This window comes from Clytia hemisphaerica, unplaced genomic scaffold, assembly GCF_902728285.1.
Source record: "Clytia hemisphaerica strain Z4C2 unplaced genomic scaffold, Clytia hemisphaerica genome assembly, whole genome shotgun sequence".
In the NCBI taxonomy this organism is placed as follows: Eukaryota; Metazoa; Cnidaria; class Hydrozoa; order Leptothecata; family Clytiidae; genus Clytia; species Clytia hemisphaerica.
The window spans coordinates 70750-214928 of record NW_027104532.1 but is presented as its reverse complement, the minus strand read 5'-3'; the positions used below and the strand labels follow the sequence as shown (position 1 = coordinate 214928).

Here is a 144179-nt window from a genome sequence, read left to right as displayed (position 1 = left end):
TGACACACAGTTCTGACATACAAAGTTACAATGTATTCTTCGGTCGTCGTTAAAAGCAGTTATCATATACGCTGGTAGCCTCGAACATAGATAGTGAACTAGTCTGTTACATTTTGAACATGCCAGGGTGTCCTCATTCTTGTCATCTGCACATGCGTTGCCGGTACAAAGCAGGTTAGGTGTGTTTCTTTGTCGGTTGGACGTCATTTGTGATGAATCAGGATGCTGGTAGAGTGTTTGATGGTGGAATAGAGTGTATTTTTGAGCGATTTTTATAGATTTTCAGAAAAATTCAGATTTTGTTGAATTTGACTGTCGCTGCAAAAAGACCTCTCCACTCAACTTTAATTGACGTCAAATTTTCTAAATGGCTGGTGTCAACCGAGAAAACTTTGTTTCACTGGACAAGGTACCAGATTTGAATAGACCTTTTTTCAAAGAGGCCTGAATAATTATGTATTCCATCAGAAAAACAATAATAAAACCATGCATAATTATTACAATATGCATGATACAGTAATTATGCATGGCTCTATCATTGTTTTTATGGCTGGACTACATAATTATTCAACAGGACGTCCTCTTTGAAAAAAGGTCTCTGTTGCTGGGAAAAAGGAAAAAGTCTGGTGCTTGTCCAGCTTCAAGAATTTGTGCAACTTAACACTAGACAAACAGCAGACAGTTTTGAGCGGTGTAATCTAATAATACTTTTCAGCATCCAACAGAAGATGAGCAACAGTCTGGTGCATCGGCAGGGTAGATGAAGCTCCAACATCACAACAACAAAACACAAAAGAATAATTTATAAATGAGTTTATTCATTCTTATTGTTGTTTTGATGCTGGAGTCTGGAGTTTTTAATCATATTCAACTTGACATTGCACTCCTGAAGGGGCCATCAACAAATCATTTTCAATTTTTAATGGCATTCGGCTGTTAACGGATAGAGGAAGGTTGACCCCATGCTGCTAAGAAGATTTGTAAAGGTCAATAATGTTTTTTTTCCATAAGCATAACATTGCCTTTCTATAAGCATGCATTTTGATATCCAGGATTTGTAGCCAACAAATCCCACCAAACTTGCGCGGCCTTGAGCGGCTCGCCTGGTTTTTACACAAATGACAGATTGAAACTAAAATTTACCGCTAAATTTCGAAAAAATATCAATCGTAAACAAAGGAATTGCTACATTCAATATGTCGTCAAAAATGCACTTTTTCTTGCCTGATAAAGGCAAAAACCTGAAGGTTTCGGGCTTTAAACTCAATGCTACAACCTCGTGTACAATATTCTTCAAGCATCACGTTTAACACGTCGTTGTACAGCAGATACCCCCCCCCTGCTTGACCTCGTTATTTTATGGTCAATTTTTCTCATTTCGAATATTATGCGAAATTTTCGACTTCCGAGTCGACTTGTACTTATCTTTTTTGGGTGGATGAAAGCGGTATTGACTTATCGATTGTTGATTTGGTTTCTATTCATGCACCACTCCTCTTTATTATAAAAATCAACATCTGAAAGAAACCTTGAAACTGTCAATGGCTGAATTGGTAGGTAGACTGGTTTGTTAAATCCTGGTATTTAAGCTACCTGGGAGCATGCGGAAATAATTTGTCAACATATATCCCTTCGTCATATTGGGAAAAGGAATAGATCCAGGGTTTGGTTTAGGTGATAAATTTTAATAAAGACTTTTTTAAATTACGTTAGCTCTGACTCAAAAAAAGTTCTTATCAAAAAAAGTGCTGATTATTGGTGAATTGTCTTTTCCATTGTTGATTTGTATTTCTTTCTATATTATACAGAGAGAGAATTAGAAAACAAACAGTAGATGATTGTTGAGATTGGACACTGTTTCAAAAGGACATCCGAAAGCGTTATGTGGTTTCCGGCCAACGTCAACTGCAAGCCTCAATGTGCAGAGAGGAGATCTCAAGAGATTGCAGCCAAAGCTCTCTTGTTGTGGGTTTTACTTCATTTCGTTGATTTTACTTTATCTAAACACACGCCCTTAAAATAGACTTAATAAGCTCCCCTTTTCCGTTTCACATATATTCAGGCCCTTACGCTGTGACGCCTCTGGAAAAGGCACAAATGAAGTAAGAATGTCCTCTTCAATCTTATACATACCCACAGCCACTTGAACCACTTTTTTATTTTGCTTATAGGCTTGATCCAATCCTTACGTGAGTGCTATCAGAATCGAATGAACAAAAGGACTGGGTTCGAGTTTGGTTTATTCTTTCGTTTTTATTATCAAATTTGACGCATGTAAAATTTTGTCCATTTTTCGACGTTTTTGCCACACTATTTCCCTAGAATTTCAGCCAAAATTTTCAAATTTTAGTCCAAATTTCAAGAATTTATGACCTTTTTAGAGAGACGGTTTTTGATTTTCGTAATTTTGGAACCCTTACAGAGACTCGAATACTTTTTAAATGGTTTTTGTACCCCTTTGATGTAGTCTAATTGCTATTGGTACCTATGCCAGTATCAATTATGTATAGTTATAGAGGGATTTAAATTTGTTTCAATATTCTCATATCCAGTTAAACTAAAACTGAGAATGTTTTTTTGTCTTTGTATCATTGTATTTCATTGTCTCGTCAAAAACGTTAGGTTGGAAACTGGTAAACTGTCCGGTTCCTCCTCACGAAGAAGTGTGGAATTTCTTTCTTTCTTTTTATTCTTAGAGATGAATTCTACTGAAACGACTACAATTTAGGATTTTTTTTTCAATTTCACAATTGTAAGTAGCTTTTAAATTGTAAGTAACTTGTAAATTGTAACTAACGAGTAACTTAGATTGTAGCGGTTAACGGTTAAAATGAAGATATTTTGAATTTAGTTTTTTCAACCAAGGAATGACAGGATTACACGGACCAGTTAATTTGTTTTTGAAAATTGAATTTCGAGTTTGTTTATATTGTGAGAAGAAATTGAATTGCATTTTTCTTTCATTACTCAATTAATCAATTGTTGATTACACAATCAAGAATGTTGTTGATGAAAAAAATGGATAAGAGGCATCCAAAAACAAAAACAAAACATCCAAAGTCAAGTAGCAATAGACCACTCTGTGGTAACCATTTTGTGGAACATTTTCTTCCATCCACTTAAACGTGAAACAGGTATGATACATGCTTTCAAGAATGAATGATTAGGTGCTTAGCACTTCAAAAGCGGTAGAATGGCAGTCTCTTCAAAATTTGGTTGTTCCACAATTTGACAGCCATCTTAATAAACTGTGTTCGCCATTCATTTAACGCAGTACCACTTTGCATTTAAATGGGGCCGCTTTTTATTATACGCTTTTGGGTGGACAAAATATTTTTCTCCACCCAGTTAATTATGAGGACATACATCAAAATGGTTGGATTATAAGCTAAAAATACTATTTTTCCTTTGCGAGTACCACTGAATATTTTCCATTCATTTTCTTCAGCGCTGGGAAATTGTTAGGGAACTCACCATCTAACAGTTCATCAGAGTTTCCTTAGCTTCAAATTGAATAGAATGTTGAGAGAGAAATCGCATAGTCTTGTTTCAATTCCGCCATCTTATTTGTACTCGGGAGTTATCCGAATTCCGTTAATTTTTTTAATAACTTTCGGGAAAAGCTCTTTTGAAGTGTGACAAATACTGTTTTAGATTCTTTTGACGACATTTTTGTGTGAGATTTTCCCATAGGAATAATCTTCGGGACTTGCTTATTTTGTCAGGGTAGTTTAAGAGTGCTGGAAAAGGCAATTTGGCGCCTTAAATGTTCTTAATGGTGTTCTTGAAATTATTTCAATTAGAATACAAATTAGCCCTCAAGTAGAACAAACCTGCTCTAATTTTAAATTTATTGTGAATTCAGATGTCTTTGGTTAATCCGTTCGAATTTCAGACTGTCCAGTTCTTATGATGTTCTTAACTTTTTCATTGCAGTCTTACTCTGTAAAACTTTCTATTAGATCTTACTTCAGCCCGGGGGGGGGGGGGTTACGGCTTGAGGCTTAGAAACTGTAATTTCGCCATTTCAGCACATCAAACTTTTTTCTGAAATGACCTCTTTTACTCTGGTTTTGTCAATTTTTTTTTGACACAGGGGGTAAAAATGATACTTGATTACCCACACCCCTTCAAATTATTTTTTCATTGGTTTCCAATACATTCTTCTTTGTATTGTATATCATTAGGCAAAAAAAAAAAGTAGTTTTGTTTCCGGAAATGCGGGTGACGAAAAAAAATCTCACCCGGGCGGCCGGAAAATATTTTTTTTTTTCAATTTTCCTAGAAAAACTCTAATTGACGTGTACGAAAAAATAATCCAAGTTCGATGTCTCTTTACTTGAAAAAACGAAATTTTAAGAAGAAGCTGTACTCTAAGGTAATTATATTCACATTCGAATCAATGAAAACATTTGAATGTCACACACACAAAAACAAAAACAAAAGTCAAACCCGAAGTAAACACGTCGCGTACAATTTTTTGCACACATAATGCCTCGTGCACAACTAATACATATTGTTACTACGAAGAACTAAATAATGTTGAGAAAACGTTTTGCGTTCTTTAGCTTACTTGTCTGAAATATTCAGTTTGAAAAAAAGTTTTTTTTCTTCGATTGCACAAAAAAAAAAGTTTTTTTCTATTTGCGGCCGGGTGAGATATATTTTTTTCCAAAAAAAAGTTCAAGAAACAAGACTACTTTTTTTTTTGGCCTTAACAAATTAGTAGAAGGGAATTAGGTTATGACCGGAAAAAAATACATATAAAGCTGAAATTTTGCACAGAGTTAGGGGAAGGTCATAGGAACATCCCATTAAAACCCCCCACCTTCAGCATCTTGGCGTCAGGAGCTATGACGTCATAATCCATAATGGCTGCGATAAAATTTGTCCAAATTTTAAGTTGTTCAAACATAGGCATATTATATACTGTTGGAAAGCTTATCGAATTCTGAACAACTTTTTTGCTTACGAAATTTTCTAAAAATGTACTGAATGTGAGTAAATTGGGCTTAAAGGTCTATGACGTCATCACGTCAAAAACTTCCGAAATCAAACTTTTTCAAACATAGGCAAATTATATACCGTTGGAAAGCTTGCAGAAAACTGAACAACATTTTTGCTTACAAAAAACCCTGTAAATGCACCGAATAGCAGTAAATTGAGCCTAAAGCTATGACCTAATTTTAAGAGAAATTTTGGTTGGTCGTTTATTTTGGTTATTTTCAATATTAGATTATCGAAGGGTATTGTCCAATAAATTCAGACAACGTTTTAGAATTTAAAAACTTCTTTCACTCAAAAATATCTTTGAAGACGTTTCCATGTTCATCATCATATGTTGGGGATTGGTTTCCTCTGTTTCACCTTCATCATATTGATCCACCAGCTGAAGAAGTTAACGAATGGAAAGAATAATATATATCTTCACTATTTATTTGTCTCGTGTAGATTGTCTAGTCTGAGATTTTAGTCGTAAATTTCTGCAACATATATTACTTTGTCTTCTCTTTGATGGGTATAGTTAATACTTACTCTTTTGTTAGTGCAATTCTCTCCATGACAATCACCACACGAAGACATGCACTTCAAACCGTTTTTCCTGCACGAACAAAGATTCGTTCCACATTGATTCTCTGAGGTTGACTTGCATTTACAGCGGATGACTTTAGGAATTTCAGGAGGGGCTATAACCTTGTCAGTCGGGATCGGGCGAAGGTGATCATCTGTTCGGACCCATCCCCACTCTGTCAGAATAAATGTCTCGTCGTCCTCGTCAAGCAACAGCCATTGCATTATTTGAATATGCACTCTCAACCCATAATGGTATGCACTCCTTTCAGATGGTGGAACTTTCTCAGGCTCAATCAATCCATTCGCCAACATCTCCTGATATTTGTTGTAGCTGAAAAAAAAAATTTCTGTTTTAAGTAAAATTGCTATAGGTTCGTCTTTGAAATCAGTTGGCAATCAATTAAACAGACGGGCCTTTGGTATAGTGTTATTAGTGAAAAGGTTTCGAATTATTAATTTACAGTAGAGCTTACCGCAGTTGTCTTAACAAAGAATCTATCTTTCCACCATACAACTCGACAAAGACATCAACAACAATGTTTCCAATGGTTGCTTGATCTGCCCAAACATCTGTCATATTTCTGGAAGCAGCTTGTATTTTCTTCGACTTGCGGACGAGATTAAGGAAGCATGGTTTCCCCTTCCCAAATATCATTGATGTTGAGTCGCATCCAGACCATGCATGAATGAACAGTAAGTGCTCTTTGACATCTTCGATTTTCGATTTTTCTTTGACATCTTCGATGCAAGTTTGATACTCCAGTATCTTGAAAAACTTTCTTGCAAAAGATAAATGTCGAACTTGTCATATCTGTGTCTTTCCAATGATAGAGAACCATGATTGCGACGTCAGTATCCGCAGCTACCACAACTGTGTTTGTTTCAAGAACGGTATCTAATGCTTCTCTTACAATTGTTGCATCAGCATCACCTTTGCAAACTTTGACGATGTGGCCATTCGCTTGAAGTACATCTTGTAATAAATTGATCAATTGGCCTTTATTGTTACCGTGAAAAGCACAGCTCAAAATCATATATTTACGCTGTGCCGACGAATCGAGATTCTATTCATCGCGCAATCAGCGAAGACAAAAGTAACCATGACGACCATCCAAGATCTTGGATGAGCGTCATAGTCGATATTTTTATTCCCGTCGTTGAAAACACAACTTACAAAAAGTCATCAATGCTTTGTAAAAAGAGTCAGTGGCTGCCTGGCATTAGTAATTGCTTGCAGTATTCTTTTGAATTATATTGTTCCGCGCAATTGTTCGGTTTGTCAAATGCCTAATGATGCCAGCGTGTTGGCATTTCGTTGGCATTTGAAATGCCATTTTGAGCAAAGGAATCCCCTTTTCTGGCATTTCAAATAAAACAAAGGAACCAAAACAAAGAGAAAAAATGACATTTTTGATTTTTTAAAGTATTTGCACGTTTTTTATTCAGTTCTTTCTATAAATTGTAAAATTTGCAAGATTTGCCATAGCCTAGCCCTACGGCAAAAAGTTTCAGTCTTAATGACTGCAGTTTTTGAGAAATTCCATGCTTTTCATTGTATCTATCAAAGTTGAACTTGAGGGAATCACCTTTTCAGTAATGACTCTAAAAAGACGATTCCTTAAATGCAATGACAGAAAATACAATGGAAAAGCTATTAAAATCGAATCCCTCATGAGCAAATGCCAAATTACAAATGCCAGTTGGTCTAAACGCAGCCAGTGATAGAGAATCATAACATAAAGTCCGTCTATTATTTCGATTCAATTAAAAGTGACATTTCCATAATTAAAAGTTTAGTAATTACTGTTATACATTTGGGGATCATGTAAAAGATTTCTTTCGAAATAAACTCATTTCAACTACACTTGGAGGTTTCTGGGGAATTCGTAAATAGTAAACTGCATACTGATACAGTCTGCTAGACATTAATATGGTAATATTTGCTCTTCATCTTTGATTTTTCTACAGTGATTAGATTGACACATGCGCGATAAAATTTCTATTATTTGTCTTCAGAGGTTACTATTTTCTTTGAAAACTTAACCTCTGATACTCAGGGTACTTTATTGTGGTTGTTCGAGAGAAACTGCTCCTTCGAGTAAAGCACTTTATTTTTGCTATCACCTGAATGTCACGAGATGAGCCTTTCGACGATCTTCTTATGTGCTCGTTTCCTTCAATTGAATTTGGATCATTGGCACCCATCGAATTAGACTATGTTATAGTCTAAGACGAATCACTATCTAAGAAAAAAGCCCAAAGCCGAAGAAAATTCGCAAACGGGTTTTTTTGCCGAAAAGAGTTAACAGTCGGTAGAGTTGCCAGTCCGTTTCTTCGAAACTCTCCCGCCGATTTTTTTCCGTATACCGCCATAACGCCATACCGCCATTTTTTCCCGCCTTTACTATCACTGTAACGGACGATAACATCGTCTACCATCGAATACGATCTTTGCACACCCGTAATGTCTCTTCACGTAAGACAAGAACGCATCAGCAATGCTCTTGAACTTCATTCCTTTACTCCACGGGACTCCACCATCCAACACATATTTCACATTCGACGGTTTCATAGTGACGGCGTCTTTATCTGCTAGTACATGTTTTTTTGAGCGCAGATTTTTCGGGCTTCCGCATTAAACCATTCTTGAACAACGAAAGTGGTTGGTGATTTAATTCGTAGTCGAAGTACTGCTCCACATTTTCCTCTCGTTCTGCAATCGCAGCAAGTCTTGTGAAGAACACATCCCTCATCTGCTGTGCTATTTGTCAAGGCATCTAGGTTGACGATAAGATCTTTTTTCAGAATCTTTCCTTCAATAAAAATCGTACGCCATCCAGTTTCTTTTGAATGCTCTCTCCTATAGTCTCGGCTTCCTCGCAATTCACCCTGTCCTTGCCTTTGACTGAAATGCACCCGGTTGAAAACGAGTAGAGGTTGCTGTCGACCATGTTGAACGGATTCCTGACCTCGATCCATTCGTAAAACTTCTGGCAATAATCTTGGTCTTTGTTTCGGCGATTTATTCCCATGTCAATGTTTTGATCAGCTGAGCCAACTTTGACGCTTGATAGTTGGACCATTGATTCGTGGACTGTGGCGCTGAAACCAGCGCTCATTGTCCATAGATTGCGGACATTTTCTCCAAAACCGCGTCCCCTAGTCAAACCACCTGAACACTTGATTGACCTCATAAACGTTTGTTCGATGACTAAATCAGACCAAAACCTGTTCGATCGTCTAACGGCGTAGCATCCTTCTTCGAATTGTTTCCTCAGCCAATCACTTGAGGCTAGCACTTCGTTCATTTCTTGGACGTATATTCTCGAGCATTTGGCATAGTTGCGGTGACCTGTCGCAGCAAAAAGGTTCTGCATCTTCTTGATTGCTTTGACGTGTAGGTACCAATTGCAGCTCCTTTCAGCAACTATGAATTCCTTGACAACCTTAACGTAGTCAATATATGACCGCCAAAGCTTTGCAGTACGCGATTTTTCGGAGAGACTGGTTGAAAAAGTAGCAATTGTTTTCTCCATATTTTTAATGGCTTCCTTTCCACCAACAGCGTACATGTAATGCGGTTAAGTAGAGCTTGGGTAATACATTGTCCTATGCTGATTTGTTTTAGCTTTGAAGGAAAAGGTTGGTCCACGAATACATATATCTCCAAACTTTCAGGAACCCAATCGCTTTGGTACTCTAAATTCCTCATTTCGAATAGCGATGAATAAAGTGTCTTATCAAGTGACAATTCTCTGATATCACTTTTGACAAAGCTCTAGCTTAATTTAATATGGAATTTTCTCATTATGACGCCGTAGGTTTAGGCTCAATTTACTGTTATTCAGTGCATTTATAGGGTATTTTGTAAGCAAAAATGTTGTTCAGCTTTCTGCAAGCTTTCCAACGGTATATAACATGCCCATGTTTGAAGAAGTTTGATTTCGGAAGTTTTTGACCTGATGACGTCATAGACCTTTAAGTCCAATTTACTCACATTCAGTACATTTTTAGAAAATTTCGTAGACAAAAAAGTTGTTCAGAATTCAATAAGCTTCCCAACGGTATATAATATGCCTATGTTTGAACAATTTGAAATTTGGACAAATTTTATCGCAGCCATTATGAATTATGACGTCATAGCTCGTGACGCCAAGGTGCTGAAGGTGGGGGGTTTTAATGGGAGGTTCCCAAGACCTTCCCCTAACTCTGTGCAAAATTTCAGCTTTATATGTATTTTTTTCCGGTTAGGGCGTTTATTCACCTAATTCCCTTCTACTAAATATTGAAACCATTTTCATAGATTATGTATTGATTCTTATTTCGAACAATTTTGATACAATCTTTAATTCTCACATTATTTGTTGTTATAGGCTCACATCGCTCAACAACTAAACAAAAGGATTGTATTGTCCCAACATCCAATCAAAATGAGAGGAAAAAGACAATAGACATTGTTATTGTTTTAATAAACAAACATACACAAGAAAAGTTCTTTTTGAATGACAAAATGACGAAATAACTCAATCAAAATGTACTTGAGCGCCGCTACACAAACACGCTACCATCAATAACTGCGACAAATTCATCAAAAGACATTTTTTTGTTGTATTTATTTGGTCTCGCTCAACACACGCAAACCAAACAATCAAAAAGGTTATATATTAGAGAAGCACTTCAATTTGAATCATCAGTCTTCATCGCGCCTTAGTACGGTCAAGTTCTCAAGACATGACAACGCTTACTGACAGGATGCCATCAACATCGCATTTTAGTATAGAAAATATTTTACGTAAAGAATCGAAACCATCGATCGAAGACTTACGAGCTCTCAACAACGAAAAGAAAGATTCTTCGTTCGAATCTTGGAAGAGTGATTATTTTACAGAACAAAAAATAAGAGGAACAGAGTGTTGCGGTGGCAAAATCAATCGTCCTGATGATGATTTACCGTTATTAGAAAGTCGACATCGATTAACGGAACATTGGGTGTACGAAAATCACTTTCAACAACGATCACGACATGAAATTCCGCCCCAACCCTCTCTTTCCGCCAACATTACCAACCAAAAGACCAACATTTTCTTCGTCAAGCGAACTTGATATGATTCCTTCACCATCAGCTCTGCCCTCGTCATGGTCACCTCCCCCGTCCTCGAAACCATCTCTCGAAAACTGGTTCCTTGATCGAATGATGCGTGAAGGCGCCGAACGAAGAAACGCGGTCGCACGGAGAATGTATTCGGAAAATCCTAATCATGCTTTTCGATATTATTGGAATTCACTTCACGAGGAACGAGGAGGTATGTAAAGTAAACATTACGTCATAACTTTCCAATGAAGTGTCGAATGCCTACATAATCCCTGTCTATAACTTTGTATTTGATATTAAATGACCTTTCATATTGGCATATCACGAACAATTTACGTTTATGGTCTAATATGATAAAAAAGTGTCAAGTGTTGTGATGTAGGTGTAAATTTCTCTGGTGCCATTAAACCTAATGTCAATTTTCTTCTTACTTTATAGCATATCCGTCGCTCCTTAGTGGTCACAGCAGGCGTTTCAAATCACATATTCGAGATGATGAGAGTGATGAAGGAAATCGCAAAGGAGGGCAAGTTCGATTTACACATACACAATCAACGGAACTGGAACGTGTTTTTAGCGTTCAAAAATATGTTTCACCTCAAGAACGAAAACAACTTGCACGCTCGCTGCGCTCGATTGATTTATCTGAACGGCAAGTGAAAACGTGGTTCCAAAACCGTCGCGCGAAATGGAGACGTATTAAACTTGAAGACGAAATGAGGAATCGGATGGCGGACAAAGGAATCGAGAAACGGTCAGATGAAGAGGTAACCAAAGATGAACTTAATCAACAAACGAACGATTTTAGACATCTCTATCATCGTGTAAAAAATCACGAATCATAGACGTTTTAGGTATTTGATATCTATTATTTATCTATCTATTTTTTATCCTTGTAAATTTTTAACGGGTTGCCTTTTTTGCCTTCATCTGACTTCTTTTTTTATTAAAAGAATTCTAATTTGAAACTTCTTCTCTCCGAAAGTGGAGAAGGTATCAAAACAATCAAAGACCTTGATAAGAATTTGAGGATCAGGTCGGGTTAGCGTGGTACATGGGTATAACCGGGACAGTGAAAGCGACTGTCCCACTTCGCGCCCAACAACAATTTTACAGACCAAAAAATTTTCCGTCACTTTCGACTGTCCCGCGTCGCACCCAAAACGACGACTTTCGACTGTCCCGCTCACAGATATCTAAGCCCGAAGGGCTAGATTTGCAGCTTTAAGCTTTCTCCAGCAAAAAAAAGTGAAGCTAAAATTTGACTTTTTAAATTTCGTGCCGATGGATAGGATCTAGCATTTTGATTGTTTTCGGAGCGCGATATCAAAAAAATTAGGCGGCAAACGCTATTTCACATCTCTCAAACCGGTGAAATTGCATATTTTAGTCACGTGACTCTGGTAGGAAATCCTTCCAAAGATGAGCTTCACTTTTTGAACAAAGCTGCAAATCTAGCCCTTCGGGCTTTACAGATATCTGTGGTCCCGCTTCATACCCAAGACGGCGATTGTCGACTGTCCCGCTTCGTACCCAAATTGGAATTACGCCACACACTTCCACTGTCCTGCTTCGTACCCAAAATGGAATTATGCCACACCCTTCCACTGTCCTGCTTCGTACCCAAAGTGGAATTATGCCACACCCTTCCACTGTCAAGCGGTTCAGGCGTATAGAAAGGGAAATAAGTGGCTTCATTTCCCATCCAGGAGTCTCGTGTCTAGCTTTTTGAGCTTGTAATTTAATGGGTTTCGTAGCAACCTCGTACCCAGGGCGATAAGCTTTTTGACGTTATAGATGGGCGCTTAGTCTTCAAATACAAAGTACATAGGTGAAAAGTAATCTTATAGCAAGAATTCATCTTTTACTGAAATTTATTTTTGAATTCCTCCTCATACAGTGAGAGCTCTAGAAATATTAGTTGGAAATCTTTTTTAAATTTCTTTGGAATTTTTTAACTTGATGTCAATTTGATATCTAAAATGCAAAAATTTAGTTCAGCACAAAATTACTTCCCATGGATAAAAAACTTACTTTTTTACTACATCCTCCTTCAATCAACAAGACAGTGGTGATACGCTTAAAATAGCTAAGTTCATGCCATCTTGAACTTAAAAGAATGCTGTATATAAGTGCAAATTTTGGCTTCAAATCCTCTGTAATCTCATACTTTCTAGATGACATTGCTGTTAAAACTTTCACAAGGAATGGAAAGTTATTCAAAAATTCTTCAAAAATAACATTCATTTGTGTTGTAGCTATAGAATCAAAATCCTTGTTGTAGAGATAAGATCCATTTCCTGAACGCTTACATAAATGATTGAGCTTAGTTTGAATAGATTGCACAATCAGTCTTTGAATTTGCAAAAACGTGTTTTTACATGAACCAACAATTAACGATGCAATACGACATGGATCAATGGAATCTAGCTCTATTAATTTTGTTGAGATAGCATTTTCAATGCTTACAAAATTATCATCAGTATCAGAACTTTTTTCATCAAACTTTAGCTTTTTATTAGGTGCTGGTCTCCTAGACGGCGATGACACAATATCTGTTGGTTTGAGACACCTCTTAGTTGAAGTGAGATTTTGATCGTTAACTTTTTGGCATTTTGTTCTGAAAATAAAAAGGCTCTTTCAAGAGAGGTTTCACAGACAGTACAAATTTTGTCAGGTAATTCATCATCACTTTTTACAACAACACCACAACATTGCTCAATTTTGAATTCTAGATTCTTTTCGTGCTGTCCTATTTTGGAAAAAATCTTTTGATACCGTGACTTTGTCTCTCCACATAATCTACAACCATCTTTGCTTTTTGGATCTGCACTTCTTGCATATGTCTTGGTTGGCGTATCTTTTTTCACAGCCACAGTAGATGCCATCCAAAAAACATAAATTCAAAACTACATGTTTATATTCAATTATTTGATCTGTACTTATTCAAATTTTTTAAGGTGGCCATCCACTGAGTTTGAAAATAGTGATACTTTTTTGGTGGTTTTTTATTTTTTTGGCTTAAAGTCAAGTATAACTTCTCTGGAACAACCTCTGAAAATTTCAATTCATAAAAGTAAAGAATAAGCAGAAAATTTTAGGTTTTAAAATACCTACCTTTAAGCTTTTAATGCTTCGCCCATGGACGCCCTGTTTCCCGCCCGTTAGTAAAACAGCAATTCTACCTTCTCTAGCTGCTCAAACGGCTTGAAAATCTTTACGGGTCGTCTTCAAGTCGCTAGAAACATTTCTAGAAGGTTTGAAGTCGCTTGGTGTACCCATATTCAGTTTTCAAACTTTGTAAACAATGACCGCCCTCGAATTTTAAAGATGGTTTTTGGACAATTTTGGAGGATGAAGCTCACTGACTTTTGCTGAGTGTTTCATCCACATTTGTTGCTGTAAATGATGTTTTATGGTTCTCTTATTATACAAGGAGGTTTGTAAAACTCTAAGGAATATTTAATCATGATGTAACTTGTGATTTCTTTTGATTAAGACTGATTAAGAGCACGGTCGGTTGTTGTGTAGTGCGCCAAAGGTATGTAGAACTTTAGTTTGCTTGTTTATTCTTTTTTGGGTGCTATTTTAATGTTTTTTTGCCAGGAATCTCTTAGAAAACAACACAATCATCTTCAAATTACTTTTTCAACTGTGTGGGATTAGATTTTGGCGGTTTCATTATGCTTTCAGCGATGGCATGAAAGTGAAAGTGAAAGTGCCCTGTAAACACGAAAATGAGTCTTCAGTTCCAGAGCTTTTTGAATGAATATTTTAACTTAATTGATTTAGTTTTTAATCCCTGCTGATAGGAATAGTCCAAAATAGTCTTACAATGAATGTGGGCATTGTTATTTACATTTCGGGGTGGTTTTCATGGTGAAAATGAGTTTTACGGTCTTTTTTCAAAGTTTTGCGGTTTTCTCGAAATGATCAAAATGTCACTCAAATTGGCCAAAATTTTCACTGTAAATAGTTTTAAATCCTTATTTCCTTTGAAATAATGTAGAAAACTCCCTTATAAGGCTCAAATCATAAAAAATCCCTATTGAAAACTATAATCTTTTCATTTAACCGCAATTTATGTTTTAAAAGCACGATTTCTCAAAACGCAAATGCGGTGGTTCCCAATCACTGTGGCGGAAAAATCTCAGGATCTAGTTGTCCGATTGGTCTGATTTTTTCAGGGTATTTGCACATCTATGAGGGCTGTGGAATGAGCGAAGGATTTTTCAGATTTTACTAACTCCAGATCTCATATTTTGAAAAAACTGTTTTTTTGGCTTTTACCCCCGGATTTTGGATTTTTCAAAAAAATTTTTCGCTCATTCCATTCTTTGTCCTAAAGTGCCTCTACATACCAAAAATCATTTACCAAGTATTTGTAGTTTTCTCTAAAACGTTGACACAAGATTATTTTGATTTTTCTGAAAAGTCGTACCAAACCCCCGTCTTCCAATTTTTTTTTTTAATTTTTTTTTTAATATTAACTTTAGGTCATAAATAACAATACCTGGAAGTTTCAAGCCCATATCATTTTTAGTTATTGAGTAATCAACATTTAAAGTCAAAGGGTCGATTTTTCAATTTCCAGTGGATGGCCACCTTAAACAATGAATTAACTTCTTTCTTTTCTTGCTTGTCTTGACACACAGAGAGTTGAATTTTAAACTGAGCTGGCAACTGATGTGTTCCTTCATTTTGTATAACTTACTGGACAATAGATGTGTAAATGGATATTTGCAAAATAAGAACTATTTCTGGCTCAAATCTAAAAAAAGGACAGGGGGTTGGGACTCTACAGTTGAAGTTTTGAGAACTGAATGCAAACATTTGTGGCTAAAAAAATCTTGAAAAAAATGATTTGTAGTAGAAAATAATAGATTATACCTGTAACTTACTTCCTACTTGCATCATTTCCATTTAAATTTTGACCTTTCAAATGCTATTTTTGCACTCAAAAGCCAGGATCTGCATAAAAACTTGATTGAGTATTGAATAACATGAACGTCATGAAAGTCAAACCCTATCCCAAACAACCAACTGCTGAGCACCGCTGTACGTTCCAGCTTCGTTGTTTCTCCAATCACGAATCAACTTCAACTCATCCAAATTTCGCCCATCAGAAAATTCACGAATTCAGAACATTTTTTCTGGCCTGTACCAGGGCCTAATCGTCTGGCCATCCCCCGCCCTCACTTTTGCCGCCTGACCGCCAACGATTCGCCCTGGCTCGCGAGGTTGGTTTCGTAGCCGAAGAATCCTGCTTCGATAGAGTAAGTTATTTTCAAATCACAAGACCTTTCTCTGATAGTCGAAACACATCCTGTCAACTATTTGGCCTTTTCTCAATGCCAAGAAAAGTCAATGTGCAAATAGGTTACACGCTTTTTTTTATAAGAATGGTGTAAATCCATTTCGTCATGGATATTTTTAGTTTTTTTGGGAAAATCATCCTAAAATATTCTTACAGCATTCTTAGGTTGGGATCCTACTTCAGACTAGATTTAACATTTAGTACAAACGTCTAAAGAATAAAATGGCATTTTTGTGAAAGGAGTGAGCCTTACTTGAGGGTAATTGACAATTTTTAATTGAAAATGCTCTAAAAATGGCATTCTTAGCTTGAATAGCAAAATTCCATGATGGTGATATTCTTAGCATTATTCTTAATTTTTTGGCCATTTTTATCATGGACATTCTTATAAAGTGTATTCTTATAAAAAAGCCTTTTTATTGACAGAAATCAAAGTTGAAACCTTCAACTAAATGAAGTAAAATCCCGAAGGGCTAAAAGCGAATTTCCTACGTAGGATTTGAAGCTGCTAAATCCTACCTAAATTGTGCGGGCCTTAGTTGGCTCGTCTTGTTTTTATACAAATTCCAGGATGAAAGTGAAATTTTTTTGCTATATTAAAAAAAATATACCACTCGAAAACAAAGAAAACGCTAAATTCAATCCGTCGTCAAAAACACATTGCTTTCATTGTTTTAACCTTTCGAGCATCTATGGATTTTTTGATAACTTTTGAAATATTTATCCAACAGATCTTTTCATAAATTACGTCACAAACATCTCTTGCCTCGTTTTGAATTTATTGCCCAGCGGATTTTATTACAACTACTTTCTATTCATAAAAAAATCATTTAATGTCTCAAGGAATATGATCATCATGGAAATACGAGGAATACGAGGCAAGTGATGTTCGTGACGTAATTTATGAAAAGGTCTATTGACTTTAAATCTTGTAAGTGTGCACGAAATATGAATTGGCATCTCAACCTCGTCCCGGTGTATTCCATCCTTTACTTACGTTACTGATTTACGTTGCTGATTGATTATTATCTAGCGCCGCGCCATCAGTAAGCATCAAAAAGCCGATAATACGCAGGGAATGAGGTTTTTGGCATCTTTGGTAAAAATTCTACCATCATTGATTGCCATTGTCACCTGATGACGTCATCATTCTTGAAAATACCGAAAATATTCTCTAACTTGTTTCATTTAATTTTTTTGCTCGAATTTTGTAAGGTAGTTCCAAATAAGCCCTTAAATCAGCCCTAGGATACTGCAATGACTGATTAGTAAATGTTATTGACTTATTATTTGCGGTCAAATTTCAGCAAAATCAGACGAGTGGTGTTGGTGCTGAGAGTGAGTATTTCAGGTAGGATACGGACCGATCTGTAAAATTTTGCACACTGTCTTAGATGGTCAATATTTATGACTAGGAAGAATTTCAAAAGCTCCAGTATTTCCTGAGTTCCAGCAGGTGATGAACGTGTATTTTACAGATCGTTCTGCAAAGTGCCAAATACTACTCACGGGAACGAATATATTCTGTTACTGATCTCTTTTCTTCGACAAATCACTCTTCAGCGGAAAAAAGTCAACCAGTCGAAACATGATTTCAGTCAAGTTTACATTCTGGTCTGTAAAATACCAACCAGACAGCCCCTCCAGAGAAAAATAAATGCTTACCCTAGTATAAAAGTGAGAAGATGCTCGAACTTTAAGTCGAAGGGCTACGCAAACAGTTAATAATTACTTATCAAATTTCAGCCCTAATTTTAGTGTTGGAGATAGCAGAACCATTTTAGAAATCTAAACTAGAATTTCCACTTTTTATTATAATAGCACTAATACTTTTGACGATTGATCTAATCAGGCAGAATTATGAATTCAGTTTTTTTTACAGTAATGTACATTAATTTAGCTGGGTAACGTTACATTGCCCTTCCAAATGAGTGCGCATTGAGTTCCCCGATTTTATTGACCATTCTCTGACGTGGATTTTGATCACGTGATCAAAGATGATGGGGAAAAAATATCAATCTCAAAATTCAAAACAAGCCAGCTTACACACCAGGGTGATAATCTACGGTGGCTCCTTAGTGCCATATAAATGTGCGCGTTTTTTTTTTTTACTTTTGCACAATTTTTTTTATGTTGAAAAGTGAATCGCCTTTTTAAATTTTAATCCAATTTCATTATTAATGTTTTGTGAAAATACTTTTGTAAAAAATTAGGTTGCATTTGCATGCATTTTTGATTGCATTTAAAGAACTAACAACAGCACTGCCAGATAACACTCCCATATCTAACAGTGCTGTCAGATAACACTCCCATATCTAACAGCACTGTTAGATAACACTCCCATATCTAACAGCACTGTCAGATAACACTCCGATATCTAACAGCACTGTTAGATAACACCCCAATATCTAACAGCACTGTCAGATAACACTCCCATATCTAGCAGCACTGTTAGATAGCACTCCGATATCTAACAGCACTGTTAGATAACACCCCAATATCTAACAGCACTGTCAGATAACACTCTGATATCTAACAGCACTGTTAGATAACACTCCCATATCTAACAGCACTGTTAGATAACACTCCCATATCTAACAGCACTGTCAGATAACACTCCAATATCTAACAGCACTGTTAGATACCACTCTGATATCTAACAGCACTGTCAGATAACACTCCCATATCTAGCAGCACTGTTAGATAGCACTCCGATATCTAACAGCACTGTTAGATAACACCCCAATATCTAACAGCACTGTCAGATAACACTCTGATATCTAACAGCACTGTTAGATAACACTCCCATATCTAGCAGCACTGTCAGATAGCACTCCGATATCTAACAGCACTGTTAGATAACACTGCGATATCTAACAGCACTGTTAGATAACACTGCAATATCTAACAGCACTGTCAGATAACACCCCAATATCTAACAGCACTGTCAGATAACACCCCAATATCTAACAGCACTGTCAGATAACACTCCGATATCTAACAGCACTGTTAGATAACACTCTGATATCTAGCAGCACTGTCAGATAACACTCTGATATCTAACAGCACTGTCAGATAACACCCCGATATCTAACAGCACTGTCAGATAACACCCCAATATCTAACAGCACTGTCAGATAACACTCCGATATCTAACAGCACTGTTAGATAACACTGCGATATCTAACAGCACTGTTAGATAACACTCTGATATCTAACAGCACTGTCAGATAACACCCCGATATCTAACAGCACTGTCAGATAACACCCCAATATCTAACAGCACTGTCAGATAACACTCCGATATCTAACAGCACTGTTAGATAACACTGCGATATCTAACAGCACTGTTAGATAACACTGCGATATCTAACAGCACTGTCAGATAACACTCCCATATCTAACAGCACTGTTAGATAACACTCCCATATCTAACAGCACTGTCAGATAACACTCCGATATCTAACAGCACTGTTAGATAACACTGCGATATCTAACAGCACTGTTAGATAACACTGCAATATCTAACAGCACTGTTAGATAACACTCCCATATCTAACAGCACTGTCAGATAACACCCCAATATCTAACAGCACTGTCAGATAACACCCCGATATCTAACAGCACTGTCAGATAACACCCCAATATCTAACAGCACTGTCAGATAACACTCCGATATCTAACAGCACTGTTAGATAACACTGCGATATCTAACAGCACTGTTAGATAACACTCAACAGCACTGTTAGATAACACTGCGATATCTAACAGCACTGTTAGATAACACTCTGATATCTAACAGCACTGTCAGATAACACTCCCATATCTAACAGCACTGTTAGATAACACTCTGATATCTAACAGCACTGTCAGATAACACTCCGATATCTAGCAGCACTGTCAGATAGCACTCCGATATCTAACAGCACTGTCAGATAACACTCCCATATCTAACAGCACTGTCAGATAACACTCCCATATCTAACAGTGCTGTCAGATAACACCCCAATATCTAACATCACTGTCAGATAACACTCCGATATCTAACAGCACTGTTAGATATCGGAGTGCTATCTAACAGTGCTGTTAGATATTGGGGTGTTATCTGACAGTGCTCTTAGATATTGGGGTGTTATCTGACAGTGCTGTTAGATGTCGGAGTGTTATCTGGCAGTGCTGTTAGATATTGGGGTGTTATCTGACAGTACTGTCAGATATCAGGGTGTTATCTGACAGTGCTGTTAGATATCAGAGTGTTATCTGACAGTGCTGTTAGATATCGGAGTGTTATCTGACAGTGCTCTTAGATATTGGGGTGTTATCTGACAGTGCTGTTAGATGTCGGAGTGTTATCTGACAGTGCTGCTAGATATGGGAGTGTTATCTGACAGTGCTGTTAGATATGGGAGTGTTATCTGACAGTGCTCTTAGATATGGGTGTGTTATCTGACAGCACTGTTAGATATAGGTGTGTTATCTGACAGTGCTGTTAGTTCTTTAAATGCAATCAAAAATGCATGCAAATGCAACCTAATTTTTTACAAAAGTATTTTCACAAAACATTAATAATGAAATTGGATTAAAATTGTAAAAAAGCGATTCATTTTTTAATATAAAAAAAAATTGCGCAAAAGTAAAAAATAAACGCGCACATTTTTATGGCACTAAGAAGCCACCGTATTCTTATGCTTGATATCGTCCTTTGAATGCTGTGTTGTCCACAAACTTTTTGATTTTTATGTTTGATTTACTTTTGAAATATTCTTTTCTATGAAATGAAATTGTTTTGTTTTGAAAAGAATTCGAATGTCATTTATAAATAATCGTTAAATACATTCGAAAACATTTAAAACAAAAGAAGAGAGAAAAAGACAACTCTGGGCAGAAGTTCTGGAAGTTAAAATTACTAAAATATAGATGGGCCTTAAATTTCAAAACAAAGGCTGAATAAAGTCTAAACCAAGCTCTATCCGATCTTTTGCCAATGGCGCGAATCCAATGGAACAAATTTGTGGAGCAAGAGACTAAAAGTCATAATTCTAAAACACAAACAAAGCGAAAACGAAAGTGGTGACACACAGACACACAAAGCACCGCTATTAATATATAGATAATAATAATACATCAAAAGACCACATATATCGTTTTGTTTTAGAGGCTGGAGAAAGTAATAAGAAACCCCGCGAAACTGGCTGGTTTAGGTTACTACCTACAGACGTACTACTGCTGCTACTACTACTGTGATTGCGTCACCTTTCATAAACATCACACATCTAAAGAGGTATAGGTAAAATCTTTATGTTCTATTATTCTATGTCTTACAATCCTTCACTTCAATTTCAGCTCATTACACATTAGGTTATGGCTCCCATCCACCTGTTCCTGCTGAGCAGGCTACTAAAGGACCCTGCCGACGCACCGGACTTAACGAACACCGGACACGCGAAAGTCCGGTGTAAAATGAGAATTTTTTTACCACCGGACCGTCTCTACACCGGACTAAAGGAAGTCGGTTGTCCGGTGTCGAAGAAGGATACTTTTTTCCACCGGACAATCAAAACATAAATGTCCGGCGGCCAGAATTCCCCGTATGCAACACCGGACTGACGCCGGACTTATTGCGTCCGGTGTAGCGAAAGGATACTTTCTGCCACCGGACAAATACACCGGACAGTCCGGTGCGTCGGCAGGGTCCTGCTACTAAAGGAAAAGGGTCCAGGGTTGGGTCAACCCCACAGGCAGCTGCTACCTTGAGTGGTCCTAAATCAGATGGGGTCTTTCAAAGATACAAACTAAAATAAAAACAAATCCCGTAATTCAAATTTCTCAGAAATGGACCGGGAAAATGTGCACTCCACCGTTGTGTATAAAATTGTTTGGGAGGTAAAAAACGGCAGTTAGGGAAACCATCCAGGATCCTGCCATTCTATCAGCCAGCAAAAACTGAATGGCACTTGTAAACTTAAGTTTCTTACTATTTTCCATCGAAAACAATCGAAAACCTTACTGCTTCCCAAAGCCGGAGACCAAAGCAAATGATCTTTCTTGATGAGGGCGCCCTTTTGGATCCATTGTTAACTCATTTAAAATGGTGGACAGAGTTGCGGAATGACGAAGGCGCCCACTGCTTCGAGGGTGGTAACGCCAGGACCCTGCCGACGCACCAGACTTAACGAACACCGGACACGCGAAAGTCCGGTGTAAAATGAGAATTTTTTTTACCACCGGACAATCTCTACACCGGACTTAAGGAAGTCGGATGTCCGGTGTTGAAGAAGGATATTTTTTTCCACCGGACAATCAAAACACCGGAAATGACCAGTCCGATGCGTCCGGTGTTTCTTAATTTTTTGTTTCGTAAATGTCCGGCGTCCAAAATTCCCTGTATGCAACACCGGACTGGCACCGGACTTATTGCGTCCGGTGTAGCGAAAGGATACTTTTTGCCACCGGACAAATACACCGGACAGTCCGGTGCGTCGGCAGGGTCCTGTAACGCCAAAACGGCCAATATGACCAGCCAACAGAAGGCGAGTTTGTTGCCGCGCGAGTTACGTCATGCACTCCACCGTAGCGAAAGCGCGAACAACATTTCACAATTATAAGAATATCTTATGTGCTTAATTCTATTTAACTTTGAGAGCTTCATGGAAGATGAAGAAGTAGAAAGATGAAAAATGCGCTGGTTAATTTTTTTTAAATAGGTGTGTTTTATCATTGTTGAAAGTTGAGGAAATTTTTGCCGACGCATAATTTTTTTACAGCCAATTAAAGGCACAGTCTGCTTATACTTACTATGTTTGCTATATCATCTAGGCAAAAAACGGTAAAAAAAGACACAAACACAATTTTTTTATGAGTGTGGTTATGATTTTTTTGATTGCGGCCGCGTACAGGAACTCGCCAAATGTTCCGAACGGGTTTTTGCCTGCGTAGGGAAAGTGGGATTTGACAGCGACGTGTCTTCTTTTGGCAAAATATTTTCAGGGTGGTATTAATATCGTGAATAGATTGAACATACTAAAATTTGAGGGGATTTTGTTCGACAGAACTTAAGAAAAGCTTAAAAAAAACAACTTTCCCTATAAAGGGAACACAGGCAAAAACAGGTTTGTTTACCTCCAGAGACCAAACCAAACGGTGGAGAGCATCAAAATAATGCGCGCACATTAGTTTTACGAATTACGGGAAAGGTGTACAGTATTGCTTCTTCTTATACAAAACATAATTTTTTATTACAAAATTGTTACACGTTTCAAACACGAACAACAGATTAAGAATAATAGTAATTATTTTTACAACTCGCACTTTTTCGATCACATTATAATTGACATCTTGACATTAAAGTTATCTTGTTAGATGTTTTGTTTCGAAAGTTCTTGCAATAGTTTATTGTCGAACTTGGAAAGGGAATGTTTGTAAACATAGAAATTTTTTTCATAGAAGTTATTTGGGGGGTCGGATTTAGGCAGGGCTGTCGGATTTAGGACCACTCACGGTACCTACTAGCCACTAGCTACCTCTATGACACTATGACATATATACACGCCTCCTGCTACCTCTGTACTCGCTCTGACCTCTACGACATGCTGCTTTACCTTTCACACGCTGTCTGACTGGATAATATGGAGTTACTAGACTAGTATCAAGAGTGTGGTTGTGCTTCTTCTGTCTCCAGAGCTGGCAGGATTTTTCAAACAGATCCCCAATTTCCAGGGCACTAATTTTACACTCAGTTCAGAACAAATTAGCTCCAATTAAGAAATTAACACAGCTAAAAGTTAATCATATTAGGGGGTACTAGGTTTGTAAGGTGACATGTACAGTTATGTCTAAGCCAAATTTCAAAAATCAAGCATGTTCGAGAGACAGAATTTTGAAAAATATTTCCACTTTTTGACTTTTACGACCGCATGAGAAAATATGAGGCAAAAGATTGCATTGTAAATATTGAGTAAGATTTTTAGTGGGGTGTAATGTCAATTTTTAGACATAGCTCTATTTTCCCTTCAAAGTTTTAGTAGTAACAGTTGAAACATGGTGTTTCCAGTTTCGTCTAGCCTGGGAATCCATGCTATTTATCTTCTTTGATAATACTGATGGCGAAATGGTTTGAGCTGCCAATTTTAATTTTGTTCCTCAAAATGACAGTTAGTGAATTAGTTTGTTTTAGTTTCTCTGTTCAAATTGCCTCAGAAAAAACACAATTTTTATATTGTTTACTCATTTTTATCTAGTGAGTGACTCCTGCGCTTTTTCAACTGTAAAAAATTGGACTCACAGCTCGAACCTGTCTATTGTAACATCAGATTATAAACAGCACTTGACAGGGTCTCACCAAAGACTATCTTGCTTGGAGTTAGTATAGCAATGCTGGTGAAGAAATTGTTAAAAGAATTATACTTCTGCTGGTCTAGAGATTACTGTGTCTTCGACTGAGATCAATATTGGAGATATAGATCAGAAGCAGCAGCCGGCGGATTTTTTTCGAAATGTCTTCTTTTTTTTCCAGGAGAGAAAATTTAACAAATAAATCTTGGAAACGTCTCCTTTCAGAACACCTGCTTAGAATCCAGGCGACAAAAAAATTATTCCAGAAAAACCACCTCAAATTTTCCAGCACCCACTCGGTCAAAAATCCAGGAACAAGTAATCAAATGACACATCAAATTTTTCAGGAGACCTAATAATTTTTTTCCAGGTGACTCAATTTTTTTTTCCAGGAGACCTAATTTTTTTTTCCAGGAGAGTATCTAGAGTAGAGAACAGCTATTTTTTCCCATCAAATTTTTATCAGAACAGATATATATTTTCCAGGAATCCAATTTTTTTTCGAAACAGCTGCTTTAATCCAGGAGTACCCTTGGCATAGAACAGATGGGTTTTTCCAGGAGAAAACAGCCTCTACTGGAACAGATATTTTGTATTTCCTAGCCGGTGGCTGCTCTTGATAGAACTACCTGATTCTCAGCTGGAAACATCTAAAGTCATGATCTCAAAGAGTCTTTATAGAACAGCTGACAAATTTCCAAATTTTCTTAAAACATATCACACAACGCCAGAAATGAAAATGTTGGTTTTGAGGTACCTGTGGGTTACTGTAGACAGGAACTAGTGTATACATGTGTATCATGAGATCTGTATGAGACTGAATGATGGACTAAAAAATTGAAGACGGGGTGGGGGGATTATAAATTTTTATGAAAAAGGGGTGATAGCATCAAGGAGGGGGGAACGTTTAAGAAGGGGGGCTTACTGTAGATTATTTTCCAGCAATGTTAGTTATGAAATTTGAGTCTTGAGTCATCAACAAGAAGCAAGAAAGAAGTTCATTATTTTTTCTCCTTCTCTCTTTTAGAAGGGGCTTATCAGATCCCACTATACACTATATATATATTCTCGAAATTTGGAAAACTAATATAAATTCGGCAAGACTAATTTAAGTGAAAAATTTTGCCTATAGTGTGAAAAATCAGTTGAAATTATATAGGTGGCCCCTAAAATGTAGATTCTGGCCTGTAGAGCCATGTAGAGCCTGGCACTTTGCACTATCAAAGATCCTGAAATAATTTATATTTAAAGTTTTACAAATTTTACATCAGTCAAGTAAAAAATATATTTAAGAACAAGCACGTGTCAATGGTTTTTCACTCTAACATCTTTGGACTATACAGTTTGATTTTAGGAAGACATACATTGGGACCACTAACCTACACTCTGACAGACAAGGGTAACTGTGAGCAAGTTTATGCTCACAACCTTTCAAATTACAAAGATTGCTGAACTACATTTTGGTGGCCATGAAAAAAATTGATTGCTGTCTTCAAGTGACTGAAAAATGTTGTTGAAGTTGAAACTTTTGAAAAATAACTTTTGACTTTCATGTAGGATTGAGTAGATCCAGTTTCCTAGTCTACTGTGTAGAGTACACTCTAATTCCCTATAGGTTTTTTATGTGTTAAAAACTACAGGTTGGTGTTTTCTGTTTGTATTAAGGTTGTGTGGTCCATTGTTGAGTTTTCATGGACTTTTTTCGTAGGTAGTGTTTTCAAGGAAAAGATTTCGAGGGCTTCTGTCAAAAGTCTATCACTCAAACAAAGTTTTCGACCCTTATTTCGATAACTTCTTGTGGTGGGCTAAACTATTTGGTCTAGTAGAGTCCTCTCTTTCCCTTTAGGTTGTCAGAACCTTAGCACCTGCTCAATGTCCAGATGGAAAATTTAGCCCTGGAATTTGCTCAGATTGCATTGATTGCGCTGCTGGGTTTAGGTATACATTATTCAATGTCAATATTTTTGTTGAGCAATCATTTAGAAAACTTATTGTTTCATGCAATCAGATGCAATGCATATCATCATCATCATCATTAGATCAAAGTTAAGTTGATTGATCATATCAATGGTACTTTTATTATCTATTTGGACTCAAGTTACCTTCTTTTCTTTTAAGCTGTAAATCTGGAATTGTTTATTGTCCAAATGAAAATACAACAGCTCCAGTGCCATGTCCTCTAGGAACGTTTGCTAATGAATCTAATGCAATCCAATGTAATGATTGCCCTATCGGTCACGCTTGTAGTAACACATCCATAACACCAGTGCTTTGTACCGATGGAAGTTATAGTTTAGGAAAAGCAAGTGAATGCACACAATGCCCAGCTGGAAGAAGGTAATAAATTTTCTTCAAACAAGCCCATTAAACTCTCCTTTGAAATCTTTCTGTTTTATGAATTTATACTGTCATTTCATCATCAATGCTGTTTGAATGTAAAAACTCTTATTATTTTCCTTCTAGCTGTGTATCTGGTAAGATTTCAAGCTGCCCTAAAGGAACTCACTCAAATGTTGGTCAATCCTCTTGTGCACCATGCACAATAGGAAATTATTGTCCAAATGAAAATACAACAGCTCCAGTGCCATGTCCTCTATGGACATTTGCTAACGAATCTAATGCAATCCAATGCACTGATTGTCCAGCAGGGTTCCAGTGTAGCGACACTTCTCTAACTCCAGTGGAATGTGCTGATGGAACTTACAGTCTAAGTAAAAGGAGTGAATGTGTGCAGTGTCCAGCTGGGAAAAGGTATGACTTTTTGTTTGTTTTTTGAAAAAGAAGTTTGAAGTTTTAAATTTCATTTAAATAACTTGTTTAGTCGTTTTTTCAAAAACTTCTAAACTTTAAGTCGCTTTTGAAGGTAGCTTTTTTTTGATTTTTTTTCTAATAACTTTGTGATATGTTTCTTTTCAGGTAACTTTTGTTAGCCAGTCAGTTTTAGACAGAAAATGCACCCAATGATTTGCTAACAAAACTAATTTAACATTTCACCTTTCGTTTATTTTTTCTTGTTTCATTTACTTTAATTCTGTTCCATTTGTTTTGGATTCTAGAGTCATTACTTAGCAATTTATAACTTTGTGTTCATTTAATGATAGTATAATTCATATTTTTATTTCAGCTGCACTGATAAATCAGTGGAACCAGTGATATGTTTGAAAGGTTCATACTCACCTGCTGGTGTAAAAGATTGTATACCATGTGGAGTTGGTCACTACTGTCCATCTGACGGCTCCCATCAACAATCCCCATGTGCTATAGGCTGGTATGCAACATCTCCAGGGTCTGACAAATGTTTGCAATGTGATAGAGGTACAGTGTATATTTTGTTTCAAAAGTGTCTCTGAATTATGTTTTTAATAATAACAGCAATAACATAATAAATACAATGACTTTTAAAAACTACAATATTTTTCCACTCCTAGGCAATAAATGTCCAGATCCAACCTCACCACCAGAACAATGTGGACCAGGGTACTATGTAGATGCGACTGGATTGACTTCATGGGATCATCCCCCCCCAGGAAGATGGGGGGGGAATCAGATTTTGGTGCCAGGGGGGAAGTGAATTCCAAGCTTGATGGGGGGAGAAAGGCGAATTGGGGGTATATTCAGTCCTCCACCTAGTGGGGGGAGTAATAGGATAAATAAAGACCTTCCTGGTGTGTTTGGGCATTCAGGCTTATGAGCCTGTCTTTCTAGGGATGTTGAGAGTCTTTTTTTTTTGCTATAGTAGCTTGCGAATTGAGGCGAGTCTGGATCATCACTTCGCAACCCTTATACAATACGGCTAGGGGGATTTCCCAATTGGGGGGAGCACAAATTTTAGAGACAGGTGGGGGGAAAAGGCCAGATGGGGGATTTTAGCTCTTATTAAGGGGGACCAAAAAGCTGGAGGACGCCATGGACTTATTGTGTGCCTGTAGGTCTTTATTTAATTTCTTTCCAAAAGTTTTTAATGCTTAAGCTCAAATAGATTTATAAAATTTTATTAGCTCTGTTAACACTTATTAATATCTGCTTCAAATATTTTTAAAAGAACACCAATTTCTTTCGATTTGATTTCAGTGTCCACCGGGATATTATACAACTGAAAATGGGACTGCTCATTGCACCATATGTCCTGAAGGCAACAAATGTCCTATACCTCATAATCTACCAATTCCATGCTCAGAAGGAGAGGTAAACAAGTTCAAATGAATGATTGATCCTAAATGTTTTTAAGAAGTGCTGCTTATTGTTTGCAACAAGACCTTTGGAAACAAGACCTTTAGAAACAAAAGTATTTTGATTCTGTTTAGTTGTATTAATAGTATAGTCACGCCAGAAATATAAACCATTTTGAAAAAAACTATTGATTACTTTATTCTTTTGTTTTTAGTACCAACCAGAAGAAGGGAAAGACTTTTGTTTACCAGTGCCCTCTGGTCTTGTTGTCACAGATGGAAAAACACCCAAAGAATGCCAGGTACTTTAGACTTTTTTAATCTTTATACTTATTGATTTATTTAAGATGCTTTAGCTCAAGCTTTCCCTTTTTAAGCTACTTTGAATAGCAACTGAAGTATGTGGACCATTTTGATTGATCTAGCTAGAGGAATTCTGAAGACAATGGTGTTTGGAGGGCTGTGAATTTTTCATTACTGTAATTTCCATAACACTTTTGTAGGCTGGTGAATATTCAAATGGTACTGCTTGTGTTGAATGTCCTAAAGGATTTTACTGTCCCTCTTCAACCACCACCCCCATTGTCTGCAAAGCTGGTACCTACGCCAATGCATTGTCAAGTACATCATGTCAATTGTGTCCCTCTGGTTACTCATGTTTGAACGCTGCTGATGCACCAGTAGCATGTACCGCTGGAAGTTATAGTGTTGCTGGCCAAATTAAATGCACCGTAAGATTTTTAATGAATTATTATGTCATTTCTGAATTATTTGTACGATACCAAAATTCTAACCTTGTTTTTTGCAATTTTGAGAGGCCAAAACATAGTGATTACGACAGTGGCGCAACCATTTCATACTTATTTTACCTAGGAATTTAGAGTCTTGAAAACTTGGAAAGGAAAAACTGAAAATTCCTATACCATTGAAAGAAAGTTGATTGTTCTTAAAGTTTATATATAATATTTTGATATTATTTATTTTTTCAGACTTGTCCAACAGGCCAATTCAGTTACAACACAGCATCATCTTGCTCACCGTGTCCTGGAGGTTCTTATTGCACTAATGGAACAGCTCCCATTGTCCCTCCTTTACCATGTGCTTTTGGGTTCTACAGTGTTGTTGGTCAAGGCCAATGTAAAGAATGTCCACAGCGTGAGTGATTGTTATATTGCCTCCATATAGTGGTTCACATGACTAATTTAGTTCAATATAAAAATAAGTACCTTACAAAATCAATAGTTATACTGTGACTTTCATCTTTGGTATTGGAATTAGGCACTTTTCAAATAGAGGATTAATCAATAATTTCATACGACAAAAAGGTCAATTTCATGATATATAATGGAAGTGCAAGATTTTTGATTTTCCAAAACACTTTGAGATTGAACCTTTTGTCATGTGAACGACGATATAAAGGTTATGCAGTTATCACAAAATTTCTTAGCCATTGGTTTTGAAGGATTTCAATTAGATTTCCAAATTTTCCCCTAGAGATATATTTTTCGTAGTTTATTTATTACTCTATTCTTGTTTTTATCTAAAACATTTTAGACACATACACGCCTGGTTTTGGAGCACAGTTTTGCACACCTTGTCCAGTGGGTTCAACGTGCGATGATCCAACAGCCATCCCTATACCCTGCTCTGATGGTACTTATTGGTCAAATGCTGACGAGGTAGGTTCCTTTTGATTGTCTAGCGGTCCAAAGTGTTTATTCATCCTCTCTTCTTTTACCAATTCTAAGTGCTATATAAACTACTTTGATAATTTTAGTATAATTACAATAGATACATATTAGACAAATGCTTTTCATTCATTATAGACGCCAAAATGTATAGCATGTCCGGCAGGTTATTCATGTGAAGATGCAAAAGTTCCACCTGTTCCCTGCAAAAAAGGATTCTATTCCACTGGTGGTAATTCAACCTGTTTACCGTGTCCTGAAGGTTATTCATGTCTGGATTCCACGCAACCTGTCAGCTGTAAAATTGGAGAATATAGTTTATCGGTAAGCTTATTAAAACTCTTGCAATGTATATCCAGTTTTATCTTATGCTATACTCGAATACTTCTGGAACACTTAGTTTTAAGAACAGTTACATAATAATAATAATAGGACACGAGGCTCAAAAGAACAAAGTAATGACAAGCTAAGTATTAGATTTCAGAAATGGCTATAAATGCCATTTCTATATTGTATAACTCCTATATTGAGCTCTTAAGCAAAGAAACTTACTACTGCTTATTAACAGAAAAATCTTTAATCATTGTGATTTTTTTCTTTTTTAGGGTGTTGAGTATTGTACGCCATGTCCACCAGGTTTTTCTTGCCCAACACCTAACCAAGCAGCTGGTCCATGTCCAGCAGGAACCTACTCTTTGAAAGGAGAAGGAACGTGTAATAATTGTTCCGCCGGGTTCATGTGTCCAAGTACATCTCATGCTCCAATCCAATGTCGAGTGGGACAGACTGCAAATGGATTACAAAATCAAGTCAACTGTACCAATTGTTTAGCAGGATTTGCATGTCCTACTGCCGCGTAAGTGTAGTTATTTAATACCATATGATTTTGCTCAGATTGAGTTGTAGTGCTAGGACATGAGGGTTTTACTTTAAAACATGAACATAACAATTTCATTTTGTTCAGGTTTTTTCTAGATTGATTTTCTATTGGTTTTTTTTCTAGGGCAATTTGATCCCTAGAGACTAGGAAGCTGTTTTTTTCCTATTTCAAAACAAATTTTTGATATCCATTTGCAGGTCACCAATGGAAGAGTGCAGTGCAGGGTATTACAGTTTTAGTGGTGCAACAAAATGTACTTACTGTCCTGCTGGATACCAATGTCCCACGCGCAATGTAAGTTCAACCATACTTATACTGTCAAAAATTAACAAAAATTTCCTATTTCACTTCTCCACTTGTAATAGATTCAAAACTTATCTTTCTACGACTGGTCCCATACTTAATTTTAGCCAATATTCTAGTCCATTTTTTCTTGAAAGTTTCTGAAACAGGTTCCAGCAGTAGATTCAACCAGGGATTTGCACTTTCTTATCTTGAAAATCGACATATTTTAGCTCTTACTTCTAGAAGTAAGATTCAGGTCATTAAAAAACATTTTGAAACATTTCATCGAAAATGCACTCGTATAACTGCTAGGGCCTCTCTGTAGTCTAGTATTCTCTAGTAATGTAGCGGTTCCATTTTGTAGAGTCGACCAACAATTTGCACTCAAGGAACATTCTCAGTTGGCGGCCAAACAACATGTCATCAATGTTCTGCAGGATTCTCTTGTGAATCTATTTATTCGAACTCATCAAAACCATGCCCTGGAGGTAAGAAATGGTTACCTTTAGTTTTAGTTAGCTGGTACTAAATGACGTTCAAATAGCGTCCATCTAGCATCCATGACGTTCATATAACGTTATATGGATGTTGAAGCCAGCCAGAGGAAATCTTTGCAGGATTTTGAGTATTGCTTCGTTGAATATTTTTATGAGTCATTTAATTGATTGATAAACACTTGCTTTGATACAGCTCCCTAGGTAAGGTATTTCAAAACCTTAACAGTAAATAAAGGCCATATTCGATATATTTCATGTATTAAAGCAATATTTCAAAGGTATTCATGACTGATAGATTGTTCGTAAAAACGCAAAATTCTCGCAAAATTTAGATTCCCCATAATTCATTATGATGGTAAAATTACCTATTAGCGCCGAGGGAATTTAATTTTCTATGACAATCTTCTTCAGGAACATACGCAGCAGCTGGCTCATACAAATGCACACCTTGTCCTCAAGGTTCAAGTTGTCCAGATCCAACTGTCAGCAATGCGGTATCTTGCGATCATGGTAGCTTTGCTGTCGGTACACAAACAACTTGTACTGTCTGTCCCCCTGGTTGGGAATGTCCAAAAACTGATGCTTCAGAAAACAAACAGTGCCAATTTGTAAGTACTCTTTTAAGCAACTTTCTTCGGCTTATTTCCAAGCTTCAGAAGACAAACAAATTTCAGACTTTTACCTCCCATTTGCTGTAAATGTTCACGTATACTATTTGCCCGCGCAATTTCCACCTTGAGCTCCGTAACTGAAAAATTCAAGCAGTATACGCATTCAATTGCTTTTGCAAACCATTACGGTTTTCTCTCGTTTTTCTTTATTTTCATAGCCCACTATTCTCACTTTAAATTACTAGGCCACATTGTGACCAAGCAAGTTCAGTCATTATTTCAAATTCGGTAGTCTTATAAATTCTATTGATTTATGTTTAACCTTTGTTTTTAAAGGGTTACTATTCAAAAGGCAATGCCACGTCTTGTACACTTTGTCCAGCTGGGTTCGAATGTCGAAGAACAGATATTTCTGAACCTGTAGCGTGCAAACCTGGAACTTTCTCAACCGGTGGCCAAGTGGTAAACTTTTGGTTCATTCTATCATCTGATGCAATAATTATTATTGTGGATGTCATAACAGGTCATAAGCGTTTTAGACGAGAAGAAGAGACCTATTCTAAAGATCTTTAGTTCATTTTGTTCCTTTTGGATACTATAATTTGAGCATTCGAAGAAATCAAATGGATGTTTCTATTACAGAACAGGTTGGACTTTGTAGTCTTCAGTTTTGGTACGCATTGAAATAAGTATTGGTGAATTTTCTTTCCTGTGAGTGTGAGATATATAGAGCCAGATTTTGTAATATTGTTAATTGTACAATGAATATTTTTCTATCTTTAGAAATGTACTCGATGTCCCAGTGGCAGTTCATGTCCTGATCTCGATAAAGCAACCATCACCCCATGCCCGTCCGGTAGTTACAGTTTGTCCGGAGAAGCGACTTGTACGGAATGCCCACCCGGTTATGCTTGCCCCAGTCTCTTTGAACCGTTGATTTTGGCGTGTCCAAGGGGAACGTACTCGGTTGGTGCCAAGTCGGTAAGTTGTCTTTGATTTGTTTATTTCCAAAGTTATCTTTTCTGGTTTGTTTTGTTGAAATTATAAAATTGATAATTTTATTTTATTTTATGCAATTTCCTGCAAAATTAATTTCGCGCAAATTTAACTCGTCAATGACATTTATTTCATTTTTTTTTTGAGTCGTAGCTATTCTTTGAGTTTGTAAAATATTCATACTTTCGAAAGTTTCTCTTACATGAGAATCAAACATACATTTTCATGTATTCGTTTCGTTTTCCCTAGGAGTGTACACCGTGTCCTGCAGGTGAAGAATGTAAAAACAATACTCAAGTAGGCGTTGCGTGTTCTGACGGATATTATAGCTTAGAAGGTTCATACAGTTGCACGCCCTGTCCTGCTGGTTATTACTGCCCGGTTAAAAACGATCGTCCGAGAATCTGCGAGGCGGGTAAATACAATGATCCCATGCGAACGACGTGTCTTGATTGTAATGCTGGATATGTGTGCGTTGAAGGAAGCACCAAAGCCACACCTGAGATTGGATTATGTCCATTGGGTTCATACTGTGAAGATAAAATCAATGCCATCAAATGTCCTTCTGGAACTTACGGACAGAAAACGGGCGGAATAAGCGAATCAGATGCCTGTAAAGCATGTCCGGAAGGTTATTACTGCGAGGCCGGAACACCAGGTTTCCCCAAACACTCGGTCCGTTGTCCACCCGGTCATTTTTGTCTAGAGGGGACTAAAACCGCTTCTCAACACCCGTGCCCGAATGGTTTTTTCAATACGGAAATCGGTGCCGTGAGACAAGACCAGTGCAAGGAATGTCTCCCGGGATATTATTGTTCGGGAGGTGACCCGACCGGTGATTCATTGTGTCCGACAGGTCATTATTGTCCGCAAAAAACGGAATCTTCCACACAGTATCCATGCAGTGCTGGTTATTATACTGAAGAAAAAGGAGCAACCAGTAAGTGAAAATGATTGTTTGTTCATGAAAAATCAATTCAATGACTGCAAAATTACAGTGGAGTCTCTTTAACTCGATCCTCTTTAACTCGAATGCCTCCGTAACTCGAACAAGTTTTTTCTCTTCCCTACAATTATCAAATTTTCTATACCTAGAACAAATTTGTTTTCTCCATGTGTGTTCGAGTTCCACTGAGTTATTTAAGTTTTTGTAGCGATTTCAAAATGACTGTAACCCTCCCAGTTTATACAATAGAGTTTCCATAGCACAAACCTTTTTAAACTCGATTGTTTCCATAACTTCTTAAGACTTTTTACCTGGTCATCCGAACTATAGAGACTTTATAACTTTATCGTTTGAAAGATGTAGTTTATAAGAGTTGAAATGCTTATGTGAACTTCCTCTTCATTGGACCCAACATCTGATCTTTATTTTTTACTCTTTATTAGCGGCGACAGATTGCAAAGTATGTCCAGCAGGTTACTACTGTTTAGAAGGTAGTGATTCACCTACAGCGTGCCCTCCAGGAACATACAATCCAGTACCGATGCAGGGTGCGGCTTCAAATTGTCGCCAGTGCGAAGCTGGCTTTGCATGTCCGCTATCAGCATCTACTCAACCAACGGAACAGTGCAGCGCAGGATATTACTGTCCTGAAGGCTCGTCATCACCTAGTGATCCATTGAATGCGTGCCCGGCAGGAACATATACCGATTACCATAATTTAACAGCGGATAGCCAATGTGACGGATGTCCTGCAGGTCAAGCATGTTCAGCGGGAACTGGAGGAAATCAGAAACCACCACAACCTTGTGCCGCTGGTAAGTTCCCATTCACATTCGCTACCGCAGCTGGCACACAACGTTGTTCCAACGTCTATCTAACGTCCACTACGTCCATATAACGTTTTATTAACGTCTAAACAGCGTTGTGTGCCAGCTGGGACCGGTTTGTTTTAAGAGTGAAATTTTCAATAATGTAGGAAGGTTCCATCTTTTCAGACAATTCTTTAACTTGCACTTTTATTGTTGTTTTTTTGTTGAAAAAATGCTTTTGTTTTCATGAAAAGAACACTGCATGCTAGACGACTATATATCAGACATAGCAGAATATTTTAGCATACAAACTGATACTATACCGTATGAATTACCGTAATATCATATAACACCCATATTATTGTATTACACGATTATAAACGACTCCAGTATAAACATAGTACATTGTTAACCGGTTACTTTTCGAAGCGGGCTACACGACTTTTTGCGCAATGCAATTGGTTCTTTTCGCATGACGACGGGCCTACATTGTCCAGAGTTGCCCGTCGTTAGGAAAATTCATTGTGACGTCACTTTTTCAAAGGAAAATGAACAATGCGTTGACATCATTTCTCTCATTTTTTATTTCTGACGTCAGAAATTATAAAAAAATTTTATCTCATTTCGCTTGTTTTTTCGCTTTATTTTGCTATTTTTCCTGAATAAAGCGCTAAAAATCAATCGAAGCTGAAGGAAACGGTTAACAAATACAATAATGACCGGTTTTTTTTGGGCTTTACTGAAAATATTGCCCTCGGTCAACGCAACAACCTGGCAAGCTCGGTCGTTACTTGACCTCGAGCAATATTTCTCAGTACAGCCCTCACTAACCGGTCATTATTATCCGACGCACGTAAATAGCGACATTTGATTGGCTTCTTTGCTGTCCAATATTTTCGAATATATAGCTTCCATGGAGGCTACATATTTCAAAAATTGACGTCACACAACGAGTTCAATGACAATTGAGCATCTTCTTTTTGACGTTACGTCACAAAATAAAAATAAGACTTTTGAATAAAAAGCTACCAAGAAACCAGATTTACGGTCTTATAAATTGGAATTATGCTTGAAAACGAGAAATATTTTAGCGATGAACGGATAATAAACCATTTATTTGGACACAGTCTCATCCAATATGAAAAATATTGCGCTACGAGAAAAGATATTGGACTCGGCGAAGCCTCGTCCAATATCTTTTCTCGCACGCCCAATATTTTTGCATATTGGATTCGACTTTGTCCAATAACTGCTTATTATTGTATTAATGTTGTTCGAGATATTCTTTGTTAGCTTTTCTACCCCTGTATTTTTTCTCTTTACCAGGTTATTACTGTCTTCCAAGAACCCGCCATCCGAAACAGCACCCATGTCCAGCAGGAAGTTACTCAAACTTGACAAACCTTCATAAATGGACTGACTGCACTGAATGCCCGAAAGGCCAATATTGTTTGGAAGGTGCGGCGGCGCCGAGCGGGATATGCCCCACCGGTCATTATTGTCCACCAGGTATGCTTCTTGTTTGTTTGAGGAATTTGAAGAATTGAAACAACAATATCATCTGTTTCTATTACTGAACTTGAAAAAGTCAAGTAAGCCTTGAAAAACGTTCAGCTTCAGAAAACAAAATTTTGTTGTGTTTCATTCTAAGTTGTCATTATGTACTTAGTCTTCAACTTACCTGAAGTCATTCCACTTTGCTTCCCTATGTTCTTCTTTGTCCATTTCTCCTTTCAATTTCCACGATTTATTTTATGGACAGTACCATTTTTTACCACTCTTAGAAAAGCATGCTGTTAGTTCAGTATGAATTCTCAATCGAAAAGAAAGAAGAATAGCAAAGAAAACATGAAGGATAATTACAGTATTGATAATTAGGCTTTTCCAGAAAAATTTTTTAAGCCACTGTTGAGGGTATTGGTTTTTCGAAGTACCCCCTGGATATCCTACTTTATTAGTAAAGACCCCCTGGATATCACCTCTTAAAAATATGCTCAACCCCCCTGGATATCCTCTCTTATAAAAATGCTTACCCCTGGATATCGTATTTTCTACTTGAAAATACACTTTACCCGCTGGATATCCGCTCCCTTGTAGATATTTAACCCCCTGGGGGGGGGGGGCACGGATTATTTCTGGAAAAGCCAACTATAATACTGTAAATCGCGGTAATTAAAGAGTCTTATTTATATATGATATAAGTACCAGCTTTTTCGTCAGCTCGCGGTCTTTATACCCCTTCATTCCCAACGCCCACCTCTTGCAGGCACAAAGTATGCGACCGAACATCCGTGCGCGGCTGGAACTTATTCCAATCGAACAGCCAACGTACGTTGGGAGGTATGCGAGGATTGCACGGAAGGAAATTATTGTCCACAAGGATCTTCTGTGCCCACCGCATGTCCCAAAGGACGTTATCGAAAAGACTTGAACGGAAAAGCATTAGGTATTTCTTCATTTATAATTCGAAATTTCTTTTCGTTTCCTTAACCTTATCTTTTCATTGAGGTCTTATTTGTCATAGAAAGTGCCCGTAACGTAAACCTACGAAATTTTCACAATTTTTCTGCGTCTAAAGTGGCTTTTTGTTCAAACAACCTGTGTATGAAATGCAACTCCTCTCCTACTAAAATGAACTTTTTCACAGAGGTTTTTCACGAATAGAGTGCGGCACACTCACGATAAGACGTAAGGTAATAGATAGTATATTATTTAAGTTCCTCCCCATCACAATGTTAACGTTTTCCATTTCCATTTTTTGCAGGTGATTGTTCTCCGTGTCCGGCAGGTTATTACTGTCCGATAGACGGAACCTTCCAACCGTTAGAATGTGGTACTGGCAACTTCTCATCATCAAACGCCTGGCAATGTTCTATCTGTAACGCTGGTTACTACTGCATGTCTAATACGACCACTTATGTTGAGATGAGCACCAAACTCATCTGTCCGGCTGGAATGCATTGTCCGGCAGGCTCAGATCGTCAACCATGGGCTGCTAATAATCCATGCGAGAAGGGACAATACTGCGTTCAAGGAAATGAGGTTAGTGATTTTGTTTGTTCGTTTGATGACTCCTTTTCTTTTTTTATGCTACTAAGGTAGCCATTCCGGGTTTGCTTGTTTTTTATTTGACGCTTATCAAAATCTTCTATTTTAGGTAAAACTTTGACAAGCAATTGTTCTTTGTGTATTCGAGCTTTAAAATTAATTATTTTTGAGTAATTTAAAGCTTTCTTTTAGCTTTCCAACCATATATAATATGCAGGTGTAATATTCTATACTTTTGTCTAAAAATTTGTTCCAACTAAGGCCATTTTTAGAAAAATTAGATCTGCGGGACACAAAAAATTTCACAACTCATCTTTGATTTCAAAGCGCTGCGAAGGAAAAAATGTTCAGACAGTGAAACTTTCCATATTTATCAGAAAATACCTGAGAAATCCAATGGTGCTACTCTCTGAAATTAATTCTTTCATTAAAGTTATTAATTTTTACTTTTCATACTTTGGCAAGCATTTTCAGCCTGAAAATGAGGACTAGAATTATAGAGAGTGATACCACTGAAAAATTTGACCCTTTTTTAGCCCAAAACAGTTATTGATATGCCATGAGGAATTTTTCCTCCACAGCGCTTTGATTACAAAGATAGGTAGGCTCAGCAATTTTAGCTTCCGCTTTATAACGTTTTAATTGTTTTTTGCAATGCAATGTCTTCTTTTTCAAAATAATGTCTTTTCATTTCTTCCTTGAAGTGTTAGCAAGCCATTACAAAAAGAATTTAATAAAAGTCTGCAGTCAAAATGAAGATATTTGGAATATCTTGACTCAATACAAAAGCTTGAATTTTCAATTTTCGCAGTATATTTCGGTGCCATTTCATATGCCATTTCTGGGCTAAATTGTCAACCTCAAATGTCTAAAAAGGTACTATTTTAGCGGAACCAAAATCTCAATATCTCCGGAACCGCTTATCATTAGGAGGTGTATGACCCCTCATTTTTTTTCTTTTTTGAAGCTCTACAAGATGAACTAGGTTTGATTGCCACCAGAATAGTTTCAATTTAACCCTGGAATGGCTAACTAAGGGGGGGATTGGGTTCTAGTTTACCATAAGCTTTTGACATCCACTGTGCTCTACCTGAGGTTTTGACTTCAGTGATTCAGATCAAGTCTACTAAGCTCAAATTACGGCGAAAATCTGTACCAGTAAGCTCGTCAATGACTTGAAACATGTGACGTCATTTCTCCCTTGTTAAATCAAACCCAATCCTTTTACTTACAAATTTTGAACTGAACGTTTGATAGGTGTATTATGGTCGAAAACTCAAGAACAAGAGAAAGAAAGTCCCAAACTCACGAAGAATGCGGATGGGTTGTTATTTTGAAACTCTGATTGTTTTAATACAATAATGAGACGTTCCAAACTCAAATATTTTGAAATTTGAAGTATAAGAAGGTATTGAATTGAAGGTTGTAATTCAAACCATAGTTTGAATTTGTAGCTTATTTACATAAGAAACCGCTCCAAAAAGTCTAAAAAACTACAAGCGAACCACAAATACCAAGTCCCTTGTAATAATTCTGTCTCTTCTTACAGCATGCATATCCACAAAAATGTCCGAATGGAACATACTACCCTTTCACCAACGGCAAACATGTTCGCGATTGTCTACCATGTCGTGAAGGTTACTACTGCTCACCCGAAGGTCAAACAGATCTCACTGATAAATGTCCTCCAGGCTATTTCTGCCCTGAAGGTACAGGCTACGCGTTCGCTCATCCGTGCCCTGTTGGTTATTACCGGAATTCTTCGGCAGCTATTTCCGGTGCGGATTGCAGTGTTTGTTTATCAGGAATGTATTGTGATATCGAAGGGTTACCGTATCCCAAAGACTGTCCTGCTGTAAGTACATTTTGATTAAATACTGTCTGATTTTTCAAGTAAGTGGTGTAGCATTTCCGCTTCAGGTTTCTTAGATCACACAGAATATTTTTCTGATTTCGTCACTTACTTAAATAGAAGATTTATTCGTTTGCCTTTTGTTGAATCAACATTTTATCAAAACAAGTAACATTTTAAAATAGCTTTTCCAAAGACTTTAACTCAAAGTAAATTTAGATGAATGAAACCACTCAGAAGCTTTTCTTATGACTTTCTCAAAATGCCTTACAAATCAAAACATACCTAAATGAGAGCTAGCTTATTTTGGATTTTAACATTTCAGGGTCATTTCTGTCCGGTGGGTACAGTGACACCACAACCATGTCCATCAGGTTACTATAGCAACGTTACAAACGTACCACGCTCCGTAGAATTTTTCCCGTGTCCAGCTGGAAAATATTGCGCAGGAACAGGAAACCTTGAACCGACTGAAGACTGTGATGCTGGATTTTATTGTAAACAAGCTGCCTCCACCTCGGTAAGGCTCTAGAGAATATTGTATTTTGAAACAATATTAAAGTGTATACCCCACAGATAGAGTGCCTTTTATGAAAAGTGTGCCGTGTTTCGGTAGGAAATCCTTCCTAGGTCACGTGACATTACAATAGAATTTGACCAATCAGAAGCTTTGCGGGGTTTCGAAAACAATAGCTACAATATTGTTTGCGAAATTCATTTTTTTTTTGATTGGAAGAGTTTTCAAGCACGCCATGTAGCCCTGCGGGTTTTAAAGAAATCTGTGGAAGACCCAAATGAATGTAACTTAAAGATGATAATAATTTATATAAATGTATGGCAGCAAAAACGTTCAAAGGTTCGATTTTGAAGGGACTTTGAAACGGAATAATAAGCTTTGTTTTTTTCTTCTAATATTGTTCTGTAGAGACCTGCGATTCAGCCTAGTAAGAAATTTACCTAAAAATGGTTTTTTATTATCTCATTTACGCATTTTTTGTCATTGTAGGCTCCACCGGGAGGTTTAACAGGTGGCCTGTGTCCTGCAGGTGGTTATTGTGGTCGAGGTGCGAAGAAGGTGGAAGTTTGTCCCTCTGGTTATTACAACCCCAACGAAGGAGCGAAGTCACCATCTGATTGTATCGAATGTCCGTCAGGGTGAGTGTCTTTTATCACTTTCATTGTTGACGCTTTCCGGAAATTTCTTTAGCGTCTCCTTTTTAACATCTATATTTTATCAATCTGACTGTTTATTTTTTTTTATTTATTTATTCTTTATTTAACGTTGGTACAAAACAAAATAGTACAAAAGACTAATTCAAACCAACATGACAATCTAATATTTACTTAATAGTAAATAATATAGGATAAAAATTCTAAAAACATTAAAAGATTGAGCACAGTTTGCAAGAACAATATATTTTTGCTTTCAAAATTTTTGTTTTAAAGCATTCTATCCTCTTCTAATATTTCCCTATCAATCTGAACGATAAAATACTAGATTTAGAGACAAATTCGTATTACGTCACGAACACATTCATATCGTTTTTAACGATAACCAAGGACATTACTTCATTTGAGCCTTTAGATAATACCTTGATGTAAAAATTAGTGTCCTTCTGAGGTTCCCGATTTTGTATAATGAAAAACACAAGAGATGAGATGATTTACGTTTTTGGTAACTTTTATCCATAGATTTTATTGTGCTGGTTCCATGAAAGCTGAACCAACTGGCCCCTGCAATGAAGGCTACTTTTGTAACGGTACTGCTAAACGACCTGATCAATATCCCGCACTTGCGGGCTCTTATGCGCCAAAGCAATCACCCGCTGCCATCCCGTGCCCTCGTGGAACCTTCCAAACTCAAGCACGATTCGGGAAATGTGATGATTGCACCGAAGGAGCCTATTGCGACGAATCTGGTTTGTCCAAAGCAAAGAATTGTCCATTAGGAGCTTACTGCCCGGTTAAAACTATCATCCCTATTGACTGCCCAGAAGGAACTTTCAATCCGGAACCCAGTGGCAAAACACTTGGAGATTGTCAGAATTGCACAGCTGGTGAATATTGCAAAGGGGTTGGCTTGAACGCGACCAGTGGAAAATGTTTCGCTGGATTTTATTGTTTGCTTGGTTCTCCTATGCCTAACCCACCTGTAAGTTCAATCTAACTCCCTGTCACTTTTTTGAAAGCTGCTGCAGACAGTGAACTCCGCATAATTAGTCAACACTAAGCAAATAAGTTAGAGTGAATATGAAAGTGTGAGAAGCTCTTTTTAGTTGATATCTACCCCATTTCTAATAGGGCAGCTAATAACCTGAAGAACTATCCGCTACATGCCTATAAAATCTTCCGCTGAATTTGCGTGAAAAGGTCAATTATCGTTCAATTACTAAAGTTAATTTATTCACGCGCTCGTTAATACATACGTTTGACGTTATTTCCCTCTTTATTGGAAAGCCAACTCTTTGTGGGGTTTAGAATTATTGCCAGTCTGTAGTTTATTGAGGATGTAACCTTTTTAGGATGGCAGTGTGTTTGGTGGTGAATGCCAAGAAGGCTATTACTGTCCTGAAGGTTCTGTCAAGGCAACAACCGAGGCATGTCTAAAAGCTACATATAACCCCATTAAAGGTGGTACCAACTCATCGGCCTGTCTCCCGTGTCCAGGTGGTAAAGCTTGTACAGGAAAGGGCCTGGCTGAGCCGGATGCTGTTTGTTCGCCTGGTTACTATTGCATAAGTGGAGCGTTACGTGTCGACCCGACAGATGGAGGGACCGGTCACAGATGTCCGATTGGAAATTATTGTCCGGGAAACACGTCAACCTACATACCGTGTGAACCTGGCACTTACAGGTGAGAAAAATAAACACTCTTAATCATTGAAAATCATGTGAAATACTTTTGATAGAGCACAAGTCTATTCCACAATTTATAAGTAGTTGGACTGTTAATAAACGCTTAACATTTCTTTGCGCTTTGCGTCATCAACTAAGTTCATTTTATCGTTTTATCTGATGATTCCTCAATATAAGAAACTCCCGTTTTGTGAGAAAAATTCTTCATTGAGACACACCCTGATTTTATTGATCTTAATCAATGGCCAAGCTCTTACAACCTCTGACTAACGCCAATTTCCTCGCAATGTTATAATGTCTTTCTACCTTATAATTCATCAAAGCGTTTTTCTTACTTTTCAGCAATGTAACAACTCTATCCAAATGTCACGAGTGTCCGGAGAGGTATTATTGCAACAACCGTATCACGCCTGTCCGGTGTCCGCCAGGTTATTACTGTTCGGCTGGTTCTGGCTACGAACACATTAAGCCCTGCCCGCTTGGAACATGGGACGAAAATGTAAGAAAAAGATCCAAAAAATGACTTCTCCGTCTTTCAGCGTGCTTCTAAGAATCGTCGTGAATTTGTTGTGTATTTGATGAAAAATTCTACTTTAAAGGCTCGTGTTAACTTATTAGAACCGTTGGGGCTTTAAAAGGTCATTATATTATGCATCTCTTTCTCGTTTTCAGGGTGGATTGGCGGAGGAAAGCGAGTGTACGGAATGCCCGCCCACTAAATACTGTGGAAAACTTGCGACAACAGACTTCACATCATCGAATAGTTCCGGTCTTTGTGCTGCTGGATTCTACTGTAAAAGTGGTATCACAACACGAACGCCCTACCCGCCGCTCACCAGGGGCGTTGGTGGCGTTTGTCCGCAAGGGAATTACTGTCTTGAAGGTACGGACGATCCTGACAAATGCCCTGCTGGGAAATATTCTTCACAAACAGGTTTAGAGAGAGAAGATCAATGCACTGCTTGTGAGTTTGGTGAATATTGTGAAACGGCTGGTCTCAACGCTACTTCAGGTACGTTCTATTCATATACTGCTTTTTTTCGGTTTCCGGCACATTTGATACGAGACGGTGGTTGTCTCTTCACTATAGTGACTTTTTCCCTCATATGAAGACCAATTAGTTTTCTGTAATCATGAGGGGGCTTCTCTATGTAAGCTTTTAGATAGCATGGTTTAATCAAAATATGGTAAATTGATTTGGTTCCTCTAGTCATCTAAATTCTAGTCATCGGCAGAATATATGGCAAAAAGGGAATTTTGCTCTAAATTTTAGAACCCGCAAGTAGTTTTTAAGTGCCTTAACTCAGTGTTTGAAAGTAGATTTTTAACACTAGACTTAAGGCTTGGGCTTTAGGATATGAGGATCCAAAAGCTTGGGAATAGTGCCACTAGACTGACAAAATAGCCTGGAAACCAGTGTATCCCTCCCAAATCAAAATATTCGATTAGATGGATTAGCAAGCCTGAAAATGTCATTCTCACCCGAACTTTAAATTCTGTAAAATGCTAAAATACCTAAAAATGTCAACAGACCATGACTTGGACAAATTTTCTTTTCCCTTGCGTGGTTGAGTTATGAAGACTCCCCTGTGGCATGGGTATAGTAGAAATTTCATTTCAATTCTCATCAACTTTTATTGTATTTTTTTCAGGTAAATGTGATCCTGGCTTCTACTGTTACAGAGGTGCAAACTCACCAAATAACCCAACAGATGACGGAACGAGTGGTCCGTGCCCAATTGGTCATTATTGTCCTCTCGGAACATCTCATCCTAGAGGGTGTCCGGCCGGAACGTACATGCCTGTTACCGGACAATCCGAATGTTTCCCCTGTATGGAAGGATATTACTGTCCGGCGAATTCAACAGATTACAAACCTTACCCGTGTCCGGCAGGTCATTTCGATTCGATACAGAAAACCCCTGCCCCAGTGGTACCTTCCGTAATCAAACACACGGACAAGAACATAGCGATTGTTTCCCTTGCTTGCCCGGTCAGTATTGTGCGAATACGGGTATGGAGAAACCGTCTGGTCCGTGTGCACCTGGTTTTTATTGCGTGCGTGGATCGAAGAGTCGAATGCCATTGGAATATGATAATTTCACATCTGGAGATTGTTTGTGTCCAACCAATACCACTGGTGAGTTTAGTGTTTGATTGTTCAACAACATTCCACGTTCCACGTTTTAATGTTTAAATGACATCTCTTAAAAGTTCCATTGGGAAATATAATTTTACTTGTATCCCGAAAGAACAATTTCAATCTCGGCCATTTAAGGAATCTGCGCAATTTTGCTTCCGTCTTAACTGGTCTGAAATACAAAATGTTTAAGAAAAGGACATCTCTTAGGGTCTATGACAACAACGGAATTAGTTACAATATTGAACTACTCCTTAAATTTTGTCACAAATGCTCCATCGGGAGGAACTTCGGTGCATTACTGGCGCCTTTAAACTGTCCTTCGTTTCATTCTATACAACTCTGCTCTTAAATTTATTGATCTAGAAATTTATCTTTCAATCATCTATAGGTGGTGAATGTCAACCCGGTTTCTACTGTCCAGAAGGCTCCTACGAACCTACGCCCTGTGATGGCGGATATTATTGTGCAGGGAAGAGAAACCACAACTCGTCCACCCCTTGTCAACCTGGTTTCTACTGTTCCGGTGGTTCGGCTGTTCCGAATCCGAGGGACGGGATACACGGAAATGTGTGTCCGGAAGGGAAATATTGTGAGGAGAAAACGGAAATACCGACAGATTGTCCTGCAGGAAGATATTCTAATGCTACGGGTAATTTAAATTTTAACCTATTGTTTGAAACGTTTTACTTTTTCTTGTATTTCTTTTTGTAGGGTTCTTCTGAAGATTCTTCTAAAACCTTTGTTTTTGTGGTTGAATATGAACCCAGTTGTATGTGTTCGTAAACAGCCCACATTAGTCTGCCTGTCTGTTGTTCAATTTTCTTCAATTTCTTTTTCAAGGTAACATGGAGTTGAACGATTGCTCGCTCTGTGAACCAGGGAAGTACTGTCAGGGCTTAGGTAACACCGAACCCACTGCACCGTGTGACCAAGGTTTCTACTGTCCGGCTGGCCAATCACAGAAAGATCCACCCGCTTACGTTTGTCAACCAGGTCACAAATGTCCGACCGGTTCACCTGCTCAAGAACTTTGTGAATCAGGAACATGGACCGACCTCACTAAACAGTGGGAGTGTAAAATATGCATTGAAGGATATTACTGTGACCGCAAGGATGCTCAAGTGACCCCGATTTCCGATTACACCCGATATCCTTGTCCGAACGGGTTCTATTGCCTGAATGGTACCCGCTTCAGTACGGAATATGGTTGCCCGAACGGAACATACGGAAATGGAACGAAGTTGACAAGACCGGACCAATGTTTGCCGTGCCCTGCAGGGAAATATTGTCTCGGTGAGTATTTGGCTTATAAATAAATCTTCTTCGTTGCGAAGATGATAGTAAGATTGTAAGATCCATCAAGATACTCGAGGTTTAAGGTTGTGCCTTTCATTCAAATACCAGTCTTTCCCGTTCTGGTGCGTAACTATAAGTTAAACTTCAAAGCTCTTAATGATTTGATGATTTGATCTGTATGAAGGAGAGGAGATCATCCTGGCTTATCTTTTTCTTTATTTAACGGCTCACCAAATACCACGGCGTTTATATTGTTCATCTATAATTCAACTTCTTCATTTCACACAGGTGCTTCACCGACATATACGGACGATTGTGACGCCGGACATCATTGTATTGGAGGATCATTCGTTCCCAATCCAGTGGATGGTGTCCGAGGTGTCGCCTGTCCGGAAGGAAAATACTGTCTTAAAGGTCAGTTTTGAAGTTTGATTAAAGAGTGGTTTGTTTCGCCAATGAATCTATCTTTTTCGTTCGTTTCCAAATAAAATGATCAGAGCTTTCAATTTTAGATAAAGTTTGATCGCTGGGCCCGTTTGTTCAAAAACCGATTAGATTTAATGCAGATTTACGCCTAACTTTTTTGAACAACCGACGGTCCTGTGCTAATCGACGCTAATCAAAATTTAATCAAAAGTTAATCTAATCGACCGCTAATCTACTCTTTATCAACCGGGACTTGGTTATTACCAAGGTTTATCAAAGCAAGAAACATACACATATTTTTCTCGAATACCTTATCGGGGAAAACTTCGTCGGGGAAAAGTGACGAAATTTTGGCCAAGTGAGGAATATTTTTCCCCGACGAAAATTTCCCCGATAAGGTCTCTTATCTAATCTAATAATCTAAAAAAATTGTCATGATGAGCAAAAGCTGAATGATATTTCATCACGGTCTTTTTCACCAGGTACGGCCACACCAAGTAACTGTCCATCAGGAACCTTCAACAACAACACTGGATTGAAAGCTGAATCTGAATGCACGCCTTGCTCACCTGGAATGTATTGTCTCGCTAATGGTCTCACTTACCCAACTGAAAAATGTGATGAAAGATACTTCTGTGAAGCAGGAGCTCAATATCCCAAACCTCAAGATACAAGCACTGCTGGGAATTGCACAGCGGGGCATTACTGCCCTAGAGGCACCTACAAACCCATCCCTTGCGAGGTAATGTTGATGCTTCTCTGATGTATTTTAAAGCTCTTCCACAGTTGTCTAATTTTGGAATTTTGTCTCAGATACATCAATCATACTAAACCTGTATAATGACAAAATCAAAAATTCAAATATCAAACGTCAGCGTGTTTTGCGTTATCAGACGTTTCAATTGAATTTGTAGTTCGAATTTTATCCTTTATCTATGATTCAAACTTATAACTTTTTTACAGGATGGAACGTACATGCCAAACATCCTGGCTAAAGAGTGTTTTGAGTGTCCAGTTGGCTCGTACTGTGTTGGAGACCATCTCACTCCCATTCCGTGCCCTGCTGGATTCTATTGTCCGGCTGGTACCGGTTTTGATTGGAAGTCTTGCCCACCGGGATCTTTCAATGCTGAAGTTGGACTACATAACTCGTCATGTAAGTAATATTTTCGTATGGCTCTATCTCTTTAGTCCCTCTCACGTATGTTTTGGTAAAAAGCGTTCTTTTCTGTTTTTAATAAGATTTGATCCACTTTGTTCTTTAAAAAGGAACACTAAGAAACTTTTGTTTTCAACAGTATCACATATCACAGCACAACCTTATTATAAAGGCAACTAATCACATAAATTATCATATTTTTCCTTTTTTGTTTAGCATGTCAACCGTGTCTTGGAGGTATGTACTGCCCACACTACAATGCCACCTATCCTGAAGGCTTTTGTGCGCCTGGTTATTTCTGCGAAGAAGGATCGGATACCGATAAACCAGAAAGCAACCATCTTGGAATCGCTGGTCCATGCACACCTGGAAACTACTGTCCGATAAACACTACGCATCCGTTACCATGTCCGAAAGGTCGATATAGTAACCAAACACATCTTAAAGAATCTAATGACTGTAGTCCATGCGACCCTGGAATGTATTGCGGTACGCAGGGATTACAAGAGCCAACCGGTCCATGTGATGCTGGATTTTATTGTTTGGATGGTTCCGAAGTACGAAACCCACCCACGGTTACATCATCGGGTGGCCCGTGCTGGGTAGGACATTATTGTACAAACGGCACCTCGTACCCGATAACGTGCGCCCCAGGAACCTTCAACGATCGAACCGGCCAATCAGAATGCGATAAATGTTGTGAAGGTTATTACTGTCCGAAAAATACGACCACGTGTGTTAACGAGTGTCCGATGGGATTCTATTGTCCGAAAGGAACATCACAGCCAGATGCCTTCCCTTGTCCCGCAGGTAAGCTAAATTCTTTCCGCACGTAAATATTTCCAAAAGCTCGACAACTCAATATAAAAGGTGGCTATAAATGTGCTTAAAACATTATTTATAATGAAGCTCTGGTTAGATTTCTCTCTTACGCAGTTGTATTGTTTTTTAGAAGTTTTTCGATTTCGCAGAGTAGATAAGAAATCCATAAAATCTTATCTACTATTATTATAACTTTCTTTATACTCAAAGGTACGTACAACAATAAAACACGTCGAACAAGTCCCGAAGATTGTACTCCTTGCGATCCTGGTATGTATTGTCCATCAGCTGGCCTCACTGACCCCTTCGATGAGTGCGACGCCGGTTGGTATTGCCGTCGTGGAGCCTGGTCCAACCGGCCTATCGACATTGGTAATTTCACTGACGGATGTTATTGTTCGAATGTATCTACTGGTGGTCAATGCCAGCCTGGTTTCTACTGTCCAAAGAAATCTAATGAACCTTTACCTTGTCCGGCAGGTAAATTTCACTCAAATCTCTTGGTTGATTCTTAAAACCACTCAACTTTTCCTGCATAAAAACCATCTTTGTGTTCTTAATTTTAATGACTTCACAGCTTCATTGTTTCTTGTAATGTTTCTCGCAATATTGAGAAGATCTTTAATACAAAAAGATTTTTCAAGGCACTTTTGTCTTAGAGTGTTACTATTACAACGAGATCGCTTCTACTTTTTTCTGTCTTTGAACAGGGTTACTTTAACAACAAAATCTTTTCGATTTCAGGGCGCTTCTGTCTTACCATCGGGCTACCCGTTCCATCTGGTTTGTGTCAAGCCGGTTTTTACTGCACGTCACAAGCCTCCTCCCGCGCTCCTACAGATAATATTACCGGTAACATCTGTCCTGCTGGTGCTTACTGTGATGAAGGTACTGGTGTTCCGAAGAAATGCGCGCCCGGTAGCTACTCATCGCAAACCGGAAACACCCGACCTGAAGATTGTTTATCATGCGAAGAAGGCAAATTCTGTGATGGATGGGGTCTTGAATATCCGTCAGGGAACTGTTCTGCTGGCTTCTATTACCCACCCGGTCAAAATACAAGTACTCCGGAAGAACACCGATGTACGCCCGGGTATTATTGCCCACCCGGAAGCAAAGACAAGATTCCGTGTCCGGCAGGTTCATATCAAGATGAGCTCTATAGCCAGGTAAGCTTATTTTTTTGTGCGCAAGTTATTTAGAATGGTTCATTCTTTTGTTGTCCGATCAGGGATAAACGCCTTGCGTTGTCTATTCAGTTCTTTTGACAGTTGTTAGTTGCAATTCATTCTTTCATTCATTCTGCAAAGACCCTTCAAGGAGGATGACGCCCTTAAACGACATCACATTTGTTGCAATACATTCTTCAGCGTAAGGAAATAAGAATAATTTTAAAGCAGAAAAAGAATAATTTACAAATACTACACTTGTTCAGGCAATATTTATTTATTATTTGTTTATTGTAGAATTTGTTTCAGTCACTCAGTCATGAGAATATTATAATACTTTCATGAAAGAAGCAGAGGAAAATTATAAACATCTAATACATTTTCAGGTTTGCAAGGAGTGTCCTGAAGGTTATTTCTGTGACGGTTTGATTTTGAACGACACACATTGTCAACATGGTGTACAATTCCCACAAAAATGTCCTCAAGGATTCTTCTGTCGTCCACAATCCAAAACTGGAAAAGAAAACGCTTGCCCTAAAGGTTTGTCTGTATTTTACACTAACGCGGAATCTCAGAAGTTCCCTAAAGGACCACTGACTATTATGTGATCGCTATTTTATCTTACATTATCTACGACTTAGTTCACAGAAGATTCTTTTGTTCTAACGTGTCAGATACATAGAATCGAGAACTTTCCATTTCAGGTTTTAAATGAAATCTTACCAAATATGTAAATCAAATTAAACGTAAATCTCGTGATCTCGGCAACAATAAATTTCCAATATTGCTTGGTCGATCAATTCAAAATTATTTTGATTTAAAAAACTCATGATTAAAGATGGGTGCACTGCTGTTGGTTTTTGTACCGATCAATAATCGAAATTCTCCTTCTTCATGGATATTCGCCTTAACGAAGTGATAAACAAAAGAGACTTTTCCATTTGAAAATTCAGAAAATTATAAAAAATGTAGGCTAATGTGTTAGTAGGGGAAATTTTTTTAGGTCACTCGATTTTTTTAGTCAAAGCACTTGTTATACAATTTTGGAAAGCTAAGGGGTAGGGGAATCAAAATAACTTGGGTGCCATTTTTTTCGGGCACTTTGGCGTGATATTCGGACAAATATGACGGTCTTAGGCAAAAATCATAGGGTCAAAAATCAATGAAAATTTTAGCTTGAGAAAACGGAGACCTGTTATATATTTTTGGAAAGCTCTCAAAAAATTAAGATTAGAGATATATTGCAAGCATAGGTGATTTCTTTACCTTACCATTTCTTACCACTTACCAATGTGTGATCGCTATTTTTTTAGGAACTTACGGTAACCGCACTGGGTTAGCTTACCAATCAGAATGCACAGACTGTCCGGCGGGTAAATATTGCGGAAGTACCGGACTTCCCTCATGGACGGATGATTGTGATGCTGGATTTTTCTGTAAACGCAATGCGGAAATAAGCGCTCCGAATGATGGAACAACTGGAATCGTCTGTCCTACAGGTAAGGCTTTTGCTCTTCTATTCATCTTTCCATCTACTAGAATCATATTAATTTTCTTTTTAGGAATAAGGACTAAATGTTTGTTACTTAGTAATATATTTGGTAAACATGAGTCCGTTTTCAGTAGTGACTGTCCCTACTTTCAAGTAGAAAAAAAACTCCCCTACCAAGGTGTTTGTTTGTTTTCATTGACCTTCTTGAAGATTTGTTGCTACTGTGGTTAATGTTGTACTAAAAGTTGTCGATTTCTATTCCAGGACATTATTGTTTAAGAGGAACCACTTCCGAAGAACCATGCCCGTCCGGTACTTTCAATCCTTCGACCGGTCTTGGAGCAATGTCCGAATGTCTGAGTTGTAATTCCGGACAATATTGTGGTGGTGTAGGACTGAATAAGACCAGTGGAAATTGCAGTGCTGGATATTATTGTTCCCACAATGCAACTTCTCCAACACCTACTGATGGTGCAACAGGTATGTGATCAATGAATTGACACACGATGCCTGGATATTTTGAAGCAATTCATCTCTTGTTTGAAGCTCTGTTTCAAACTCCTACAACTTTAGAGAAAATAGAGAAATGTGTCGTTCTTTTTATTTCGTTTTCCAGATTGTCTGAAGCTTGTAATTTTCATATTTCTGAATATAAAGTGTCATACGATGGCTATCATCTTGCTTACGTAGATAGTCAAGTAACTAAGGTTTATTCATCGATTGTGATTCATAATTGGCGATGATTTTGACACATTAAGACTTTGTTAAATTCTTCTGCTTTCATTCTTGCAGGTGATGTTTGTCCGTTAGGTTCATACTGTCCGGTGGGAACAGGCGTCCCGAAACAATGTACGGCCGGTACTTACATGAACGAAACACAAGCGGAAAGATGTTTGGATTGTCCACCCAGATTCTTCTGTACCAATCGCATCAACCCTGAACCGTGCTCTGCAGGTAATATATCAAGGGGCTTGGGGAAAACTATAATGTTGTCGCATTAAGTTATCAAATAAAAGTCTTGGTCGTCCAATTACAGTTGACGCTCTTTAATTCAGTTTTGAAGGGGAATTGGATTTTCGTCGAATACAGGAAGCGTATCAAATAGCAGAGCGTCGTTAATGAGAGTTTTTTGTTGACGGTAACTTTCATCGAATGATGGAGTGTAACTAATGGTAGAACGTCGAATAAGAGAGCGTCAACTGTAGTAAAAGCAACTCCCTCGAACTTGAACTCCCTCAGATTGATAGCTAAGTATCAACAGTTTCTATAGCAGTATCTTGATTTGAAGTAAACACAATTTAAAAATTGTTATTGTTAGTTTTCGCAAATATTTATTTCCCTATGATGCTCTTCTTTAAGGATTTTATTGTCCTGGCAACACTGGTTATGATCAACAACCTTGCCCAACTGGTTCCTATAGTCCATTAGAACGACTCCAATCCTCCATTGAGTGTCTACCATGTCCTGCTGGTCAATTCTGTAACCAAATCAATGCGACCGTACCCTCAGGTCCATGCCAAGCTGGATTCTTCTGCCACAATGGCTCAGATACTGCAACGCCCTCAGGTGGCCATAGAGGCTTCGCGGGGCCATGTCCTGCAGGCCGATATTGTGAAGCCGGTGACCCTAAAGCGCCTGTGTTATGTCCTGCTGGCATTTTCAACAACGAAACACACGGACAAAATTTGACTGATTGCACGCCGTGCAGTGCGGGTAAATATTGTGAAACGGCCGGCCTTCGATCTCCGACCGGTGAGTGTGAACAGGGATTTTATTGTCGCAAAGGAAGTTCCGTAGCTAATCCGTCCGTAAAAACAGATGATCATGGACCGTGTCCGATTGGCCATTACTGTCCGGCAAACACAGGCAATCCGTACAAATGTCCAGTGGGAACATATAATGGTTTAGAACAACAATCACAGTGTGTGGACTGCCCTTCCGGTCATTTTTGTGAACACGGTGCATCAAATTATACGGAATGTCCACAGGGATATTATTGCCCCAACGGGTAAGTGAAAATATTTTTCTATAACGTGTTTGGCTTTTGGTTACAGTCATTACATCAGTATTTTTGATAGAGAAGAGACATTTTCATTTCTAGAAGAAAGCCTTATGAATTATTGACCATTCAGTTAGAAATGAAGTGATTTGACTCTCGCTAATTCGAACAAATTATCAGGTTCCGTCAAGGGGATCCCTCGTAAAATACTCTCTCTAATTCGAACGATTAGACTTCCCCCTTTTCCGCTCACATATTAACTGTATAGGAATGTTCCTAGAAATAACAATGTAGGAAAATGAAATTCAGTACGTAACATTACAATACCATTACGTTTTAATACAATATCTGACTTGATTTCTTTTAGATCAACCATAGCGTGCCCTGAGGGAACGTTCAAGAATTTCACTAAAGGTTCATCACTCGATGATTGTAAGCCTTGTCCACCAGGCCAGTACTGCCAAGGAGTTGCACAAATCAACCCCACAGATGCGTGTGCTGGTGGTTGGTACTGTTCCGGAGGATCATGGACTGATAAACCGACCGGAAATGAGATTTATAACGGAACATGGACATGCCCGCTTTATAATATCGGTAAGATCAGACCTTTACTTTCTTTTACATTAACTTTGTTTTTACCGTTTTTTAGTGATTTTTTACTTTTTACTTTGTGATGACGTCATGTTTTGGCAAAGTGACGGTTTGTAAAATGGGAAGGTTTTTTTATTAGAAGCTTGACCTGCTTAATTTGGAAGAATATACCTTATCGGGGAAAACTTCGTCGCGGAAAGTTCGTCGGGGAAAAATATTCGTCACTTGGCCAAAATTTTGTCACTTTTCCCCGACGAATTTTTCCCCGATAAGGTAGTCAAGTATTACAGGATTCGGTATGGAATAGAACAATGTTTTGAAAACGAGGCTCGTAGTCATCCCAAGAAGAGTGTATTGAGTAGATATTCCTACAGAAGTTTGGCAAGCCTTACTTTCAAACAGAATCATTGGAACGTTATTTTTTTTTGGCAGAAGTAGCTTTTTTCGATGACGATACTGAATATATTCATATAGAAGCTTTTTCAGGCATTACTTTCAAACATTAATTGTCTCCTTCTTTGTAGGTGGTCGTTGTTTGAGAGGAACCTTCTGTCCACCTGGTTCACCCTCAGCTCAACAATGTACACCTGGTTTCTACTGCCACCAAGATGAAGCTCACAATGTGTCTGGATCATGCGGAAAAGGCCATTATTGTAGCGGAGGTACCATCGAACAATATCCGTTCAATCAAACATACGGAGACATCTGTCCACCGGGTCATTACTGTGTGGAGGGTTCGAAAGCAGCTGAAGCATGCCGGGAAGGAAATGATGATCCTAATGCTTGTCAACATTGTAAGTTTGTTTTGTCTCAAAAGGGTTTTTTGCTGATGTTTGTTAATCAAAGATTTATCCAGTTGATAATAGCCTGTACAATCCCTACCACGGACGATATTTGCTTAAAAAAGAGTTTCAAGAACGTGCTTAGTACAGACTAAGTTGATAGAAAATACACATAATTACTCTCGGGTACCTAATAAGCGGGCTGGGTGGAAAAGTTCTCAAAACATATTAGCAAGGTTAAGCACGGGTTTATTTTGACCGTAAAGTGCGATACCGTGTAGGCCTGTACATAAGATTTCATTTGCATGGTTTGCTTTGGCAAGTTATGTACAGGCCTACGGTATCGCACTTTACGGTCAAAATAAACCCGTGCTTAACCTCGCTAATAAGCGGGGGGGGAGGATAATATTAAAATTTTTGAAAATGAGGCTAATTTTCGAACTTTCGAAAGCATTTCCCTTAAAATTAATAAGTGGGGGGCCTGGAATAAGAATGCCCCGGGTGGAAAATTTTTGAAAAACATTATTAGTTTGGTGCGCTTATTAGGTACTCGATAGTAGTCGCCATAATAGTTTTCACTGGTTTTCAGGTACGGCTGGAATGTATTGTGATCGCTCCGGACTTCCTGAACCCTACGGAAACTGTTCACTCGGATATTACTGCCCGCCTGGTCAAGTATCTCCAACACCCGCTGATAAACGTTGCCAGCCTGGACACTACTGTCCGGTAGCCAGTCAAGATCATTATGTTTGTGAAGCTGGTACATACCAACCTGATGCTGCAAAAGGCGAATGTTTTGATTGCCCGCCAGGCTCTTATTGCGATCCGACGGAAGCCGTCGCAGTAAACGCCAGTGGTACTAACAGTTCAAGCCACGGTGTTGTCAACCCTTCCATCTGCCCGAAAGGATATTTCTGTCCGCACAAAACCATCACTTATAAAGCATTCCCATGTCAGAAAGGATATTTCGGTAACCGAACTAGTCTGCAATCGCACGATGATTGTTACCCATGTACACCAGGCTATTTTTGTGATCGTCAAGGCATGGTTACGCCGCAAGATAAATGTCACGTGGGTTATTACTGCTCAGAGAAAGCTTTTTCACCGGAACCGAGGAATGAAACTGAAGGAGGTGGACCTTGCTTACCCGGCTTTTATTGCGAGTCTGGGTATTCGAGACCACTGCCATGCCCCAAAGGCACTTATGGCGCCGCAATGCATCTCGGTCATTTGAATGAATGTACTGAATGCGATGGAGGTCAATTCTGTCCTGAGGATGGTGCATCTGCTCCAAATGGATCATGTCTAGCGGGCTATTATTGTAAGGGACGCGCAATCTTATCGAACCCAGTCGGAGAAAGTTACGGCGACGAATGTCCGTCTGGTTTCTATTGCCCTGTAGGAACCACAACACCTTATGCTTGTCCTCCCGGAACTTTCAACAATCAAACTACAGCTACGAGACCTGAAGATTGTTTGCCATGTGAGGGCGGTAAATATTGTTGCGGATACGCCAATGAAAATCCAGATGACATTTGTGATGAAGGATATTATTGTAGGAGTGGAGGGTAAGGACTTGGTGTAACATTACATATTGCAGACATTTAATTGTATTCTTCTTATACTATACGTATACGCTTATTATAATATACCATAATATATAATACTTTTATACTACCTCATATCAGTTGCTGCACACTATCCTCTCCATCCTCACTGTCCTCTCCATCCTCACTGTCCTCTCCATCCTCACTGTCCTCTCCATCCTCACTGTCCTCTTTATCCTCACTGTCCTCTCTATCCTCACTGTCCTCTCCATCCTCACTGTCCTCTCTATCCTCTCCATCCTCACTGTCCTCTCTATCCTCTCCATCCTCACTGTCCTCTCCATCCTCACTGTCCTCTCCATCCTCACTGTCCTCTCCATCCTCACTGTCCTCTTTATCCTCACTGTCCTCTCCATCCTCACTGTCCTCTCTATCCTCACTGTCCTCTCCATCCTCACTGTCCTCTCTATCCTCTCCATCCTCACTGTCCTCTCTATCCTCTCCATCCTCACTGTCCTCTCCATCCTCACTGTCCTCTCCATCCTCACTGTCCTCTCCATCCTCACTGTCCTCGCTGTCCTTGCTATCCTCACTGTCCTCTCCATCCTCACTGTCCTCTCCATCCTCACTGTCCTCTCTATCCTCTCCATCCTCACTGTCCTCTCCATCCTCACTGTCCTCTCTATCCTCACTGTCCTCTCCATCCTCACTGTCCTCTCTATCCTCTCCATCCTCACTGTCCTCTCCATCCTCACTGTCCTCTCTATCCTCACTGTCCTCAATATCCTCACTGTCCTCACTGTCCTCATTATCCTCACTGTCCTCTATATCCTCTCCATCCTCACTGTCCTCTCCATCCTCTCCATCCTCACTGTCCTCTCCATCCTCACTGTCCTCTCCATCCTCACTGTCCTCTCCATCCTCACTGTCCTCTCTATCCTCACTGTCCTCATTATCCTCACTGTCCTCTCTATCCTCTCCGTCCTCACTGTCCTCTCTATCCTCTGCATCCTCACTGTCCTCTCTATCCTCACTGTCCTTTCTATCCTCACTGTCCTCTCTATCCTCACTGTCCTCGTTATCCTCTCTATCCTCACTGTCCTCATTATCCTCTCTATCCTCACTGTCCTCGCTGTCCTTGCTATCCTCACTATCCTCACTGTCCTCTCTATCCTCTCCATCCTCACTGTCCTCACTATCCTCAATGTCCTCTCTATCCTCACTGTCCTCATTATCCTCTCCATCCTCACTGTCCTCATTATCCTCTCTACCCTCACTGTCCTCGCTGTCCTTGCTATCCTCACTATCCTCACTGTCCTCTCTATCCTCTCCATCCTCACTGTCCTCACTATCCTCACTGTCCTCTCTATCCTCACTGTCCTCATTATCCTCACCATCCTCACTGTCCTCATTATCCTCTCTATCCTCACTGTCCTCGCTGTCCTTGCTATCTTCGCTATCCTCACTGTCCTCACTGTCCTCACTATCCTCACTATCCTCTCCATCCTCACTATCCTCTATCCTCACTATCCTCACTGTCCTCACTTGTCCTCTCTATACTCACTGTCCTCTCTATACTCACTTGTCCTCTCTATACTCACTGTCCTCTCTATCCTCACTGTCCTCTCTATCCTCACTGTCCTCACTGTCCTCAACTATCCTCATCGTGTTCCCCACCATCATGGTGGTCACACGCACTAAGATATTTGCTTCCGTTAATTGTAGATTAAGCCTTTGAAACATATTTTGGTGAGTGCATACACAGAAATTCGAACGTTTGATCAGCCTCGCTTTCAGCACCCTCGTGCTTTCAATCGCAAATTCGATCTATTCACTCGAATCTTCAAATTCGAACTATCCACTTCAATCTTTAACCAAATAGCAATTAAAAATTATTCTTCGTGATTTCAATCATGGCTGCAAACCAAAATCGCGATGTACCACCTCCTGCTGCCGATGATAATGAACCGTCGACGAGGTAATTAGCACTTTTTAATTTACGGCTGACTTTCAATTCGATAATAATTTGATAATTTATTTTTTAAAAACATGCCATTCAATTAATATTATCATTATATACTTTTAGATATATTTTAGATTTAGGGATGGATATCATCTAAGAATTTAATGTTATTTTACGTCTATTTTATCGTATCGTGTATTCATCGTATTACGATCTACGGTATAATGAATTTAAAAATTAGCTACGTGATATAATGGATATGTGTATGGGTCACTGACTTTTATATAACCCTGGACAAAGCTTCTCAATCCCAGCCAAGCAAAATCTTTGATCGGAGTTTTTTGAAAATTGGTACCCTAATGTCGGCACTACTCGATAGCGGTGTAAATGCATCGAGAGAGCTAGGTCTACTTTCCCTCAAATTCTTTTGATGATGTAGCGGCGCTAGACGTTAATTTTTAGCATTGCAATGGCTTCTCCTTGGGTACCAATTCTAAAAAAACTCCAATCAAAGATGGCAGATATTGTTTGGTCCAGGGTTATATAAAGGTCAGTGGTATGGGTAGGTCTCCATAAGAACAAAATGGCGGCGTGATTTATCAGCCACCGGCTTGGAAGTATGAAATATCTGTTCTTGAGGTTCCTTTCTCTTGGAAAAAACGATCTGTTATTTATCATGGACTCTCTTGGATTATATCATCTGTTCTGGGAAATGTAATTCTTTTTAGAAATATCTTTTCTTTTATTGTTTTCTCTAAGAAAGTTATAGATGTGGCATCTGGTTGTGTTTTTTTCAATTTAATTCCTGGATTTTTTGAGCAGATTGTCTGCTGGAAAATTGTATGTGTTTTTCTTTTAAAATGTGCTCCTGGATTTAACAGTCGTCTCCCTGAATTTTACCTGGCACCTGGGTGTTTTGAGGAAAGTCTGCATGGTTTCAGCCCCCCCTTAAAATAAGGGGGGACTTAAATTTTTGAAAAAAGCTTTAAGGGGTCAAATTTTTGGAAAATCTGAAGTAAGGGGGGGCTAGGGCTTAAGGGCACCAAAGAAACAAATAAATATTATCTGAGGGGGGAGTAATTTTTGACAGTTGAGAAGAATTTCCTATTCTTATTTCAGACTCAATTCTTTTCTCAAGAATCTGTATTTCAGCAGCCAAATGCATTAAAATTTGATTCTTTTTCAAATTCGAATGTTTCTAAAATCTACCTTATTGGAACTAATTTTCGCGGGTTTTAATTTTAGCGTTTTTCGCGGTTTTTCGTCAAAATCGCGAAAATTTGATCCCGCGAAAAATTTTAAGAGTTGAAAACCGCGAAAATTAATTCCCGCGAAATACAATTTTTTCCAATTTTATCGAAAAATTTGAAAAATCCCTAGGAAAATGAAAGAAATTTGTCCAAAAAAGGGCAAAACCGCGAAAATTAAAACCCACCAAAATTCCAGAATGGAAAAAACCGCGAAAATTAAAACCCGCGAAATGCAATTTTTCGGATTTTTTTTTTCGACCGCGAAAATTAGTTCCCGCGAAAATTAGTTCCAATAAGGTAATCGAATATCTTGTAAAATCGAATGTTTTCTAAAATCGAATGTTTTCTAAAATCCAATGTTTTCTAAAATCCAATGTTTCCTGAAATTGAAAAAATGATCTCTTTAAAAACAAACCTTGTTTATATTTTATGTTCGTTTTGTCAGATTTATGTTATGGAGAAATATTTACAAATATGGTGTAGAAAAATTGCAAAATCTAATAAACTTTTTTAGCTGCTCATAAGATTCTTATCAAGGTTTACAAGTTATGTTTGCTGTTGGTAAAAAAGATGAAAAATTGTTGTTTTTTGCATTGCTACTCTTGTTTGTCTTGTTCGTCTTGTCTACTTCACACGGTTTGCAATTTGAGTGTTTTTTAAATTAGATGACAAGTGACTTCTTTTTTATTCTTTTATGTAATCTGTTTTTTTTTAGTATGATAACAAACTTTTTTAAAAAAACTAATAATTTAAGGGGGGGACATTAAAATATTGGAGTGAAAATTAAGGGGGGAGTACTTTTTAAGGGGCAGCTTTAATAAATTTTGGAAGATAAGGGGTGGAAAATGGATAAGGGGTAAATTTCTGTTTTAAGGGGGGACCCATGACTGAAATCATGGATGAAACCATGGTCTGTCTAGATTTGTCCATAAAATTTACTCTCCTGGAAAAAAGGAACACCTATTTCAAAAAAATATCTTGTAATAGCTACATGGTTTTAAATTGATTATATGTTTGTTGATGGGTAATTATTATTTCCATGCAACTGGGATGCAATCAAATAATTGCGATTCAATTATCGAACACAATCGAATTTCAGTCGAACTGCAAGATCCTGGCCCTGGGTAATTTATTTGATTATTGTGTTCGCGAATTGCGTTTGATTTTAGATTCGATTATATTCAATTATATTTGATTACGATGTTTGATTGAGTGCAATTGAATTAGCCAACTCCTCTAGAGCTTTAGATCTTTAGCATGGCCGAAAATATCAGATAGCTAGCGCCAAGTACAACACAAGACAAGGAGCGGTTAATGCGAGTGAATGAAATTGAATTAATCATACATAATCGAACATACCCTAATAGACCTTTTTTCAAAGAGGACGTCCTGTTGAATAATTATGTAGTCCAGCCATAAAAACAATGATAGTGTACTGTATCAAGCATATTGTAATAATTATGCATGGTTTTATCATTGTTTTTCTGCTGGACTACATAATTATTCAACAGGGTGGCCTCTTTGAAAAAAGGTCTATTGAATACAATTAAATGCATTCGAACATAATCGAACGTAATCGAATGGCAAATTTGATATATATATCCACAGTGATCTTTTGTTGGAACTTTTGTAAAATCGGGATTATTTTGGCTAATTTCCCTTGTATCTCCTTAAGTAGTGCTCATAAGGAGATAAAATTTGGTATATAAAGTCTCCTTATAGCAATGTAAAAGTAGGAAAAAAAGTTTTTTGACACATAAAACTGTTCACCAGTTATTGGGCACTTTCGTTTTCGAGAGATCCCTCTATCCCAGGCGGTGTCAACTGAACCCTATCGAACCGATTTTCGTTATCGAACCATCGAACTTTATCAAATCCTATCGAACGATAGCTGTTCGATTACCGAACCCGATCGAACAGCTATCGAACTTTACGAAAATTTCTTGATAAGTTCGATTTAGTTCGATGAGTTTTCTTTGTTCGATGAAGTTCGATTGATGTTTGATGAGTTCGATTTAAGTTCGATGTGGTTCAATGGTTGTGTCGGATTGATTTCTTTACCTTTCAGAAAATTACAAGGTTGTTTAAAGGGGACGTCTGGTCTGATTTTAGGTATTGTTTTTTTAGAATCTTTGGAAAAATTATTCCAGGGAGATTAAAATGAGCTATCTCACTTCAAGAGATTTTTTTTCAATCACTTTCTATGGCCATTTAAAAAATCCCTCTTTTTCAAAATTTATGACGTAGCTTATGTTATATGTTTTCTATGTTCTTTCAAGTAAACAAGATTAACTCCTCTTTCTGTGCAGCTGGCATTTTTATAAGAAAATTTTAAGTAAGTCAGAGATGTGCAAGAGCATTTAAAGTCGTTACAACATCTTTTTCCCAACATTTTGTCAATGAAAGCTTACTCCAACATCTTCATAGAAAACTGAAATATTTATATAGTTGTGGACTGGAAAAATCATCGAAATTAGAAGTTTGAATTAAAATGTTCTTATCAAAAGTTGTTAAAATACAGTACTTTAGACTACAGACAAGATTTCTGTTCTTATAAATTACGAACAAAGGTTACGTCAAAAATCAGGTAAAAGAGAGGAAATTGTAAAACACTAAAATCTGAATATGTCAGTCAAAACTAAAGATTTTGAGTTCGTTTTTTCTGCAAACTTTTTTTTACTAATTTAGCTATCTGGCATAGAATTATGACTGAAATGATCTACCAAAGCAGACGTCCCCTTTAATCAAACGATGGGATAGATATAGGATGGCCCGCGAGAATGGCCTGTGGGCGGCCGCCAATACGCCCTCGGAATATAAATAAAAAATTGGGCGGCAAGGTATAAATCAATTTAATCGAACCAATCGAACTTCATTGATCTTAATCAAACTGATCGAACCTCAATCGTATTCATCGAACTGCGATCGAACTATAATCGTATAATCGAACAGTCATCGAACTTTACGAGTTAGTTGGGCAGAACATATGGTATCTTTTCTAAATCGCTGCTTCGAAAATGTCAAGCTTTACATAGAGATTGCAGTTAAACCAATCATCAAAATAATGTGACGTAACTGGTATATTTGCAAAAATGTTGTGATAAACCATGGTTTTGACCCTGGAGACTGTTCAAATTTGTCAAATTGAATCAAATCATTCTCAAAAAGGGGTGAATTTTTTATCCTATGGGGGAACAGGTTTTTTTATTTTTTAATATAAATTTTCTTCTATGTATTGTAATACTTTCTTTCGATCCTCAACACTTTAGTTTTTTACTCCGCGCCATTAACACAATTCGACAGAATTCGACCATATTTTAGATCATACAAAAAGCAATAATGATACATTATGACTAGGTCACAGTGTGGATCTAAACCACACTGAAACGACCGCCTTCCATCACGCATCACGCTCGCGAAAGAGCGCGCGCACATTATTAACGCCTACATGTCATCTCCAGTACATTTTAGATTATTCATTGAAAACATATTACAATATAGTCATTTTTCATGTCTCGATTATTCAATTCCGAATAAAAGACATTCAGGAAAAAAAAAGAGAAACACCTGGGTAATCTAGTTAAAAAAACCGAAAGTAAATGGCAGACAAAGTAATGAGCCAAGGCAAAACGAGATTAGCGTACCACTATGAAAGAAACCGCCTCCGGCGGTCGATAAAAAAGCTTTTAAAAATCTTTTTCTTCATTAGTTATTTGTTTGTGAATAGTTTTGAGCAACACTTCTTTTAGACGAGCATGTGGCGATGACAATTTTCAAAATTAAGGAGGGACGGGACATTGATTTTTCTGCAATTCAACCCCATATATGTGACAAAAATTTTAAAAGATTTTAAATTTTTTCTCGAAAAGTAAATATTTAACTGCTGAACTGGCAGTGCCTCTCTCTTCGGTTTGTCCCACAACCCACAATAGTGTGGTCGCCTGACATTATTTGTAGGAAAAAGATATGATCCGGCTGAAATTTTGCACAGACCTTCCTAAACAATTGTGTCCTTCTTATACTTTTGTTTCTTATTTAGTAAAAGAATGTGGAATATCTAAACGATAAGAATAAAGAAAAAGCTATATACAGGTTAAACAATATGGTGAAGCCATAGTCCTACATCTCCCCCCAGATCGTTACGTAACAACGTGAGGAGCGATCTAAAGTCCGAAAATAATACTGCTCGATGGAGGTTCAACTGTCCATTCGAGATAGTGTTCATGGTCATTTTCCTCACATAATAAAAGAGGGATTGTGACCTCATCAAAGTAGCAACGAGTTTCCCTCGATACAATGTCTTTCAAATAAAGTTTCTGTCAACATTCAAGAACTCTGTTCAAAACATAGCACCAACGAAGTGGCCTAAAAAGGGTGCTTCACCAATGGGAATTTAGGGGAATTTTTTCTGTGGTTTAAGGATACTATAAGGAAGGTCTGTGCAAAATTTCAGCTGGATCATATTTTTTTCCTACAAAGAGTGCTTTTTAAGCTGGCACGACCATACTACAACATCCTTATTGCCTTTAGTATTATATTTTTTAACATCCTAAACACATTTCTTTTTGTTTTTACCAAGTTAGATAAAAGCAATCAAAATTATCCTTTTATAACATAAATCTAATAAAAAAAAACATAAAAACTTGATGCTTCATATACATTTCAGGATCAGCTGATATTACACATACTGTAAGCTCCGTTTAGAGACTTTGCCAAGGTTGGCGACCCGCTTTGAAGTTCCTCATCCAGTATATTTTATTGAATGAGCTTTTGAGTGCTGTGATTGGTTGAAGTGAAACAAGGATTTTTGGAATCTTTGAGAAAACGAAATGGTGTAAAATATATTAATAAATATGTACTATTTTTATTTTTTAGTGTCGCATTGAATATTGAAGTATTGAATGGTGGTCTCGTTCATAAACTGCCAAATAGAAAACATAAGCCGCTCACCAACTGGGTGCCGAAAGTAAAGGCCAAGATTGTCGACAAGGGCACTCGTACAGGTGTCATCATTGACCATGCACCAGTTGGCTCGGAAGGCAGTGAACGGTACACTTTCATTTTATTTATTCTAAAAATTTCAGCACTTGAGTTTACTAAACACCTAGTTGGTACCCGATAGATACGGCTTTTCCCCTGCATCTTTTAAAAGGGATAAAAAATGTGCTTAAATCTAATAAAAAAAATATCAACCCTGCTATCTTCCTAAAATAAAAGTTGAGCTTAATTCGGTAAATATCTAGGAGTTACCTTAAAGGAAGAAATTTTGGCGGAAAGAATTAATCCGCCAAATTAAGTTCCCACCAAAATTTCTTTTTTCCGCCATCCGCCAAATTAAATTCCTGCCAAATTAAACTTTTTGAAAATATGATCTCTTTTAACGTGTTTTTACATTTTTTTTGCTGTTTTTACGCCATTTTAAGGATAAATTTTTCAGCAAACGCCAAATTAAATTACCGCCAAATTTAATTTTTTCGTCCATCCGCCAAATTAAATTCCCTCTAAAAAACTTTTTTGGCCATCCGCCATAATAAATTCCCGCCAAAATTTCTTCCTTTAAGGTATAAGGATTTAAAATTTTTGTTGACGTCAGCAAAAATTGTTTTTCCTTAGTTTTCCGGGACAAGCTGGAGTTTTTACAAGCTCTTATTTGATTTGGTTTGTCGTTAAGATGTAATAAAATAATCTTATTACTTTTTCTAAAGAACGCGTCATCTTTAACCCTTTAAGTGCCGATGTCGTATATATACGACATGGGCTATATAGGAGGGCGAAGCCCTCCTGTAATGCCCAGTTTGAGTTAGAAATCGTTATTTTTGGTCGAACTCGTAGGAATTAGATTGTCCTTTATGGTCAAGCAAAAAAAAATTCAAAAGTGAGTCTTTCCAGCGAAATTTTAAGCAAAAAAGTCAAAAAAATGCAAAAAATTGACAAAAATTCACTTTTTTGAGATTCTGACCGTTTTTTGACTATTTTTGGTCAACGAGTGATCCAAGAACCTCCAAATTTGGCCCTGTTTTACTTTATTCTGTCTTCTAGTGAATTGATTTGAAATTTTACCACTGGGCACCTTTTCATCAGTTCAGTCAGGTCCGCGCAGCAAACTTTTTTAAAAAAACTAATAATTTAAGGGGGGGACATTAAAATATTGGAGTGAAAATTAAGGGGGGAGTACTTTTTAAGGGGCAGCTTTAATAAATTTTGGAAGATAAGGGGTGGAAAATGGATAAGGGGTAAATTTCTGTTTTAAGGGGGGACCCATGACTGAAATCATGGATGAAACCATGGTCTGTCTAGATTTGTCCATAAAATTTACTCTCCTGGAAAAAAGGAACACCTATTTCAAAAAAATATCTTGTAATAGCTACATGGTTTTAAATTGATTATATGTTTGTTGATGGGTAATTATTATTTCCATGCAACTGGGATGCAATCAAATAATTGCGATTCAATTATCGAACACAATCGAATTTCAGTCGAACTGCAAGATCCTGGCCCTGGGTAATTTATTTGATTATTGTGTTCGCGAATTGCGTTTGATTTTAGATTCGATTATATTCAATTATATTTGATTACGATGTTTGATTGAGTGCAATTGAATTAGCCAACTCCTCTAGAGCTTTAGATCTTTAGCATGGCCGAAAATATCAGATAGCTAGCGCCAAGTACAACACAAGACAAGGAGCGGTTAATGCGAGTGAATGAAATTGAATTAATCATACATAATCGAACATACCCTAATAGACCTTTTTTCAAAGAGGACGTCCTGTTGAATAATTATGTAGTCCAGCCATAAAAACAATGATAGTGTACTGTATCAAGCATATTGTAATAATTATGCATGGTTTTATCATTGTTTTTCTGCTGGACTACATAATTATTCAACAGGGTGGCCTCTTTGAAAAAAGGTCTATTGAATACAATTAAATGCATTCGAACATAATCGAACGTAATCGAATGGCAAATTTGATATATATATCCACAGTGATCTTTTGTTGGAACTTTTGTAAAATCGGGATTATTTTGGCTAATTTCCCTTGTATCTCCTTAAGTAGTGCTCATAAGGAGATAAAATTTGGTATATAAAGTCTCCTTATAGCAATGTAAAAGTAGGAAAAAAAGTTTTTTGACACATAAAACTGTTCACCAGTTATTGGGCACTTTCGTTTTCGAGAGATCCCTCTATCCCAGGCGGTGTCAACTGAACCCTATCGAACCGATTTTCGTTATCGAACCATCGAACTTTATCAAATCCTATCGAACGATAGCTGTTCGATTACCGAACCCGATCGAACAGCTATCGAACTTTACGAAAATTTCTTGATAAGTTCGATTTAGTTCGATGAGTTTTCTTTGTTCGATGAAGTTCGATTGATGTTTGATGAGTTCGATTTAAGTTCGATGTAGTTCAATGGTTGTGTCGGATTGATTTCTTTACCTTTCAGAAAATTACAAGGTTGGGATAGATATAGGATGGCCCGCGAGAATGGCCTGTGGGCGGCCGCCAATACGCCCTCGGAATATAAATAAAAAATTGGGCGGCAAGGTATAAATCAATTTAATCGAACCAATCGAACTTCATTGATCTTAATCAAACTGATCGAACCTCAATCGTATTCATCGAACTGCGATCGAACTATAATCGTATAATCGAACAGTCATCGAACTTTACGAGTTAGTTGGGCAGAACATATGGTATCTTTTCTAAATCGCTGCTTCGAAAATGTCAAGCTTTACATAGAGATTGCAGTTAAACCAATCATCAAAATAATGTGACGTAACTGGTATATTTGCAAAAATGTTGTGATAAACCATGGTTTTGACCCTGGAGACTGTTCAAATTTGTCAAATTGAATCAAATCATTCTCAAAAAGGGGTGAATTTTTTATCCTATGGGGGAACAGGTTTTTTTATTTTTTAATATAAATTTTCTTCTATGTATTGTAATACTTTCTTTCGATCCTCAACACTTTAGTTTTTTACTCCATTAACACAATTCGACAGAATTCGACCATATTTTAGATCATACAAAAAGCAATAATGATACATTATGACTAGGTCACAGTGTGGATCTAAACCACACTGAAACGACCGCCTTCCATCACGCATCACGCTCGCGAAAGAGCGCGCGCACATTATTAACGCCTACATGTCATCTCCAGTACATTTTAGATTATTCATTGAAAACATATTACAATATAGTCATTTTTCATGTCTCGATTATTCAATTCCGAATAAAAGACATTCAGGAAAAAAAAAGAGAAACACCTGGGTAATCTAGTTAAAAAAACCGAAAGTAAATGGCAGACAAAGTAATGAGCCAAGGCAAAACGAGATTAGCGTACCACTATGAAAGAAACCGCCTCCGGCGGTCGATAAAAAAGCTTTTAAAAATCTTTTTCTTCATTAGTTATTTGTTTGTGAATAGTTTTGAGCAACACTTCTTTTAGACGAGCATGTGGCGATGACAATTTTCAAAATTAAGGAGGGACGGGACATTGATTTTTCTGCAATTCAACCCCATATATGTGACAAAAATTTTAAAAGATTTTAAATTTTTTCTCGAAAAGTAAATATTTAACTGCTGAACTGGCAGTGCCTCTCTCTTCGGTTTGTCCCACAACCCACAATAGTGTGGTCGCCTGACATTATTTGTAGGAAAAAGATATGATCCGGCTGAAATTTTGCACAGACCTTCCTAAACAATTGTGTCCTTCTTATACTTTTGTTTCTTATTTAGTAAAAGAATGTGGAATATCTAAACGATAAGAATAAAGAAAAAGCTATATACAGGTTAAACAATATGGTGAAGCCATAGTCCTACATCTCCCCCCAGATCGTTACGTAACAACGTGAGGAGCGATCTAAAGTCCGAAAATAATACTGCTCGATGGAGGTTCAACTGTCCATTCGAGATAGTGTTCATGGTCATTTTCCTCACATAATAAAAGAGGGATTGTGACCTCATCAAAGTAGCAACGAGTTTCCCTCGATACAATGTCTTTCAAATAAAGTTTCTGTCAACATTCAAGAACTCTGTTCAAAACATAGCACCAACGAAGTGGCCTAAAAAGGGTGCTTCACCAATGGGAATTTAGGGGATTTTTTCTGTGGTTTAAGGATACTATAAGGAAGGTCTGTGCAAAATTTCAGCTGGATCATATTTTTTTCCTACAAAGAGTGCTTTTTAAGCTGGCACGACCATACTACAACATCCTTATTGCCTTTAGTATTATATTTTTTAACATCCTAAACACATTTCTTTTTGTTTTTTACCAAGTTAGATAAAAGCAATCAAAATTATCCTTTTATAACATAAATCTAATAAAAAAAAACATAAAAACTTGATGCTTCATATACATTTCAGGATCAGCTGATATTACACATACTGTAAGCTCCGTTTAGAGACTTTGCCAAGGTTGGCGACCCGCTTTGAAGTTCCTCATCCAGTATATTTTATTGAATGAGCTTTTGAGTGCTGTGATTGGTTGAAGTGAAACAAGGATTTTTGGAATCTTTGAGAAAACGAAATGGTGTAAAATATATTAATAAATATGTACTATTTTTATTTTTTAGTGTCGCATTGAATATTGAAGTATTGAATGGTGGTCTCGTTCATAAACTGCCAAATAGAAAACATAAGCCGCTCACCAACTGGGTGCCGAAAGTAAAGGCCAAGATTGTCGACAAGGGCACTCGTACAGGTGTCATCATTGACCATGCACCAGTTGGCTCGGAAGGCAGTGAACGGTACACTTTCATTTTATTTATTCTAAAAATTTCAGCACTTGAGTTTACTAAACACCTAGTTGGTACCCGATAGATACGGCTTTTCCCCTGCATCTTTTAAAAGGGATAAAAAATGTGCTTAAATCTAATAAAAAAAATATCAACCCTGCTATCTTCCTAAAATAAAAGTTGAGCTTAATTCGGTAAATATCTAGGAGTTACCTTAAAGGAAGAAATTTTGGCGGAAAGAATTAATCCGCCAAATTAAGTTCCCACCAAAATTTCTTTTTTCCGCCATCCGCCAAATTAAATTCCTGCCAAATTAAACTTTTTGAAAATATGATCTCTTTTAACGTGTTTTTACATTTTTTTTGCTGTTTTTACGCCATTTTAAGGATAAATTTTTCAGCAAACGCCAAATTAAATTACCGCCAAATTTAATTTTTTCGTCCATCCGCCAAATTAAATTCCCTCTAAAAAACTTTTTTGGCCATCCGCCATAATAAATTCCCGCCAAAATTTCTTCCTTTAAGGTATAAGGATTTAAAATTTTTGTTGACGTCAGCAAAAATTGTTTTTCCTTAGTTTTCCGGGACAAGCTGGAGTTTTTACAAGCTCTTATTTGATTTGGTTTGTCGTTAAGATGTAATAAAATAATCTTATTACTTTTTCTAAAGAACGCGTCATCTTTAACCCTTTAAGTGCCGATGTCGTATATATACGACATGGGCTATATAGGAGGGCGAAGCCCTCCTGTAATGCCCAGTTTGAGTTAGAAATCGTTATTTTTGGTCGAACTCGTAGGAATTAGATTGTCCTTTATGGTCAAGCAAAAAAAAATTCAAAAGTGAGTCTTTCCAGCGAAATTTTAAGCAAAAAAGTCAAAAAAATGCAAAAAATTGACAAAAATTCACTTTTTTGAGATTCTGACCGTTTTTTGACTATTTTTGGTCAACGAGTGATCCAAGAACCTCCAAATTTGGCCCTGTTTTACTTTATTCTGTCTTCTAGTGAATTGATTTGAAATTTTACCACTGGGCACCTTTTCATCAGTTCAGTCAGGTCCGCGCAGCAAACTTTTTAAAAAAACTAATAATTTAAGGGGGGGACATTAAAATATTGGAGTGAAAATTAAGGGGGGAGTACTTTTTAAGGGGCAGCTTTAATAAATTTTGGAAGATAAGGGGTGGAAAATGGATAAGGGGTAAATTTCTGTTTTAAGGGGGGACCCATGACTGAAATCATGGATGAAACCATGGTCTGTCTAGATTTGTCCATAAAATTTACTCTCCTGGAAAAAAGGAACACCTATTTCAAAAAAATATCTTGTAATAGCTACATGGTTTTAAATTGATTATATGTTTGTTGATGGGTAATTATTATTTCCATGCAACTGGGATGCAATCAAATAATTGCGATTCAATTATCGAACACAATCGAATTTCAGTCGAACTGCAAGATCCTGGCCCTGGGTAATTTATTTGATTATTGTGTTCGCGAATTGCGTTTGATTTTAGATTCGATTATATTCAATTATATTTGATTACGATGTTTGATTGAGTGCAATTGAATTAGCCAACTCCTCTAGAGCTTTAGATCTTTAGCATGGCCGAAAATATCAGATAGCTAGCGCCAAGTACAACACAAGACAAGGAGCGGTTAATGCGAGTGAATGAAATTGAATTAATCATACATAATCGAACATACCCTAATAGACCTTTTTTCAAAGAGGACGTCCTGTTGAATAATTATGTAGTCCAGCCATAAAAACAATGATAGTGTACTGTATCAAGCATATTGTAATAATTATGCATGGTTTTATCATTGTTTTTCTGCTGGACTACATAATTATTCAACAGGGTGGCCTCTTTGAAAAAAGGTCTATTGAATACAATTAAATGCATTCGAACATAATCGAACGTAATCGAATGGCAAATTTGATATATATATCCACAGTGATCTTTTGTTGGAACTTTTGTAAAATCGGGATTATTTTGGCTAATTTCCCTTGTATCTCCTTAAGTAGTGCTCATAAGGAGATAAAATTTGGTATATAAAGTCTCCTTATAGCAATGTAAAAGTAGGAAAAAAAGTTTTTTGACACATAAAACTGTTCACCAGTTATTGGGCACTTTCGTTTTCGAGAGATCCCTCTATCCCAGGCGGTGTCAACTGAACCCTATCGAACCGATTTTCGTTATCGAACCATCGAACTTTATCAAATCCTATCGAACGATAGCTGTTCGATTACCGAACCCGATCGAACAGCTATCGAACTTTACGAAAATTTCTTGATAAGTTCGATTTAGTTCGATGAGTTTTCTTTGTTCGATGAAGTTCGATTGATGTTTGATGAGTTCGATTTAAGTTCGATGTAGTTCAATGGTTGTGTCGGATTGATTTCTTTACCTTTCAGAAAATTACAAGGTTGGGATAGATATAGGATGGCCCGCGAGAATGGCCTGTGGGCGGCCGCCAATACGCCCTCGGAATATAAATAAAAAATTGGGCGGCAAGGTATAAATCAATTTAATCGAACCAATCGAACTTCATTGATCTTAATCAAACTGATCGAACCTCAATCGTATTCATCGAACTGCGATCGAACTATAATCGTATAATCGAACAGTCATCGAACTTTACGAGTTAGTTGGGCAGAACATATGGTATCTTTTCTAAATCGCTGCTTCGAAAATGTCAAGCTTTACATAGAGATTGCAGTTAAACCAATCATCAAAATAATGTGACGTAACTGGTATATTTGCAAAAATGTTGTGATAAACCATGGTTTTTGACCCTGGAGACTGTTCAAATTTGTCAAATTGAATCAAATCATTCTCAAAAAGGGGTGAATTTTTTATCCTATGGGGGAACAGGTTTTTTTATTTTTTAATATAAATTTTCTTCTATGTATTGTAATACTTTCTTTCGATCCTCAACACTTTAGTTTTTTACTCCATTAACACAATTCGACAGAATTCGACCATATTTTAGATCATACAAAAAGCAATAATGATACATTATGACTAGGTCACAGTGTGGATCTAAACCACACTGAAACGACCGCCTTCCATCACGCATCACGCTCGCGAAAGAGCGCGCGCACATTATTAACGCCTACATGTCATCTCCAGTACATTTTAGATTATTCATTGAAAACATATTACAATATAGTCATTTTTCATGTCTCGATTATTCAATTCCGAATAAAAGACATTCAGGAAAAAAAAAGAGAAACACCTGGGTAATCTAGTTAAAAAAACCGAAAGTAAATGGCAGACAAAGTAATGAGCCAAGGCAAAACGAGATTAGCGTACCACTATGAAAGAAACCGCCTCCGGCGGTCGATAAAAAAGCTTTTAAAAATCTTTTTCTTCATTAGTTATTTGTTTGTGAATAGTTTTGAGCAACACTTCTTTTAGACGAGCATGTGGCGATGACAATTTTCAAATTAAGGAGGGACGGGACATTGATTTTTCTGCAATTCAACCCCATATATGTGACAAAAATTTTAAAAGATTTTAAATTTTTCTCGAAAAGTAAATATTAACTGCTGAACTGGCAGTGCCTCTCTCTTCGGTTTGTCCCACAACCCACAATAGTGTGGTCGCCTGACATTATTTGTAGGAAAAAGATATGATCCGGCTGAAATTTTGCACAGACCTTCCTAAACAATTGTGTCCTTCTTATACTTTTGTTTCTTATTTAGTAAAAGAATGTGGAATATCTAAACGATAAGAATAAAGAAAAAGCTATATACAGGTTAAACAATATGGTGAAGCCATAGTCCTACATCTCCCCCCAGATCGTTACGTAACAACGTGAGGAGCGATCTAAAGTCCGAAAATAATACTGCTCGATGGAGGTTCAACTGTCCATTCGAGATAGTGTTCATGGTCATTTTCCTCACATAATAAAAGAGGGATTGTGACCTCATCAAAGTAGCAACGAGTTTCCCTCGATACAATGTCTTTCAAATAAAGTTTCTGTCAACATTCAAGAACTCTGTTCAAAACATAGCACCAACGAAGTGGCCTAAAAAGGGTGCTTCACCAATGGGAATTTAGGGGAATTTTTTCTGTGGTTTAAGGATACTATAAGGAAGGTCTGTGCAAAATTTCAGCTGGATCATATTTTTTTCCTACAAAGAGTGCTTTTTAAGCTGGCACGACCATACTACAACATCCTTATTGCCTTTAGTATTATATTTTTTAACATCCTAAACACATTTCTTTTTGTTTTTTACCAAGTTAGATAAAAGCAATCAAAATTATCCTTTTATAACATAAATCTAATAAAAAAAAACATAAAAACTTGATGCTTCATATACATTTCAGGATCAGCTGATATTACACATACTGTAAGCTCCGTTTAGAGACTTTGCCAAGGTTGGCGACCCGCTTTGAAGTTCCTCATCCAGTATATTTTATTGAATGAGCTTTTGAGTGCTGTGATTGGTTGAAGTGAAACAAGGATTTTTGGAATCTTTGAGAAAACGAAATGGTGTAAAATATATTAATAAATATGTACTATTTTTATTTTTTAGTGTCGCATTGAATATTGAAGTATTGAATGGTGGTCTCGTTCATAAACTGCCAAATAGAAAACATAAGCCGCTCACCAACTGGGTGCCGAAAGTAAAGGCCAAGATTGTCGACAAGGGCACTCGTACAGGTGTCATCATTGACCATGCACCAGTTGGCTCGGAAGGCAGTGAACGGTACACTTTCATTTTATTTATTCTAAAAATTTCAGCACTTGAGTTTACTAAACACCTAGTTGGTACCCGATAGATACGGCTTTTCCCCTGCATCTTTTAAAAGGGATAAAAAATGTGCTTAAATCTAATAAAAAAAATATCAACCCTGCTATCTTCCTAAAATAAAAGTTGAGCTTAATTCGGTAAATATCTAGGAGTTACCTTAAAGGAAGAAATTTTGGCGGAAAGAATTAATCCGCCAAATTAAGTTCCCACCAAAATTTCTTTTTTCCGCCATCCGCCAAATTAAATTCCTGCCAAATTAAACTTTTTGAAATATGATCTCTTTTAACGTGTTTTTACATTTTTTTTGCTGTTTTTACGCCATTTTAAGGATAAATTTTTCAGCAAACGCCAAATTAAATTACCGCCAAATTTAATTTTTTCGTCCATCCGCCAAATTAAATTCCCTCTAAAAAACTTTTTTGGCCATCCGCCATAATAAATTCCCGCCAAAATTTCTTCCTTTAAGGTATAAGGATTTAAAATTTTTGTTGACGTCAGCAAAAATTGTTTTTCCTTAGTTTTCCGGGACAAGCTGGAGTTTTTACAAGCTCTTATTTGATTTGGTTTGTCGTTAAGATGTAATAAAATAATCTTATTACTTTTTCTAAAGAACGCGTCATCTTTAACCCTTTAAGTGCCGATGTCGTATATATACGACATGGGCTATATAGGAGGGCGAAGCCCTCCTGTAATGCCCAGTTTGAGTTAGAAATCGTTATTTTTGGTCGAACTCGTAGGAATTAGATTGTCCTTTATGGTCAAGCAAAAAAAAATTCAAAAGTGAGTCTTTCCAGCGAAATTTTAAGCAAAAAAGTCAAAAAAATGCAAAAAATTGACAAAAATTCACTTTTTTGAGATTCTGACCGTTTTTTGACTATTTTTGGTCAACGAGTGATCCAAGAACCTCCAAATTTGGCCCTGTTTTACTTTATTCTGTCTTCTAGTGAATTGATTTGAAATTTTACCACTGGGCACCTTTTCATCAGTTCAGTCAGGTCCGCGCAGCGGGCCTGACTGCTTTAATTCCCTAACCTACCCCCCCCCCTTGGCCGCCGCCCACCACGCCCTTCCTAAATCGGGCGGCGCCGAAGGCGCCCAAAAGAAAGAAGAGACTCTAAGCTATCCAACGAGCTATATACGAGCTTCTAATTCCTTCTAGATCAGGAGATATAAGCCCTTAAAGTTTGAACTAGCGTATTTTTAAAAAAAACTTAGAAAAAAGGACCCTGGCACTCAAAGGGTTAACACTTCAAATGACCAATTAGTGAAGTATCTTGTAAAAACTCCAGCTCATCCCAATTTTCCTAATGACCAAACCAGAATATTTAACTCACGACTTTGAAATGGTATTAATATGACGAATAAGAATGGGTAAAAGTTATTTCCCGAAAACAAGGGTGTAGAACAACTGGTTGCCATGCATTATTTGATGCACTAGTATTTTTCACTAGTTGTAAGTTAACCCTATTAGCCCCAGGGGGGGGGGTAGAATCTACCACGCTGGAGTTCTTTTGTTTATATCTCGGAGAAAAATTTTTCAAACAACTTGAAACTTTCTGACTTTTAATAAAATCTTATTAAGAGTACTTGTACAAAATTTTAGGGTCATAGGTTGTCCAGATCAGGTTTTATGACTTTATTGTGAAACATGACATAAAACCCAGCTAAAATCCTTAAAACTCAAAATTTTAAAGTGCTGATAACTTCTAAACTATTTATTCAATCATTTTCAAATTTTGACACGTGATAGGCATTGATACACCCCTGTCTCAGTGCCCCGGTGGCATGATTTCAGTACATGATTTTTTTCAGTACATGGTTTCAGTACATGATTTTTTCCTACGTCACTGCAGTAATCAAATTTTTATTGCACTCATTTATAATCATCCTAAATGGCTTGGGAATTCAAGAACTGTTTTTATTGTCGCTGTCTTTATTCAATTTATATCTCAATTCACAAATGAGTGCAATAAAAATTTGATTACTGCAGTGACGTAGGAAAAAATCATGTATTGAAACCATGTACTGAAAAAAATCATGTACTGAAATCAGGCCACCGGGGCACTGAGACAGGGGTGTATTGATAATACAAATTTAAAAACTCTAAAGAAATTTTTGTTTATGACGTCATCAAATTTTGAAAATTTTATTCTTCTTCAGCATAGATTTTAAGAAAAAATCTTCATGGAAATTGCAAAACCGGCAATTATGTTAAAGAACAGTCTTTTACCTTTCAGAATCTTCAAACAGAATCGAAATATCTTTATTGGTTCGACTGTAATAGACATTTTTGTAAACCATATATTTGGGCTTTTTTCCGACAGGTGGAAATTTTGTGATGACGTCATCAGTTTTTGAAGGACGTCATCAATTTTTTTTTCTTCCTGGAAAATTGTATCATGATGGAGAACATCTGTACCAAATTTCATGGCCATAGCTCTTCTAGATCGAAAATAATCGAGGGTGGTAGATTCTACCCCCCCCCCTGGGGATACAAAAGTCAAAAAAGCTTGGGGCTAATAGGGTTATTAAAGTTTTAGTCTTGACGTGTTCGTATTGTCCTTTTTTAGGTACACTACGTTCATTAGTATGAAAAAGGTCTCCAAGCAATCTGACATCGTAAATGCGTTATCCTACAAGGAGAATCTCTTCACCAGGGAATATTACCAATCAAAAGAGAATTATCTTCCTGATTATCTCTACGCACTGATTGAAACTGCGAACCAGGATCCAACAATACCTATCGTTGAACCAGTAAGGGTAAGTAACACTACCAGTCTTTGTACGTCACTAGTCTAAAGTTGGCCTTATTACGCCTTTGGCTACGCCAATTAGGACCGTGAATCACGCCAATAACTTGCGAAAATCGGTAAAGCCCTAGACAGTGGATAACGTGTTTATATGGTCAGAAAAAGGATTGCTTATGCCGATACAGCAAAAGTGAAGCTTTATAAACTATAACCGTTTAGCCCATATCTTCTCTGGTCATAATTTCAAGGCCACAGCTCTTGTTAATTATGGGATTTTACGGGAGTCTTGAGTCTTCCCACAAAGCCGCAATACACGAAGAGTTTAAAATAGTAAATATTGTCAGACACTCAGTATTAGCCTATTTAGTAGGATTCGTGCATCTGCTACATGCTATTTTCTATTCAATTTTCTATCTCGATTCCCAAAGGAGTGATTTACAATAAAAATTTGATTACTGCAGTGACGTAGAAAAAGATCATGTACTGAAAACACGAATCCTATGAAATAGGCTAATTAGTAGCCAGTCTTTAAACGCGTATAATGTTTGTAAATAACAATGTCAATGTTTATTTCTTCTTGAAATTCTGGCGACAAAGTAAAAAATTACTTACCTCTCTTTATCCCTCCAGGTAGAGCAATATTTCTTTTAGCTGCCGCAAACTTGTTCTGAGTTACCGAGTTTACACTAGTCTCAAAGCAGATCTCGATTAATATCCAAGCTCCATAAGAGAATTATCTCTGGCTTAGTGGTTCTCTTAGGAAGTTTTCATCTCAAAGAAATAAGAATTTCTGTCCAACTATATGTTGAACGGTGAAAAAGAAAGCGGCTATTAAATTTTGATTCCTCCCGATATGTTTCGGACTCGGTTCGTTCTCAAGGGGGGGGGGGTTCACTTTTACGGTATGACGGTATTGGGCCTTTTTACCCCCGGTAAATCGGTATTACGAGAAAAAAATGACGGGATTACGGTATTTCATTTTCTACCGGTATCGGTAAATTGCCTGTTTTTTGTCGGTATTTCGATATTTTTATCAATAAGAAACGGTATTTCGGTATAAAACTATTTACCTTTTACAGTCAAGAACACCTTCAAATTAGCCTATCATAGGCTGATTAGGCTATCATAGGCTATTTAGACTATTTTATATAGGCTATTTAGCCGAAAATCGATAAAAACCTCGATTTCTGACGAAATGTAAATAGTCGCGTCTATTTTTCACCATTACTTCATTGCCCAAAGCCAAAAGAATCTTTTTCACTTAAACTGATATAACATTCAATTTTGTAAACAGAAATATGAATAAATTTACTATCCATCGGCTAACTAACCGATTATAGGCTAATTTTCTGATAATAAAGTGCCGCGTACAAAAACACATGTTTGTTAAAAAAAAAATTTTTTTTCAAAAAGCCCGATTTTGTTACCAAAAGGTGGAATATTTCCTAAACCAAAATTGACCCAAAGTCAAAATTTGTCATGAACATTTCTCTGACAATGAGAAACCATGTATTCCTTATCGATTTTCGGCTAAATAACCTATATAAAATAGTCTAAATAGCCTATGAGAGGCTAATTTGTAGGTGTTCTTGACTGTTTTAGTTTCTTCATGAGTTACGCAGAAAAATTTTCAAAAAAAATTATTCCGCTATTTTAACCAGAAAATTTTCTTGCTCGCTTCGCTTGCACAATCTTGGATGTCCTATTGACTTATTGTCATGGTGAGGTTATTCAAAATAAGCAAAACTTTACGATATCTAAACAAATATTTTCGGTTTTTTTCTGCGTGCGCATTTTTTTAATGACAACTTTTGCGATGCAATAAATACTGCATCCAACGAATGAGTCTAGATAAAATTTTCTCCGTCAGCACTAAATGATATGGTCGTCTCTCCGTATTCACTTATATTGCTACTACAATACAATACACTGATACTGCAGTAACTTAGAGACAGTAAAGGCGGTTTTTACTCCTTCAATAATTAGTAAAAGTAGGTAGTTCTAAAAACATCTTGTGCTGCATCGAACGATTAAAAAATAATTCACATCATGATGCACATGATGATGCGATTTGAGGTAATCTAGGCATTCTAAATTTTAATTTTTTTTCTTGGGCGAAACTCTTGGGGCTCCGCACCATGTACGGCAGGTACGTCGCTCACTGTACCATATTTTTGCCAACAAATAGTCAGTGTTAAATAAAATCAAAAATTGTGTGACCAAACAAGGCATACTTGGCTAACAATAGCGTATTAAGGCCGTTTTTCAATAACAAAGTAGAGCAAAAATTATCGAAAAGTTTTCGCGCTCGCTTTGCTCGCGTTCTTGTTTTCCTTTTCTTTTCTCCGATAGGGGGGGGGTCTAAACTTTAGAATTCGCGTCCTCTAGCTGCACCACAGCACCACCTCTATGAAGCCTGTGTTGAAGTCTACGTGTAGATCAGACTTAGGCGCTCGGTTGGAGAAAATTGAATTCTTGGTTCAATCCATGGGGTGTGAGGGTCTTCAGTTCTTTGATCCAAAAGTTTTCTCTTTGTAGTATAATCCTCTTCATTTTTTCAATGTCAGTCTCGTTGTTCTGTTCGATGATGGTGAACTTTGCGTCTCTATTAAAATCGTGGTTTGTTTGGTAGAAGTGTTTACATGCAGGGATTGTCTCTTGCCGTTCTGTCCAATTATATTCACTCAGGGGATTTGGGTGGCATATTAAATGAGCTTTTGAGTGCTGTGATTTAGAAAATGTGCAAGATAATTTGCCGTAGAGTTCTGCACTTTAATGTTTAACATACCTAGGAATACAATTCGGAAGAAAATAAAAGCTAAAATAAACTAGATTGTGAACATTCTTTTAGGATTGTGGCATTCAAAGCTGGGATGGTCGCTCAAGTATTTGGGTCTTCCCACATTCTGAGTTCACTCTTATAACACTAAGAGTTGACGATGAAGGTGTTACGAGAGTGAACCCGGAAGATGTAGGTCTGGGTTTCACGACAACAAAGTTTTACACCAAACAACTTCTGTCGATCAGTAAGTAAAATCTATTTCTCCAGGGGTTATTGCTAAACAAGAAGAAATACTAAGAAATGTGAAAGCTTTGATGCCGTTTAGAATCGATTTTAGTTGTTGTCAGACTAAATGGAAATGATTTTGGAATCAATTCTAAGTCTTTTGAAATAACCTTGCAGTGCTGCTACTTTTTACCACAAATGAAAAATTTACGTAGAGCCTCAGAAAAAAATTTCTCTAGTTATCGTGGCTAACCATGTATACATTTAAAATGTCAATTTCATCATGTTGTAGGCTAAAAATATTGATACGAATCTAAAACATTTTCGGAAAAAGATCTACATTATTGGAAGAAATTTAGGCGGGGATTTAATTTGGCGGATGGCCAAAATGTTTTTTTAGAGGGAATTTAATTTGGTAGATCGGAGAAAAAATTAATTTTGGCGGGAATTTAATTTGGCAGATGACAGATTTTTAGGTCGAAAATCAAGGTCAAAACATTAATATTGCATACTTTTAGTGGGTAAATTGTGAAAAATCAGACATAAACGAAAAAAAAATAAATTCTGCGGGAATTTAATTTGACGGATGGTGGATAAAATTGAATTTGGCGGGAACTTAATTTGGCGGATTTAAGGCAAAATTGAATTCACCACCAAATTTTCTTCCCACCAAAATTTCTTCCCTTAAGGTAAAATCTCAAACAATCAAAAATGCTTCAAACACGAATGGGTATCATTATGTAGACAAAATGTAAATTATCATTTTTTACTAGGAGAATTCACCAATGCCAACTTTGACCCGGCAAAGCTTGTACTGGAACGGGTTAGAAGGGACTATTTTTCAATCAACAGTCCCCCTTTCTTCGCCACGCTTGGGGCGATGGCATATGCCATTAACATCAAAAGGTTCAACTCCCCAATGGACCATCCGTTTGTTCCCGTGGTGATTGGTGGTGCTGGATCGGGGAAAAGCACGGCAGTCCAGTTAATTTTTTCCATCGTTGGTATTACCAAAAGTATAATTTGTAAGTTTTCCAATACATTCATTCTTTTGACTAATATAATATCAATTTGCCTTGCCCATATACATTCTTTGTTTATACAATATCATGTTATTTTGTGTCATTTTCATAAAAACTATTAACCCTATTTTTATCAGAGGGTGGAATCTACCTATTATTGCAGGGAACATTCCTGCAAAATCTTTTGTTCACAGCACTTCTAGATCAAAAGTTATTCAATCCTGGTGGAAAACACCCCCATTGATAATACTACTCTTTTGTGTTTAATTGTAGGGGGGTCATTTTGCCGGTGGCCGGGTAGCTCAGAGCATTTGCCTTACAATCTAAGGGTTGTGGGTTCGATCCCTGGTCACCGCCAACTCAGCGGATGAGTAGCTTAGATTGGGTAATCTGATCTAGGCGGTAAGTTACTGGGAGCTGAGAGTAGGTGTGGTGCTCCACCTCAGCATTCGATCTCCCAGGTCTAGCGCAAATAGAAAAGGGGATTGACTCCCTCACTCCCGGTTCCGCCGACAGCCACCAGATGAATATACTTACTACTACTACTAGTACATTTTGCAACTTTTGGAAAAAAGTCACTCCCATATCACTTTATAATGACCCCCACCCCCATTTTATTGATTTTTCTCCGAAGTACCCAACCCCTGCTTATTCCAACCTCTTACAATTTAAGCACAAAAGAGTACATTCAAAAAAGCCTGAATAATAGGGTTAATTTCGTCTTAGCAAACTCAGGCAAATTAAGGCATGTCCAAATTTACCTGAATTTTTTATCACCGTTTTCACTTGTCATAGCATATCACTTCATACTTGGAAAGAAGCGTATTGGAGTGTAGATCACTGGAATAGCTGTGCCATAATTAATTTTTTCACCCAAAAAAAGATATCAGGCAAAAACCAAAAAATGCTGACGTCAGCAAAACTTGTTTTTTGAATAACTCCAGTTTGGCTTATGGTTAAAAAACATGAAATTTGGACCAAAGTTGCACACCATCAAAAGGACCATTTTGAAAGAAAAGATTTTTGAAATTTTGCTGACGTCAGCACTTTATTGCAAAATTTCGTATTTTGCTGATTTCTGCTGACGTCAGCATAATTTTGAAAAAAAATTATAAAAAAATGTTCCTATTAATGATATGTAACTTTTGAGAAAGTATTACGATAGGCATTTCCCGGGGGAGGGGGTACTATACTTGTCGACTGACGGGGGTGCTCCGCTGAAGTTCGAAAAATGGACCCTACGTGGGACTCGAAATTTGCGAAAAAGTGACCCTGAAAGGGACTGAAATTCCAAAATTTTCTCGAATTTTCTACTTTTCCCCCAAATTTTCCAAAAATAGGCACCCTACGAGGGACTAATTATTCTATTTATGTGTTTTTGCGACCCTACGTGGGACTCGTGGAGGCTAAAAAAGGTACCCTGACCAGCGGAGCATCCCCGTGACCCATCTTGCCCTAGTACCCCCCATTTATGGCGGTGATATCGGAAAAAAATTTAAATAAAATCGAAAGTACACGCAATGCGGTGGACGAACTCAGGGGAACAGGGGGAGATACATGATTTGAGCATATTTATTTTTCTTATAAGCATCTACTTTACAAAAATCAAATCAATAACTCTTAATAGACAGTAATATACTTTCGGTCCGAATATCAAAGGATTGTGTAGAAATAGTCAATCTAGGATCAATTACTATCGAGCTACAATTTTTCTTAGAATTTTACAGAGGAAAAATTTATCCACATCTTTGTGGCTCTTTTCATCTATTATGTTGGAACTTTGGCATCTCTTGAAGGTTAAATTCAATTTGAGTTTGCACCACCCATTTTTTGGTAGACCTTTAAATTAATAATTTTCTTTTCACAGTACCAACAGAATCAGGCTTGGACGAGGAGCTTTCGAAATCTTCTGCTCCGGTTTGGTGGGAGGACGTGGAGGATCGAAACACTGCCTTCGAAAGCACAACAATGTGGGTTTATGACAAGGTGAACTTATTGTTTAAAGTTGAAAAAGAATAGAATTAATGCTTTTTGTGCTGTTTTATACTTTTATCACCCATTTATATAGCTGCTCCCCTAGTGCACAGCGGGTTTTTTGAAATAAGCTTTCTCACTGGAAACCCCAGAACTTCATTGGTTTCATCACTTGGACACATTTGTTAAAAATCATTGACGATTGTCCAAATAAATATCGTATTGCAGAATATCGTATTTGGTTAGATTATTTAAAAATTTGAAATTGAGTCGTGGATGGTCTTCACTAAATTGGATTTTGATACGAATATTCATGTTTGAGCTCGTTGACCCTGACGCCGTTGAACCTGATAAATTTTGATCCGACGATACATAACAAGGTGGATTGAATCTTTATTATCTCAATAAGAAATGATTTTATCTACAGAGTGCCAAGAAAAAGAAGAATTCCCACGAAATGGCGAACACCGTACCCATATGCACTTCGAACGGACTTTTCTTTAAAGATTACGAGGGTGTTAGACTGAAAAGGTAATGAAATTACAAAGGGCAGGCGATTTACTGGTTGGATTAGTTTTGGCAGCTATGGCTGCGTTTAGACCGACTGGCATTTGTAATTTGGCATTTGCTCATGAGGGATTCGATTTTAATAGCTTTCCGATTGTATTTTCTGTCATGGCATTGGCTGCGTTTAGACCAGCCTGGCATTTGTAATTGCTTGCAGTATTCTTTTGAATTTCATTGTTCCACGCTTTTGTTCGGTTTGTCAAATGCCTAATGATGCCAGCGTGTTGGCATTTTGTTGGCATTTGAAATGCCATTTTGAGCGAAGGAATCCCCTTTTCTAGCATCTGAAATCAAACAAAGGGACCAAAACAAAGAGAAAAACATTTTTGATTTTTTAAAGTATATGCACGTTTTCTATTCATTTTTTTCTATATGTTATAAAATTTGCAATTTTTGCCGTAGCCTTGGCCTACGGCAAAAAGTTGAATTTTAATCATATCAATTTAAAATAGTTTGACGAGGATTCCTTGATAACATAATAAAAAGAGAATGAGAGTTGTTATGGAAAAGGATTGAGTTACTTCGATCATGCGTCAAAACAAGGTATCAGAGGGAATCCTTTTCTTTCTTCTGTAATATTACACAAAGAAGATTCCCTGTCTTATCTATCTCTGCGGAATATAAGACAATAGAAAGCACATGAAAATTGTGATTAAAGGTATCCCCTTGTAAGCAAATGCCAAATTACAAATGCCTAGCTAGTCGGCTAGTAGTTAAAACAGTTTTCTTTTGTAACTAATAAAGACGCACGCTTGTCGCTGGCAAAATTCTGATTTCCCTATTCAAATAATTGAGACAAAGTCGTGAAAACTTTTTTTCTTAAACCAGAGGGTGATTCCTTTTTAAAATTTGATCAAACCAATGAGGACCATGCATTTGAATACAATAGTAGAATAAAAGAACATGTACACCTAATCACCTTAAACCTAGGTCTGAACAAGACCTATGGTTTATATACTTATGTTATGCCCTTGGCCCCTGGGGGAGGAAATTGCCCAATAAAAAAATGTCAGAAATGTTATTGAAAGAACGCACTAAAATTAATTGTTAAATCAATTTCAGACTTCTTGAACGGATCATCGTCATCCCATACAAGAAAAATCCCCAGTTCGGTAATTTCAATGATTCGTATGAGTTTAATCAAACAATCGCGGAGTTTGTTGGTCTAGCACAGGCGCTGCTCCCAATACTGCTGAAGATTGATTTCCATGAGCAGCAATATCGAGCTCTAGCTAGCTCAGTGCTCGAAGATTTCCCTGAGATACATCAGTCGAGAGATATCCATAATTATGGGCTATTGCTAAATTCTATGGCTATGGTAATTCTTTTTGTACTTCCTTGTTTAAATTGATATTTCGAGCCAAGTTACATTTGTTTTCAATGCCTCTTTGCCCCTTTGACTCAAACTTGGTATTTCGAAAAGCTAAACTTCCCTTTACCTCCAAAAAAAGTTTTTGTTCCATCTTTGAATCAAGAATTGTAATAGAAGTTATGTGTTAAAATGAAATGTGATCAACTCTTATTATAGGTAATGGATAACTTGGAAATGTCCATTGAGGATATCACAGAAACTTCTCATCAATTTGTACGAGATTTTCTCATTCCTTTTATTACTCCCTTTCACCAACGGTATGAGGTCAAAGAAAATACAACTGACCGAAACAAATTACATAGATTGTTAACACAAGCTATAAAACCAGAGGTATATTCATCTTTCTTTACTTGTTTTTGACATTGACCAAAAGTTAGCCCCTGACAGAATCGGTGAAGCCTACCAACTTTATAGTGGGCTATTGTAAAAATGTAAAATACACATGGCCCCCTACAGAACTCAGGATAACTGAAGCTTTCGAATTAAGATTTTCATCAGTGTATTGAGCCTAAGCATTTAGTATTGAGTATCTAAAAAATTTTAGTTTGCTCGCCTGCATTATTAATATTGCACAGGCTGGTCAGTAATTTACCCGAAATGCTCACTTTTTGCATAACAGTTGCTCAGATTTTGCTGAAAATTAACAAGGGATAAAAAGCTGCTTTGCCTGTTACTTTGATTGTCCATATAGCTTTAGGTAAGACCAGATGGAAAGTGGAGCAATAAGAATATCCTAATAATTTTTATCATTAGACTCGTCACCTGATCATCGTTTCAAAAACAGTGGGCTGTACATGTGGGGACGCTGTCGGCCTTCCATTAACCCAGATAAATAGGTTGACAACTATACCTGTCGACCAGATACGAAACTTTGTTGTAAAAAATGGGCTGGGTTGTAGTGGGAAGAAAATCAACCTCACAAATAATAACGGACGTATCCAATACCATGGTATCCATGTGAGGAAAAACTTTGTTTCTCAAGAGCTTCTGGACATTATTGAAGGTAAGGTGTTATATTCAAAACAGCTAATTTCAAATTACTCAGATCCTCTGATAGTAGAAAATTTTTGTCTAACCATATTTTTTGCCGTATCTATATCGTGAGAGTCACATTCCATAATATGGGCTATGACTCCAAATGCTACAATCAGGGACAAAATACTTGGCACAAAAGGGAAATTCACCGGGGTGTTTTGAAACCACAATCGATTTGTAAGTGCTCTAAAGTAGGTTCGAAGGGTAGAGTTTTAACTCTGAGTTTTAACGCTGAGGATCTGAGGATCCAAAAGTTTAAAAATGGTCCAGTAGGGCTTGAAATATAGCCTAGAAACCAATAAATCCCTCCCAGATCGAAATAATCGATGAAATCAAGTTGAGGGCCTGAAATTGACATTCTCGCTCGAACTTCAATTTTCGAAAAATGGTAAATTAGCCAAAAGTGCAAATATATTATGGCATGGATTGTATATCTATTCAACAGAAAACGAAAACCCATGGCAATACTAGCAAGGTAGATGATCTTCTTGTCTTCGTGGTTGATTTTTAAGCTAACAGGATTAATGAAACTTTTAATAAAACGATATATAGCCTAATGGACTTGTATACAGTGATGCTATCCAATCCGTTTTTCATGCGGAATCGGATTTACATCGAATGCGGGTTTATCAAATATTGGGAAGTATCCTTAAACCGATAAACACGAATTAAAATTTACACTTTGTGCCGCAAAATATATATAATTTCAAAGAAAGCCAGACACTTGGTACCCGCGGTACATCTTATTTTTGTTTAGTTAATCCATAATAATTTCGTTCTAGCCCCAAACAACGAACCAGTACAGGATGAAGAACAACTCATCGATGAACAACTGTTCTTTAAGGAAAACAAAATCGGCCTCACTTTTTCTGTGCTTGTGACGACGACGCGTACCGTCAATAACCTGGACTTAGATTGAGTATAGAGAATCATCATCTTAAAGACAATCCTTTGCATTTTGTGATTTATTGAACTGTCTTTTTCTTTGCCAAGTTATTTTCATTTGCATTATAATGTGAAAGCAACAATCTCACCCGGTGTTTGCGACGACGGGAACCGTCTAGTAGGAAACTAATTAATTGGTTTTTCGTTTTTGCCAACAGGAAATGTTCAGCAGGATGACAAAGCAAACGAAGCAAATGATGACCAAGACGAAGCAAATAATGACAAAGCCAACGAAGCAAATGATGACAAAGCCAACGGAGCAAATGATGACAAAGCCAACGAAGCAAATGATGACAAAGCCAACGAAGCAAATGATGACAAAGCCAACGAAGCAAATGATGACCAAGACGAAGCAAATGATGACTAAGACGAAGCAAATGATGACCAAGACGAAGCAAATGATGACCAAGTCGGTAATCTTGACGAGGCCGACGATGACCAAGAGTTTCCAAGTAAAGATATTGTCTCATTTCAAGCAACCTTATTTATCAATACCTACCACTGTTCCAAATTTCAATTTTACAGTTACCGTCAATCCTGAGTTCTTAGGGAGGTAGTAGAGTGTTGGCAGGTGGGGTAGTGCCCCCCCTGCGTCGGCTGATTTTTTGGAGGCGACAAATGACGAGGGGTGTCAAAAAGCGCCTCTAATTGCTAAATTTGGTGCCCCTTCGCTTTTCTACATTCTTAAATCAGCTATTATCCAAATGTTTCCGTGCTTGTTGGTCCTCTTTCTAACATTTTTCCTTAATTTAGGGGTGGGGGGGGGCACCAAAATACCAACTTTGAAAAAATGCGTCCCCAGTTTGACATGATTTTGGTTGACCCAACCCGCTACTGAGATGCTGAAATCTTTATGTCTGATTATTATCTTTAATTTTTCTCACATTTAGATATTAGACGCAATAAGCAAACCAAACGCAAGCATCAAACAAGAAAAGAAAAAGGTACTGAATCTTTTTCGACATCATGCCAAGAAATGACCATAAAAATAAAAGATACGTTTACACATACTGGCTGTGTTTACACATAGGCTGCGTTTACACATACTTTGCATTTGTAATTGCTTGCAGTATTCTTTTGATTTCAATTGTTTTGCGCTATTGTAGTTTCTCAAATGCCTAATGATGCCAGCGTGTTGGCATTTGAAATGCCATTTTTAGCGAAGGAATCCCCTTTTCTGGCATTTAAAATCATAAATTCCTAACTTTTATTTAGCTTCAGGAGCTATTAGCAATAGTTTGGCCTCCGAACAGAAAGAGCCCCCCCCCTAGGCCGAATAGGGTTAAGACTTCAGTGGAAAAACACCCTCAAACTTGAACACGAGGGAATCACCTTTTTTGTAATAACATTCAATAGATGATTCCTTGAGAAGTCATGAAGTAAAATACAATGGAAAAGCTATTAAATTTGAATCCCTCGTAAGAAATTGCCAAATGCCAAATGCCAGTATGACTGCGTTTACACATACTTCGCATTTGTAATTGCTTGCAGTATTCTTGGTCCCTTGGTCATTGTTTTCTGTTTGTTTTTCTCCAAAAAGGGACTGGATCTAGTGGTAAGAATTTTCTACGTGCTCAAGCAAACCCAAAAAATGAAGTCTGCCAAATTACACCGGGCCACTTATCAGCGCCATCCACTCTATCAAAAAGCTATAAGTGGCCCCCGGGCTACTTGTAACCATGCTGACTGTTAGCACGCTTAGGAGAATTACAACAAAAGAGTTTAAGCCTTGCGAGCAGTGAACAAAATTTCAGCAGCATGCATCGCTTTATAGAGACGGCTTATTTGGAATATGGGCCCCCAAAACAGGCTTTCGTAATAAAAACGGTATTTTTTTTTTTAGAATTGGCACGTTTAACAGATGATCTTTCTGGCCACGATCTTCCTTTAAGTGGAAAAAGAACAAGAAAAACCTAGCTATTCAGTGTTTTGTTGTGTATTGTATTACTTAGTTGTGGATTAACATTTATTTCAATTACAGCCATTTTTACACCCCTGTTTTAGTGACTCGGTATCCACTGAAGCTGCTCTCGAACAAAATGAAAATTCACTGGGCCTGATCTAAAATCTGAAGAAGTTATGCTGGGCTGGGCTTATAGCTAAAGGTTGTGACTTTGAATTTTTGACTTTGGATTTGACTTTGGATTACGATTGCAATAAAGGGAAATAAACTAAATGAAAGTTTCCCAGGGGGAATTTTTACTCATGGATTGTGTGAAAAGAGAAACAGCCGATAAAATGATATAGGGAGAATTTACAATAGCTAAATTGTTCGGCTGACATACAGGTCTACATTAAGTCACATTTGACCGTTAAGCCATAAATTTCTTTATTTTGATTGGGGTCATTCATTTTCCAAGTTTTTCTGCAATTTCTTCCACCAGGTATTCCAACGAGGCAGATATGACCAGCTTACTGAAACAGGGGTGTATTTTTAAAAATTATTCGAGATTTATGAAATAATTTTTTTTCTCAATATGACTTCCATATTCTTTCTTTTTGCTCAAATTGTGTGTGTCAGCTCCAATCAACATATATATTCGAGTTGGGGTCAATTATTTTGCCCCCCCCCCCCAATCTCATTGGTTTCTTTGCACTTTCCAATTCTGAGATTATGGGGCTTCGCATATAAGAAATAGAAAGATTCACAAAATGTTAAGTAATGCTATTGAAAAGAAGGGGTCCAATTCGCCATGTTTTACATGATTCTCAAACGGCTTCTTTTTATCGTTTCAGAAAGATTTTATAAAAAAGTAAAAATATGTCACTTGTAAAGGTGTTATTGCTGTTGCTAATAATCCACTTGGCTTGTGGTGTTTCATTGGGAAAAGATTTCCATTCACTACAGCAAGCTCTGGATAAGATCATTGAGGATTTTCAACAAAACCCAACCAATCCTCGCTACAAAACACAGTTTACTTTGATTCAAGAGGAGTTTCATATTCCTGTCAATGTATTTATTTGGTCACCAATCGAACAATACGGTTGCAACGTCAAGTGTCTACAGCATAATTGTTTTTTCAAACCTGGTCAACTTACTTCGCGTGTCGACGAAGGAGCATTTAGTCCAAGGATGTTATTTTGCGTCAATAACAATGTGTTACTGATACAAAGGATTTACTTATGCACCAAAGAAAATGGTTGTAAAACTTACTCGGGATCCAAAGACTTTTTCAATTTACTTCCAGCCCAAATTTTGGAAAGATTCCCTTATGCCTTATACCACCAGTCAGGCTTCTCCTTTGTTTTAGTGGACTTTCTTTTTGAAATGGTTGCATCCGGAAATAATTTCAGACAAATTTCACAGATATTAGCAAACTTGAGGAATGTTTATCTTTATAAAATGGACAAAGGTCAATCTCTTAATAACGAGCTGACGAAGTTTCCAAGTGCAGACAAACTAGAGAATGTTTTCTTTCATTTTTTCTATTTAAAATCGCAAGAGTACCAAGATTCCATTGACAGTAGATCACCTGTCCTTTTCATCTCAGCGGATCATACATTTAAAGTATCGAGAAAAGCAGGGGGTTTTCGTTCCATCGACAATCAGTTTGTCAGCTCTGACTTGAAACTTTTCATTGTGATGGATTGCACAGGCTCAATCGTTGGCTGGAAGTTGACTGAAAGCACAAAGCATAACGAACTGAAAGATTTGATCCATACAATTCACTCACGTTTTCCGAACTTAGGACAAGTTGTGATTGATAATTGCTGTCAGGATCGGGAGTTGTATCGAGGTATATTTGGAACAAATATCGATATCAAGCTTGACCTATTCCATGCGGTCCAAAGAATTTCGAAATTGTTTCCCAATAGAAGAAAAAACCAAATGGTCAGAAAATTTATTTCGGATTTCGGATTGATCTTCAGAGATCCAATGGACCTTGGAAAGACACGTAAGAGACCAACTCCTAATAAGGAGGTTATTTTGAAAAATCTCGATACCTTGTTTGTCTTACACCGCCCGTTTCTTTCGACCTTGTCAGAAGCAAAATCAAATGAACTGGACGAGGAAATCAGAAAACTGAAAGTTCATATTGAGAAAGGTTGTCTGTCTGGCATTGCACCTGGTGATGGAACAGAACAAAACGAAAACCTCCATCGTTTATTGAATAGAAGCTTGTTGAGAGGTAAGAAAATCGGTTTTTAATTTATTATTAGGTATTGTATTCGAGTACATCAAGTACATCTTATGGAAAATGAAGAATGATTTTCAAAGTTTCCAAAATTGCTCTTTTACCACAACTCTTAACACGTGGCAATAGAATATTTATGATGAGATAAAGTAGATGTTACAATAATTTAAGACTTCTCAAGGTTTGACTGCGTATAAAATTGAGCAAGTTTACTTACTTGGATTTTCTGTTACGCTTTTCTAATTAGAGTGAAACTAACTCGTATATATGATACTTGGCAAAAATCAAGTCGAATTTCCGCTAACATGTGCATGCTTCTGTAGAAACGATGATTGATTTCGTTTTAGGTGTCAGTTTTGTTGGTCACGAATTACTTTTGGCGATACTGACGTTACTCTTTTACTATCATAATGAAAGAACCAATGGAAAGAAACACAAATGTAACTCAAAAATCGTTCCAATTTTTCCACCGCCTAGCAGTCATGCCTATAAGACACAAAACCAAATCGACGATGTCGTTACTTCGCCAGCACCATTTTATCAAGAAAACCTACAATACGACAAACAAAACAACGAAGATCATAAACAACTGGTTAAAATGGCATTTGATATTATGAACACGACGTTCACTGTTGTGAAGGAAATCGGAAAAATATGTCTTCATAGAGCTTTCAAAGCAACTGATATTCTGATGAAAAACCTAACCCTCGACTCTAGTCTTAATGAGAAAAACCACACAGATATCCTTCAATATAACTTAAATGCATTTCAACGTTCGATTGTACAAGTTCCAAGAGACGGTGACTGTTGTTTCAGAAGTATTCTACTCCAGATACACCAAGTTATTCATTCTGTAGAACAAACTGAACAGTTACAACGACAACTCAATGAACTTAACCTCGGAAATGATATTACAGATATTGACAACGACATAACACAGCTTAGGTATGTTAAAAATTATTTGTTTCGGGTGAGAAAAATACATGCCTACTGGGAATCTCTCATATATCAAAATCGGCGTAAAGTTGTCGAAATTGAAAAATAACCCTACTTTGAGATGTAGTTTTTGATCCAAATTTAGCAAGATCTGAAAAATCTAAATACCGTATTGTGGCTTCGAATGAACGCCCCCGTATATGCTCTATTGTTTTTTGCCCTGCAGGGGCTTTTGTTGCTTCACGTAGCGGACTTTCTCGCCAGAAAAATATTCATGTTCTGATTCAGATTCAGATTCATGATGTTGTTTCTTTCGATTCTGAGCGGGCCGCTGCGGTTAAAAAATGTTCGCGCACACCTAATATTATATCTTTTCTGTTGCTACTTGATATACATTATAAGAATCAAATCAATAACTCTTGATTGAAGGCGATATATCTTTCGGTAATTAGTTCTTAGAAAGTAAACAAATGATGGCGAAAATGATGAGCATAATTATTTTTATTACAAGCATTTTCTTTATAAGAATCAAATCAATAACTCTTGATTGAAGGCAATATATCTTTCGATGATTAGTTATTAGATAGTAAACAAAGGATGACGAAAAAGATGAGCATGTTTATTTTTATTATAAACAACACAAAGTGACTTTTTTTCATTTTCTTTAGGTCATTATTCGTTGAAAGGCTTCAAATTGATGGCAGCTATAGAACGTTTCTTGTTGAAAATGACTTTGAAGACATTGAAACTTTTAAAGAACGAGGTGTATTTGCTTCAAATAATGGCGACTTTGTGGTAAAGGTTGTTTGTGATATTTTGAGAGTACCCATAACAATTCTTCAATCCAACGCAAGGTTGAATGTTCAAACTTTCATCCCTGTATCACCCGTGTTCGAGAAACCTTTACTAATAGCATACAATGTATTCGAGGTCCACTATAGTGCTACAAAGGAAACCTGTGAATCAGCAGCTGAAGAAGAATCTCAAGAGAAAGATGTTCCAGTAAAGTCTGGTAAGTAGCACATCTATTACACGCTTTTTTTATAAGAACCAGTAAATTTTGGTTTAGGCTGGGCTGTTTTCCGACGTTCTTAATACACTTAATTTCTTTACTTAAGAACTTAAAACGGGTTTAAAATCTGTTAATTTCTGAAATCTGAGGCTAATTTGTTATTAGGTTTTGGCCAAATTTCAGTCTCGTGTTCTTATTAAATTGTTCTTATAAAAAGAAAGCGTAGCGTGTATTTGTAATTTGTTATTTCGAGTTATTTGTCACAAACTTGGAATAGCCTGCAGACTTGAAAAGACTTTTTAAACCTTTTCTTTTCTCTAGCACATTGTTATTGCAAGAAAGGTTGTGTCACTGGGAAAACAAAGAAGTGTCCGTGTCTAATCGCATCGAGGGACTGCTCAAAAAAGTGTCGCTGCATTTCTTGTCACAATAATAAGCCTGTAAATACGAAAGGTTGTCGCTGTACCACCTCTTGTGGCGGTAACAAATCAGCTGTTCGCAAAACAAAATGCTACTGCTACAAGAAAGGTTTGTCCTGTCAGAACTGCAAATGCAAAAATTGTAAAAATCCTTTCGGCTTAAGAAACGAAGATCAAGATACCGCTAAAAAAGAACCGAAGAAGAGAAATCGAAACTCATTTAAGAGCTATCGACGATTGCGAACGGAAGAATTTCTTACCGATTCTGGAAGTTTGTTGGAATTACCGGAGGGCTCCTGGACTGACCAAGAAACAGTCTGTTTATTCACGTGTGCAGAAGTAGTGTATGTGGAACTGAAAGGGTATCAACCTCAACCCATCCAAACGTTGTACAATTTTCTGGTAGATAATGGAGTTTCTTCGTTTCCCAAGATCAAAATGAGAACAAAAACTTTAAAACAAATTTCAGGAAAACTAGCCTATATGGGTTTTAAGTAGGTATTTTATCGTGAGTACACGAGCTAATAAATTTTCACGTCAATTTTTGGGTTGTTACAAATACGAAGTTTCACAAACTCTCATCACAAAACCTACGACCCGATTACAGACATTCGGATTCATCATAGATCATATTCAAACTCGTTAATTTTAGTTTTTTGTTTTTTTTATTCTTGATTTAGGGTTTGTATTCTGCATTTGTTTATTTTCGTTACTGCTAATTTGCCTAATGATTATGTTCTACATTGGGAGTATTCATGGAAGATTTCAGCATCATAACACTTTGAGAAAAAGACTTTAGTGTTTTCGGAACCTTTCGAGAGAGGACACTTAAGCAAAATGGATAGCTGGTCATAGGGTCCCTTTTTCAAACCTCAGGGTCGCAAAACCACTAAGTTTTAAAAATTGTTTTCAACGGGGTTTGTACCCTCCTTCAGTCATTCTTTGCCCTTTATTTCAATTTTCTGGAATCAAGACCTTTGGAGAGGGCAACCCTACTGGCCGAAAGATTTTTAATGTTGTTTTATTATTATGTATATTGTTGTTGAAAAAGAACTTAAAAAAGCTACATTTGATTTTATATCTTAAGTTCTAATACTTTTTTGATTAATATTTGTTTACAATATTTGTATCCTATTTTCTACTTTATTTCTATTGTTGATCGAGCTAAGGATTTTTGCTAGCTAGAAACCCTGCCTGGGATGTTAGTAAGAATAAGTAAGCGCGAGCTTAAGTTAGAAATTGACCGTTAGAGGGATTTCAGAAGAAAGAAAATTTTGTTTTAAAATAAATATTTTGTGATACTTAAACTGCGTTTTAAAAACTCTTCTTTCAAGGTTTGGTTTTTTAACTTGCTAGCTCTTGGCATGCACCCGGCACATATTTCTTAATCTCCTGAGTTGGAACCTTCATATGTATTGTATAGTATCTATATATTAATAGCGGTGCTTTGTGTGTCTGTGTGTCACCACTTTCGTTTTCGCTTTGTTTGTGTTTTAAAATTATGACTTTTAGTCTCTTGCTCCACAAATTTGTTCCATTGGATTCGCGCCATTTGCAAAAGATCGGATAGAGCTTGGTTTAGACTTTATTCAGCCTTTGTTTTGAAATTTAAGCCCCATCTACATTTTAGTAATTTTAATTTCTGCCCTGAGTTGTCTTTTTCTCTCTTCTTTTGTTTTAAATGTTTTCGAATGTATTTAACGATCGTATTTATAAATGACATTCGAATTCTTTTCAAAACAAAACAATTTCATTTCATAGAAAAGAATATTTCAAAAGTAAATCAAAACATAAAAATCAAAAAGTTTGTGGACAACAACAGCACCCGGGGGGGGTACTACCCTTGTCGACCGACGGGGGTGCTCCGCTGAGGTTCGAAAAATGGACCCTACGTGGGACTCGAAATTTGCGAAAAAAGTGACCCTGAATGGGACTGAAATTCCAAAATTTTCTCAAATTTTCTACTTTTTCCCCAAATTTTCCAAAAATAGGCACCCTACGAGGGACTGATTTTTCTATTTTGGTGTTTTTGCGACCCTACCTGGGACTCCTGAAGGTTAAAAAAGGTACCCTGACCAGCGGAGCATCCCCGTAACCCATTTAGCCCTAGTACCCCCCCCCCCCGGCAACAGCATTCAAAAGTTTCAAAGGACGATATCAAGCATAAGAAAAAATTAGTTTACTTCTTTCTTCTTATAAAAATATTCAAGTCGTCGTTCGTTTAGTCTGTCATTTTTTATGTTTAAATTCGAAAAACTATGCCAAGGGTTTAAAAAAGCAACTTTAAATTGTTTTATTTTTTTTCGATCTGATAAAAAACAAAGAGTTGCACTATTCTTTGTGACCTTCCCACTTTTTCCTGAAAAATTGTCATTTAAACTGGACGGCATATTTAACGCGAGCGAAGCGAGAAAAATAACTACCTGCAGAGTCGTTTCAAACGACACTGGTACAGTAAACGATGCTCTTTCTGATAACTTTTGACTTAAACAAAAAATTATGTCACGGGGGGACAGTACACGATCCAAATATATGGTTAAAAGATAAGACACCCGGGGAAGGTTAGAGTTAAACGTAGAGATTTCTTCTCTTTTTTTGATCGCTTTTTTAAGCCAGCTTCAACATCCAAAGGACTTTTAGTGCGTTCAGCTACAGCTTAACCGGCGTGCGACGCCGGGTACCGGCTAGTATATTCATATTTACACTAAAAAAGACTGAACGTCGAAAATTTTGTCATCTTTCTTTGATCCCGGTGGGACCCTCTACCCACTGGAAACATATTGGCCCATATTGGCCAAAAAATTGTCACGTGAGAGAAATACCCTGAAATTTCATCCCCATTGGGTATCCCCACTGAAAATAAAAAAAATAAAAATTACTCTCCAAAACCATCCCCACTATTTTTTTTTTTCAAGCTGAAAACAATACACGTTTTTCTTTTTATTAGAACCCAGTTTATTAGAACGTTTAGGCTGAAATTTGGGAAAATAATAACATCGCAAGAACATTGTCAGCCTGAAAATCTAATAAATTAACCAAAGTTGCTCAAAACATGCCAAAAGTGGTCTTTTGACATTTCTTGGAATTCAATTATAAAAAATTTTGTGGATGAGACCTTTTCAAATTTCTATTGGGACTTTTTTTCGCCAAATCTGCGAAATCAGCGAAATTTAATCCCTACGAAAACTAACCCCATTAAAGTATCTTTTATTCATTTTCTCAAGATATAAAAAACACTTGGATTTTCGGCTAGGTATTAGGCTTAGAAAGTTTTCCTATATCCCATCTTCTGCATCTTCATAACTTATTTTCAATATCTAAGGAGCTAGAGAGAGTTGAGAGAGTTCTACGCAATTTTTGACAAATTTTGGTACATTCTTTTTCCATTCAGAAGTAAGTGAGCTTTTTTTAAATGGGTTTTAGACCACCCAAAACATGTTTTTTTTTTTAGAAGGAATACTAACCTACTAAAATAATATCTCACTTGAATGAAAGCCTACATTTTGGGGGTCATATTCTGTATGGAAGAAAGAAAAGCAACTCGTACTCATACATATACTGTTTTTACACTGTAGGATTTGTCTGCGCATATGTAATTGCTTTCGATTTTCTTTTCATTTCAATTGTTTTACACTATTGTTCAGTTTGCCAAATGCCTAATTATGACAGCAAATGGTAATTAAATGCCAATGAGAGCTAAGGAGTCGCCATTTTTTAAAGTTAAACAAAGAAACTAAAACAAAAAACGTTCGCACGTTTTCTATTCAGTTTTTTTTGTATTCTATAAAATTTGCAAGTTTTGCCGTAGCTCAAAGGCTCCAACAAGGGTGGAAGGGGTTTCATGGGTCTTAAATACCGTAATACCGTCAAAATTTTGGGTCAAATACCGAAATACTGTGGATTACTGATACCGATATTAGATTGATGGTTTTCTTCGAGAAAAAAATGAATTTTTAGTTACCAAATTTATTTTACTGTACGAATAAGTCTGGTGCTTTAGTATCTAATATATCGTAATAACATAACTCTATAAGCTATGGTAATAATATACAATGCACAAAATCTACTGTCACGAATTTAGGTAGGGGGATAGTTGGCAATATCTCTAAGTAGTGGTCCCAGACCTTTTCTGTAATGACATTAAAAAGATAATTTCTCGAAAAGTCATGACGAAAAATACAATGGAAAAGCTATTAAAATAGAATCCCTCATTAACAATCGCCAAATGCCAGGATATGTAAACGCACCTATTTGTGACTTGTTGAAGTGCTTTCTATTCGATTTTTTCTTTACGCTATAAAATTTGCATCTTTTTTGAGATACTGCAAGCAGTAGGATACTTAATGCCTGTATTTTAAAGGACCTCCCTCCTCAGAGGGGGGCTTTTTCTTTTCGGTGGGGAAACTAACCTGAAATAATAAAGCTTTGGGCATGAAATTTTATGTAAATTCCTAACTTTCATTTAGCTTCAAAATGAAGTAATTTTTGACACCTAAAATTTTTCACACCTTGAGCATGATGACATCTCTGACAGCAAGGTGTCATAAAAATTTACACATTTTCCGTGCAAATCTATTTTTGTTGTCAAATATATCGTTTAAACCGTGATTTATTGAATATTTAGGATAAATTGAGCCTTTTAAACTCAGGGAACTATTTTCTGTTAGTTAACAATAGCTTTTTGGAAGAACAAAGGAATTTTGGGCCCCAGGGGGGGTACTACCCTTGTCGACCGACAGGGGTGCTCCGCTGAGGTTCGAAAAATGGACCCTACGTGGGACTCGAAATTTGCGAAAAAAGTGACCCTGAATGGGACTGAAATTCCAAAAATTTCTCAAATTTTCTACTTTTTCCCCAAATTTTCCAAAAATAGGCACCCTACGAGGGACTGATTTTTCTATTTTGGTGTTTTTGCGACCCTACCTGGGACTCGTGGAGGTTAAAAAAGGTACCCTGACCAGCGGAGCATCCCCGTAACCCATTTTGCCCTAGTACCCCCCCCGGGTTTTGGGCATGATGAGTGACGTCATCGAAAAAAAAATTGTCAAAAGTTACCTTACGTGACAAGGATCGTGTGTGCCAGTCAAAAAGACCAATTAGATCAAAAGTTCGCAAAAGTTAAGGGGTGGAAAAGGAAAAGCCTTCTCCCCCTAGTTCTGAACCACCCCTAAAAGCCTAGTATGAATAGGGTTAAGATGCGTTAAAAACTACCATAGAAAAACAATCAAAATAAATTCCCTTTGGAGTATTTGGCAATTACTATATGCCGTAATCTAATCCTTATTGATAATTATGCTTGGATGCGTTCCCTGAGAATATTTAAATTGATGAGGATTTCAGCTTTTCGAGTAAGAATTGCACATTGAAAGACGAAACCGTCCTCAATCAAAGAGCAAAGGAGAAACTTTTAAAATTTAATAATTTTAATAATTAGAAATACTTTAAGATTTAAATGATGATATATCAAAAATTTGAAAAAAGCTGCTCTTTTAGACACAAATGGAGCAGAATCAACCAGTTTTTTCTTCAGAGCTGCTAAATTTGCAAAGACGTTTGCTCGTTTTTTTGACGGAGAATGAAATTTTGAAGCTGGGATGACAAAGTGAAAAAAATCTACCTTTTTAAGGTTTTGGGACTAAGAAGTTGTTACGAATATTTTTCAAAAATCAGTCTTTAAGTTCTTGGTAAAAATATTTTTAAATGTAAATAAGCTGAAAATAAGGTTCTCTTCACTTTCTTCTTCATTCCTTTTTCCATTGCGATTTTTATGTTTTTAGATGTATAAATGTATATACCAAACAGAAACTGTATAGCAAAATATACTTTAATGGCCTATCTCTATAAATTAAATTAACATTGAATGCATACCAAATTATAAAAATTATAATTGACTATGTTCCCATGTCACTTAAAGGACTCTTAATCTATTACGGAGAAGTATATTCTCTATAGTACCATCCCTTAGAGGGGGCGTACGGTATTTCGGAATTGTGGAAATCGACCCTTTTTTCTTCAGAATTTCGGAAATCGGGCAAAATTCCTTCGGTATTTCGGTATTATAAAGTTTTTATCCCCTTTTTCGGAATTCATACATGAAAAATCGAATTTGATGTAAAATTAGTCAAAACGAGAAAAAATACCCCAAAAATCGGTATAGTATTATTTTTACGGAATTCCGGAAATTTTGGCAAAATTGTTCGGTATTTTGGAAATCGCAAACCCCGTACGCCCCCCCCCCCCTTAGAGAAACATTTTTGCTGTTTTTGGGACCCTGAGAGAGATCCCCCGAATTTTAGTCTAAATTTGAGTGGATTGGCTTTTTTTAATCCTTTAGATAGATATACATATACACGTACTCTTTTTGCCCAAGTCCCCCCAGGTTTTCATTTTGATTTGATATTAAAGAAGCTTTTTAACCCCTTAAGTGTCACATGGAATAGTGGACCATGCCCACACAATTAAAAATCCATATAATGTGTAATGAGAACAAGTAAAGATTGCCAAGGTAAGTTTCCGTTTTATCACAAAATTTAACAGGGTTTAGCCTCTCGTTTTCTCAAAATTTCCCGAAAGGGAATTCTCCTATACAATAAAAAAAACTCAATTTAGCAATCCGATTAATCCGATTACAGGTTGCTGTATTAATCCGATTACAGATACTCGTGTCCTCGCTCTCAACAAAAAGAGATTTTACTGGGCCTGATTTCAATGGCCGAAAATTTAGAGGGGGCCTTTAGAGGGGTGGACAATTTTACCTTAGCGAGGACAGCAAGGATAATAAAAAGGATAGTAAGAAGATTGAGGATAGTCAGGAAAGTGAAGATATCGAAGATATATTGCGAAAAATAATGAGAGTCAGGGTCAAAGGTTGGTGAGGATAGTGAGAAAACAGTGAGTGAGTATAGTGAGGATAGTGAGTATAGTGAGGATAGTGAGGATGGTGAGGACAATGAGGATAGTGAGGACAGTGAGGATGGTAAGTATAGTGAGGATAGTAAGTATAGTGAGTATAGTGAGTATAATGAGTATAGTGAGGATGGCGAGGACAATGAGGATAGTGAGGACAGTGAGGATGGAGAGGATAGAGAGGACAGTGAGGATAATGAGGATAGTGAGGACAATGAGGATGGTGAGGCCAGTTAGTATAGTGAGTATAGTGAGGATGGTGAGGACAATGAGGATAGTGAGGACAGTGAGGATAGTGAGTATATTGAGTATAGTGAGGATAGTGAGTATAGTGAGGATGGTGAGGACAATGAGGATAGTGAGGACAATGAGTATAGTGAGTATATTGAGTATAGTGAGTATAGTGAGTATAGTGAGGATGGTGAGGACAATGAGGATAGTGAGGACAATGAGTATAGTGAGTATATTGAGTATAGTGAGGATAGTGAGGATAGTGAGGATAGTTAGTATAGTGAGGATAGTGAGGATAGTGAGGACAGTGAGGATGGAGAGGATAGAGAGGACAGTGAGGATTGTGAGGATAATGAGGACAGTGAGGATAGAGAGGACAGTGAGGATGGAGAGGACAGTGAGGATGGAGAGAATAGAGAGGACAGTGAGGATGGAGAGGATAGAGAGGACAGTGAGGATGGTGAGGATGGTAAGTATAGTGAGGATAGTAAGTATAGTGAGTATAGCGAGGATAGTGAGGATGGTGAGGACAATGAGGACAGTGAGGACAGTGAGGATGGTAAGTATAGTGAGTATAGCGAGGATAGTGAGTATAGTGAGGATGGTGAGGACAATGAGGATAGTGAGGACAGTGAGGATAGTGAGGATAGTGAGTATAGTGAGGATGGTGAGGACAATGAGGATAGTGAGGACAATGAGTATAGTGAGTATATTGAGTATAGTGAGGATAGTGAGTATAGTGAGGATGGTGAGGACAATGAGGATAGTGAGGACAATGAGTATAGTGAGTATATTGAGTATAGTGAGGATATTGAGTATAGTGAGGATAGTGAGGATAGTGAGGATAGTTAGTATAGTGAGGATAGTGAGGATAGTGAGGATGGTGAGGACAGTGAGGATGGAGAGGATAGAGAGGACAGTGAGGATTGTGAGGATAATGAGGACAGTGAGGATAGAGAGGACAGTGAGGATGGAGAGGACAGTGAGGATGGAGAGAATAGAGAGGACAGTGAGGATGGAGAGGATAGAGAGGACAGTGAGGATGGTGAGGATGGTAAGTATAGTGAGGATAGTAAGTATAGTGAGTATAACGAGGATAGTGAGGATGGTGAGGACAATGAGGATAGTGAGGACAATGAGTATAGTGAGTATATTGAGTATAGTGAGGATAGTGAGTATAGTGAGGATGGTGAGGACAATGAGGATAGTGAGTATATTGAGTATAGTGAGGATAGTGAGTATAGTGAGGATATTGAGTATAGTGAGGATAGTGAGGATAGTTAGTATAGTGAGGATAGTGAGGATGGTGAGGACAGTGAGGACAGTGAGGATTGTGAGGATAATGAGGACAGTGATGATAGAGAGGACAGTGAGGATGGAGAGGACAGTGAGGATGGAGAGAATAGAGAGGACAGTGAGGATGGAGAGGATAGAGAGGACAGTGAGGATGGTGAGGATGGTAAGTATAGTGAGGATAGTAAGTATAGTGAGTATAACGAGGATAGTGAGGATGGTGAGGACAGTGAGGGTATCGAGGATAATGTTTTAAATGAGGATGTGATATTAAACATCTATATTATAATACGCTTAAATCGGAACTCTCCCATTCTCGCATGAGGCTTTTTCGCTAGCGATTTTTAAATACACGGCAATTTTTTTCGCGCCTTTTTGATTGTATATTCAATTCTATTCGCCAAGTGCACTTCCATTCAAGAGAGCACATTTCTCCTTGATGGAGAAACACAACTGACTGTGCAATAGCACTATCAGCATAATTTATAGTTTAAAAAAAAAAAGTTTATGTCGGTTATGAAATAATTTTGATTCACATGGGAATACGTCGAAGATAAAATTTGAGTTTTCAAAAAGACATCATATTTATGATTACCCTTGAGATTAATAAAGCTCCGATGACATTTCCCTTCTATTTGATACTCTGATAAAAACATTTCAATTTAATGGACTTGACAATATGAGAAAAGTTGATGACTTATTCCCAATTCAATTATGAAATTTTTTAATCAATGTTTGCTATTTTTTGTTCTATTGAGATAGCAAAATGAAAACGCTTTTACTTACGCATTGAGTTTAATTGTTAAATAATTGTTGACTCTGTTAAGAGGTATTGAAAAAAGGCACTCTTTATATTCCACCGTAAAGCACTGTGGTCTTTGGAGTGATCGGTGTTGCCAAGTACCTCTAATACTGAATTTGAATTTCTATTTGTTTTTTATCTTCATCCTTGCGTGAGGAAAATAATAGTCTTTCCTCTCCCAAAAACCCAAAAAAAAGCACGTTTAAAGTATGACCGATTTCTCGCGAGAAATTTTTAACTCAATTTTCACCAATATTTGCATGAGCATTATTTTTAGCGAGTCAAGAACATTATTGTTTGAAGGTTTTCAACAAAAGAAATTATGACAAATTTATACAATTTAATAAGGAGAAGAAAAATCAAAATTCAACTAAAAATACTTTCACCATATTTTTTAATGTGCATTAATTTTAGTGTCCCCTTAAAAATTTTAAACATCAATTTTTACGAAAAAAGTCCTAAATTTAAGAACATTTCTTCTCGCAAAATAAGTACATTTGTATACAAATCCCTACAAGTTTCTGAAAAATAGAAAAGCGAGCGAAGCGAGCGTATTAAAAGGAGTAAGAAGTCGTCTCGGACGACGCCGGGACGGCTAGTCTATATTATAATACGCTTAAATCGGAACTCTCCCATTCTCGCATGAGGCTTTTTCGCTAGCGATTTTTAAATACACGGCAATTTTTTTCGCGCCTTTTTGATTGTATATTCAATTCTATTCGCCAAGTGCACTTCCATTCAAGAGAGCACATTTCTCCTTGATGGAGAAACACAACTGACTGTGCAATAGCACTATCAGCATAATTTATAGTTTTTTAAAAAAAAGTTTATGTCGGTTATGAAATAATTTTGATTCACATGGGAATACGTCGAAGATAAAAATTGAGTTTTCAAAAAGACATCATATTTATGATTACCCTTGAGATTAATAAAGCTCCGATGACATTTCCCTTCTATTTGATACTCTGATAAAAACATTTCAATTTAATGGACTTGACAATATGAGAAAAGTTGATGACTTATTCCCAATTCAATCATGAAATTTTTTAATCAATGTTTGCTATTTTTTGTTCTATTGAGATAGCAAAATGAAAACGCTTTTACTTACGCATTGAGTTTAATTGTTAAATAATTGTTGACTCTGTTAAGAGGTATTGAAAAAAGGCACTCTTTATATTCCACCGTAAAGCACTGTGGTCTTTGGAGTGATCGGTGTTGCCAAGTACCTCTAATACTGAATTTGAATTTCTATTTATTTTTTATCTTCATCCTTGCGTGAGGAAAATAATAGTCTTTCCTCTCCCAAAAACCCCCAAAAAAGCACGTTTAAAGTATGACCGATTTCTCGCGAGAATTTCTTAACTCAATTTTCACCAATATTTGCATGAGCATTATTTTTAGCGAGTCAAGAACATTATTGTTTGAAGGTTTTCAACAAAAGAAATTATGACAAATTTATACAATTTAATAAGGAGAAGAAAAATCAAAATTCAACTAAAAATACTTTCACCATATTTTTTAATGTGCATTAATTTTAGTGTCCCCTTAAAAATTTTAAACATCAATTTTTACGAAAAAGGCCTAAATTTAAGAACATTTCTTCTAGCAAAATAAGTACATTTGTATACAAATCCCTACAAGTTTCTGAAAAATAGAAAAGCGAGCGAAGCGAGCGTATTAAAAGGAGTAAGAAGTCGTCTCGGACGACGCCGGGACGGCTAGTTACATATATTATGCTACATATATAGCAGGCGGATATAACAGGCGGAATATAATATATGATAAATGTCTGCAATATGTAACTTCTTACACCAAGTCTTTCCCGAGTGGAGCTTATCGACCACGCCCTGTTGAGTATGAAAACCTGACACACAACAGTTCACAATTATATACATGTCCAATCTATTCGGTCAACCAGACAGGTGGTATATGTCCAAACGGAACATATTGTCCAGCCGGTTCCTCCAACCCGATCACCTGCGACCGTGGCAAACATTGTGATTTCAAAGGATTAGGAAAACCACTTGGAAACTGTACAGCTGGTTATTATTGTGATTATGGATCGTTGTCTGCTGAACCACGAAAATGCCGTCCGGGTCATTACTGTCCGGAAGGAACACCCGTAGAAGAAGCTTGTCCGGTAGGAACTTTCAACCGTGATGAAGGGAAATATGATATCGGCCATTGCGATGATTGTACCGCTGGTTTTTACTGTCCATACCCCGGTATGGTTGAACCGATGTTCCGCTGCTCTCAAGGTTATTACTGTCCAAAGGGATCGTCAAAGAATGATACACAAGAATGCCCCGCAGGGTATTACTGTCCGACTGGTGTTGGAGCACCTGTTCCCTGCCCCGCAGGTAAGAAATTTTTAAAGGGTTGGAGTACGATGAATGCCCGACTTTCCCGTCAGCCTCAGTTACCCGGTTTCTCTAATTCAATACGACCAAAACAATTTATTGGAATGGTCGCGTACTTATAATAATAAGAAATTGATTACTCCCGAACGCCAAAGAACCCGCGCTAATAATTAAAAAAGGTATCCACAAGCTATCCCGGATTGCTTTCAAATTGCTTTATAACTCAGTTTATAAAGCAATCGAAAAGCCATACAAATTAATCCCATGATGCTTTATTTTTGGACACACATGTTAAAGATGGCAGACAGTCATCAAACTTTGAAGTCAACAAGTTTGGGTTAGTCAGTCAGTCAGTCAGGACAAAACTTCAATATAAAGTGCATACTTCTTCACAATATTAGGTTATACATATATAGATGCACCAAATCATACAGCAAATCAAAAAATAAATTGTAAGTATTCTAGTAATTTTAGAAGTATTCTAGTTTCCAACATGAGATGATTTTTCAAAAATATTCTAAAAATCTGTGCCTGGGCTGGTCTAGTTCTCAAATCTTTTCAGCAGTAGTTAAATAATACGATAATAATAATATGGATTTTTGAAAGCAGGTTAACGCCCCGTCTTTTGAGTTTTCAATGTTGACTCCCTTCAGTGTTCAATGGAAATAGAATTAAAGTAAAACCGAAGGTCTTTTCAGAAACAAATTTAGAGTAAACTTACACTTTGTTTGCGGTTGGTGGTTCTTTGTGACACTAAGTGCTGTCTTCTCTTTTTTCATTGAAAGAAATATAATTTTCAAACTAATGTTCTTATGCAGCTATTTTCGCTATTTTCTCTAAGAGCAGCTCCTCGCATTTGTGACTTCTCTCTGGAACTGGACTTTGTTTTGTTTTTATTTTTTAGAGATTCTAATTTCGAATGTTCGAATCAAAGTTAGATGGTGTCTGAATGGCTTTTCTAAAAACATCTTGAAGACAAAATACATCCATTAAGCATCCAAACTTGCGATATTCCAAAAGCCATCTGAGTCGATGGCTTTGAAATGGTTTTTTTGTAATCTGAAAGGTATCTGAGCTAAACCATCGATAAACCATCTCCCTGGATAGCTTTTCAATTGCTTCAAGATAGTGTTTTGCTAATAAAGTTTTTCCAGATGTCTTTCTAAATAAAGTTTTTCCAGGGCCTGGTTGTTCAAAAGTCGATTAGATTAACTCCCGATTAGCGCTAATCGCGATTAGATTTCGATTAGTTAATCCCGGCGATTAACTTCCGTTGTTCGAACGTCAGTTTATTAACTAATCGTGGACATTTTGCCTGTGTTTTCAAAAATCTTAATCTTGACTTCACTTTTCGAATGTTTTCAAAACATTCGAAAATCTTTTTTTGTTATAATTTCTCACTTCAATGCAGCGACTTCACTTTTTTTGTAGGAAAAAGTCTCTTAATCCTCGTTAATCCTGGGTCAGAGCAGGATTAAAATTTGGCCAATTTAATCGGGATTTAATCCAGATTTAAGCCTAATTTTTTTCGAACAACCGACGGTTCTGCGTTAATCGGCGCTTATCGAGATTTAATCGAAAATTAAGCTAATCGGCCACTAATCCACTTTCGAACAACCGGGCCCAGATGTCTGTACCCTCATGTTTTTTTTTTATTTTCTTATCTCTGATCCTGTCTTTCTCTTTTTCTGACTGTCTGAGTTTCTGAGTTTCTGAGACTTAGTTTCTCATTTCTGACTGAGTTTTCATACCTGTCAATCATTTGTCCATCAATTTCGACCAACCTAATTTTCGCACCGAGTGGGATTCGAACCACCACCAAAGAAAGACCTTCAGATTCGGAAGCCAGCGCTCTATCCACTGAGCCATCGCCGCACAGCAAATCCACGCAATTCATAACATATTATACCAAACTAGCAAAAGACGGGGGTAATGTTATTATAATATGGGTAAAAGTACCCCTTTTTTAAACCTGACTGAAATTCGAGCCGTTACTAGCAACCCTGCGGGGCCCAAGGCGCCGAGTATGCACCCGGCACAGTGACAAGCCGTTACTAGCAACCCTGACCCTACCTAACTGTTAGTTAATCAATTCCAAACAACAAAACCCCCGGAAAGGTGACTATCAGCGATCCGTGGATAAAAAAATAAAAAAATGAAAAATAAAAAAATGAAGGTAACTTTGGGTGATCCGATATAACTCTCTCCGTCTTTCTAATACCTTTCAAATTGTTTTCATATAAAATCAAGTTTATGAGGGAAGCGCCAAAGCTAGCGCTAGTGCTACCGTTTTAGGAGTCCATGCTGGAGCAGATGCTAAAGTGGCCGGCGCGGACCGGACCTCCGATGAAAACCAACCGACCCTTAGAGAGACCAAATTTTAGTGAAAAAGTGACCCTTAGAGAGACCTTCGAAAAACTTCCTTCCCTCTTAGAGAGACTTTTTTACAATTTTTCCTGTTAAAATTAAATTTTTTTTCTAAAATTCATGCAACGTTCCGACCCTTAGGCCTTAGAGAGACTACTTATTTGAAAGTTTCTGATTTATATAACCTTTAGAGAGACTTTGGAAGGTGAAAAAACCGACCCAAGGTCCGCCCATACCCAGCATCCATTTTTGCTTAAGTACCCCCGGGTTTCGGCCTAAGTGATAGAGCCTTGTGTTCTAATAAAAAAACAAGTGTAAGCATATGTGAGCCTGCTGTGCAATACACATTGCACATGGTAGAAAGGTTTCCCGCGCTTTTCTCGCGTACTTTTAATCTTTGTTATTTACGAAATGCAATGGAATGTATTCATTTATAAAAGTTATAGACGGGGGTTTGTATATAAATTATTCTTTCACTGAAAGATCAAAGAATCTTTTTTATCTCAATTTTGTTAAAGTAAACAGAAATGTAAATAGATGTTATAAAACAGGTGAACATACAAAAGATACAAAAAGAAAATGATTCTCTCATTTCTTTTATTCGTTTCATTTTTGTATGAACCCCCTGAAAAGATTCAAATGTTTTGAACGCTGTGTTATGAGAAAGAAAGATGGCGACAAAAAACTGAACTTTTTTGTAACTGAAAAATGAAATGTGTTTTGATTGATTTCAAAGCCCACAAGTAAATTCAAGATGGCAAGTAAAGTGTTTTGAGCTCTATGGAGCATAAGCTTTCATTTCATGTAAGTTTTAAAAAGTCCCACCAAAATACAACTTTTGACATTTTTTTTGGCGCTCTGCTCCCTGACTAACAAACATAAGGCATCAATACACCATCCAGGATATTTTCCAAAAGCCATCCAATTATTGCTTTGAGATTGCTTTCGGGATTGCTTTTCGATTGCTTTCCATTTTTCGTCAATAACACTATCTGAAAGCTATCAAAGAAAGCAATCTAAAAGCCATAATTGAATTGCTTTCAAATAATCGCTGGATAGTTTGTGGATGTGGTTTTTACTCCTTCTCTAAATTGTGTTCTGACACTTTTGAAACTGTTTTCAGATGGCATCGTTTTTAAGCCATCTCAAAGGTATCTCTGCTCACCAGGGTGCGGCCTCGGCACTCGCCCCAACCTCAATGACGCCGTCAATAAGAGCGGCTGAAGCCGACGCCTCAGCGCCGCAAGCTTTCGCTCCAGCATATGCATATAAACCAGTGCCTGAAGCCCCACATGAGGCCCCAGCGTTTCCGGCTGAGGCCGATGCTCTTGCACATGGGTCAAATGCATTATCTTTCCCTTTCGTTTTGGTGCTTGTATTTGCTGAAGCGGCTGATACTTGAGTGCTCTTCCCCACGGTTGAGTCTTTGAAAGCTTTGTTCTCCATGAGCGCCAGGTTATCGGAGACGTTTATCCAGGCACCTGCCACCCCCTGTGCTGCATCCATTTTTGTAGGTTTCATTGAACCCTTCTCGATTTGTACTCCTTTTTCTTTGTAAGCATGTTTGTACTGGACTACTGTTTTACCATTTCGATTGTCTTTCTCTTTATAGTCATAATACTTTTCTGTTCGTTTATTCTGACATTTTGTACCTCTTCTTTCAGTGGTCTTTCGTGTGTACTTGCCGTTGTTGCGAAATGTTCGTTGTCCAAGAGATTTTTTCTCGAAATCGTCGGCTGGATCACCTTCAGGGTAATTCACCCAGTCACCAGCTTCCGGACCGCTTTCTTCGCTATCTGACATCTTCCCTTTCTTTCTTAACTCTCCAAACTCTTTGAAGATTTTTCTATATACCTGGTCTTTTAAACTCTGTTGATTAATTTATGTCGATTCCTATTAGCCAAGGATTAGTTTTGCTTTAGCATGAAAGTATTTAAAAAAAACAAATTTGTTTGTTTTACAAGGAAACAATGTTTTTCAAAGGAACTGCATTATGTTCATGTTATAACATATCCAGTCAGTTTCAGTCTTTTTTCACGTACTTCGTATCATATTTCTTCGTGGAAATCATCAGACAAATTTGAGTTGTTGATTTTCAGTCCAAAACATCGTTTATTCCCTTAAAAGCGCAGACCGTACACTCGAAAATTTGTGTCCCATTTTTGACGTCATATGAGAAAAATTTTTGTCATCACTTACAACCATAGCTTGGAGTTATTAGAGGTCCTTTTAAACTCAGTAAAAAATGAATTCCTAGTAACCAGTTCGCATGCCTTGTACCAATTATCAACAAGGCACAAAGGATGAGATACATCATCAATGTTTTTATGTGGATGTTATTTAATGAGTTTTATTCATAGTGTACACTGGCTTAAAGATTAGGTAATCTCGCGAAAAATTATGCCCGACATTTACAGTCGGGTCTCTAGTTAGCATTTCCTCAACAAACTCTTGACTCTGAATACTTCTTTCTCTCCTCCCATTTTACGATGGCTTTTGTATCTTTTAAAAGATCGTGATTGTTATGTTTGCTACACTCTAGTATACTTTAATTCGGAAATTTGAGACCGAAAATGAAAGCTCTCAAAAATTCTTCTTATTAGCGGACTCTGATCCGTTTCCCGATAGTGTCTGCTAATTAGAGGTTCCACTGTATTTCTAAATAAACATTTCTTTCGTTTTAGGATCATATCAAGACCGTACCGGTCAATATGCTTGCAAGTTATGTCCGCCCGGATTCTTTTGTGACCCTGCTTCACCTTTGATACCGGTGGGCGGTCCGGGCGTTGTACAGCCAGCCAATTGCACAGCAGGTTATTACTGCCCGCAGAACACTTCAAGTGCGCGAGAGAATCCCTGCTTGCCAGGAACATACGGTGATGTCGAGGGTTTAGAAAAAGCGAGAGATTGTAAGATATGCCCTGGTGGTTCTTATTGCAAAGGTAAGTAAAACAAGAAGCCCAAGGGCATGAAGGCCCAGCATTAAAAGTATTGTTTCTAAATAAGAGTGATAAAGTTTGCTTAAAATCATCAATTTTAATTTACAAGCTTTTTTATATTGAATTGGCACGAATGTGGAGCAAGATTGGTCAGAAAGAGGAAGAGAAAAACATTTTTTTGCTTATATTAGCACAATATAACAAACTGATAATGAATGTGTCTAACATGAAACGGGAACACTTATTTATGTAAAAATAAAACTTTTGAAAAATCTTTAACAAACATTATTGTGTTAAAGCTCTAACTAAAGCCCCCCCCCCCCACTAAAGGGAGCAAAAACAAATGATAAAAAGTAAAATTAAAAAGAAACTAGCCTCGAAAAAATTTTCCTGCAACCTCAACAGCAGCACTCAAAAAATGCAAAATTTGTTTTTAAAAATGTCCATAAAAACTGAACAATTTGGAGTTATTGGCTGAAATTTTGTACAGTGACTCACTTTCAGATGCAGATCATAATTCAGTCATTCAGTAAGTGTTTTTCCCAAAATGAGACTATTTCAAGATGGTGTCTGACAGGGTGGTGCCGATAAGCCCTTTTGACCGTTTTGGACTGAAATGGCTTAATTTTCTTAGATAAATGTATCTAAAATGTCCTTTTTGTCCATTTTTTTAATCATTATGATATGCTGAAATTGTGTACAAAATTTGAGCTTTTTAGTTCAATTTTACCAGGAGAAACAGACAAAAGAAACTTGCAAAATCAGACAAAACTGCAATACAAGCTGAAACATGGAGAATGCTCAAAATGCCTTGCAACAACTTTTTCAAAACAGTAGATTTGAGCCCGGCTCGAACCACCAAAGTTATTTGTCAGTGATTCTGAGCCTGGCATGTGCTACCAAGCCGCTGCAAAAATTTGAAATTACAAACTCCTACCCCTACCATGAGATCCGGTAACTTGCATCAGTGAAGGCTAACATGGTCATGCATAGCCCTCAAATGACTGACCAATCAAAGCAGCAAAATTTCAAAACAAATGAACAACGCAGCTTCGCTCGCAGCTCTACTCTACCATTTTTAATAGACCTTTTTTCAAAGAGGCCGCCCTGTTGAATAATTATGTAGTCCAGCAGAAAAACAATGATAAAACCATGCCATAATTATTACAATATCCATGATACAGTAATTATGCATGGCTCTATCATTGTTTTTATGGCTGTACTACATAATTATTCAGCAGAACGTCCTCTTTGAAAAAAGATCTATTTCATTTCACTTTGCTATGCATGTTAGCCTCCACTGATGCAAGTTACCCGACTTCACGGTATATTGTACAAAAAATTTACTGTGGGAAATTTGAATTTATCGCTGTCCTCACTTACTAAAAAAAAACCATATTTCTGAACTTGCGTTTTCTCTTAAAGAGTGTGACCGTTGAAAGAATTTGTTTGGTTTTCAAACATTTCTTGTTGTCAAACTTTGTTGAACAGAGTTTTGGTCGAATTTGTCAAACATTTCCTGTTGTCAAAGCTTAAGTGGAACTTAATCGAATACTCACAATTTTAGTGCAGCAACCTTTGAAAATTTTGATTAATTATGTCGTCTGGTATGTACTGATGTCCAGACGGTGTCAATCGAACAACTTCGAACAAAAATCGCAATCAGACCAAACGCGATCAAATAATTGCGATTCGATTGTCGAACGTAATCGAATCTCAATCGAACAGCCGATTCCTGGGTAATATTCGATTGCGTTCGAGTAAGGTTAGATTGGTTCGATTGATTGTTGACTATGTTCGATTGGTTCGATTGATTCCAGACGGTGTCAATCTAACGAATCGAACGCAATTGAACACAATCGAATAATTGCGATTCGATTGTCGAACGCAATCGAATAGCAATCGAATATTACCCAGGATTTGCCGTTCGATTGCTTCAATTACGTTCGATTGTATTCGATTATGTTCGAGTACGTTCGATTGAAATGATTTAGATTTTATTCGCTTTTGTACTATACTTAATAAGCGCTCAGCCGCCCCACCCTAAAAAGCTCTAACAGAGTGATCCAATTTAATTTAATTGCAATCAAACTCATCGAACATAATTGTAATCGAACCAATGGAACATAGTCAACTATTAATCGAACGCAATCGAACACAAGCGAATATTACCCAGGAATCGGCCGTTCGATTGAGATTCGATTACGTTCGACAATCGAATCGCAATTAATCGAATCGCAATTATTCGATCGCGTTCGATTACGTTCGATTGGTTCGATTGCGATTTTTGTTCGAAGTTGTTCGATTGACACCGTCTGGTTGATTGCCAATTACATTGGATTAATCTTCGATTTCGTTCGATTACAATTATATATGTACGATGAGTTTGATTGCGATTAAATTAAATTGGCTCACTCTGTTAAAGCTTCTTAGCGTGGGCGGCTGAGCGCTTAAGTACCATACTAAAGCGAATAAAATCTAATACAATTGAATCAATTGAACGTAATTGAATACAATGGAACGTAATCAAAGCAATCGAACAGCAAATCCTGGGTAATATTTGATTGCGATTCGATTGCGTTTGACAATCGAATTGCAATTATTCGATTGCGTTCAATTGCGTTTGATTCGTTCGATTGACACCGTCTGGTGATGTAAACTAAAAAAACTGAGCATGATCGAGACTCCTTCTTTAAAAAAGCTCAACAAATATAAAATTTCACCATAATTTTATGCATTTTAAGTATCAAAATATCCAACAATACAAATAGAGGCTATTCTAGTCGACCTCTTGCTGTTTGAATAAACTTTTTTGTCGAATATAAAAGCCTGAACACACATTTCGCACACGTTAAGTTAATAATTATTCTGATAAAATGCCTGATTCCTCTTAATCATCAAGGAGATAGCAAGAGAGTAGTAAACATTATATAAGAGAACATACCTGTAATAATCTGGTTGGTGTTTGAACCTTCATTTTGAGCAATAATGAGAAAACATCGATGAAAACCCTCAAGCAAAATCAGTGTAAAAAATGCAATTTTCAAAATAGTCTTTAAAAGCTTTTAGGTCAATAAGTATGAGCATCCACTTCTGTGGGTGCAAGTCAGAGCTACACTTAACTAATTGAAAAACATTTGAAACAATAAACTTTCCTTTATAAGTCTCAAGGTCCATTAAGAAATCAAAACATTGACCGACAACCAAAATGTGATTCTCAGGCGCCATCTTGGATTCCGTTCGGAGCAAATAAACCCCCGGCCGCAGTAGAATCGATATTCTTTACAGCACGCAGCCTATGACGACCCAAGCAAATCGATTAAATTTTATGCGAATGCCCCCGATTGAATCGCACCAAAAGAGCAACCATGGCACGGACAGGAGTGAGAGAGGACAGAAAAACAGAACACGGCACGGACTGCGGACAGACAGGACAGGACAGACACACGGAAAGTTCCTCTTGAAAGGCCCCTTCGCTAGCGCTGGGCCAATTATTATATTGTGATCGAGCATTTGATAATTGAGACGGCCTTTGATAAAGCAAATGTTAAATGTTAGATAGTTTTTGAAACTTTTGAAACCACCAATTCACCTAACGTTGAGTATTTTTTATGATACTCATTAGGATATAGCTGCCACAACTCAATCTTAATATCTGTGAGCAGTTTGCATATCTCTTGTGTAAAGGGATGTATTATTGAAAAAGGCCAGAGGGACGAAATATTCATTGAAAGCTGATGTTTTTCTTGACAGCGCTAACACATGTTCTTTAACAGAATATTATTCAGCCATCTAGTAAAGGGTCCTACTTTTTCTGCGTTTTTGTATTGAGAAAAGGTTTTATGAGGTTTTATGAGGTTTTATGAGGCCCCCAGCGGCAACTCTGATCACCATATCAGGCAATTTTTTGTCTTCAATCACGATCACGCAAATCAACAAAAAAATGGACAATCACTCATCCCTTTGAAAAAGTCCAAATTATGTATCACAGCTCAAGAATCTTTCAAATCACGATTTGGCCTCTCATCACGAAAACCGCTTGGGGGCCTCTTTTCTACTATGAGAATGTGTACACTAACAATAATGTTTCTCTTGATACAGGCACAGGTGAGACGACAGTGAGTGGAGTATGCAGTGCTGGTTACTTCTGTTCATCACAAGCTTCTACGCCTACACCACAAGATGGTACCACTGGTGATGTCTGCCCCAAAGGAAGTTATTGCCCTCAAGAATCACAACAAGGAGAACCCTGTCCGCGAGGTGAGTTCTTAAGCTATAAACTGGGTATCATGTATTATGCAGGCCTAGTCAACTATAAACATTCATAGTAATTCAGTAAAAGATACGATAAGAATCTCAAAAGTCTCACTTAAGAGTGCTTTTCCACGTGAAGGAGCATAAAAGCTGACATATTAGTAGCTGGTCTAATATCGACATCTCTCATCTAATTTCGACACCATTCTTTAGAGTTAGGAATTAAAGGACGGTCTGAATCGCTAATGGAAACAATATTTCTATGTTTAACGATCAGAGAGAAAAGAATCTTTTGTCTATCAGTGGTTCTGACCTTTCTATTATTCCTATCTCTAAAGGAGGGCGTTGGAGTTAGTATAGGGATGTCGACATTAGACCAACTTGCGGGATATAACACGTCTTTAGGCTGCTTTAGGGTGATCAGTTACAGTTTTGAACTGTATTGAAAACCTCTCTATCTTGTTTCCAGGAAGTTTCGGTAATGAGACTCAACTTCAAAATGCATCAAGTTGTACACCATGTCTACCTGGTTTCTACTGTCCATCAACCGGTCACGTTGAGCCTTTCGCTAAATGTACTGCTGGTTACTGGTGTATCGAAGGGTCGATAGAAACCACACCTGATCAACAAGCGTACGGTGTGAAATGTCCGAATGGCTCATATTGTCCGGAAGGAACTCCATATCCGATTCAATGTCCGAAAGGCAAATATCAACCGCTCTTACAAAAGACACAACCTTCGGATTGCAAAGGTATGTAAGAGTTTCTTTGCATTCACTTCAAAGAAAAAAACTGGAATAAATCGAACGTTTACAGATTTTTGAACTGTGTTGTTTTGTTCATCAAAACTAGAATCGAGCCTACGCGAACGTTATTCTGAAATAATGGGCACGTTTATTTGAAAAGTACAACTGGCGGGCTCTCTTTATGCCTATTAAAGCAATTGAAAATTTTACAGGTAGAAAGATATCCAGGACATTTGATATTAAAAAAGCTGAATCTATTATTCATGATATGCACCATTACAATGTCTTCTGTTCCACCCAATAGCTGATTGGTTGAAAGTGACGTATTGGCTGCTTTTACGTCACTTTCAACCAATCAGCTATTGGGTGGAACGGAAGACATTGCAATGGTGCATATCATGAATTAAGGCCGGTCTCCACTTTCGCGCGACATGAGCGAAAACTTTTTGACGTTTTCGTTAGGTCATTGGTCGGTTGAAAAATGAAGCAATTCCATTGGTCAAAATTGACGTAACGGGTGAAAAAAATTAGAACTTCCTTCAACTTTTTTTTTGTTCGCGCCTTTATCAATTCTTCTTTTTTCGTTAAGCTTGTGATCCTGGACAATTCTGTGGGGAAACCGGTCTATTTGCAACCTCTGGCGATTGTCAAGAAGGACATTACTGTACATTGAATGCTGAACAACAGAATCCATCTGATGGTACAACTGGTGACGTCTGTCCGATTGGTCACTACTGCCCGAAAGCGTCCGAAGCACCACGACCATGTGCGAACGGAACCTTCATGAACCACACTGGTAAGTCATAAGTTAGACTTAGTCTATTCCTTCTACTTTGCGACATTTTCGAAAATTTGGAGCCCAAGTTTTTGGGCTCCAAACATTCGATTCTCTGACGTCACTTTAAAACTTTCGAAGCTCCTGCAGTAGGAAAAATCGAATTTGCGTTAAAACACTTGAAAGACTTTCTATTTTTCGAAAATCGTCAAAGTGGAACTCACTGAGAAACGTAGTGATAAATCCCAGTTTTTGGCGAGAAACACTCTCTATCACAAGTAGATTCAAGAAGTAGATTTAAAAGGATTAATCGTCTAGGTTAAAAGGCACATAACAATTATGTCTTTCTCGCGGATAGTTAAGCTATTGAGAGTACTATATTTAAATTTATTTTCTTAAAAAGTTTAAACAACCTTCCAAAAACTTTTTCTTACAGGAGCTGCTTCTTGCTACCCCTGTCCAGAAGGTTTCATGTGTAGTCGACAAATCACCGCTGACCCTTGTCGTCAAGGATACTATTGTCCTGTAGGGACTGGGTACGATATTCAAGCGTGCCCTGTTGGAACGTATGGTGCAAGAGAAGGATTGAAATTAGAAAATGAATGCTCCAATTGTACAGGTAAGTTGGTTTGTTTTGTTTCCTACACTCATTTGGCTTTGGTGGTTGGTTAGGATGCTTAACCTATGAAGACGGGGGTAATAGTTTACACGGTGTCAACCCTCCCTGTTGTGTTGTTCTTTAGGCTAAAACTGATATTCCGTCATTATTATGTTACCGAGTTTATATATGTGACGGAAACGGTAAGGATTAATTTTCTACACCCTGACTGACTGAGGATGACGCTAAATTATGTAGTATTTTTACCGCCATCGATTTTACAGGTCAGAACTGCGGGTTATTTCAAATCGCTTTAGCCACGGTTCAAGTGGTTCCTCAAAAATGCAAATACATAAAATCGCTGTTTTTCAAACTTTCTAGGTGGTTCTTATTGTAACAGCCCTGGGTTACCAGAACCAACATCTCAATGTGACCCTGGGTTCTGGTGTCAAATCGGTGTCAGCATGAGTTCGCCCTCAGGTATTGGACACACTGGCATTGGAGGAAACTGTTTCCGTGGTCACGAGTGTCCGAGAGGAACAACTTATCCGTTGGCTTGCAAGAATGGCTTTTACGCAGGAGCAGAAGGCATGGAGAAATGTCTGGAGTGTCCTGAAGGTCTTTTTTATTTTACTTTTCTTAATTATTTGGCTTGATTGAGCATTTTCGGTGGTCAGGACTTTCCTATACAGTCCTTCTTGTACAAGAATGTTTTTGTTAAATTAGATTTTTCCCAAATAAACACTAAAAGAATACACTCAAATTTGGCCCTCCTGTTAAACTATTTTTTATTCCTTATTTTTTAGGAAAATATTGCAACGGAACAACCATCAATCCTGAACCATGCCCCATGGGTCATTACTGTCCTAACGGAACAGAATATTCCACTCAATACAAATGTCCACCCGGCACGTACAACAACAAAACAGAACAAAGCAGTGATGCTTCATGCTCGATGTGTCCACCGAGTTATTACTGTGAAGGTTACGGAAACATCATTCCAAACGATCTTTGTGATGCTGGATTCTTTTGTAGAGGGGGTGCCGAATCCTCACGCCCTGGTGATATTGGGGCGTTAGAGGCGTCAAATAGTGGATCACCATCAGATACGTGTTACAAGGCTCATGATTGTGTTTGTCAACAACAAAATACAACGAAAGGTATGCAATAGTTTTTGCTATTCATGTGGCTTAATATGACGATCCAAATTAGATGATAATGACATACCGTATTACTTCGAATAAACGCCCCCTGAAATAAACGCCCCTCTTAAAAAATAATTAACGCCCGGGGTGTTTATTCGAAGTAATACGGTAACCATAAACTTAATAAACCACCTCTTTTGAATATTATTTCAGGTGACATATGTCCCGCTGGCCACTACTGTCCGCGCGGTTCAAGCGAACCCACCGCGTGTCCGCCTGGAAAATATTGCGCACATGCTGGCCTTGAAAACCCAACACGAAATTGCTCAGCTGGTTATTACTGCTCTGGTTCATCGACCATCCCTAATCAACATATCTGTCCGTCCGGTAGTTACTGTCCGGAAGGGACCGGCGTTCCACCGTTGTGTCCTGCGGGTACGTTCGCTAACGGAACAGGCAACCAAGAGTCGAAAGATTGTTTGAATTGTACGGCTGGTTTCTTTTGTGAAACTGAAGGTCTTTCCCGAGAGACGGGCAAGTGTAGTGCAAGGTCAGTGTATTTCTTAATTTATAATTTCGGCTGAATATCTTTTTACCATTTTCAACCAGTCAAATGGCATGAAAATATCGATAAAAACATGAAGTTGATAATCGAACATTTTTCAAAATAAATGTGCTTGGGATATACAGATATTGAAAATATTTACTATTTCTCAACTATTCTATTTTAGATTTTACTGTCCGCCCGGTCAATCGTCAGCAACACCATCCGAATATCTTTGTTTGCCCGGTCACTATTGCCCGTTGGGTTCTGAATATCCGGTACAGTGTGAAAACGGAACGTATCAATCATCACCTGGTCAAGAAACTTGTCTCCAATGTCCTGAAGGCTTTTATTGCGACCCGGCCGAAGATCCATCAGTTGTTAATCCAAAGTTATGTCCCGAAGGTCATTACTGTCCACCAGGAACTTCGTATAAGAAATCGTTCCCCTGCCCGGCTGGTTATTTCGGTCCGGAGGAAGGATACAAGAACATCTCACAATGTCGACCCTGCCTACCCGGATCATATTGTGCTGTTCCGGGTTTGAAGAACGTTACGGGCCCGTGTTACGCTGGTCATTATTGTTACGGAGCAGCTAAAGAACCTTCGCCTTTCGAGCAAAACCCTGTGACCGGATGGACTTTCGATTTCCATAATGATCTCTGTCCCAAAGGATATTTCTGTACAAATGGTACATCTGTACCTGAGCCATGTCCGATGGGACGATATTCCGGACAGTCTGGGTTGAAAGAAGAAAGTGAATGCCAATTATGTCCGCCTGGAAAATTCTGTAGTGTAAGTGGAGCCGAGGAGTTGAAGAACCCACCGAATTGTTCAGCTGGTTATGTATGTTTGGGCGGCGCTTTCACTGGAACACCAGCTGATGGAACGACTGGATATATTTGTCCTAAAGGATTCTACTGTCCAGAAGGTTCGTCTAATTTTTTTAATATCTCTTTGAATTTTTCTCTCCAACTGAAAGTGATTGAAACCGTACTTTGGGCGTAAAATTTTTTTGCACAAGTTTCTCTACTCTTTGATATGTTATGTTCGGATGCTACACGTGGTAAAATAAAAATGAGAAAGTTTCAAATCCAGTTGAGGGTGATCTGAAGGTTCCACTTTCTTTAACAACTGTAACCAAAGATGGGGGTAGCACCACTTCTTTCTTAGGATTTCTCCACTTACTCTTGATCATTTTTAAAAGTTGTCTAAAGAATCGAAGCAGATATACATCAACATGGTTTCTGCCCCCCCCCCCCTTAAAATAAGGGGGGGTCAAAAAAATTGCCTTTTAAAAAAGGGGGGATTTTTGTCATTTTTTTTAAATAAGGGGGGATTCTTTATCAAGGGCTGCAAGAATCTATCAAAATAAGAAAAAAGGGGGACTAAAATATTTGGTTTTATTGATAATAATTTTCTTTGTCTAATAATATCTTCTTTCCCGTTTTTGTGCTCACAATCTCATGCCCACTATTTTGCAGACCATGCTATATTGAAAGTTATTTACATTAGAATGACCTTTAACAGACCAAATCAAACCATAAAAACTATTATTCTCCCCAATTAGATAACGTTTTAAGCTGTTTTGAGGGTGTAAAAAGTGAAAAAATTTCTTCGTCGCCCAACCATGGTGGGCGACATTTTTTCCTAAATCTTGCCCCCTCCCCCCCACTCAAATGGCTTGCCGGGGGCCCATTAATCTGCATACTCTCTTCTCTCTAACTCTATTGTAAAAATTGTTTGCTGAACGGTACAAAGATTTTCTTGCAATGGTTGGTCGACATCAATGATCTTTGTCATTAATGATCTTTGACATTTTCAGCTCTGTCACATCCAAAATCAATGTCATAAGCATGAAATCTTACTTGTGTTTTACTGCCTAAATTCTCCACTTGGGAAGACCACGTACTCGACCTAACTTAAACTAGGACTACAATCAGAAAACATTCCCAGTTCAAATCTAATGATAAAGATAATTTACAAGGCCTAAGATATGAACAAAACACAACTGTTATACCAGGTACTGCATCTTTTGTTTGGTTTTATTCATAAAAAGTTTTATTTGTATCATTTGATTATAGGATCCAGTTTATTTTCAATGATTTCTTTTTATTGAATTTTATTTAGTTGGATATCATTATGTTACTAATATAATGTTGATGGCATTGATACCAAACCAATCGTTGTACTTTGTTATTGTCAAAGTCTAAAAATAAAAATCTGAGGGGGGATTCCTCTTTTTTTTCATTTTAAGGGGGGACATTCTAACAAGGGGTACCGGTAATTTTTGTTCGATTTAAGGGGGGAGTTTTCTTTAAGGGCAAAATTGCATTTTAAGGGAGGACTGAAAAAGTAGGCAGAAACCATGCATCAAGTACAATTTTTAGTTCTTTGCTATGACCCCGTCATTTTGTGCACCGTAGCCGCATGCTTTATCTTTGTGCGACGCTAAAATAAAATACGGTAAGAATGAACCAGCTAAAACGTGAAACGCTTTTATTTAATCAAGATGATACCTTTTTCTTTCATAGGGAGCAATATTGAGTTAAGTTGTGTGCCAGGGACCTACCAAGCTAACCAAGGACAAGGTCAATGCACCGATTGTGATGTCGGTAAAATGTGTCCAGATTACAACATGACCGCACCCATCGATTGCAAGAAAGGTTACTACTGTCCCGGTGGTGTAGCTCAATCATGCCCACCAGGTACTTTCAATAACCGATCCGGTCTCAGTGAAGAAGGAGCGTGCAGTGACTGCACACCGGGTATGTATTGTCCTGGATACGGCAACCAACAACCGTTCGGTTTATGCGAGGAAGGATATTTCTGTCAAGGTGGCGCCTCATCGAAAGTTCCAAACGCAAGCAATCCAAGATATCCACTCAACGGCCCGTGCCCAACTGGACATTACTGCCCCGACGGTACTCCAACACCGGTTGGTTGTCCTCGAGGACGTTTCCGTAACATCACAGGTGCTCGAAACAGTCTTGATTGCTTTGAATGTACACCAGGGTCGTATTGTGAAACACCAGGGTTGACTTCACCAACAGATCTCTGCTTAGAAGGATGGTACTGTCCAAGTAATCATTTGACCAAGGTTCCAACACCGGAAAATTTCACTTGTTTTGCCGGACACTATTGTCCGAATGGAACTGCATGGCCTATCGAATGTGATACAGGGAAGGTAGAAAAAAAGTTGGAGTATTTTTGCTTGTTTACAAGCCGAGTAATTTAAAGTTGTCAGCGTCATGTTGTAGACCGGTAGACCCCCGTGTAAACAGTTGAAAAGCTGCGTAAAATGCTAGATTACTGGGCTACCGTAATTTCTCTAATTTAATACGACCAAAAAAATAATTATTTTGGAGGTGTCGCACTAATAATAGGAGGATATAAATTGCTCTGAATCTGGAATCTTTTTATCGTACTAATAATTAGAGGAAAAACTTTGTAAAGGCGCGCTAAATTGGAGGAAAAATAAAAAAGACAATTTTTTTTATTTTCTGTTTTTTGTATCTAAAGTCATCGAGAAAATGCCTGAACCCTCATCAAAACCCGACTTCAAGCTTCCACCACCAAGCAAACAAGATATTGTAGACTGGGTTGAGAAAGCACACAAAGTTCTGTCAAACGACAAAGAGATGGTAGCCAGATCATTTGAAGTATGTGGCATCACAACAACTGATCCAAGCAAAGTGAGAAGTGGAGAATTCTACGAACAATGCATGGGTAATGCTAAAACTATCTTAGATTTAGAGGACGATGCCACTGAAAAAGACGATGACGATGACGACCCTTTTGAATTGTAAATAATATTTTTGAAAATTTGAAAAATTTGAAAGAACAAAACTAATCCTGAAAAAATCAGTTCGTACTATAATTAGAGGAAAATTTGAACTTTACCGTATTAAATTAGAGGAAAATCAAAAGTAGGTAAATGGGTGCTCGCACTAATAATTAGCGGATTTAAATTAGTTCAAAATGACGAAAATAATTTCCTCGCATTAATTAGAGGACGTATTAAATTAGAGAAATTACGGTATTCAACTAAAATAGCGACTGTATCCTAATCTTGAACGTTCCCCACAAGACCTCATTATCACCGTTCGAATTTGGGTAGATAGAACAGGCAGGCTTTACGGGAAACATTGTGTTTCTTTTTTTTTGGATTTAGGAATATTTCACATAAGTGTTTCATGGCTAATGTGAAAAGTGATGGTTTTTCTTTTTACCCTTTGACTTTCAACTTCTTTTGCAGGTACTTACCAACCAAGTCGCGGTCGGGCTACATGTAGAGACTGTCCAGCAGGTTACTATTGTACAAGCAAAGTGAAAAACCTGGAAAAATGTCCACCCAAACATTACTGTCCTGCAAGAACGGAAATTCCCATCATTTGTCCGAATGGAACCTTCACCAATGATACGGCTTATGGATTGGAGCGAGCGGAAGATTGCAGACCGTGCCCTTCAGGATCCTACTGTAAATCAGGTAATGAAGAAATGTGATCACACCTGTATGTTGAAGTTTACTTTAAAACCTTCTTGCTTAAATAACTCGCTTGAGTGGAGTTTCTATGATCCAGACTCTATCACTCAAGAGTTTGAATTACTTGAACTCATTGAAATTGTAAAATTACAATGTTTGGGTTCTAGGGGCAAATGTGTTACAAAATGATCGAATCCGACAAACTTTTCACGTCCAAAAAGCGTAACTGGTTAAAAGCCAAATAAAATATTTTATTTCAAGTATTTTATGTAAGGCTTACGGCTTTTGAAACTGAAAAGCAAGGGTTAAAGATATTCTAATTACGTATTATATATATTTCTCAATCTAACAGGTTCTGTGGTAGGTGTTTGTGTAGCTGGATACTGGTGTCAAGCAGGAAGTCCCTCTCCTTCACCCAACCTCACAACCAACGCTGTCACACAAGCAGGTCCCTGTCCACCAGGCTTTTACTGTTCACATCACACCATCGAGCCCACACCCTGTCCGAATGCCACCTTCAAGAATTATTACGGTGGCAAAGGGAACGTGGAAGATTGTTTGCCATGCCCCGCTGGCCAACAGTGTTTCGAAGGTAGGTGTCACTTTCTTTGCTTTGTTTTTTATCTTAACAAAGGTCAATTAAGGTTTCTAACGGTTCTTCAAATGACCTTACCCCCTTCCATGTTCTATAGAAAATTTTCCTCATCTTTACCAGCTTGGTTTTAAACTTGTTTTGAAATCAGGCACGACGCAACGGGTACGACAGGTGCAGCGGCCGCCGTATCAGATTTTCACAAATTTTCCTCTTCGCCTGTAAAATCGCTGAAGTTTCCTCATTCGCCGTACATGATTTAAAAAGCTTCCGTCGTGCCTGTTAAAATCCCAAGGGACCATATGATTAAAAAATACAAAAACACAAACTTTTTTGGCATCAATGGTGTTCTTTCTAGACTGATTCAATTGTATTCAATTTATATTATTTTGTTTGCTACAGGTGATCCAAGAGTTCACCCATGTCCTGTGGGCCATTATTGCGTCGAAGGATATCGTCCACAACCTTGTCCTCGATTGACTTATCGAGACTTGTTTTGGGGAAAGAATGAATCAGATTGCTTCGCTTGCCCAGCTGGTTTCTGGTGTAACAAAGAAGGCATATCCAATTATACAACCAGTCCGTGTCCAGTTGGGAAATACTGTCCTGAAGGTCAAGAACCGGTATGGTGTCCGGCCGGACGCAGACGTATCCTCCCGCAAGCGGCCAACCCCGAACAATGTGAACCATGTCCGGCAGGCTTTTATTGTCCGTTTGGTTCGTCCAATTACAGCGGAATACCGTGTTCGCCCGGTACTTATTGCAAGAATAATCTTACAGACGGTGCAGCCAGTGAGAAACAGTGTCCGGGAGGTTATTACTGTCCGGCGCAAACTGGTGACCCTTACATCTGTCCAGGTAGGTGGTTTGTTTCATCAAGAAATACTTCAAATCTTGAGAACGATAAAGCTTTCTTTGAAATAGTTTTGAATGATACCGAATTATCGTAAGACAACACATTGAAATTGGAAAATGTGTCGATATTTTTCTTCTTCTTTTTTCTTTGCCTACTTAGTCTGGAATGTACCTAAAGCTATAAAGTTAACTTTATTGGACCTACCCCGGTGGAGGTCCTATAAATTAACCTCTGTTCGTTCGTTCGTTCGTTCGTCCGTTCGTTACTAGCTTTTCTCGGGATTGGCTCATTAGTTTTTCCTAATTTTTGGCACAAAGATGCAAAATGGTAATGCCCAAAATGTGACGGAGCCCGATTTTCGAAAAAAATTCATTTCCGGCCGAAAATGCCGGAAATATGCCGGAAAAACCGGTTTTTTGGCATTTTCTCGAGATTTCATCATTAGTTTTTTCTGATTTTTTGCACAAAGATGCGTATTAACAATGTCTAAAACATGGCCTAGTCCGATTTTTGAGAAAAATTCTATTCCGGCTGAAAATGCCGGAAATATCCCGGAAATCGCCGTTTTTGCAGATTTTCATCGGACTTTTTCCTTATATTTCGTTGTTTTTTCACACAAAAACATTATTGATAGCAATGCCCACCATCAAGCATGGTCTAATTGTCAATAAAAGTGATTTTTGAAGCCGGAACTTTCTAAAAATTGCCGGACCAGCCTATTTTCGCCGGAAAAACGGTATTTCTTGAATTTCTCGAGCTGTACTTTATATTTTTTCATGAAATTTTGCACACTGATGCAAAATGGCAATACCTAAAATATGACAGAGCCTGATTTTCAATTAATGTACTTTTCCGGCCGAAAATGCCGGAAATGTGCCGGAAAAACCGGTTTTTTGGCATTTTCTCAAGATTTCATCATTAGTTTTTTCTGATTTTTTGCACAAAGATGCGTATTAGCAATGCCCAAAACTTCGCTGAGTCCGATTTTTGAGAAAAAATCTTTACCGGTCGAAAATGCCGGAAATATACCGGAAATCGCCGTTTTTGCAGATTTTCATCAGACTTTTTCCTTATATTTCGTTGTTTTTTCACACAAAAACATTATTAATAGCAATGTCCACGATCAAGCATGATTCAATTGTCGATAAATCTGATTTTTGAAGCCGGAACTTTCTAAAAATCGCCGGAACAGCCGATTTTCGCCGGAAAAACGGTATTTCTTGAATTTCTTGAGCTGTACTTTCTATTTTTTCATGAAATTTTGCACACTGATGCAAAATGTCAATACCTAAATTGTGACGAAGCCCGATTTTCGAAAAAAATTCATTTCCGGCCGAAAATGCCGGAAATATACCGGAAAAACTGTTTTTTTGGCATTTTCTCGAGATTTTATCATTAGTTTTTTCTGATTTTTTGCTCAAAGATGCGTATTAACAATGCCCAAAAGATGGCCGAGACCGATTTTTGAGAAAATGGTCGAAAATACCTGAAATATGCCGGAAATCGCCGTTTTTCTAGATTTTCATTGGACTTTTTCCTTATAATTGGTTGTTTTTTCATTTAAATCCTGTTTTTCATTGAAAAACATTATTAATAGCAATGCCCACCATCAAGCATGTTTCAATTTTCAATAAAATTGATTTTTGAAGCCAGAACTATTTTAAAAGTCGCTGGAACAACCCATTTTCGCCGGAAAGACAGTATTTCTTGAATTTCTCGAGCTGTACTTTATATTTTTTATGAAATTTTGCACACTGACGCAATATGACAATACCTAAAATGTGACGGAGACCGATTTTCGAAAAACTTTTTTTTCCGGCCGAAAATGCCGGAAATATGCCGGAAAAACCGGTTTTTTGACATTTTCTCGAATTTTTATTTTTAGTTTTTTCTGATTTTTTGCAGAAAGATGCGTATTCGCAATGCTCAAAACATGGCCGAGTTCGATTTTTGAGAAAATTTCTTTTCCGGTTGAAAATTCCGGAAATCGCCGTTTTTGCAGATTTTCATTGGATTCTTTCCTTATATTTTCTATGTTTTTCACACAAAAACATTATTGATAACAATGCTCACCATCAAGCATGATTCAATTGTCAATAAAACTGATTTTTGCGACCAGAACTTTCTATTTATTTTTTTCCCTACAACCCTTTCCTCTCCCCCTACCATCAATCAATGATGAATTTCTTGCGTTATGCTTTCTGACTGATTTTTTTTCATTTTTCTCCTTGCATTGCTATCTAACTTTCATCATCAGGTAGGTCCATTCAGCATCTAGCTTGTTTTTCCTTTGTTTCCTTCGATAAGGAAACTGCTTTAAAACAAAAAAACTATTTTTCTCTACAGCTGGTTACTATTGCGAGAATGGAACGTCAGTGCCCACACGTTGTGAATATCCCTACTACTGTCCGGAAGGTAGCTCCTACCAACGAATCTGTCCGCTTGGTTACAAAGCCACAACCATCAATGGTAACCGAACAACCGCTGACGAAGCGTGTCTCATATGTGCCGCTGGTTACTATGGCAACGACCGGCTCCGCTTGAATTGCACCAAATGTCCGGCGGGTTATTTCTGTCCGCAAGGAACGAAAGATCCGCATGAAAATGAATGTCCGGTCGGTCATTATTGTCCGGAAGGAGTTGAAAAACCTGTAAGTTAGTTGTATTGGATGGATACTGATGGTTCCGTTTCCATGACTCGAACACGCACGGGGAAGATAAATCTGTTCGAATTAAGGAAATTTAAGGTTTATAAGGCATTGTTAACTTAAGTGTGACGAGAAAACTTGTTCGATTTAAGGAGACATTTGAGTAATAGAGGTTCGAGTTAAAGAGACTCCAGTGTACTTCTTATTGTGTTTTCAGATGTTTGTTTCTAGTGATATCGGATAACAGGTTCCTTACCGTACGGTCTCAAAAAAAGAAGAGCATGTCTTATTAGACGTGTTGCAGAGGGGATATAGTTCTTCTGATTAATGAAACATGTCCTTTTCATAACAGCATTAATTTTTGATAAAATCTTAACTACAGTTGACACTCTCTAATCCAGCGTTCTTCTATTCGATATGTTCCATTATCCGATAATATTTAAACTCACCGTCAACGAGAAACTCTTGAACGACACTCTGAAACGACACTCTTATACGACACTCTACTATTCGATACGCTCTCTTATTTGATGTATCACTCAAATAAAAATGACCATTGAGATTCCGGTTAATTAACTTTTTCATCTTTCCATAGATCCCATGTGAAACTGGTATGTTCGGTAATTTAACCAAAGCCTCTGAATCACGTGATTGTTACCCATGCCCTACAGACACCTTCAGCAGTCAACCAGGATCGCGCGCGTGTCGACCTTGCGGTAGCAGTGCGTACGCTAATGGTCGCGCGGCCAAATGTGATTGTTTGGGTTTGAATCGTATGTTTTCGTTGAGTGATGGTTCATGTTATTGCAAGAGTGGATATATTTATTATGATGACGTCGATGTGAAGAAAGAAGAAGGGAACAGTGACAAAGATTGCCAACTCATCGTAAGTTCTCAATCTCTAATTAGAAAATCAGTAACCAACTTGCCTTGCGTCTAAATTAAATTCTATTATTCGAATCAAAGCGAATTCAAGCCTAAAAATCTTCTTAACATTTTTTTATTTTCATCATTTTGTGAGTATTTCCCTAAGAAAATAGGTGTTTTAGAGTTTGCAAAGCCTTAAAATGTTCTTCTCTTCCTAATATTTTAGTCATCGAAACCTTATGTTCTTATATAGTTGGTTCTTATAAAAAAACGTATAGTTATGTTCTTGGTAAGATGAAAAGGAAGAAATTTTCTGTCTTAATCGCAGGTTTCACCCATATGTGGTAGTGATGAGACATTGGACGCAAGTTCACGAAAGTGTATCAACCCGAATACTTTGCCTTCAGATTATTGTAATCCTTTGTGTGGAGGGCAAGGCGGAACTTTTGACGTCGACAGAAAAGGTACGTTTGTACAAGTCCATGACAAAAAATAATATTTCCTCTTTTCAGTGTTCAAACTTTTTCAGTGTTCAAAGTTTTACTGTATACAGATTTCCGTCTCAGCGAGGTGCAAAAAGAGGCTTTTCCGTCTCCAAATTCAACAAAATTCTGCAAAACATGAAGAATCTGGTCGGATTTGTTGTTCAAAGTTCATTTCCGTCTGTGATGAAAACTTTTCAAAATTTTGTATCTTTGAAACCCTTAATAATTTGTGCTATTCCTAGGCTACGTCATATCTTCCTTTGTTTCGAGCGTAAAACTCCTACTCTTCGGGATATGCGCACTGCTCTTGTTTTAAATATTGAATTTATCCGGATACATCGCATGCGCATTGAGGTTTTGATGAAACAATAGAGAGTTTCGAAACCTAAGCCAATTAGCTGTACTGTAAACATTCAACAACAAACAAACATATTTCGAATCTCTATTGATAAACTTCTTTTGTTTAAAGTTTCTATTATGTTTAATCCTATTAAAAAGCGAATTCCCGGTGGGGGTCACTAGTGGCCGCCCATAGCAGTGCCTATAGCTATAGACCAAGAGTAAGGCCAAAAACCCTGGAGCTGTCTATTGTGTAGATTATGCTAGTCCTCTCTCTAAATTTCTTTTAAAAGCTTTTTATTGTACTTCATTCATACCAAACAGGTTGCATTTGTAACAAATACCAAAGTGCTTTGAAAATTTGTAACGGCTCATGCGCAAACACGGCTATTCAAACATCCATCACGCAGGACGACAACGGGAGACAAACACTAACCATGACAATCAATGGAGTCACAACTATCATCCCCATACAACATAATTACGGTTTGAATGATTTCGATCGTACCAAACGACATTTGGAATTGGTTACCATGACTGATGATGGTTCCTATGGTTTCATTGCCACGAAAACTGATCAACTCACAACGTAGGTTATTTTAACGACTGTGTTTTTTTGTAAAAACATGGGACTCGGTTTTGGCCAACACTTGAAAAAAGAACAATTGAAGCCTCAGATTTAATTTGTTGTTTTGGTTAGAACAATTTAAGAACAGTAAGCGTGAAATATGAAAAATGAGAATATCAGAGTCCCAACTTAAAACTTCTAATTCTCATTAAACAAATTACAAAGGACTATCCCTTTCTCTTTTAGATTGTTAAACAACCCGACGCAACCAATTAACAACAACACATCAAGTCGTCGACGTCGTGCCGTTGTCACATCACCCATCGCAACGCAAGGTATTCGTTCGCCCGTCATCTGCGTGAGTATCGGAGAAGCAGTAATGTGGCAGGTCAACATTAAAACAAACCGCTCACTATCCAACTATCCACAATATCGCAAAAACCATCTCTACAATACCAACCCGAACTTCGATTACGGGAAATTCCGTGAGTTAGACACTCTAGTCCGTACTACGGACCTCGAAATAGCGACGTTCGCCAACGTCTTTGGAGAAGCCGGTACGTTCGTCTTTTACGACAAAGCCAATGTTCAACGGGAGACTATTGTCACGGTACTGGAGATAGGATCGAGTTGTCCAGGAACTTCAAAGATTGTTCCTCCTATGCCCGAAATGTTCAGCTTGTTCAAGATAGGACCACAAAAGGTATTTATTTCAAAATTGTGGACTTTATACTCCCTTCTTTTAGTGCGAAAAATTATTCTTCTGTCACAGACGTTTCTGTTCTAAATTCGACAATGGGCTAATTTTTTTCTGTGAGGAAAAATTTGCTTTTACCGCTGATCTTTATGACATTGCATTGCAACTTGTTATAACTCTCTCATTTTTGACGTTAGAATCTTCCTCAGAATGTTCTTTATATTTTAGGTGCGTAATTTTGAACCACGTTGGGATGTGATATGGTCTGTCATCGCATTGATGTTAGTTTGCGTGGTGGTCTTGGTCATTCTGGCCGTTCTGTGGCGTCCCAGAGCCATGGGTAAGTACAGCTGATTTTTATTTTAAATTAGTCCTCACTTTTCGAATTCACTTTGAAGAAGTTATACTACGTTTCGGCTTTGTTCCAAAATTGAATTGTTTGCGCATAGTTTGACTCCTTGTGCAATCAAAAGTTTCACATTTAAAGTTTGTACAAGAAATAGCCAAAAATGACTTACCGTGACCATATCCTCTGTTCCAATATCAAACCATTTATAATGATTTTAGGCATCTACCCCATAAGCGTGTTGCGACCAAAATACAAATAGGTGCTCCAGTTCCGGTGATTCCCATACCCGGTGTTCACGATAATCCGGATGCACGCCCTGATGCGGAATCCTTAACATACGGAAGCATCGAACCATTCGCGTTGAGTGCAGGTACCAACAATAACGGACTTTTGGAACATTTCAACGTTCGAACATTGTACGATAAACTTGAAGATCAAACACTTCACATTTCATCACAATTGGCGCGTCATCAATCAGATTTGCGTGGATTTTACGACCGAATCAGCCAGCAAACTGAAGGCTTGAAAGACATGCTGGATAAACTAGATGTGTCCAAGTTGGCACAGGCTACTCAAATGGCAGCCATGCAGGGAAGTGGTGATGGAAAAGTTGGCCTTTATGACGAAAATGATGAACAGAGAGGTGAGCACAGATATCTTTTATAAAACACTAGATAGAGCTTCAACTACTGTGGCTTGAAAAAGACAGTGTATAGCTCTAGTGCTATATATAAGATATCTGAGGAGGTGAAGGTTATAGTAGAATTGATGGTTCTAATTATTCTTTTCCCGAAAAAAAAAACTCCGACATATTCAACCCAGACATGCGATTATTATCTCTTTGAAGAATTTAAAAAAATTCATGACGATAGAAAAGGAAATGACGAAAGCTTTTTGCAGCCATGGATTTTCAACGCAGAACCTACTGTCCAGTAATGGAATACTTTTATTCTCGAAACTAACATTTTTTCAAACTGGGTGAAGTGATTATATGATAAAAATGACATTTTATCGCCAGTTTTCGGAAAAAGTTTGAAAACCGTCGATTTCGAATATCGTGCCTTTTTACATTACTTTTTGATACATTTCGGAAAATATATTGAGACTAGTCGATTATAGAGAAGGTTAATAGAGACAATCTCTTCTACAATTGCTCAATACATCTTCATCATAGACCAACAATCGAAGACAGTGGACACGGGTAACATGAGTTACGCTTTGACAGGTGGCTCAGCTGCTCGAGAAGCAGAATTACAAAAGACGTTGCAATCCTTGTTGAGCAGATACAATGGTGCATTGATGCCGAACTCACAAATCATCCCTGGTGCAATCAACACTGGTGAGCGAACCAATTTTATTTGTCCTTGGGTTATTTGGTAGAAAAGCTGACTTTAAATATTTTTATCCTTTCATATTGGTCTCCAGATTTTTTGTTTTGTCAGAAGTTGAATCTAAAAATATGGTCATTCGAATGACGTCATTTGCTGGCCTCGTTGAAGTAGAATTTTCATAATCTAGGATAACTGGTATTCGAACATGTTTTTTTAAAACTTGAACCAAATCAAGTTTATGATAAATAATTAGCTTTAAAACATATGTTTTCTTACCAACAGGACAAGCTGCTAATTGGACCGGTCTCCCCAACCAGCAAACAGCGGAAATGGGTGGCGGAAAAGGCGGTGGTCCGGCTCCCATCTCAATGCAACAAAGTTCTTGGATGGGTGCCAATACACAATCAGCGGAACTTGGAATGACCGGAACACTTCAACCAGGAATGTCTGGAACAGGAATTAACCCAATTTTCGGACAAGCAGGAATGGTTCCTACAGCGCATGCTCAAGGCGGTGTTGCAATGGGCGGGGAACTGGGACCTGGTATCACGTACCAAACTGGCGATTTTGGATCAGTGTTGCGTGTGATGAACGCTGAGAGAATGCAAGTTGAAGGAGAGTTGAGAGAGACGGAAGACCAAGCTATGAAGGATCTCTCACAAAGACAGGTATGTTGGAAATTTTTTCTTATCTGAAACTCTATACAAGTCAATGTCAATGTCTAACCCAGTGGAATAAAAATTTTTAAGCTTCGAGGAGTAGAGCATAGGTTAAAGATGCTTAAATAAGCTCAACTCCTGAATGGTACTATCGATAGATTCTTGGTTCCACGCACTCTAAACGTTTTGTTTGATCTCCTTGTTACAGATGATCTGATTTAGAACACGTACAAATTGAATTTAACCAATAGGATGGCTTCACTACTGTTCCGTGTCAGTGTGAAACGAAATAAAGCCTTCTACTGGTTAAATTCAATTTTTTCGTCACTTCTCTAACCAATGGAATGGCTTCATTTGGTTTCGGAGCGAAACGGGACCGTTACCACTGACCTTTATTATCTCTGGTCAAGCTATATCCGCCATCTTAGATCGAGATGAGTTTTTTTGTTAATGGTACTCGCAAAGAAGCCATTGTAATGTTAAAACCTTGCCTAACGACAAACGGCACTACATCACTAGTGTGAAAGCAAAGTAGATCTAGCGCTCTCGGCGCGAGTACCACTTTCAAAAAAACTCCGATCAACAGATTTTGCTTAGTCGGGATTGAGAAAATGCCTCCAGGGTCTATATAAAGCTCAGTGACCGTTACCTGAAATATGGTCTTAATATAATATTCGACATCAAACTCTGAATTACAGGAAGCCCAACGAAGCGAACTGATGCGAAATATGGCCGGCAAACTGGCTGATCAACTGTCCGGAGAATTGCCGGCACCAGAGATGCAAGCGGTGTTGGAGAAACACAACAATCAACTTGCTCAACTGGAGGAGAGTTTACTGAATGAGAAAGAAAAACAACGGAGGAGTCTGTTGGAGAAGTTGGGAGAGAATCGCAAAAAGAAATTGGAGGCTCTGCGATGGAGACATGAACAACTGGTAAGTGTCCGATATCCAATTACTGAGAGTTACTGTACTTAAGTATGTCAATTTCTTCGAGCGGTCGAAAAGTAGTCGATTTTTATACTATTTCGAAATTTATACTTTTTTGGATAAAAGGTTTTACATGCGAATTATTTATAACGGTGAAAGCTATTGAAATATTTACTTTTTTTCAGGCGATGGAGAACAACTTGAAATTGGCTGAAGTTGACAAAGTGGCTGATATCTCCACATCTCTGGCTGAAATGCAATCATCATTAGACCTGGTGTCACTGGAGGAGAGCAAGGAACAAGCCCTTGGAGAAAGCAAGATTGCGCAAGACGATGCCAAAACCTATGGACACAACATGAGTGAAAGTTTCGGAAAACAAATCGTAAGTTAAAGCCAAATGGAACTTCTTTACATGACAAGTTTGAAAATAAGTTTGCTGATAACGTTCAGCCGCTTATAATGGTCTAATTTTCCTTTCTTTACTATTTTGACCCTTGATTTGCTTGAAATTGAGCAATTTGAGGCTCAGCATTATTCTCAAATTGTTCTTATTTTTACAGAATTGTTTTTATTTTTACAGAATTGTTTTTATTTTTACAGAATTGTTTTTATTTTTACAGAATTGTTTTTATTTTTACAGAATTGTTTTTATTTTTACAGAATTGTTTTTATTTTTACAGAATTGTTTTTTTATAAAAAGGGTACAGTTGACTCTTTCCCTAATTCACTTTTTTTTCAAAGAATTTTTTTTTAGATCCTCAACTGTATTTATATTGATATTTGTTTCCACTTTTCATAAATATTGATTAAAGTTCGAACAACTGAACTTTCCACAAGAGTTATTTAACGTGGGCTGCTTTCTGTATCCCATAATACAAACTAGGGAGATAATAGACCGCTATCTTTGTTTCCCCTTTAGGACATGATGATGAAGAATGGTTCCTTATACGCTGAAGTAGCACAAGATTTGTTGAACAAGGAGCTTGAAAAGAACGAAGAAATGGAGCGAGAAATGGAACGCAAGAAAGCGGAACAGTTATCTTCTTTCCAAGAAAAGTTGAATAAGAGGAAAGAAGAACGATTGAGAAAGTTGAGAGAACAACAAGAGATCGAAAAAGCAAAGGTAAATTCGTTTGTTTGTTTGGGTTTCTTAGATTATGGCTGTATTTGAAAGACTTTTTTTTGTTCAGTAATTTTAGATTTTAAGCCTTCAAAACTTTCCTACTTTGATATTTTACAACAGTTAGAACAAACAACCTTCATTAATAATAATAAAAGCGCAGTAAATTACTTCTAACTGAAACGATTCGTCATTGTGAAAATTCATTCATCATCCTCTTAACTTTTCAGGCTATTCGCGATGGAAAAGATTTGCAAGACCTCGAAAAGAAACATGCCAAAGAAATTGACGTCATCGAAGCCATGTTCAATGCAGAGTCAGCAGAACAGAATGCTGAGATCAGCAAGAAAATGAATGAAGATTACAAAGATGGTATTCGACAAATGCATCGTGATCTCTTGGAGGAGGTAAATGTTGTGTTCTATCCCCCATTCTTCCTTTGCCACTTAACAACCACAGAAATCCTATCTAAAACACAAGATAGAACGTCTTGAAGCAAAATAATGCGTCGTCTTTGCTAAAGTAGACAAAGTAGAAGCCTTGGTCTTCACTGTTGAATATTTCGATTGACTTATTCCAAGGGTTGTTAACAGAATTGTGATGTCTTTTCATTAAAGATGCCGTATAATTTTCTTTTTGCCAGGAACTTAGCAGCTCCATCTATTGTTTTTTATAAGATATAAGTAACAACCCTCCTAAAGACATCAAAAGTTCTGGTTTTGTTTTATTTTTCTTACAATTCAGAAAATGTACATTACACGGTGTTAAAAGCTCCGCAAATAAGCATTTTGAAATGTATGGCTTATAGAGAGAATGACTAGAAATGATAAACTTGTCCGATCTTTGACTAAACATACTCGTTCCTTATTAATCAAATTCTTAGCGAAACAAAACAAAAAGAACCTTCAAAAATTCAAAGTTAATGACTTTTCTTTGACAGATGGTGGCTTCAAACAACGTGGACAATTCAGTTGTTGAGGAGATGATGGACCAATTGAGAAAAGACAACAATATCGCCGTCGACAATCTCGAACGAAAACGACAACAACAACTCAATGAACTCCAGGTAAGTTTTGTTGTTCGGTTGGTGTAGTATCCAATTCGCATTACTTGCAGCTAAGCTTAGTAATGTGAATCTGACGATCAAGGAGTCTTCTTCAAGCATTGCCCTATCATTTGCTAGACCTATTCCCTATCAACAACCTAAAACTAGTTGGTATAATTTCGATATATTAAAGTTTATATGAATGAAGAAAATTCCTCAGTTATCTTAAGTAACCTAAGTTTGTTTACATTGCAAAAAGGTAATTTTAAGAGAATATTTAAGGAAAAGCAGTGGTAAGAATGCGTTAAAGTGAACCAATAATGCTCAAAGATTTTCATTATGTAATAAGAAGCATTTTCCATGGAACTTCCCTTTACTTCGTCACCCTACAGAACAAATTAGCGGCCCGTCGACAACGCCGACAACAAGAAGCCAAGCGTAAGGGACAAGAGGAAGCAGCGCAGAAGATCTTGGAGGAACAAAGTCATCTCGCTATTAACAGTAAACCGACCACAGCTGAACATATTGTCATTCCCAATGTTGTGGCTGGCCAATCACCTGAAGAACAGGTAGGATATGATAGTCCTTTATGCACTAGATAGGCACTTCCCACGGAAGTGTGTCCAGTTTTGAAGTCAAATAGTCTGCCATGTTGTTTTATAATTTATCTTAGATTTTCGATTTCAAAATATTCGAACCGCGCTGTTGGCGACCAGAATTTTAAAACAAGATGGCGGACTAGTCGTCTGTAGACCTGGACATGCTCTCTTGATATGGGAACTCGATCTTGTCAAGTAGTTATAGATCAGTGCTCTCATCTCACGACTATTTTCTTAATGTACTTTCCCTTCTCTCAAGGCATTGAAACGCGAACAAGAGCGCACGCTTGAAGAACTCCAAGAACGACAACAGGAGGAGATGGAGAGACTAGAAGACAAGCTAGCACGTGAAGCGAAAGATAACGAACACAAAGAAATACAAGACTTCGAAGCTTATAGAGAACGAACACTAAGAGAAGCTAAGAATCGTCAAGCGGCTGAATTATCCGCACGAAGTGACCTCTCGGCAGCTGCAACACAACAGGTAATTTTCCTTTAATGTCATTATTTGAACCTTGATTATTCTACCAGAGGGGATTTGTGGATACAGGAATTAAAAGATGAAAATTTAACACTTCACTGCTTTAAAGGGACATAAAAGTACTGACGAAATTTGTAAACAAACCGTATGCAGCGGGATACAAAATCAAAACAAATGTCACAGGTCAAAATAAAAAAAAACAAAACAAATATGGCTGATTTTGATTGTTCCAATTGTTTTACAAGTTTGTTTTGGACATGTGATTTCAATTGTTTTTATTTGATGACACATGGTTCGCGCAATGTTTACATTTTACTACTTTTATGTCCCTTTAAGTGTCATTAAAGAAAGTGTTTAAAAAACGGTGTTCGATATCAAGTAGACTAAAGTTTTTTCTTCAAAAATTACATTTTCTTACTTTTCCACCATAGCTGTTAGCCTCGCATCAAGCACAACTGGAGAATCTGATGGAATCACTAGACGGTGATCGCATGAAACAACATCAAGCCTTGCAACAGAAGCTGGCCGACAAACGACGCATGCGTCAAGAAGCTATGAAAACAAAACATGATAGTGAAATGGCGAAAGAATTATTGGAACAAAAGAAAGAATTGGCTGACGCTGAACGCAACGCGGTAAGTCCCCTGTGAACAAACTTATTGATAAATTGATCGTTCCAATGGAGAGAGTGACTTGGACATTTCTTACCCATTCCACATCTCCAAATTCACGTGATAAATTAGCCTTAGCAAAATTTGAGTACAAATATGGTCAGATTTTCTAAATTTTACACCCTGGAGAGCAATTTTTCTCATCTTTGATCTTTTTTACCATTACAACAGTGCACTTTGCACGTACTGTAGGTCATTTACCTTGAGTGCCCCCCCCCCCTGGGATCTTTTAGGTCTTCTGATTCTACTTCTATGCAGGAATAAACCTAAAGTATTCTTTTGTACTTTTGTTTGTTTTCGCTTTGAAATAACGATAATGTATTTTATTGTTTTCACACTTTAGCTGAAAGAAGCAGAGCGCGAAGCCATGTTGGATGCTATCCGTGAAAATGGAGCTGAAGCTACTGAATATATCGTCAAAAAGGTAAACAATTAGCACTTAAGGTGATGGTATAGATTTTACCATCCATTTTACCATTTTACCATTTTACCATCTTAGAAATGAAGAAGTGTTTGCTAATTTTAACAAAATTCGCCATTTTCCTTCACACTATAATTTTAGGAATTGAATACTAAACTCAGGAAATCTTGATTCTACGGGGCGTAAAAAGCCTTTCCTCTTTCTTTGTAGACTTTAAGACTCGTAACATACAGTAGAGTCTCCTTGACCTCTCCTCAACACGAAAAATTTTTCTCGTCCCTTAACAACGCCTTATAAACCAATCTCAATAACTCAAGATCTTCTTAACTCAAACAAATTTGTTTTACCCGTGCGGGTTTGAGTTATTGAGACTCCGCTGTATTAGTTAACAGAGATTACAACTTTTTGAAATATATCCATTATATGTCACTTAACCTTTCACTCTACCTTTGCCATAGATTCTTGAACAACGTCAAGCGAAGGAGTTGGCGAACCTTGAGAAAATGTACGGTGAAGAACGCAAAGTTGTTTTGGATGGATTGCTCTCCGATCTCACCAATAAACACATCAACGAGAAAGACGAATTACGCGCCAAACAGGAACAACAAATCAAAGACCTGCAAAGTAAGGAAAATCAGTATGCTCTCACATAGAAATAAAAAAATCCTTGTTGTAGAATGTTCAATACCATAAAACAGATCTAAGTCGATATATCGGAATGTTTTGAAAAATCACTTATAAAGACATATAAAACGGCGTGGTCAGAAAGTTATAGATGAATACTATGAAATAACTATTTTTCACATCTTGCCTTTAGACGAAGATCTTTCACCTGATGAAAGACAACAACGTCGAGGACAACTCTTCAATGAGCAACAACTCGAAATGAGTCAACTCGAACGTAAACAACTCGCTGAGAAGAAGGCGTTACAGAAAGACGCACTGTCAGATTGGGAGTTGAGATATGCTCAAGCTAAATTAGAGCTCAAAGAAAAGCACTACAAGGTAAAGCGAAAAGAGAAAGTTTGATCAGCAACAAAGCCCTTATTATATGAAGGCTTTAGATCAAATTTAAAAATAGGTTGCTCTTCAACAACACAGCGATTTTGAACAATTTTGTTCCGGGTTAGCCTTCACAATTAGAACTAAAAAAGATTGTAATTCGAATAAAATTACAATTCTGTTTGAATGTAATTGTAAGATTTTAGTCTCGATATATCAAGCAGAATGATTTGACTTACACGCATTTAACTCTCTCTTATAGGAATATGCGGACTATTTGAGCGACTTATCACCAGAACAAGCGACAGATCACAACTCATCCATCAGACAAGCACAAGATGCTGCAAGAGAACTTGAAGAAGTGCGAGAGAGATTGGAAGAACAAAAACATGAAAACGAGGCTCGCCTCAAGAAAGAAATGGAAGGTAATAATATAATGTTGTCTTAACTTAGAGGCCTGAGACTCATTTGTTAAGACCTCTAAGGGTCGTGATTGCCTAATAGTGTCGCTTGACCGGTAGTCTTAAAACGGTAGTTTAACTTAGGAAATATTTTAGTATTACGAAGAAACCTGCCCGCAAAAAAAATTCACTTCTTCGTATTTTTAAACCTTTTCAATGCTATCTTTCAGCTTTCGAGGCAGCAGAGGCTGAACGTTTGCAACAAGAATTGACTGCACACGAGGCTGCGCTTGAAAGAGAGGCTGAAGACGAACGCAAGAAGAACGATAAAGCCATCTTAGCGTTGAACACGCGTAAAGAAGCTCTATTGAAAGAGAAGAAAACGAAAGCGAAACAAGAAATCAGTAAATTGATTCAACAGGGAGCATCTAAGGAAGAACAAGATGCTTTATTGAAGGAACACAGTAAAGACTTGGCCAAACTGATGAATAAAATGGACGCTGATCGTATGCGAATGCAAAGCCAGTTGGAGAACAGGCTAAATAAGAAACGTGACGAACGACGTCATTCTAAACTGAAAGAACTTGAACGGAAATCAGAAGAAGCGAAAGAGGACTTCAAAGAACAGTTGGATAGTGAGAAAGACAAGTTGAAGAGTGATGCTACCATGATCTTGAAGGAGACCATCAATGTGGATAATTTGGTGCAATCTTCCATGCCGGAACCAGATACACCTGCTGCTCCCGAACAACCTGTCGAAGAGGTATGTTTTTGTTTTGTTGGGTTATGTTCAATGTTTAACCTGTATAATTTCATAGACTCGACACTATTTCTGATTACGAGTGTTTGAAATTATTATTGATTTTAAATATGCTTCAAGCTGCTGCATCTTGGTTGTGGATAAATCAGCGATATCCAGACAAACTCTCTGCTACAATTTATCATTACTATAGCGATATTTTATATAGAAAACATTTCTTCGATTTTCCTGATCCAAACCAATAACTCTTTCCATTCCACAGATGCCAGCATCTTTCTTGATGACTGCACCAATGTCCGACAATGAGCTGGTCAACTTGTTGATGCAATCACCACTCTATCAAAAACTGCAAAACATACGGGACCGAATGAACGGTGTGGAGCCCAAAACATCTAAAGACCAAAAAGAAGAAGGTGAAAATCGATTTTTAGACTACCTTTTGTCCAAAAACAACCCGGCTTATTAGACCATGGCTTTTTAAACGTCTTGTTTCAAGTTGCCCAGATTTTATTTCATTTTCAAGGAAGTCCTTACAAGTAAGGCTGAATTTCATTCTTGATTGTATCTTTCTTCTTCAGATTCATACATCGATGAGAGGGATGACACTTTATTCATTAGTGATGAGAAATTGTCCCCAGTCGATCTGGATGAGCTGAATGCTCGCGAATTTGTCATTTACAAATTCTCATGTTTCATTCGTGACCTCCTAGGAGTACATTGCTTCCACAAGCCTGTACATATCCTACTTGCAGATAAACTACCGCCTAACTCCACACTGTCACATAATGCGTACAGGAACTCATTTTACTATGACCCGAACAACCGGTTGCTATACTTACGCCGTGATCGTTTGGAGAACGTTGGAGAATTCATCCTGGTTTTGGTCCATACTTTATGCCACACCCATGTTGATGATATGCGCAGTGACTCTGATCCTAAATTCGTCAAGGAGTTCTACAAAGCATTAAGTGTGGTCTGTTCGGACCTCTTTTTGTCGCGATACCGGCGTTCGAATGCCATGAACGAGGCCTTTGTCAATTTCACGGACGACCAAAATATGTCGGTACAGGATGCCGGTAAACGAGTTTTGGAAACGGTCTTTGGTGATACGCACGACGAAATGGAACGATCGAATGTTGTGAACGATCTTCTAGACACCAAACTTGTTCGCAATAAACATAACACAAGTCAAAAGTTCGATCGTGACGTCATGTTTAAACGGTTAAGGAAATACACAGATTTCATTGTCAGTAATAAGTTACGTAATTTCTTGGGTGATGTTGAGGAAAAACTTACGGATACGAAAAACCAGGGAAGTGAAAGTCAAGTCGATCAAAGATTGAAAGAGTTGAAATTCCAGGTATGGGTTGATAATCACTTTTTTTCTTACCTTGCTTTCCCTCTGTAGTATTTGTTGTATTCGCACGTTTTTATGAAAAATAGATTTTGGAAGGGTGAGAAATTGTTGATTATTCTTTCACAATTTGTCCAGCCAATTCCTTTACAAAATAGTATGGCCATTTATACTTTTTTTCTCTGCTTCAATTAATACATCGATTTGTTTTTCATCTCATGTCATTTTTGTTTTTAGGTCAAAGACCAGCGTCCTGTATCCCGCTACGTACCCAGCAATAATCGTGAAATGTCGCGTGAGATCGCCAAACAAAACACGCGTAATCTGGCGCTCGCCCGTTCACCGCTCGCGCTCTCGTTCGTTCCACCGCGACCCACAACTTCACGTCCGAAAACTGGACAGCGTCCGATGACGAGTGGTGTTATTGAAAATCAAGAAAAAGACTTTTATGAGACCTTCTTAGAAGCGCAAGTTGATGAACTTAAGGATAAAATTGATGAATTAGATTTAGAGTTCACAACATTGACACGTCAATCATTAGAACTTTCTACGCAAGTGAAAAATTTAGAGAGTGAAGTTGCAGGTTATGTGGACGCTGCACGGAATAGTTCAACTCCGTCCGAAATGGAAAGAATGTCCGAAATTGTGCGCTCGTCCAACGATAAATTATCGTCCGCGCGCTCACAATTCACTCAAGCTATGATCGCCAAATCTGAAAGATTAAAACGATTGGAAGCTTACCGCAAAGAACTTGAAGAACGAGAAAATTTGTTGAGTCAGCATCAGAAAATGCCGGCAGCCGATCGTGAAGAAAGAGCAGACCGAAAATTAAAATCAGCAATGGCTAAAACAAAATAAACTTTTCTTAGAGGAATCTTTAATTTATTTTTTAATTATTTTGTAAAATTTTTAGATAAAAAGGGAGAAAGACTTATTATTGACAATGAAAAACACTTAATTTATTTTGTAAAATTTTTTAACAATATCTTGATATGCACAATTATATGTAATTTTTAGTCACGTGGTGTACATAATGCTTAAAATGTCGGACCAACAAATTATGGTCCATTCATATTATACTTTTTCTTATTTTTGTAATATTTGTGGGTTTTATGATATAGTGTGTGTATGTTTGTTTATACAATGGTAATAGCAAAAAATATCAAATTTTTGTAATAAATAATGAATGAATCTTGAAACCACCTAAAATAGATTAAATTTTTGGAAATTTACCGGTCAGAAAATCAAGTCGGTGCAGGTATAAGACATGACTGTGGCAAAATAATTGTTATAAAAACCGTATGTGTGCCATTTAGGCTAAATTTGGTTCCACTATTTGTAATAATCTTTTGAGAAAGTAATACTCTTCTGGATCGGGATGTTTCAATCGGTCTTCGATTGCCTTTTTCATTATTTCGACAACAATTTTTTCTTTTTCTTCATCTTCACCTAACACTTCGAAGAGCAGAGCTATCGCTATATGTTTCAACCATATCTTGCCTTGTTCAGTATCAACGGTAAACCCGTCATCTAAACCATCCAAGAATCCACCTTCAATTTGTAGCTTCATCCGCTTCCCCGTTTCTTCTTCTTTCACCTTCTCTCTCTTTTCGCGTTCATTCTTTTCATTTTCTCTCTCATTCTTTTCATCGTAGTCTTCCCCTTCATAGTACAACTTTCCCAGAATTTGATCGGCTCTATTATATCTTTTAATGTCATTCATTTCTTTTGATGCATCTTTTTTGGTAAGCATCTTACCAAAGGTTCCCAAAATGTCGAGAAAACGCTTAGCGTTGCTCCAACTGGCTCTGTACTTCTTGCTCACTTCTATCATTCCTTGCGTGATTCCAGTCTCCATGTCACCTTTTTTGACTTCTGGGATATTTTCCATTTTCAATTCATCGGGTTCCTAAATCGGTAAGGAAAGTTTTAGAAATTCAAATAAACCAACCGAGGCTAGAAGGTCAGTTCGTATAATAAAGCTCAGAGGACTTAAAGATAATAGTTAAGATTAAACTGGTGGGTCGAACAGGAAAACAAAAAAGCATCACCTATTCTCTTAAAGCAATTTGTATTCTCAAATCAGAATGCAGTCTGCTTGCCTGGACTCACTCCACTAGAACCGTAAGGCACGTTTATACATGGAAATGACGAAATCATTTTCTCAAAAAAAGGTGCTTGGTCATGGTGAAACATACACCCTCTGCTCACAGACCCACTGGGATACACCCCAGTGAATAATCTTCCTCCAATTTTTGTCCATATTCAAATTAATCAAATAAACCAAGTCCTATGGAATCCGAGAAGGGTCAGCGTGTGACAGTTTGAAAGAAATCACGATAACTTGAAAGAAATCTCGACAGCTTTCGGAAGAGATCGCACGTTGACCCTTCTCAGCTTCCATAATAATCATATACGTAATCATCACTGAAATTTTCGAGCAAATCTTTTCGTAGAGGAGATTTTTATTTAGTCAATGTCAGGGTCAATCAACAAGTAGATGAAAAAGACGCCTACAGTATAATCGAAGTTAAAGAAAAAGTTTTCTTGCCTACCTTCAGTACATCTTCAAGGACATTGTTAATTTTTTTGCGTTCGGGTTTTTTCTTTTTTGTTTCCAAAATTCGTCCAAGTTCGGTTAATCCACAGTGTTTTGGCAAAAACCTGCCTTCTATATATTTTTTATCCGGTATAATATTAATGCGTTTGATAAGTCCCAAATGTTTTCCTTGAAGTGGTGACGTGTTCTCCATAAAGGTGACCAAAGTATTGGGAAGGGCGTACTCTCTCAAAAGATCAACGTCAGAACGTTTGAAACCAAACTGATTTGCATATTTCAAATCACAAGCATTAGAATTATCGTCATCGTTGTTTTCTTTTTCAGCTTTGACCCTTTTCAAAATATCGTATACAATTTCGTATGGCACGATAAATGATTTGATAAATGGATTTACGTCAACTTTCTTTTTGTTTGTATTTTCCCGTGGTGTTGTATAAGTGTGCATATACTTTAGTTCGTTACAGTAATCAGCGATCCCGAAGTAAAGTTTTGCATTGAGATGGCTATTGGGGAAAATAATAATATGACCATCTTCATCTTGATAGATATCTTTGAACAATTGAGGCTTCTGTACTCCATTTTTCTTCATTTTTTTCTTATCTGTTTTCGTCAAAATCGGATATTCATTTTTGTCAATCGTCTCACGTTAGTTTTCTTACCCGTCATGTCGAGTGCGTTTTATATCTTTCATCGTGTGTTGATTAAAGAAGATCAATGTGCTTAATTTTTATTAATGTGAGA

General features: G+C 37.5%; 9 protein-coding genes across 12 annotated transcripts in view; 8 read left to right on the top strand and 1 right to left on the bottom strand.

Annotated features, from left to right (window-relative positions):
* LOC136822437 (hematopoietically-expressed homeobox protein HHEX-like) overlaps positions 1-12539 on the top strand; it is a 21519-nt gene extending 8980 nt beyond the window's left edge. Inside the window, exons 2-6 of one of the 2 annotated variants that reach the window (XM_067078698.1) lie at positions 1809-1965; positions 2172-2226; positions 2697-3134; positions 9948-10877; positions 11105-12539. In XM_067078698.1, coding sequence (XP_066934799.1) covers positions 10598-10877; positions 11105-11511 — 687 coding nt within the window. In that variant the 5' untranslated portion in view covers positions 1809-1965; positions 2172-2226; positions 2697-3134; positions 9948-10597 and the 3' untranslated portion in view covers positions 11512-12539. Of the gene's footprint in view, positions 1-1808; positions 1966-2171; positions 3135-9947; positions 10878-11104 lie in introns of both variants that reach the window. The other variant, XM_067078697.1, reaches the window with a different exon arrangement.
* A 14964-nt stretch (positions 12540-27503) lies between these two features.
* Positions 27504-56512, top strand: LOC136822443 (zonadhesin-like). Its single transcript, XM_067078705.1, is given in 43 exon segments — positions 27504-27629; positions 28386-28499; positions 28699-28785; positions 28987-29214; positions 29473-29638; positions 30038-30162; positions 30310-30495; positions 30777-31027; positions 31249-31345; positions 31701-31824; positions 32245-32441; positions 32781-32906; positions 33228-33425; positions 33690-34380; positions 34830-35201; positions 36522-36704; positions 37462-37641; positions 37960-38237; positions 39793-40098; positions 40421-40615; positions 41102-41250; positions 41788-42247; positions 42618-42949; positions 43294-43450; positions 43624-43963; positions 44604-45091; positions 45483-45596; positions 45599-45743; positions 45935-46387; positions 46679-46804; positions 47299-47558; positions 47780-47972; positions 48192-48785; positions 49008-49277; positions 49542-49966; positions 50353-50506; positions 51280-51465; positions 51723-51938; positions 52251-52412; positions 52818-53466; positions 53825-54051; positions 54573-54842; positions 55420-56512. Coding segments are annotated over 43 exon segments (11502 nt in total). The 5' UTR covers positions 27504-27584; the 3' UTR covers positions 56403-56512.
* Positions 56450-58042, bottom strand: LOC136822436 (dentin sialophosphoprotein-like). Its single transcript, XM_067078695.1, has 3 exons — positions 57979-58042; positions 57448-57894; positions 56450-56454 (listed from the first exon to the last, which is right to left on the bottom strand). Exons 1-3 carry the CDS (start codon positions 58040-58042, stop codon positions 56450-56452), a joined length of 516 nt encoding a protein of 171 aa, XP_066934796.1.
* A 923-nt stretch (positions 58043-58965) lies between these two features.
* LOC136822441 (uncharacterized) lies at positions 58966-89234 on the top strand. 3 transcript variants are annotated; one of them, XM_067078703.1, is made up of 15 exons: positions 58966-59054; positions 64466-64639; positions 69167-69340; positions 73866-74039; positions 76655-76844; positions 79686-79860; positions 80615-80866; positions 82731-82849; positions 83265-83368; positions 84467-84722; positions 84933-85106; positions 85530-85779; positions 86915-87208; positions 87647-87700; positions 88600-89234. In XM_067078703.1, exons 1-13 carry the CDS (start codon positions 59017-59019, stop codon positions 87121-87123), a joined length of 2289 nt encoding a protein of 762 aa, XP_066934804.1. In that variant the 5' UTR covers positions 58966-59016; the 3' UTR covers positions 87124-87208; positions 87647-87700; positions 88600-89234. The 3 variants fall into 3 exon arrangements, with proteins under 3 accessions (XP_066934804.1, XP_066934803.1, XP_066934805.1); XM_067078702.1 differs by lacking the exon at positions 58966-59054 and adding an exon at positions 60596-60714; XM_067078704.1 differs by lacking the exons at positions 58966-59054; positions 87647-87700; positions 88600-89234 and adding exons at positions 60596-60714; positions 86594-86730 and having other exon boundaries at positions 86915-86991.
* Positions 89235-89482: 248 nt separating this feature from the next.
* Positions 89483-94566, top strand: LOC136822440 (uncharacterized). The gene is made up of 4 exons (XM_067078701.1): positions 89483-90886; positions 91240-91837; positions 92497-92840; positions 93162-94566. The coding sequence occupies exons 1-4, from the start codon at positions 89518-89520 to the stop codon at positions 93755-93757; spliced, it is 2907 nt and encodes a 968-aa protein (XP_066934802.1). The 5' UTR covers positions 89483-89517; the 3' UTR covers positions 93758-94566.
* A 5173-nt stretch (positions 94567-99739) lies between these two features.
* On the top strand, positions 99740-101680 carry LOC136822435 (dentin sialophosphoprotein-like). The gene is made up of 4 exons (XM_067078694.1): positions 99740-99764; positions 100119-100401; positions 100687-101175; positions 101263-101680. Exons 1-4 carry the CDS (start codon positions 99740-99742, stop codon positions 101678-101680), a joined length of 1215 nt encoding a protein of 404 aa, XP_066934795.1.
* A 163-nt stretch (positions 101681-101843) lies between these two features.
* LOC136822434 (multiple epidermal growth factor-like domains protein 6) lies at positions 101844-127504 on the top strand. The gene is made up of 17 exons (XM_067078693.1): positions 101844-101855; positions 104308-104851; positions 109903-110160; positions 114259-114417; positions 114881-115162; positions 115746-115952; positions 116368-116550; positions 116911-117147; positions 117336-117689; positions 117888-118224; positions 118406-119148; positions 120752-121404; positions 122476-122706; positions 123056-123295; positions 123698-124153; positions 126498-126802; positions 127395-127504. The coding sequence occupies exons 1-13, from the start codon at positions 101844-101846 to the stop codon at positions 122548-122550; spliced, it is 4044 nt and encodes a 1347-aa protein (XP_066934794.1). The 3' UTR covers positions 122551-122706; positions 123056-123295; positions 123698-124153; positions 126498-126802; positions 127395-127504.
* On the top strand, positions 122620-129845 carry LOC136822433 (zonadhesin-like). Its single transcript, XM_067078692.1, has 8 exons — positions 122620-122731; positions 123056-123295; positions 123698-124153; positions 126498-126802; positions 127395-127685; positions 127995-128130; positions 128815-129079; positions 129305-129845. Exons 1-8 carry the CDS (start codon positions 122620-122622, stop codon positions 129843-129845), a joined length of 2346 nt encoding a protein of 781 aa, XP_066934793.1.
* LOC136822439 (trichohyalin-like) lies at positions 129671-142055 on the top strand. The gene is made up of 21 exons (XM_067078700.1): positions 129671-129761; positions 129984-130095; positions 130323-130747; positions 131279-131443; positions 131718-132103; positions 132793-133029; positions 133209-133406; positions 133944-134147; positions 134375-134551; positions 135085-135210; positions 135582-135758; positions 136048-136272; positions 136701-136904; positions 137284-137364; positions 137820-137985; positions 138179-138366; positions 138626-138788; positions 138995-139527; positions 139787-139937; positions 140103-140884; positions 141116-142055. Exons 2-21 carry the CDS (start codon positions 130016-130018, stop codon positions 141734-141736), a joined length of 5289 nt encoding a protein of 1762 aa, XP_066934801.1. The 5' UTR covers positions 129671-129761; positions 129984-130015; the 3' UTR covers positions 141737-142055.
* Positions 142056-144179: the final 2124 nt, after the last annotated feature.

Excerpts from the sequence above, each read along its gene's own strand:
- LOC136822436 (XM_067078695.1), bottom strand. The coding sequence starts at position 58,042 with ATGAGGATAGTTGAGGACAGTGAGGACAGTGAGGATAGAGAGGACAGT. Across the intron at positions 57,895-57,978 it reads CAGTGAGGATAGAGAGGACA|AGGATAGTGAGGATGGAGAG; the intron begins GTGAGTATAGAG and ends TAGTGAGGATAG.
- LOC136822441 (XM_067078702.1), top strand. The coding sequence starts at position 60,611 with ATGGGTAATTATTATTTCCATGCAACTGGGATGCAATCAAATAATTGC. Across the intron at positions 79,861-80,614 it reads CAAACAACTTCTGTCGATCA|GAGAATTCACCAATGCCAAC; the intron begins GTAAGTAAAATC and ends ATTTTTTACTAG. Across the intron at positions 80,867-82,730 it reads TATTACCAAAAGTATAATTT|TACCAACAGAATCAGGCTTG; the intron begins GTAAGTTTTCCA and ends TTCTTTTCACAG.
- LOC136822440 (XM_067078701.1), top strand. The coding sequence starts at position 89,518 with ATGTCACTTGTAAAGGTGTTATTGCTGTTGCTAATAATCCACTTGGCT. Across the intron at positions 91,838-92,496 it reads AACGACATAACACAGCTTAG|GTCATTATTCGTTGAAAGGC; the intron begins GTATGTTAAAAA and ends CATTTTCTTTAG. Across the intron at positions 92,841-93,161 it reads AGATGTTCCAGTAAAGTCTG|CACATTGTTATTGCAAGAAA; the intron begins GTAAGTAGCACA and ends TCTTTTCTCTAG.
- LOC136822435 (XM_067078694.1), top strand. The coding sequence starts at position 99,740 with ATGAGAACAAGTAAAGATTGCCAAG. Across the intron at positions 99,765-100,118 it reads AACAAGTAAAGATTGCCAAG|GGTCAAAGGTTGGTGAGGAT; the intron begins GTAAGTTTCCGT and ends AATGAGAGTCAG. Across the intron at positions 101,176-101,262 it reads GAGGATAGTGAGGACAATGA|TGAGGATAGTGAGGATGGTG; the intron begins GTATAGTGAGTA and ends TAGTGAGGATAG.
- LOC136822434 (XM_067078693.1), top strand. Across the intron at positions 117,690-117,887 it reads ACAACAAAATACAACGAAAG|GTGACATATGTCCCGCTGGC; the intron begins GTATGCAATAGT and ends ATATTATTTCAG. Across the intron at positions 119,149-120,751 it reads AGGATTCTACTGTCCAGAAG|GGAGCAATATTGAGTTAAGT; the intron begins GTTCGTCTAATT and ends TTTCTTTCATAG.
- LOC136822433 (XM_067078692.1), top strand. The coding sequence starts at position 122,620 with ATGGAACCTTCACCAATGATACGGCTTATGGATTGGAGCGAGCGGAAG. Across the intron at positions 123,296-123,697 it reads TGGCCAACAGTGTTTCGAAG|GTGATCCAAGAGTTCACCCA; the intron begins GTAGGTGTCACT and ends TGTTTGCTACAG. Across the intron at positions 129,080-129,304 it reads AAAACTGATCAACTCACAAC|ATTGTTAAACAACCCGACGC; the intron begins GTAGGTTATTTT and ends TTTCTCTTTTAG.
- LOC136822439 (XM_067078700.1), top strand. The coding sequence starts at position 130,016 with ATGGTCTGTCATCGCATTGATGTTAGTTTGCGTGGTGGTCTTGGTCAT. Across the intron at positions 130,748-131,278 it reads CGAAAATGATGAACAGAGAG|ACCAACAATCGAAGACAGTG; the intron begins GTGAGCACAGAT and ends TCTTCATCATAG. Across the intron at positions 136,273-136,700 it reads CGGCAGCTGCAACACAACAG|CTGTTAGCCTCGCATCAAGC; the intron begins GTAATTTTCCTT and ends TTTCCACCATAG.